The 144,179-nt window shown below is 28.8% G+C and overlaps 9 protein-coding genes, 2 long non-coding RNA genes and 1 pseudogene across 12 annotated transcripts in view; 7 read left to right on the top strand and 5 right to left on the bottom strand.

The window, feature by feature from the left end:
* The window catches only part of LOC100201439 (zinc metalloproteinase nas-4), a 14,654-nt gene extending 10,061 nt beyond the window's left edge, over positions 1–4,593 (top strand). The window contains exons 6-7 of the mRNA XM_065792069.1: positions 1,785–2,000; positions 4,487–4,593. Coding sequence (XP_065648141.1) covers positions 1,785–2,000; positions 4,487–4,494 — 224 coding nt within the window. The 3' untranslated portion in view covers positions 4,495–4,593. The remainder of the gene's footprint in view (positions 1–1,784; positions 2,001–4,486) is intronic.
* Positions 4,594–16,876: 12,283 nt separating this feature from the next.
* Positions 16,877–17,911, bottom strand: LOC136078388 (uncharacterized). Its single transcript, XM_065794158.1, has one exon. The coding sequence runs from the start codon at positions 17,909–17,911 to the stop codon at positions 16,877–16,879; it is 1,035 nt and encodes a 344-aa protein (XP_065650230.1).
* A 16,783-nt stretch (positions 17,912–34,694) lies between these two features.
* On the top strand, positions 34,695–36,379 carry LOC136078387 (uncharacterized). The gene is made up of 2 exons (XM_065794157.1): positions 34,695–34,982; positions 35,045–36,379. Exons 1-2 carry the CDS (start codon positions 34,695–34,697, stop codon positions 36,377–36,379), a joined length of 1,623 nt encoding a protein of 540 aa, XP_065650229.1.
* Positions 36,380–41,377: 4,998 nt separating this feature from the next.
* Positions 41,378–43,038, top strand: LOC105847660 (putative nuclease HARBI1). Of its 2 annotated transcripts, XM_065792068.1 has the most exons (3): positions 41,378–41,704; positions 42,039–42,250; positions 42,354–42,486. In XM_065792068.1, exons 1-2 carry the CDS (start codon positions 41,446–41,448, stop codon positions 42,236–42,238), a joined length of 459 nt encoding a protein of 152 aa, XP_065648140.1. In that variant the 5' UTR covers positions 41,378–41,445; the 3' UTR covers positions 42,239–42,250; positions 42,354–42,486. The 2 variants fall into 2 exon arrangements, with proteins under 2 accessions (XP_065648140.1, XP_065648139.1); XM_065792067.1 differs by having other exon boundaries at positions 42,039–43,038.
* A 387-nt stretch (positions 43,039–43,425) lies between these two features.
* LOC136077619 (uncharacterized) lies at positions 43,426–44,199 on the bottom strand. Its single transcript, XR_010637124.1, has 2 exons — positions 43,883–44,199; positions 43,426–43,764 (listed from the first exon to the last, which is right to left on the bottom strand). It is a non-coding gene; the product is annotated as an uncharacterized LOC136077619 (long non-coding RNA).
* A 189-nt stretch (positions 44,200–44,388) lies between these two features.
* On the bottom strand, positions 44,389–45,208 carry LOC136077618 (uncharacterized). The gene is made up of 3 exons (XR_010637123.1): positions 45,134–45,208; positions 44,795–45,039; positions 44,389–44,572 (listed from the first exon to the last, which is right to left on the bottom strand). It is a non-coding gene; the product is annotated as an uncharacterized LOC136077618 (long non-coding RNA).
* A 7,150-nt stretch (positions 45,209–52,358) lies between these two features.
* LOC100209197 (THO complex subunit 1) lies at positions 52,359–77,308 on the top strand. The gene is made up of 3 exons (XM_065792066.1): positions 52,359–53,324; positions 66,252–66,807; positions 76,849–77,308. The coding sequence occupies exons 1-3, from the start codon at positions 52,512–52,514 to the stop codon at positions 77,181–77,183; spliced, it is 1,704 nt and encodes a 567-aa protein (XP_065648138.1). The 5' UTR covers positions 52,359–52,511; the 3' UTR covers positions 77,184–77,308.
* Positions 77,309–88,296: 10,988 nt separating this feature from the next.
* Positions 88,297–90,520, top strand: LOC101238851 (leishmanolysin-like peptidase). Its single transcript, XM_065792065.1, has one exon. The coding sequence runs from the start codon at positions 88,508–88,510 to the stop codon at positions 90,497–90,499; it is 1,992 nt and encodes a 663-aa protein (XP_065648137.1). The 5' UTR covers positions 88,297–88,507; the 3' UTR covers positions 90,500–90,520.
* A 7,512-nt stretch (positions 90,521–98,032) lies between these two features.
* Positions 98,033–98,488, bottom strand: LOC136078386 (uncharacterized). Its single transcript, XM_065794156.1, has one exon. It carries the CDS (start codon positions 98,486–98,488, stop codon positions 98,033–98,035), a length of 456 nt encoding a protein of 151 aa, XP_065650228.1.
* A 10,853-nt stretch (positions 98,489–109,341) lies between these two features.
* On the top strand, positions 109,342–110,620 carry LOC136077865 (52 kDa repressor of the inhibitor of the protein kinase-like; annotated as a pseudogene).
* Positions 110,621–111,581: 961 nt separating this feature from the next.
* On the top strand, positions 111,582–113,887 carry LOC100205754 (beta-secretase 2). The gene has a single exon (XM_065792064.1). The coding sequence runs from the start codon at positions 111,848–111,850 to the stop codon at positions 113,606–113,608; it is 1,761 nt and encodes a 586-aa protein (XP_065648136.1). The 5' UTR covers positions 111,582–111,847; the 3' UTR covers positions 113,609–113,887.
* A 23,831-nt stretch (positions 113,888–137,718) lies between these two features.
* On the bottom strand, positions 137,719–141,562 carry LOC100214051 (kelch-like protein 24). The gene is made up of 3 exons (XM_065792063.1): positions 141,468–141,562; positions 138,157–139,367; positions 137,719–138,058 (listed from the first exon to the last, which is right to left on the bottom strand). The coding sequence occupies exons 2-3, from the start codon at positions 139,353–139,355 to the stop codon at positions 137,800–137,802; spliced, it is 1,458 nt and encodes a 485-aa protein (XP_065648135.1). The 5' UTR covers positions 139,356–139,367; positions 141,468–141,562; the 3' UTR covers positions 137,719–137,799.
* Between the last annotated feature and the right edge of the window lie 2,617 nt (positions 141,563–144,179).

Below are 144,179 nucleotides of genomic sequence, written 5' to 3'. Positions count from 1 at the left end.
TGCTTCAAAGTTTAAATTTCTAGATCCAAAGCATTATGAGGATAAGGATAGTTTAGAACTTATCAAATTTCTCTTAGAGCAATATCCGATTAATATTCTTGAGCAATATCCGATAGATATGTTTCCTTCATCTTGCTTTCCTGATTCATATCTTCTCTTCTTCTTTACATCTTCGCTTCCAACAAGGCTGCAAGCAGCCACTTATTATAGTTGGAAGTTACTGAAAGAAAAAAGATGAAGATTATAGAGCAAGATAACGATTGATGGACGAGTTAAAAGATTGCAAATTATATGAATCAGGAAAGCAAGATAAAGGAAGCGAATTCCAAAGAGCTGATGTTCGAGGGAAAAAACTAGACGAATAAGCGTTTTTGGAGCACTTAGGAACAGTCACATAAAAAGGATGACACTTAATTGAATGACGAGTAACACGAGAATGAATTATAGTAGATGGCACAAGAGACGCTAGCTCTTTAGAGCAGTGCCCATTATAGTACTTGTAGAAAAGAGAAAGAGAAGAAACATTACGACGATGTGATAATGGTTGGAGGTTGGCTGCAAGAGCAGGTCCAACTATGTTTACAATGCGTTTTTGCACCTTGTCTAAAAGAGAAAGGGCATCATTAGAAGATCCGCCCCAGATATGGCAACAATATTCCATACAAGGCCGGATTTGAGATTTGTAGAGATAGAGAATAGAATCCGAAGTAAGAAAGTGACGAGCTCCATAAAGAGATGCAACCTTAGCAGATACTAATTTTGCAACTGATTTGATATATGTTTTCCAAGAAAGATTGGGAGTAAGAGTTAATCCTAGAAGATGAAGAGTAGGTGACTCATCGAGTACATCACCGTTCATAAATATAGGAAGATCTAAATTATTGCGATAACGATTGGCTGAAAAAAATTGAGTTTAATCTGAATTAAAGTTCACCACCCACTGTACACTACATTTGCAATCGTTTAAGTCGTCTGTTAATCTTTATCTTTCTCTAAAATTTTCATCTTTTCTCTTCAGTAACTTCCAACTCTTATAGTGGTTGCTTGTAGCCTTGTTGGAAGCGAAGTTGTTAAAAAAAAAGAAAAAAAAAAGATATCACTCTGGATGATGTTGTTTAAGAATTTCATTCATTCAGAATTCTTTTTAAAGAAATTGGCACGAATGAGTTGAACACTAACAATGTGTTAAAATTTGTACTGAATAATGATCTCTGTGACATGACGTTGTCTATTTTGAGTGCATCTGCAGAAAGATCCTTCAGCAGATTAAAGCTCCTTAAGTTATAATTACGGTCTATTATGATCAAAGAAAGATTGTTGGCCTTACTGACATTTTAGCATTACTGACAATTGAAAGAAACTTAGTGAATGGCCTTATTCTTGAAGTGGTGTTAAATGGTTTTGCCCTGATGAAACCTAGACGAATGAAGCTAAATTATGTTTTACACACTCTACTATTGTTGTATTGCCAAGAATAATATGTAAAATTATTATAATTGTTATAATATTAAACTATTGTAGTGTAGTTAACTGTTTTTTGTCATTTTGGATGTTGCCAACATTCAGGGGGAAAATTTCTGAGGAGTCTCCCCCCCCCCCCATAACCTGTTTTTAGGGGACCCGCCAGCCCCCAGGCGTCTTTTCAAAAAATATTCGCTCCCCAAGTTATCAAATCCTGGCTACGCCTCTGACAATGACACAACCACACATCTTAGGTTTTTGCTTGATGAAAGGTGCGATCATTGTCAAAGTGTTAATTATTTTTAAGCTTAATTTAATTTTAGAAGAACGTTATAATTTCGATAAATATCCAAGTCTTGTTGACAGCTTGGGAACACCATATGATTATTACTCAATAATGCATTATGGAGAAAATGCTTTTGGTGGAGGTCAAAGAACTATGACAACAAAAGATCCCACAATGCAAAAGGTGATTGGTACAGCAAAAGGATTCAGTGCGATTGACATTAAACAAATTAATTTAATGTATAGCTGCCCAGGTTAGTTATAATAGATTAGTTATTAATTAACTTTAGTTAATTGCATCATTGCATAAAAAATGGATGGTTTTCATAAAGAAACGCAATGGATCTTGATAAAATATATATATATATATATATATATATATATATATATATATATATATATATATATATATATATATATATATATATATATATATATATATATATATATCCACCGGATGCAGAGAACAAAGAAAAACTGACCACCATCCGACCCATTTTTGAGGGTACAATAATTTTTAGACAACTTTAAAAACAACATTAAAATTCAAAATCAAAACTTATAGTCAATTAAATTTTTTATGTATTTTTATTTTTATTTATTATTTATTGAACATTATTTTTTGCCGTTTAATAAATGTTACAACCTACATAAATTTAAAAATAGAATTAATGACCAGACTAAGAAGAAGGCATTATTTTTGTTTTATCGCCTATATATATTTTTTAGAAAATTTAGAAAATTAACAAACAATAAAACAAAAACAAAATAAAGAAAGAACTAAAAAACTTATTAAAAAAAAAAAGATTAATAATGAATAATATTAATAATTATTTAATTTAATTTTTGAATTTACAGGGTAATTAAATTTAAGATTAACTTAACTTAATTACATTATCTTTTAGTTGATGTAGTGTTTTAGTTGATGTAGTGTTGTAGTTTTATTGTATTGATCTATTTTAACACAAGATAAATCAAAATTTGTGTGTCATAAACGCCGCTTTGATTTAATTTTAAACTTATTAAGTGAAATATTTTTCTTGGCATCAATGTTTGATAAACTTTTCCTCAAAAATGGCCCGCGATTCTGAATTGAATAAGAAATCAGTTTTGAATAAGATTTTGGTACAACGAAGTTGTTTATTGAAAATCTTGTAGCATATTTATGGTGTATTTGATCAAAATGAGTTTAAAATTTTTTGGGATAGTCTACAATTTGCTTTATGCATGAACTGAAAACTAGATATATGTTAAGTTTGAAAATATTTAAGGCACTAGATCCAGGCCCAACGACGACGAGGGGCACGTGCCCTTACTTTTTTTCTAATAAACCTTTTTCTTTTTTTTTTATTAAGAAAATTCTAGATATAGTAGTCTCTTTTTAAAAATTAACGATTGCACCCCGCCCCTTTCCTCCTACTTCGAAACTCGTGTTGTCGGCCCTGAGGTCTAAGTAAAAGAGGTTCACTAGGAACAGCTTTACCAGCTCCAAATACGAAAAAAACTGTACAGCGAGCAATAACAGCATGTTTTTGCTCGCCGTACAGTTTTCTTAACTTAGTGTGATTAGCACTTGCCCATACGACATTGCCGTGAGTTAAGTAACTATGTATAAAAGAAAAATATAAATTTTGTAAGGACCTAAAATTTAAAAATGATTATGCTCGACCAATCATGCCAATGTTTTTTGAGATTTTTTTTTTTTCAATGGAGTTTATATTAAAAGGCAAACTTCTGTTTGCCTTTGAATGTCAGTTTTATTAATTAGAAGATTGGGTGGAATAAGTATTTCTTTTGATTTGCTTGGTATATGAAAAAGAGAAAATTTCGTTTTATGAACATTATAAGACAATTTATTACATATAAACCATTCATTTGCTTTATTTAATTTTTCATTGACTATTTTAAAAAGTTTCTCAATATTTTTAAAAGAATAAGGAAAATTAGAGTCATCTGTAAATAAAATAAAATTTAATAAGTTTAATGTTGAAAATAACTCATTAATGTATAGTAAAAAAGTAAAGGTCCTAATATGGAATCCTATGGAACTCCAAAAGTTATAGTACTTTTGGTTGTTTCTATATTATCACATGATAAGTATTTTTTTCTGTTTGACAAGCAATTTTCAAACCAGTTTAAGTTTTTATCTTTTATTCCGTAATTTTACTTTTTTTTAATTAGAATGGAATGATTTACAGTGTCAAAAGCGTGGGACAGGTCGATGAAAATTGCTCTGTCCAAAAGCTTTTGACACTGTAAATCATTCTATTTTTCCACCGCAAAAAAGTTAAGTTATGTTAAATTACAAACTCCTAAAAATAAGTTACAACATCCTAAAAATAAGTTACAACCTCCTAAAAATAAGTTACTGCCTCCTAAAATAAGGAAGTGGTTAACTTGATATAACTGTAACTTTAATACTTTTAAATGAAATTTTGTTGTTAAATTTTGATCTTTTTGGTTTGCGGAAGCAGGATAAAAAAAAACTTTTTATATTTATAAATGGGCTGGGAGAGAACAAACTTTGCTCCAAAAATTATAAAGTTTGCAAAACTTATTTCACAATTATATGTATAAACCAAACTTTTTCTGTAAGTTACTTCAACAACCAAATAACAGATTTATTTATTATTTTATGGGTAAATAGGGAATTAAGTAGTCATTATCAAAAATTAAGTAAAATGTGTAGTTTTTTGTTTCATTGAGTCCATAACTTTATTTAAACTGATTTTTTTTTTAGGTTATTAATATAAACAATGCTAGAGATATGAACATCGAGATTCCAAATGATGGAGACAAAATGAAAAAAATATGTAAAGTGTAATAATTAGCCTTATTAATAAAATATTAGGTTTTGTTTTTAATACCCAGCCGGTATCTTTACGTTTTAATACCCAGCCGGTATCTTTACGCTTTTTCAATGTCGATATTTACTTAAAGCGTGGTTTCAACATAGACCAAATTTTAATGTTTAAATAAAGCAACTTATGCGTTGTTGAGTGAACTTTTTTAAACATTAATTTAAAGTTAACAAAGTAATTCAATTTTGAGAACAAAATAGAACTAGTTAATGAGTTAATGGTAACTGAGATGTGTGAAAACCACAAGGTTCATTTTCATAAGCCAAACAAAAACTTTCTAGAGCAAAATTTTAGGCAATTTATATAGAATTTTGAGCGGTCCACTATAGTCTTGCTTCACGGATACTTAGTGAACCATTAGTGACAGCTGCTAAAAGTGGATAGCCAATGACTAACCACTATATCACATGTTGTTACCAATAATGGTTCAATAAGTAAACGATGAACAAAACTCTAATAAACAGCCTAAATGCCTATAAAGATCCACTGCAAATCCACTAAAAATTATATTTTTTATATTTTTGTATCTGTATTATAAATATTGTAATAAAGAAATAATAAACAATAATCGGGTAAATGAATCTAAATGTAAAAAAAATGTTTAATGGTGAATAATAACAGGGCGGAAGTCCAACTATGTAAACATTTGGGAAACTAAAACAAACTGCATTTTCCCCCTAGTAAACATTTGTTAATCGTTTAATAATTTTTTTTTTTGAAGAGGATGATGTTTTTCACCATCAACAATAATAATTTTTGAACGATTAACAAAAATTTACTACGGGGGAAAATGAAGTTTTATTTAGTTTCCCAAAGGTTTCCATTATTGGACTTCCGTCCTTTTAACATTCACCGATTCAAATGAAGACATCTTATCAAATAACTAAAAACAGCATTATAAAGAGTATTCTAATATCAACAAAAAACTGAGAATAAAGTTACTTTTTATTTACTTATTCGAGTTTTGTAAGAAATGATGATAAATACAGATAGACATGATTGAATCCGTTAGACAGTAATTACAAAATTTTGTCGTAGAATTTTTGCACATATTTCGCGAATTAATGTCATACTTGCAACTTATTTTAAATATTAAAAAAAAAACTATTTTAGTTCAAAAAAAAAATACAATTAAATAATCACCTTAAATAAATACCTTAAATATCATAAACTTCTATTTAATTAAGCTCTTGACTAAAAAAATTTTAAACTAAAAAGAGTATCAGAGCATAACTTTATTATAAATAAAAAGCAATAAAATTGTTATATTATAACAGTTTGTTTTTCAAAATTAAAAAAACTTGTAAAAAATTAAATTAAATGTTTTTCAAAATTAAAAAAACTTGTTAAAAAGGTTGCAAAATCCGTCAATATTAAACAAAATTTTGAAATTAAATAACTTAGAAACCACTCAAAAAATGGAGCTTCATATTTGGAAAAACGTTTTATGCACATAAAATGATTAGCTTGTACCAAAATCACTGCTATATTTTTTAGTAAAAATTGTAGTATTTGATTTTTTTGGCAAAACATTAAAATTTAGAGGGTTAGCTTATAAAATAAAACAAAAAAATGTCAATAATTCATAAAGTGATTTGATTTTGGATTCAATTTTACTACAATTCCATCATTACATGTAAAACATGACCTATAAATTTCAAGCAAAATGTTACATTAAAAAGTTATAGTTTTTCAAAAATGACAAGTTGCCTAAAAATGTGAATGTTAATAAATGACTAAAGTTTTTAAATATAAAAATGTTTTTGCTTTCACATGATATGTAAGAGCAAAAGCCCTTGCAACATTGTTAGACATTAACATAACATTATTAGACATTAACATAACATTATTAGACATTAACATAACATTATTAGACGTTAACATAACATTATTAGGCATTAACATAACATTATTAGACATTAACATAACATTATTAGACATTAACATAACATTATTAGACATTAACATAACATTATTAGACATTAACATAACATTATTAGACATTAACATAACATTATTAGACATTAACATAACATTATTAGACATTAACATAACATTATTAGACATTAACATAACATTATTAGACATTAACATAACATTATTAGACATTAACATAACATTATTAGACATTAACATAACATTATTAGAATTATTAAGTAGTTAAGCAGCAACAGCTGATATAAGTTAGTAAAAATATAAAGATACCTCAGATATAATAAATGTTTTATTTGACTTTTAGTTTTAAAACTACTTAATTTCCATGTTTTTATCACCTAAAAATATAATTGCCTAAAAATGTGAATGTTAATAAGTGACAATATGGTTTTTAAACATAAAAATGTAAATGTTAATAAATGACAATAAGGTTTTAAACATAAAAATGTGGAAGTTTAGAAATGAAAATAAAGTTTTTAAACATAAAAATGTGAATGTTGATAAATAATAAAGTTTTTAAACGTGAATATGTTAATAAGACAATAAAGTTTTCAAAAACTTCCAGACTTAATCATTTCAAGTTGTTACTCTTAATTTTGCCGACTCTTGTTAATGACCTTAAATTACAATCTTCTATTTTTTTTATTTTAATGTGTTTTTTTGGTTAATATTAGTTAAGAGTTTATAATACTTAAATTAAATAAATAAACTGTTGTTTTTCTTTCAAATCTTAACGTTAATGTGACTCATGACTCTCTGCACACCTGTTCCTTCATTAAAATACAATATAGCTGTGTTCACTCCTAGGTTCTAATAAATATTAGAAAAACAATAAGTTATACTACATTATATAAAAGTTACAAACATTTGCAAGTAAAACAATAACTTCATACAACAACAGTAACTTCATGCAACAACAATAACTTCATTCAACAGCAATAACTTTCTAGAACAACGATAACTTCAAACAGCAAAAATAACTTCATACAACAACAATAACTTCATACAACAACAGCAACTTCTACTCAATGTTAACTTTTATCAAACCATGCTGGCATACTAAACTAATGTGTAATTAACCAAGTTTGATAAAAAAAACTTAAATTAAAACAAAGGGAGAGGGCAATTATTATTATAAGTTTGTGTTGCTACAGGCCGCTAGTATGATAAAATTGTTATGGCAAAGTTAAAAGATCTAAATAAAGTGAAATGCCACAAAATATACTTAAGGTATATTAAAACAGACTCTAAAAACGTTTTCAATTATGTTAAATTGCAATAAAACAAAAGAAATACAAAAAAAAACAAGTTTTGATGAAAATATAGATTTTTTTAGCAGTGAGTCACGTTAAACTAAAAAAATGATTACAAAGTAATGTAGAAAAACCATAAATATTTGAATAAATTCATAAAAAACCGCCCACACAAATACGACTTACAAAATAGTTACAATTAGTCGATAGATCATTCTTCCTGGCGGGTACAGACGTCCATTGGACGTCTATATGACGTCCTTAAGACGTCATATAGACGTCCCACGGACGTCTGTACCAAGTCTTTAGGACGTCCTTAAGTTATTCATCGGACGTTCTGTGCCTGCTGGGTTGACATAAAGAAAAATATTCAATGCAAAATTTAGGCTGAACTGTATTTTTACAAAATAAACAAACTTTTTCTAAAAAAGCACATTTTAGTAGTACGAAGGTATGAGGGGAAGAGGAGAAACGTACTCACCCCCTCCCTCTCCTCCAGTAGACATTTGTACAGGAGGAGGGGGTGAATGTTTAAGACAGTGACGACTTAAAAATTCAATATTATAATATGTAACGTAGATAAGTTTGGTATGTTTTATAAGTTATAATTAATTTTAAAACCTTATTTCATTACATTATTTCATAAAACCTTGCCATTTAGTTAAATAAGTTACTTTGATATGGCTGCCTTTTGATCTAGGGCAAGTCGAGATATATTTAACATATTTATCAAGACTCTTTAAACCAAATCAAGGTATATTAAATATATCATGTCTAAATAAAAAACTTAAATACAAGAAAGATTGACTTTGATAAACTGCATAAATTGTTGTGAAGTTCTTTATAAAATACAAATTAAACTCAGTTATAAAATTTTTCATTTATAACACGCCCATTGGTATATTGGCACAAATTTTACAACATTTACAAATGTTATAAGATAAAGTGTTTACACGAAGTAAATGCAAAAATAGAAAAATTGCAACAACAAAATTTTAGAACTATATAATATTTTTACTATATTTATTTTTACGATATTTTGAGGAAAAATAATACCCTTGCTATCAAGTATATTAAAAAAACTTATATGAATAATAAAACCCCTATATTATGCAAGACGGTCTAAATTAACGAAACATGGTTCTTTGTAAGAGCTTCTTTTTAAGAGTTTTTTGCGACATAAGTATTTGAATACGTATTTCTAAAATGATGTCTCACATAATTGTTATTATCCCAGTTAAGATCATTAATGGTTTTAACTGGGAAATACTACACAATAAAACCTTTCGCAACAATCGAAAGGTTTTATTGTGTAGTATTTCCAATGCTTTGCTAACTTTCCTGTTTGTTTTTTTTTTGTTTGTTTGTTTGTTTTTTTGTGACTTTTAAGGTGTTCTTTTTACTGACTAGTAAATAGTATGTTTATAAATCGACCAGTAAATAAATAATCTAGTCGAGTAAATGAAAATTATTATCATCGTTTATCAAAATTAACCGTTTAAAGAAACCGTATGTATATATATATGTATATATAAAGTATTACTAAAGTCAATAAAGTATTAAAAAAATTTCAAAATAGTTTTTACGAATCTCCATAATTATTATTCAAAAGATCTTTTAAAAAAGAAAAATTCCACCTAAATGTATCGAGAGGCTCGGAAAAATGATTAAGCTTACAAAAATGCGCTTTCTTAAGTAATGTAGAAAAGACAAATAAACTTTCTTCGAATTTAATATAATTATTTTGATATAAATATTTTATAATTAATTTGATATAAACATTTTAATTTTAATTTTAAATGACTCTCATACATCAAGTAAACACTTTAAGAATTCCGGTATTATTAGATTTGTGCTTAAAAACATGCGTAATGTACACCTTTTTGATGAGCGTAATTTAGAGCTTTACTAGCTCTAAATTACGCTCATCAAAAGGGTGTACCAAAAAATGTTGTACCAAAAAATTTTCTTTTTTAAGGTTTTATTTTTCCTTTTTGTGGACATTTCTCAAGTTTTTGCCATTCTCTGAAGTCCACTAAGTCTAATAATATTCAAAAAAACAAAATCAGTAGTCAAAAAGTGATTTTATCTTTTTTAAAAGTGATCAAACGTTTTGAAAATAAATGTTGTTTTGTTGTCAATATTATTTAATTTCTTAAGACATTTTTCTCATTTTTTTGCTTTTTTAAACATTTATTTTTGAATAAGTGAATAATACTATTATTAGTGTAATGCATGCTTTTATTTTATATGAATGTTTTCTGTAATAGACTTTACGCTTATTTAAAATAGCTCATAATTATTCTTAAGCTCACAAAACCGTGTGCATTCTCGAAGACCTTGTGGTCAAGAAAAAAATCATCAATACTTATATGTAAATATTTTTGATTTGCAAAGCAATAACCTCATTAAATGGTATTTATGCATCAAATAAACACTAACGAAAGTTTCGGTACTCTGCTCATAAATATGATTTAAAGTAACACACAACAAATTGCTTATCATACGCCTTATTTTTAAACATAACCTGAACCTTATTTGTTTATAAACGTATAACTCTCTTATAAAAAAACATGTCACATGTGGATTTAAGTCATCTTTGGTCTATTAAAAAGTTCCGTTTTGTGGCTAACATTGGTTGTCCTGTCAAAATAGACGCAAATATAGAAAAAAAGATAAAGACACTAATACCAGAAAGCTACTGTTTCCTATAAAGTGTTCAATCAACCAGCTGTTATGGGCAGCTGATTGATAGAATATTTTAACCAGCTTCTCAGCATTGGAAAGTCTCAGATATACAATTTTATAAATGACTATTTTACAATTCTTTACATCACTGCTTTCAACACTCCAACACTGAAGTTCTATTATGGCGTTTTTACCATCTTTATAACCTTCCCTGTTCTGATTTATCTGTAGGCAACACATGTTGGAGGTACCAATTTCTCATTTTATGGAGTATCTTATTGATGAGAAAAAAAGACGGAGCATACCAGGTTTGATTAGAATAGGTAACAAGTTAGGTTGTTTTTTGGCCCTGAAGTTCCTCAAGAGGCCATTGACTATAGAGATATTTAACACGAAGCTACAAGAAGCTATGTAAACTAGTTGTCTTTTAGTTCTTAGGAGATGTACCACTATTTCATTTTCATCAATCTGGAGCCTTCCATTAATAGTTAAATTATATTATCAATCGCTTTTTTTGGGGGAGGGGGAGGGGAGGGGGAAGTACATTTAAGAGTTTTTTTAAAATATTAATAATAATTCATTCCTAAGGTGTTTGGTAAATGCTTCATACCTGCTTGCCTATAGGGTTACTAAGAATTAATCTTAGGTGATGAATCAGGAAAAGAAAAAGATGACAAAAATGGCACATTTTAACTTGATTTACCTTTATGAGCAGTTTCATATGGGAAAACCAAAGCTTACCAGTTTACCATTACTAAGCGGGGTTTCAATAGGGTGTGATTCATGCTTGTAGGAGCTTACTGAGCTAGTAGGAGCTTAATGGGCTGGCAGAATAGCTGAGATTATTGTTGGGGAGTTAAAATTGCGGGTAAAGCGAAACGATTGTTAGACATTTTACATATTTAAAAGGTTTTTGAACCTAATTGAATATGCTAATGGCTGCGCAGAAAAGATTATCCTATTGGCCCAGAACTGTGTTAGAGACAGCTTATTGGGCAACACAATAAAGAGCCTCATACTGATTGCCAGAGGATAACTTCTTAAACTAGAAATAAATATTTTTAAGACACTTTCATTTTTCACAAAAAAAATGCACTTTTTTTTGAAAAATGAAATTTTTCAGCTTTCACTTTTATAGAAACAAAAAGTGTTTTTTTGGTAATTTTAGCCTATTTGGACCTTAGAGAATAGGAAAAAATTGAGAGGTATTTTTTTTTTTTTGGGACACTCTAATGTATATATATATATATATATATATATATATATATATATATATATATATATATATATATATATATATATATATATATATATATATATATATATATATATATATATATATATATATAGATAGATAGATAGATAGATAGATAGATAGATAGATAGATAGATAGATAGATAGGTATAAAGTTTATTTCAGTATAACTCCGCATATTTAGGGGCCCCGAAATAGTTTTGAGTATCTATTTTTTTTTTTGGTCATTTTTTACGCTGTGGCACACAAAAAAGGCCTCCAAAATATATAGTCCCGGGCCCCGAAAAGTCTTAGTCCGCCACTGGTTTATTTAAATCAACTTCCAAGTCTGTTATGTGTTAGGGTGGTAAATATTTGTTTTGTTTGTAAACTTTTAAGAACTTGATATCAACATAAGTTATTTTTAAAAAGTAGAATAGTTAAACTTTATTACTGTATGGTTTATGAATATATTGATTAACTTTGCTGAGATTTTTCTACCAAAATATTTGTTCTACTTTTGGGATGTAACTAATTTCAAATATGGTAAAAAATATATTTACATACAATTGATGGTAAAAATAAAGGCCGGTAATTTCAAGGGTCGAGTCTACTTCCTTTTTTGAACTTGTTATGTTAATCTTTTTTTATATTTCAGGACAACACCCCTTATCTAGCGACTTCTAAAAAATTGTGCATAACGGTATAAAGAAGCTGTCAGAACAGTTTTTCACTTCAGAACAGTTTTTCACATGTGCGCTCAAAACAGTTTTTCACTTGTTCAGAACAGCTTTTCACATGTGCTTTCAGAACAGTTTTTCACATGTGCGCTCACATCATTTTAGCTTTCAGTTTGTTCTTGATGTCGCTATTTATCCATTCATTTTCTCGACAAATCCGTTTTTAATTTGGTCACAGGAAATAGCGGTTCAAGAAAGTGTTACAATAGTCATTAATATTGCGTTTGTTGAATTCCATCTGCCAGTCGATATTGTTAAAGTATATATTTATATATACTTGTATGTATATATTTATATAGATATATATATGTATGTATATATACATGTGTGTGTATGTGTGTGTGTTCTGTCTGAACCTTTAGCGCGTTATAGGTTCGTCCGTAAGTACTTTATGTATGTTTGTGTTCTGTTTAAATCTCTGATGCAATGTGAGCTCTATAACCAATTAATAACTCTAACTATACTACGCTCACTTTAACCTCTAGTATTCTGTTTGATGCAATGTTTTTTCGAATGCATTTCCAAAATATTTTTATCAATGTTTTAAAGTTTTGCTTGCAGGAAACAATATCTTTTAACTACTCCAGGGTAGGTCATGTTCAGGCTCATCACAATCACCCTGTTTTGGTATCATGTAACCCAGTACTACCTACCCCATACTCTGCTCATACACCTTGTAGGGTTTGATTTGGTTTATGCAAAGCCTAAGAGAAACAAATCCCCAGCGTTGGAGCTCTTGGTTGAGTAAAAGCTAGATTATATCTTAATAAAAAAAATGCTCATCTTACCTAGATGTTAACTGCATCCAGCTAATATCTTGTAAAAGGCCTCCTAGGCAAAGACTATTGGGACAAGTAGAATAAGTTTTTTGACCAGTCTTAAACCCCTACTTCATCAAATAGGCTGGCATAGATGTAAACATGTGTTACATTGTTTCCTGACTATGATGAAAGCTTTTATTTCTTCATGTCAACTCCAAATCAAGTCTCATTCTACTCTATGCTTTTTACCTACTTGTGCGGTGGCTATATCTAATCGTAATCAAATTTTTCATCTATTTCTAAAAAGCAAATCTCCTAAGAACAAAAACCTGTTTATTGTTACAATAAATTGATGTAAAAAGGTGCTGTCTGATGCTAAGTTCCATTATTCTCAGTTCACAAAATCTCGTATCTTATCTTAGAAGTTAGGCTCTGGAGACTTTTGAAAAATCTTGAAAAGCGTTGTTAACAAAGGTAGGTCTAAATTCTTTTATTTATGGGACTGATCTTATCACATCTTCCAGGAATAAAGCAGAGTTATTTTTGAAAATCTTTTCTTCTAATTTGGCATTTGATGCTTATGGCCATACTCTTTCTTCCAATTCAATTAAACAGATTAACCATTGTCGGAATAATTAGATTCAATCATTGTAAGATTTAAATCACGTTAGCTTCCGTTGCTAAAGTTACATCTTAGTTAAACTCTTCTACGGCTTGAGGTGTTAAAGTCTTACAATAGTGTTTTCCAAAACTCTCCGAAATTCTCTCTAAATTTTTCTAAAGTTTTTGAGTCTTTGATGAACAAATTTCTAATATCTTATCTAGAGTCAAATATGCTACAGTCAGACAATCAATACGGTTTTCAATTTTCTTACTCTACGGCTGACTTGCTGCTGTGACTGAATATTTTTATTGTTAATTAGAGGGATGTGGCAAAGATAGGGCTATTGCTCTTGACATATCAAAAACTTTCAATAAAGTTTAGCATACTAGTCTTTTTCATTTTCGTTTATTGGCCGGCGTCGAACCATGAACCTCTGAACCCGAACTCTAACCACTGCGCAACGGCTTCTTCAGTACTAAATGATTCTATACTTGGTCCTGTTTTGTTTTATATCTGCATAAGTAATCTTCCTGACAACCTTACATCTAAAACGGCTCTATTTGCTTATGACTCAACTTTATATTCCTGTCTTGTCAAAAAGTCAAGATTTTCGATGTCTTAGAACAGGCAGCCAATCTCAAATCTGATTTTACTTCTGTAACAGCTTGGTGACTCCTTGCTCTTTAACACTATTCTTTGTTTTCTAGTAACTCTTAACTTAATAGTGGCTGCTTGCAGCCTTTTTGGAAGTCAGAATAAAAAATAACTAATAATAAAAAAACATTTTATGTGACGTAAGAGCATTCGACTTTTTAACATGTTGTTTTGCAAACAGACTTTTTTTTTGTAAAGTTGCTTAATCGAAATATTTTATAATCAGAAACAAGTTTATGCTTTATTGATGATAAAATTGACTTCTGTTTGTTTATTGCAGTGGAAAATATTTTAAACATACAACACTTACTAGTATAGAAACATTTATATAGGAGCAAACGAGCGCAAGACTTCACAAAATAGATAGTGAGGAATTTTATCGTATGTTTAGTGATGCCAAAGTATGTCCCCCTAATGTAACAGTTTACTATATTTCTTGCAAACTAAGATCATCAAAAGAAGAGGACTGTGGATAATTTAGACCATGGGTCGGGAACCTTTTTTAACCTAAGAGCCATAACGGCTAAAAAAAATTCAAAATAATAATGAAGAGCCACAAAAATATAAAATTTTAGGTTTTTTTTATTAACTTGAAATCATAAAATAAAATTCACATATTATATATTTATATATATAAAAAGATAGAAAAATCTATAGCTAATAACAACTATTATTGGTGAAATGAAATTTAATGTGAGTTCTGAATTGGAACTTTTTTTGATAATTTGGTTAATTTTGGCTGATATTTCGTTGAATGCAACTGTAGTAGAGCCTGCGTACTTACCTCTGTTACTTCGGTATTTATTTTTAATAAAACTCATCGATCAAAAAATTGTTCACAATTATACGTTGAACTAAAAATGGTTAATAGACCAAAAGCAAGTTTTTTGGAATTTATATAAGTATTTGGAAGTGAAGTCCAGCATTGGAATATGATATCCTGTGGCGTATCTTTCATGTTTTCTTTATAGATATGTACACCGGAAATTGTGTTAAGTATTTGACCATTACGCAACATTGAGATATATCAGTGACATCTACAGATTCATCAATAGCCAGGGACAAAAATTCAGCCGTTTTAATATCTTCTATTTTCATGTTTGAAACCTCTTCTGCAATATTCAAAATTCGTTCCTTCATGGTTCTAGCCGAGAGTGGTATATCTTTAATCTTTGATAGTATTAAATCTTTGTTTTTAAAATCATTATATAGAATTCCAGAAACAGTATAGGGGAGATGGGGGCGCATTGATCGTCGTAGCAGTGTTTTGAAAATTGTGCAGAACCTGAAAGAGATGTAAAAACTTATTAACTACGAAACACATGTAGAACTATCTGGCTTTTGGAATATATAAATATTTTGATTTAAAAAAATGATAAACATGAATAATTTTAACTTTTAAACAACCCTCTCAAAAGATCAATGTACCCCAAACTATGGGGTACTATGATCTCCGACTTGGGGCACATTGATCTTATATGCGTAATATTATCTAAACGTTTAACACTTCTATAACTAAATCTTGTAAATAATTTAGTCAAAGGGTAATATTGTATAACATATAATACATCTAAATTTTTTAATTATTTTTTAAATATAGCAGTTAAACCCACTAGTCTAATTTTTAATTAAAAAATGTATAAATCACAGCAGCTATAAGCTACCCGCTTTATATACGTTTAAAACTTTACAACAACTTGAAATTTATAAGAACTGAAATATAAAGACTAAAATAAGAATACAACTTTTAAGTTTACAAAACTTGTTAAAAGTACAATATTTTGATTAAGAATATTTCATCATTTGTGAAAGTCAAATTGTGAAGCAGCTTTTGGTTTACATTGTTTTTTATTCCTAAGCAAGTAATTCTTAGTTTCTTTCTTATCTTTTGTGGAGACTTTTTGTTGATTTTTGGTTTGCTTCAAAATTTTCTTTTCTTTTGACAAACGAATTTCATTTCTGACAGGAGTATCAGTCAAGATCCTTGTTTTTAACTGCCTACTTTTAACTTTTTTTTTTCTGGCAGATGCTTTTGGGTAAGGTTTTAAAACCTCAGGTGAGATTATAGAAGCAACACTTGTTGACACTTTGTTTAAAATACTTGTTTCAATATTTACTATAGTTATTTCAGACTCTATGTGATTAACATGTGCTGGTATCATTTCAGATTCCATGTTGTTGACAGGAGTGACAGTAACTGTATCTGGAGCAGCTCTATCTGTAACTGATGATGGTAAATATTCGTCATCTTTAAAAATTTCAGAATTGAATGGCTCAATGCCAGCTACTCTAAATCCTGTCTGTATATTAGATGGTGAGAAAGCTTTTGTATACGGTTCTCGAACTATTGAAACAATATCATAAATGGTCATTGGTCTTGGGTTTGAAACCATCCAATTATCACATGCAGAATTGTAAAACCTTTTCAATGGTCCAAAAACAGTTCTGTCTAAAGGCTGCAAAAATATGGCTGCAATGGGGAGGAAAACTTATCATTGTAATTCCGTGTTGAATTGCAAGCTCCAAGCCTTTAACAGAAATATGACTTTCATGACTGTCGAGAAGTAACAAAACTGGAGATTCCTGAGAACAGTTTGAATATTTAACAAAATGTTTAATCCATTCTATGAAAATTTCTGAGTTCATCCAACCAGAAGGATTTGAAAATCCCACACATCCAGGAGGTCCTTCCTTAATCATGTAATCATGAAACTTTACCCTAGGAAAAATAAATAATGGAGGAATTGAATTTCCAATAGCATTAGAGGCACAACATACAGTTACCAATGTTCCTCGTTCTGCAGATATGATTCTTCCAACTTGTTTGCTTCCTCTACCAGCTAAAACCTTTACCGGCTTTTGAACAGTTGTTAAACCAGTTTCATCAACATTATATATACAGTTAGGATTATATTTATATCGATTTCTTACCGTTTTAAGATTTTGAAAAAACTCTCTTACAGTGTGTTTGTTAAAAGCTGTTGATCGAGCGAAGCTCGTTGCTTCAGGTGTTCGTAGAGACAACTCTGGTTGTCTTTTCATAAAACCTTGCAACCAATCAATGCCTGCAATTTTATTTTTGATCCATGATGATGGGCATATCTTATTGTTTTTTAAAGCAAATTCATATGCCAATAATCGCGTTGACCTAGTTGAAAGGCCATAGTTCATTTTTGATGCAATTAGTAAATAACTTGATAAACTTTTTTCATCTTCTGCTGTAAAAACTTGTCTATTGTTGTAGTTAGGCTTGAAAGCTTCATTTGGATTAAGCCTCTTTTTACGACAATATCTTTCTAAAGTCATTCTATCTATGTTAAACTGACGTGCTACAACATTCAGTTGTGTTCCTTCTAAAACTTTATTAACAGCTACTTTCATTGTTTCACTTGGTATAGCAACTTTATTTGTTTTTTTAATTCTATTTCTAACCATTTTAAGATCTGTAAAAAAATATATCAATAAAAACATATGTTTTTAATAAATGCTAATATTTAACATAATAATATTATGTTAAATATTTTTTAATTATTATGTTAAATATTATTCTTTTGATATTATAAAATAATAGTATTATTATTACTAGCATATAACATAAGTAGATTTAAAAAATGAAATGCTAAAAGCTATTGTTTGTTTATATATAGTTTTTTTTTAAATTATAAATACAATTCCATTCGTTTAACTGTATTGCTTATAAACAAAAACATGGGGCACTTCGTCTTCTATGGGGCACTTTCATCCTTCGATCAATGGGCCCCGCATAGTCAAAGATCAATGTACCCCAATAGGTATAGGTAACATATTGATAGCAATATCTACTGTATAAATTGCAGCCAAATAAAAATTATATATCATATTATACACCTAACACTTACAAATTTAAAATAAAATTGTTGTTAACCCATAGACATCTAAATAAAAATATATTTGAATTATAGTACGATTTAAAAAAATCACTTTTTATGACGAAAAACAATATTTCTTTATTTTTTTTGACGCTGATAACCTTATGAAAAAATATTACGAATAATCAATTAGGGAAGCATAATGGTTAATTAAATTGCAACCTCACTTCTAGTAAGGCAAAAATGAACGAGTAAAAGCCAAAAGATCATACTGCCCCGGCGATCAATGCGCCCCCATCTCCCCTACATGCAATCCTTCAAAAACTCACCATCTGTAAATGGTTTACCAGCTTTTGCAATTTGCAACGATAATGCGAAGCTTGTTCAGTTGTGGTCGATCCGGAATGAACATAATTTGAAAAGCAATTTTGTTGAATTAATTGTTTTCGTTGCAATTTATTATTAGCTTTTTTTCTGCGTTCACCTTCGAGATATTTTTGTGCAAATTCTTTATGTTTTCCTTCAAAATGTCGTTCAACATTGCTTGATTTTTATTCACAGAACATATTTAACATAGAGGATTACCATCACTTTTTAAAACTGCATATTTTTTAGTTCATAGTTTATTAAATCTTCTATTTTCATCCGCAACATTTCTTTTTTTGGTGCTCATTATGATCTACCAGTTTTAATGCGTTATAAAAAAATTAAAAAATATAATTGAATACTAAAGCTAAAATAAATAATAATTAACTTACCAGTCTTAGTATACCAAAAAAGCTAAAATTAAATTACAACTACAAAATATATTTGAATAATTGAAAGTCAAAATAAATAATAATTAAAATAAGTTTGTTATATTAATATAAATTCGAATAATTGCTCAAATATATTTTTGCTTTTGTACTTTGCATTCGAAGCACCATCGCATCAATATCTATGATATCAATATATATGATATGTTTCTTTTTCATTTTTGGAAAAATTGGCAAATAGGCATATAGTAAATAAAAAAATGTGCAAAAAAATTTCAAAAATGATTAGTTTTATCCTTCATTTTTGAAAAATTGGAAAAAATAGACACATAAAAGAATAGTACATAAAAATATATGAAAAACTAGAAAACATAGAGACAAAAAATATTGCATAAATATATAGGGGGGGGGGGAATTAAGTAGAAAATACTCTAGAAAATACAAAAGTAAAAATAAAAAGAAGTTAAATTTTTAACGTTGTAAATCTATATGAGAGTCACATTTCTTCAACAAAAGAGCCGCAGGTTCCCGATTACAGATTTAGACAGTGTAGATATAAGGTTAAGAGAAAAAGTAGTTAAACGATCAGTTAATGCTTTAGAGTAAAATATTTTAGTTATCCCTAAAAATAAAAAAACTGTTCCAAAAATTTTATAGTTTCTTTTTACATTTTTTAAGGTTGAATGAAGGTGGAGGTGCGGTGGGGGGCGGGGTGCATTTTTTTTTTTTTTTTTTTTTGTATACTAATTCTACTTATGTTTGCAGTGATAAAAACATGTACGAAAACAAATAATTTTTAATACTAGGGTATGTTAAATCATAACCACTATACCCACCTCAAACTCTAACATACACCTCTCATATAGAGTAATAGTCTGCTATAAAAATTATAATCACTTTTTGGTTTTTTTAAATTTATATTTTCTGTAAAAAAGCAATTTTTTCTGAAAAATGTGTTTAGTTTTATACAGTTAAAAAAGTTTTTAACGTCCCCTGTACCCCTGGATATGCCCCAATCAAATGCAACAATTACTAGGTATCTTACATACTTAAGAGTTGTGGCATTTGATTCAATTAAAACATCTACAGCAGAATTATCATTAAACTCCACTAAGGTATTAACATTATCAAGACTGTTAAATCCTTTTACTAAAAAAGCTTTTCTCCTTTTTTTACTTGTAGTTCTTGATTTCACTCTGAATATTTATTCATTCTTAATAAACCTTAAAAATATTTGTCTGTTTATAAGCTTGAGAAATACAGTAACCTTTGTTATGATTTAATAACCCAAATGTATATCACTTGCTGGATGAATGGAGAAGCCAAACCAAGCTTTTTACTACAACTACTTTAAGTTCCGCTTTATAGCTGTGATTTTTTAACAAGATTCTACACCGCTCTTATGGACGTTGCTAGGGTTAAAAAAACATTATGGATTTAGTAATGAAAATCAATAAATCAATTAACAATTTTAGAATCTGCGTACATAAATTGAACTTTTTTATTTTTTATATATTTAGATGGGGTTTTGCATTTAGCCACAGTAGGCACGGGACGGGAAAATGTTCAAAAGACATTCGAAACGTTCAAAAGGCGTTTATAAAACGTCTTTTTTTCATCCCGTGCCTTCTGGATAACATAAATCCCGTAAAACAACGTAAGTCACCCACCCAGATAAACACTTTGAGCCCAATAATCATTTAAAACACTTTAGTTTTTTTAGATAATAATATTACAAACACAATGAATGAATCTTATAAATTTTGAGCACATTGAAGAGAAGCAATCGTTGATATTTAACTTAAACCGAACTTAAGCATCAACCCTAATACCGTTCTCGGCGTATTCAAAATGATTTTATGAGGTGCAAAAAAAAAAATGCTTTCAGACAAGAAATTGATTTTCCGATAGACGTATTTGTTAAAAATGGCAAAGAAAACAATCTAACCAATAATATCAGAGATTATATTAAAAACGATTTTAAGAATACTACATCGAAACCTTTGGATAATTAACGGTTTATAAAACTACTGTAAATACCAAATGTCGATACCTTAGAAACTTAGAAATCCCTTCGGAAAAAAAAAAATATATATATATATATATATATTTATATATATATATATATATATATATATATATATATATATATATATATATATATATATATATATATATTTTTATATATATATATATATATATATATATATATATATATATATATATATATATTTATATGCGTTTCTATATATATAACTTTGAATATAATAATCGGAACTTAAGCTCCTTATTGCTTGTTTAGTTGTACTTGTGTGGCCGTGGCGCAGTGGTTAGCGCTTGCTTCATAAGCAATCGATCTTGCTTATAAAGCAAGAGATCGAAGATCTCTTGCTTTATAAGCAAGAGATCGAAGAACTCTTGCTTTATAAGCAAGAGATCGAAGAACTCTTGCTTTATAAGCAAAAGATCGAAGAACTCTTGCTTTATAAGCAAGAGATTGAAGAGCTGTTGCTTTATAAGCAGGATATTGAAGAAATCTTGCTTTAAAAGCAAGAGTTCGAAGCGAGCTCTGGACATATAGCAAAAGCAACACCTGAAACAAAAAATTAAATAACTTACAAAAAAAATTATTTTCGTATAAAAAACATGCCTATTTTTAACTATTTTTAATGTATATCCTGAAAAAGTGTAACATATAAGCTACTATATAATAGAATGTGATGAAAATTTTAAGATGAAAATTTCAAGGTGTGTTTTTAGTTTTTTTTGATTTATTATAAAATAATTGACTGCAAGATGCGTGTTTATTATAAAAGTAACTCAAACTAGACTTTTTATTCAAACTTTGATTCAAACATCTTCTATAGAATGGCTATAATGGCTATGTTCTATAAAGTATCAATCAACTTAATTGTGAAATTATATTGCTTCTGAAATCAAGAATGCATATCTGAAAACAGGAAACTGGACTTTTTTTATCAGCAAGATTTAAGAAATTATCCTAGACAAAAATAATAAATAATTTTTTTGGCATGTTATTGTTACTAATCTCTTTATCTTTACCTGCTGTAGGAATCTTGATAGCATTAAGTGCTTGTAAAAGTTTTTATTTTTTATTATCTTATTATTTTTTCATACATTGGTAATATTATTATTGTTATTGTTGATTTTTTTGTTACTATTGTTACTAATATTCTAACAACAATTTTTGTATTGTTTTAATTTAATATTAGTATTATTGTTACTCTTACTATGTATTATTACTCTTACTATGTATGTAATATATATTATTATTTATTTTTATGGTATTATTATATATTCTTATGATTATAAAAACTCATATTTAATACTGTACAATTTTTTTTTTTTTAGTTTATTTATAACATATGTTTCCAAAAAAGCTTATTAATTTAATATGTAGACCTGGCATCTGAAGTTTAAGACCTTAGTTTAGCGTTTGATTTAATATAAATCAAACTCAAATAGAATTTCCATTAAGCTATCATACAAGACAAAAATTTCTATAGAACTTGTATTAAACTATTTTATTTCTATAAAAGTTGCATAGAATTAATTAAATTCTGTAGAGTTTTTATAGATAAAATTTATTTTGATACTCAAACAAAGTCTTTAAAAGTACATATATTATGGGCAAAAACAATACATTTAATTCTATTGAACTTTAGCTGAAAAAAGACTAAAATTATATATTGTGGCTATATCAAGATTTTTTGTATTGTTGATTTTTATAAAAAGCATTGTTACTTAAATATATTTAAATAAGGCTAATATTATCCTAAGTATAAAATATAAATAGCCAGTGGAAGGTATCTAACAATTCAGATAGATTTAATAAAATAACTTCTCACAATCTCAACTCTTTTGATAAGCCAGATCAACTTAAAGCATAATTATTATTAATTACTTTAATGAAAATCATGTTTCCAAATCAAGCCATACTGAATTGCCTGTTTGTTTAATCATTCCAATTTGGAAAGTACCCAACTACCCAGACTGATCTAGTAGAGAAAAATATTTTCATATTGTAAAATTTTGTCTATCTTTACTTATAAGTTTAAACATATGAGTAAAAATAGACAAAATTTTGAAAAAAAAGACATAACAATAATTTAACGTTTTATTAATTCTCAAAGTACTTTTACTTTGTAGTTTAGAAACAACTAATGCTTCGTCACAAAATATCCATTGACCATGTAAAGTTCAGCAAATGTATCAAATGTAGCTTGGTACAAATGGATTTTTTAAAATAACTTTTGGTGTCATTAGTGGGAAACAAGTTAAGATTTATTATATTTCTAACCGACGTATTAACGATAAAGTTTTTTTTATCTAATCACTAAACTTCTTTTTTTACCTGACTTGTCAAGTTTTAACTTAACTTAATATCTAACAGTATGTAATAGACTTTGGGTGTACATAGGCTGATTCATAAAAGCCAAGATCTATATCGAAAGGGATAATAAAACCCAATAAAAAACAACCCTTTTTTCTGAGAATTATGGGCATTTAAATTTACCTATCAAATTTAACAATTAAAAAAGAAGTTATATACAAAACTGCGTGACGTTATTTTATATTCAAGTAAAATTTTGTTTTACGTGCAAACACTCATGGAACGTCTTGCTCCAGAAACATTTATTCCGATGTCACGTTAAATAGAAAAAAAGTGATCATATTCCAACCGCATCTTTCCAAATTGTTTCTACAGACATATTAACAAAAAGGTCTACATGAAAATTATATATTTCTTGAAAGATAAATCTTTCAGCATTTAGGATATAATTACAGCAATTATTATAAATGAAAATTTCTTGAAAAAACAACAATTACAAAAAGTATATAAACTAGACTAAAATACAGCCACTTTGACCAAATTTCAGCCAGGCGTATGCGGAATGAACCTAAATACAACCAATATAAAAAAACAAGCTTTTTACTAATACTTTTATGGGTTGGCATTTAAAATATTTTAAAATTAATTGTATTACTAAATATTGAATCAATAATTTTTTTAATCCTACAAATTAACCGGTTGACAGATAAACAATAAGTAAAACAGTTTTAGCAAAATTGAACTTAAAGTTTATTTAGTTTAAAGTTTAAATAAACATGTTCTTAACCATCAGTTAGAAAATGATTGCTTAACTTAATACTAAGCATTCATCAATAAATAAACTTGCCTAAACTTAATAAAGATGCCTTAACCTAAAAAAAAATATGTTTTCAGGAGTTGCACCACCTTGTCCATGAGCAAGAAAAAAAAACGTATACATATTGGTAACAAATAAAAGTAAATTTTTTTTTAATGCAATTAAAAACCAAACACAAAACTGGGTTTAATATTTTAAATAAGAACCTATTATATGTAAATCAGGATAATTAATGTAAATGTAATAATTAATGTCAATGCAATAATCAATACTTCTGTTTTAAAAGATTTGAACAGAATATAATATTCACAACAACAAAAAAAAAGAATTCAGTGAGCTCTATAAAAGACTTATTTAAACACTAAGAAAAAAAATTCATAACAACATAATCAAATTACACAGTTTTTTATACTTTTATCGGTTCGTTTTATAGCAATTTTTTTCTAGGATTAAATTTTGACAATACCTTTGCTTCCTTTTTTTTAAAGTTTTGTAGTCTTTTCAACTTATGCTTTTTCTTTCCCGTTTCATTTTGAGCTTTATTTTGCATCTGGTTTAATTGTGACTCATATGCTTCCTTTAGAAGTAAGCACTAAAAACTTGTCTGAATTCTTAACTTTTTTGGACTTTGTAAAATTGGATCTGAGTATGGCAAAATATCATTATCTCAATCTTCTGGATATGATGAATTCTTAAAAGAGAAATTTTGGGAAAAAGATCTAGTTTTTACAAAATCAGAAGCTAAAGGAGTTGAAACTGTAAAATCAATTTCATGCTGATCAATAGGCTGTTCAATTTCAGAGTCAGACATAATCCTGAAGCTGTCTTGAAACTTACTAGTAAATGCAGCTTTATTACTTTCAGCTTTTAGTTCTATAGTTTTCATACTTAGTTCCACAAAACTATCACTGTTATGTTCTGGAATTTCTACTACGGTTATTGATTCAGCTAAATAGTCATGATCATTTGCTATAGCAAATCTTAGGTTGGTAATTAGATGTTGTTCTAACTCAATATCTAGCACTTTTGTGCTGTCTGTTATTTGATTAATCTGCTCAATTGTTGTTATGTTATCAATTGTTTTAATTTGATCAAAGAGATTAGTCACAAACCTGTCTTCAGAATACACATAGTTTGGCAAGTAAGCTTTAGCCAGAATAATCGAAGGATTGTATGGAAAGAATCCACATGGTTTAAAGCCAAATTCAAAATTAGCTTTGTCATACTTGTACTCCAGGCTTTGGTTAAAATTCGTGTAAAATTGGCCTTGTTTATTATAACCCCAGGGTGATTAGACATCATATCCTGGGCTGCTTTATTATATGAAACTTTAAATGGCTTAAATACAGTTTGATCGTTGTGGTCCAATGTTTTTTAAAAATGTAAGCTCAAGCTACAGTTTTGCAATCCCTTGTTTAGTCCATCCAGATTCACTTTGACTCCAGTTGGTTGCTTCAGGGGCATCTAGAACTTGAAAACTTTAAAGAAATTTTACTGCCTTCCCGTTTGGAATCACATGATGTGGTGGTAAGACTCTTCCTGCTGCATTTACACAAACAATTAAAGGAATCATTTCTCGATTTCCACTTGTTCTTATTTGTAAATATTCAGTTCCTTTTGCAGCAACAATTTTGTGCACCTTAAAGTCTAGCTGCAGCCCTGTCTCATCCATTTTCCATATTACTTCAGGCTGACAGTCCTTAATGACTTCTTTAAGTGCAGTAAAATAATTTGCCACCTTTATCATTTATTCATGCATTAATGATGAACTGATTCTGTTGATTCTGGATGTCGAAGAGTTACTTTTTTGTTACATCAATTTATAAGTAGTCACTATCATTTATTAGATGGTTTGCCATTCTTAAAAGAATATCCATATTTTATGACAAGCTTCCCAGCATTTACCATGAATTGTTTTTTTCCAAAACCAATGCCCATTCTAGCTCTGTTGTCTTAAAAATCAAGTTACTTTTTTTCAAGATCAAATGGCATTAAAATTATTAATCCTGCTTTTGCACCAATCTAAACTTTTCCATTTATCCAGCTCTGCAAAGTTGCTCGGGGTACTTTAAAAGATTTAGCAGCAGCTCTAACGGACATTTAAAGTGAACTAATAACACTGTTTATAGCTTCAAGTAACACTTCCTCTTTATATTTCACATATTTACCTCGAGTTGGATGACATTGTTTCTTATTATGAATTTTTTTATTATTATTAGCCATTCTAAGATGAAAAGTTTATATTAAAAATTATTAAAATTTTCAATTAAAGATTATTTTCTAATACAATTTCATTTATAAGCAATAATCTACATGAAACAATATGATATCTTTCAATTACTTAGACTTTTGTTTATTTTTAAGTCATCATCCTCATATTTTAAAAATATTATATAAATATTTAACTAAATAAATGCATATACTTAAGATTGATAACTTTTAGGACATACATGTAACATTAAGTACTTATATTAAAAGAATAAAATCTACTAATATAAATTATTTATATTAGTAGATTTTATTCTTTTAATATAAGTACTTAATGTTACATGTATGTCCTAAAAGTTATCAATCTTAAGTAGGGGAACCTGTTGTACCTTTGACCACGTTGTACCTTTGGTCACTCTACTCTGTTGGCTTACTATTATTATTTAAAAAAAACGGGAAGTGTCATTTGAAATAGTAGTCCATGACAACTCTTCTTATCGTAAAACATTATACTTGGGATAGATGGTATTGATCCACAAGCACTTATAAGTTTTGACTCTTAAAAAGTAAATATTTGTGTTAATCTTATTCTGATTTTAAAACTGTGATAAATTGTTGTTTGATTCATCTACGACATTATAAACATTACCCAACATCTTTTTTTTGTTATGGAAAATTTTGGATGATTATGTCTGACCGTAAATGGGGATTAAGACAATAACTGTTAAAGAAACCCATCTCGTGTACCTTTGACCAGTCAAGGACGTTGTACCTTTGACCAATAAAAACTGCTTCCTCGATAATTTGCGGACTTTAAGAGGGCAAGATTATAAAATTTATAATCTACCTTATTAGGCGTCGTCTGTGCTTTATTGCTTTTTAATGCAAAATTGTTTCTAGTATTATGATGATGAAATAATTCCATTGAATTTTAATGCAATTCACTATTTATTCTTGAACCACTACTACACTTAGAATAATCAATTTTGTTAGTTTAGTTAGTTGGACAGCTGAAGCAATATTATTGTCAAGTTCATTTTATTACCTAGTTTCTGCTCAGCTATAGGGAATTAAATGTATCGAAATAGTTAATTAATTTTGTTAATATATTTTAGTTTTAAAATGCCAAGGAGCAAGATTGGTGTTTTTCGCAAAAAGATTTCCGAAATGGATATGCTAAATGCAGTGAATTTTGTGCTTCAACAAAAAATGAGTTTAAGTGAAGCTGCAAGACATTGCAACATTAAAAAGTCAACTTTAATATATCAGTTGAAGCAGTTTAAAAAATCTGGTAGTTGCGAATATTTATATTCACATACCAAACCAAAAAAAGTATTCTCAACTGAAGAAGAATTTATTTTGGTAAACTACTTGGCAGATGCTGCAAATATGCATTATGGACTTACATTAAAGCAGATAAGATCCTTTGCATTATGCTTTAGCAAATCAGAAAAAAAATTGAAACTTCATGGATGAAAAATAAATGTGCAGGTGAACAATGGCTGCGAGATTTTCGCAAAAGATATAATAACAAGCTATCTCTACGTAAACCACAACCTACAAGTCTTGGTAGATCTTTTGCATTCAATAGAGAAACTGTAAGAATTGTATATAAAAATTACAAAAATGTTTTAGAACGTTATCATTTTGACCCATCAAATATTTGGAACTGTGATGAAACAGGAATTACCACAGTCCACGTACCACCAAAAATTCTAGCTCCAAAAGGTAAAAAACAAATAGGGAGCATAACTAGTGCTGAACGAGGCAACAATGTAACAATGATTGCAGCCATTAATGCTACTGGAAATAGCATTCCACCATTACTTGTATTTCCACGTGCTAAATTCAAAGACTACATGTTAAATAATTGTCCTCCTGGAAGTGTATGAGCAGCTAATAAGTCTGGATGGTCAAATGAAGTCATTTTTGTGCAATTTCTTGAACATTTTATTAGTAATGTGCGACCGTCAATTAAAAAACCTGTTCTTTTATTAATGGATAATCATGAGAGTCATGTAAACATTTCTGTTATTGAGTTAGCAAAAAAATCAGGCATAGTTTTAATGACATTTCATCCTCACACAACCCATAAAATGCAACCTCTTGATCGTAGTGTTTTTGGATCATTTAAAACTTTTTATAACAATGCCATGAATAACTGGATGATATCACCAGGCAATGCTGGTAAACCAGTCACAATTTATGATATATCTTACCTTGTTGGTCAAGCTTATCCTCATGCTTTTGTACCAAATAATATTATAAACAGTTTTAAATGTACTGGATTTTATCCATTTAATGAAAATATTTTTACTGATATTGACTTTTTAGCTGCAAATGTTACTGATAGGCCAATAGTGAATACTGAAGCTTGCCTTTCTAATGAGATTATTGATGTTAAAACTGCTCCATCCAGTGTACCATCAACGTCATCTATTGTTTTAGGGGAAATCCCTACTGTGAGTTTACCATCAAGATCAATTGTTTCACCTGAGATAATACGACCTCATCCTAAAGCCAAATTAAGAAAAACAAATACTTCAAAAAGACGTAATAGAAAATTATGTATTCTAACTGATACCCCTGAAATTAAAGTTATTCTAGATTCAAAATCTAATAACCAACAATTTAAAAAGACCTCTTCAAGCAAAAGAAAAAAAATGGCAAAGCAGATTATTTTTAGTCAGTCTGACATATATTTAAATGATGAAAGCTCTAATGAAATTGATTTTGGAGTAAATATACTTGATAATGAAAGTGAAATTGTTTCTAGAGATTTTTTAATTGTCAAGTTGGCTGGAAAGAAATGCTCTAGATTTTATGTAGCAGAAGTTTTAGAAGTTGTTGGTATAGTTTACAAAATTAAGTACCTTAAGAAATCAGGAGACTTTTGTAACAAGTTTATAAGAGAAGATGACAATCTTTATGATTTGGAACTTAAGGATATTATTATGAAACTTCCACCACCAAGTATTGGTCATGGTTCATCTAAGCGTCAGTATCTTATGTTTGATGTTGATCTGACTATTTGCAATAGTTAATATATTTTACTCTTTTATCATTGTATTTTTTGTTGTCATCATTAAGATATTTTCTATAAAAAGCATTATGATCATATGTAAATGAATATAGACCGCCAGCTAACATAAGTTATAAAAATATATTTTGGCTCTTTTCTTATCTAAAATAATAAAAATAACTGTATATATTAGAAAATATGTTTTGTACAATTAAATCGCGTTTAAAGTTTTGGACCTTAATCCTAATTATTTCATGTAAGTAGCATCTAGTTTTTTTTTAGACAATTAGGATTGATTACAAAATAATTAGATTTTTTTTATTGATATAAGATGGACCAAAAGTTTCTATATAATATATAACAAGCTAAAATATTAAAAAGGGTTCAAACATTGCATGATTTTTTAATAATAACATTTTGGTCAAAGGAACAACGCGCATCGGTCAAAGGTACAACGTACGTGTTGTACCTTTGACCAATAGACTTCTTTTTTTAAAACGCGGGAAAAAGATACTTCTTGGTCAAATGAAAAAAAAGTTCTAAGTATAATTTTTGGGCAAAATATAAGAGAATATTATAAAGTTTGAATGGTTTGGATTTACACAATAGGCTACGCAAAAAACGCCTTAAAGCAAAAAGTGGTCAAAGGTACAACAGGTTCCCCTATATGCATTTATTTAGTTAAATATTTATAAAATATTTTTAAAATATGAGGATAAAATATATTTATAATAAATATCTTACAAGTAAGAGTTACTTTTAGACACAAGAGTTACTTTTAAATCTAAAGTAATACTTTTTTGAGATAAATATTTGTTATGATGTTTCTTCTATTATAAACACCCGCCAACTAAAATAATGTTATTATTTTATTGGTTGAGTTCATACCAGTCTCAAAAAAGTCGCATTTATAAACTTAAAGCAAAAACCAAGACAGAAATATTAAATTTAAAATGTGGCTGGAATTTGGTCACACGCTCGAATTTGGTCACTTTACCTTAATAGTCCGGTCCAAATAGACAATACAGTTTACAATAATTCGCATAGAGCTGAAATTTGGTACAGACCTTCGGGACATTTTCACAAAAAAAATATTAAAAGTCCCCACCGATTCTGCATCTGCAAAAAAAGTTATTCAAGGTCAAAAGTAGAAAAAAATGGTTTTTCATATTTTTCCGGTAAACGGTAAATTTTATCAAAAAAAATAAATAAATCGAGCAAAAGTTTTAGATCATTAAATTATCTCCAAAAATTGTCTTTATACTTTTTTTTTCTAAGAATCACTATTCCTGATATATTGCAAATCTAAAATCGAAGAAGTCTTATTCAACATAATCTATAAATAATGTTTTATTTGCTATATAATAGTGTTATTACTATATATTATTAAATATAATAGTATGCTATATCTTCTTCGCCTTTTTTCTTCTTCTTCTTCTTCTTCTTCTTCTTCTTCTTCTTCATCTTCTTCCTCTTTTACTTCTTTGTCGTCTTCTCCCTCCTCTACTTCTTCTTTTTTTTTTAGCTCGAAATGTGAAAAAGATACATTAGCTGTCTCATCATTAACATCATCAAAATCTTCATTTGTTGAAATTAAATCAATATTGGAGCAAGACTGGCCTCGACAATTAGTATATATTGGTGAACACAATAAACCGACTTTTTTGCAACTACATTTTGCACTACAACCCCTTTTGCAATTGCAAAAGATGGTGTTGAGAAGTTTTTTTGGAGCAGATGAAAGTAAAGTTTGAATTGGCTCCAATGTATTACCTTCTAAATTCCACCCCCAGTCTGTTGGGTCCAGTTGATTGCCTAGCCATACTTGAATTTGATAGTACACTCGATATAAGTGTTGACAAGCAGAACCAGATGTTGGAGGAAGACAAGATAATTGCACTCTTTTATTGTTCCAGGTATTTTTTACAAAACTTGAATATCTATACTTGTCTATACAAACAACTTTAGAGAAAACGAATCCCGTTTGCGATGATGTGTTGTGGATTCGAGTCGATCCTTTGAAATACTTCGACATAATTAGTTAAATCATGTTTTTCAAACAATTTAAATACCGTTGTTTTACCCCTTCTGAAAAATGTTGATGTATTATCACAGCCTGTAATTGCATGTAAAAATAAGATATGATTTTGACATTTTGGATAAGCAGATAAACTTTTTGATGAAGATATTTCTGTTGGTTGTTGAGCTTTCCCGGGTTTCAAAAAAAATATTCTTATCAGTTGGAGTTCTTGCAGTAGTACTAATAAGTCAACATCTTCACCGACAACGATAGTTGTATTTGATGTACTGGATTGTTCTATGGCTGTTTCAGTTATGAGGACATCAGCGTCATTATCAGCTTGCTTCACTATAATATTTGCAGCTGTTAACCTTTCTCATAATATTAAAATGAAGCAAGATTTGTTGTGAGTATTGGTAAGGAATTGCTGTCGGCTTGTTGGAACCGTCATAAATTGATCAAAAATGACATCATAAAATAAAGATGTTTTTGTGGTTTGACAACGCTGTTCTGCAGCTTTAACATTTTTTTTATAATCAGTATAACTCTCAAATACTACTATAGGGACTTCATGACCAAAATATCTATGTACATACTGAATGTATTTATCAAAAATAACGTTGAACGCTTCCTCTCGATCCCACACAACGCGGTGTAATAAATATCCTCTATCGATGATGTAACTGGCATTTGCGCTGTCAATTTTAATATTCACAGATTCAAAGAATTGTAAAGAGCTGATTTTTTTGTTTTACGCATTCCAGTTTTATCAAATAATGATAATGGATAGGGGGCTAGTTCATATTCAAAAATATTTTCAATTTCTTTCTCAAATGTCTTAGTAATACTCATACGTTGAAATAACAATACTGGATCTACAGGTACTTTCTCATTATGAACCTTTATGACACTACTCATGGTTAAAAGAGGAAGTATTTTATCAGAGCGTTTTAATTTGATATTAAATATTTGCCCGGCCATCTTAGACATAGAAGCAATTCCAACTTCACGAGCTTTATGATAGTTAACTTTATTATCACCGACGACTCAACTCGCAATAGATGTGATTTATTTAACAATTGGGAAAGGATCATGCAATTCAAACCACTTATAAAGTTTTTCGGTATTTCTAGAATCTTTCTTTATTCGTGAATCACTTGCATCTACATGCTGATCTGTTGCATCCACTCTACCAGATCTTCCAATCCTTCACAAAAAGTATTTATTGCATGCATGTCATAAACTCATTTACTTATAGCACTGTCTTTTGTGTTTCTTCCTCGAGCAATACCTCCATTTATCTTCATTGATTTCATCATTGACTGCTCGATCACCATTTCTGTTGAAGCACCACAACTGAGCTTATCGCAACGTCTAACGGTGAAAAATCTTTCGATAAATTTTTAATAAATAATACAGTTTGTTAATTTTTCTAATTGTAGCATATCCTGCAAATACAAATGCGCAGACTTAGCATAAAGAAAATGTCCTGTTGCGTGGAAATAATGAAGTATTTCTTTAATGCTGTTCAAATAAGCTTGCCAATCTCCCATGTGTTCAGCTCTTATAAATTTCTTTGCTATCGGCACCATATTAAAATATTCTATCCATAGTTTTGCTGTAGGTCCTCGTTTTTCAAATTCCTTTAGCTTTTTATTGAACTGTTAAAGAAATCTTTCGTATATTTATTATCGTCACCACTTTCGATATCATTATACAAAATTATGTTATTTATGACATTTTCAACGGTAATATTAAGACTTGCAGCTCTCTCGTCATAAATAACAAGATTTTTTAATATTATTATTGCTAAAGTGAGCTGATGTAATGTATGGGCTCTAACAGCTCTCGCGTAAGCATAACCATTGAACATTTTTTCTAATGACTTAGGTGCATAAATTAACAAAAGCACCTCTTGTATGCCACTACGTTGCATAATATAACCAATTAATCAAAAAAATGACATAATTAAGAGAAACCCTCCAAGTCTTATTACGATCTTCAAAAGTTCAGATCCATCAGGTGCTGCAGATACGATATCTCTAGCTTTTGCATAAACAGGTTGATCAAAAGTAATAATGCATACTTCGTGACAATAATTTTTTGCATTTTGTAAAGCACAAAGTAAAGTAGTGTATATAGTACTGTAGTTATTTGCTGGTTGGTGAATAAATGGTAAAAATAAAATTTTGGATTCAGAAAAATTCATCATATTACTTGTTAAATGTTCGACAAAACCATTCCAAACGGGTAATGATAAATTCTTGTATTTAACATAGAACCATATGGCATCTATTTTTTGAAGTAGAGATACTGATGCTTCACTTTCATAAGGGAAATATTGCACATTTATTTCATTATACCGACTACACCATCATTTTGATAGATTTGTATTGGCACATGAGCTTTTGCTGCGAAGTCTTTTGCTAAAAGAATTTCCTTTATTTGTGGTATTAGATCTTCAACTTTTAGAATCGACTCTTTGAATTCTAGGGTAACAACTTTATTAATTTTACAACGAACATTTTGCGCTTTCTTTTTTTCAGCCTCTTCATTCGCTTCATCGCCGCAAAATAAACAATATTTTTTGAAACAAAAATTGGATTCACTCATGCGAACTCTGGTACGAGGTGGACTAGTTTTGGATATACTGGCTTGATCCATATGTTGCTGTCTTTTAAATGCCACAATAGAATTCTTCCGGGTATACACTTTACGGCACTGTACATGAGTTGTCACAGATTTCTGACCTTTTAGGTACTCAAGGAACCCGTCATTTCTATCGACACTTGAATCAATTAAAGTCTTCATTCCTCGATCAACAACAACTGTTTCATTTGTTGTTAAAAGTTTACTACACAAGCATAATTGCGACATTTTAAGAAAAGTATTAAATAGTACAAATCCTTATGAGAAATATTTAACAATAACCAAACATATTAACTGCATAAGCCAGAATATCGTTTAAGACAAATTGAACGCGCGTAATTTGGTATGAAGGGAAAATTTAGTTTAAAAAGTCATGCAAAAGAATTTGTTAATAATTTTTCATGAGAGGGGTCATAAAAATAACTTTAAAAAAAGTTTTATTTTAAAAACTTATCAAATAAATTTTATACGTAATGCGGACCTTTCCCATAAATCGGCAAAAACGCAATGCATTGTGGTAGTTGTATTCATTTAAATCAAAACAAATGTCGAAAAGCCTAATAAATTTTAACAGTGATGTTCAATTATGTAAAAACAGTGAGATTGAACTTTGTGAAAACAGTGAAATTGAACTTTATGAAAACAGTGAAGATGATAGTGAAATTACTGAAGGTGAACTCACTTTTAACGGAGAAGTTGAACTTTGCGAAAACAGTGAACCACTCTTTTCACAAAGTTTAACTTCACTCTTTTCACAGAATTCGATCTCACTGAGAGAAGTTGAACACAGTGAAGTTGACTTCAGTTCAACAAGTGGTGGATGTACTTGTTGTGTACCAAATTGTTTAATAATTCTAAGCGTAATAAAAACTTATCATTTTATGTTATACCCAAGGAAAAAGTGTTAAGAAAGTTATGGTTAGCCAAAATTAGCAGAAAAGACTTTAGTCCTTCTTCTTCTCACAGAGTTTGTTCAGCACACTTTCAAGGGAACAAAAAAACTTATATGAATAATGTTCCAACAATTATTCCAAAAACAGTTAAGCTAACTGCTCGTGTACCAAGGAAAACCAAAAATAGCCTTGGTTTAATACATAAAACAATACAAATACCTTATAGTGAAGAACTATCAACACCTGTTTTAAGCTACGAAGAAACATTAAAACAAGAAAAAAAAATTCTTAAAGATCAAATTGAGGACATTATAAAAGAAAAACAAGCGTTAGAAAACACTCAAAAAGAAGCTATATGTAAGCTCAATGACAAAATACTTCTATCACAATTTACAGTTGAAAGGTTTAAACATAACAAAGAACATTTCAAATTTTACACAGGTTTTGAAAATTTTGAACTATTTAAAGTAGTCATGAAGTTTTTAGAACCAGAAATATATTCACTAAATTATTGGGGTTCAATGTCTACTGTTGCTGACGATTTAAGTGAAAATTCTTCATCTAAAACAAGAGGAAGATCACGTATATTAAACGTTGAAGAGGAATTTTTCATGGTGCTAATTCGACTACGTTGCGCCTTTCCTATAGAAGATTTAGCAATACGGTTTAATATTTCATCAAGCACTACCAGTAGGATATTAATTACTTGGTATGATTTTTTGCACATAAAATTTAGATCAATTCCAATATGGCCAACAAAAAAACTAGTTAATGAAACAATGCCTAGCTGCTTTAAAGATGTATACCCTAATACTCGTGTAATTATAGACTGTACAGAAATATTTACTGTGATGCCATCTAGCTATCGCACTCAATCAGCTATGTTTTCAAAATATAAACATCATCACACAGCAAAGGGTTTGATTGGTATTGCACCGAGTGGTGCCATTACATTTGTATCTGATTTATATGCTGGAAGATCAAGTGATAAACAGATAACAAATCACTGTGGCATACTAAAATTATTAGAAAAAGGTGATAGCCTGATGGCTGATAGAGGTTTCGATATCGTAAATGACTTACCAAAAGGAATTAGTCTCAACATACCACCATTTCTTGAAGGCGATTTTCAACTTACATTGGAAAAAGAATTAGAAACAAGACGAATTGCATCTGTGCGAATTCATGTCGAACGTGCAATTGCAAGAATCAAAAACTACAGAATATTACAAAACACATTTCCACTTTCAATGGCTGCTGACATGAACAAAATATGGGTCATAGTTTGTTATTTAGTTACTTTTCTGCCACCTCTAATAAAAACTGATAGCAAATAATGTAACCAGACAAAAAAAGAAACATTTTATAAATATTCTGTAAACATTTATTTTACTTTAAATATTTCTGATGACATAAATTTGAAATAAAAATCTGTTAACTCTGGAAAAATAATTGTATTCCATAATTCCGCATCATACTCTATTGTTTCGATGTGCAATGATTTTTCTGTGTATACAATAAAATCAATTGTTTTAGTTTCTGTTAGTGCCATAACGCCTTGACACTGATAGTAATAAGGATGGTTTATTTTTAATTTTGGAGCACCATCGTTAAATTTCAAATAAAAGTTTTTATCTTGACACGCTTCTTTAATTGTTAAATGTTTTTTTGAAGAAGGACATTTCACTTCAAGTACTTTTTCAGGGCTAACTACTCCATCAGGGCTACAACCCAACCAAGGGCATTTTGGGTTTATAAAAAAACCACATCGAGTAACACTTGACTTCGTTATGTTTTCATATAGTTTTATTGCTATATCTTCATTAACCTTTCCCCACATACAGTTTTCTCCTGCTTTGATATTTTTTGTTTGTAAACATTTTTTTTAAATTGATGTAGGGTAAATTTTTTTCCACCTATTTATTACAGTACCAAAATTTGAAGCTGTCAATCGTTTGCATCTTTCTTGATACCATAATGTACTTTCAGATTGTTTAACTGTATTGACTTCAATATTTTTAGCTTCCTCAATATCAACAATTAAATGTAATTCTACAAATGCTTTTTGTTCAGTAGACAAACAACTTAAATCAATCACCTTTTTTAAATTGTCAAATAGAGTAATAATAATCAATCGGTCATCTTTTTTACTAAAAGGTTCTGCAATATCATTGTCTATAAATGTTGACAGAGATGAATTAAAAAAGGAACATGCCTGAAAGTTATTATCACGAATTATTGAAGATATATATGTCCCCTGGCAGAGATTTTCTAAACCTTTACAAAGAGTTTGAAGTTGTAAAGTTGAGGTTTCGTAACAATTTGGTAATGAATGGTATCTTTTCTTTAAATAAACGATAGCCAAGAGTTTGGAGTTTATTGGCTCCTTTTTTACAATTATCAATATGTATAGTATCATTAACAAGATATTTCTTGATAAAATTGTGAGATATATTTGGTAAAAGTGAAATGTCTCTTGACCAAGTTGATATACTCTTGTTTATAGATTCTTCTTCGTCAACAACAATAAGCTCATCATGCTTAAGTTCCCGAAACATAGCTTTAGATGCCTGGCAAGAGTTCTGAAAAGAACTAGCATCAATTTTATTTTCTAAATTAGCATTAAAAGAACTAATCATTATAATAATATTTAATTCCTAATACTTTAATCGGATTGTTTTGATTTAAATGAATACAACTACCACAATGCATTGCGCAGTTGCCGATTTATGGGAAAGGTCCATTCATTAATGCTCTTATTTTTTTTTTAACATATAACAATTATAAAAACTTAATTTTAATTAAATATAATTTATTTTATAACGGCTAAACAATAATTAAAACCCCCTAAAACAGTTTCTTGCAATAGTTTCTTGCTTTTATTCAAGATCATAGAAAAGCCGCATAACCTTTTTTTTTCTGTAAATAGTAAAAAGCACTAGCAAAAAAACAAATTTTTATTCTTTGCCATTAAATAACTTTTTTTGCAGATGTGGAATCATTGGAGACTTTTTATATTTTATTTTCAATAATGTCGCCAACGTTTGTACCACTTTTCTGCTCTATGCGAATTAATGCAAACCTACCACTATTTTTTCGACTATTTTGACAGGACTTTAAGTTAATCGTTAAATAAGTAGACAAATTGAACAATCAAGACATTTTTTGTTAACCCAGACGAACAAATTAAAAAAAAAAATAACATACGTTAACCGAACTAAAACTCGCATTTACTTTGTCATGCGAGTTGTTATTATTATAAAGCATTTTTATAGTGATAATTTACTACTTTTAAAAATGTTTAACTCACAACGTATATTCTGGTCGTAATTTATATCTTTATAGTATAGTATGACGTAAAAAATATTTTTAAGAAAAAGCTTTTTTTGTATTCCTAAATAATTTTTATGTGCATTTTAGCAAAATGTTTTACGTTAAATTATTTATCTTTAACCCTTAAACCTAACAATTGTAAATTTTGTAATTGTTACTTGATTCTACGCAGATAAATAATAAGGAAAGTATTCTGATGCTATTGCAGAAAAAAGAAAAGAAGAGAGTTTATTAGTTCGTGTCTAGCCTTTTTCGTGTGTTAATTTACCTCCTCAAGGCCAAAAAAGTCACTAAGTCGAGGAGGCTGCTTTAGTTGTTGTTACAACCCTCTCTCAACTCTTTAACTACGAAACACGAACCTTGACGAACAAGACCGCTACGCGGAGAACCAAGTTGAGCGCGGTACTACCAGGGACGTGGTGGTGATCGAACTCGGAACTTATCGTTTATGAGGCGAGCGCTCTACCACTACACCGCTACTGTACTACCGTTGAATAACAACCTTGACGGGTATTATTCGACGATTTTAGCGGGTTTAATGTATGTACAGCACAATAATAATAAAATATGACCTAAACTTAGTTTACTACTTCTTACGTTTTAAGTAAAAACGACATTAAAGAAACGACACACTTGATGCTAAATTAAAATTTTGTTTTAAAAACAAGATCAAAATATCCTTACAAAATATTAATAGCAAAATAAATCATGGTTTTTAAGTTCTTTTGAAAAAAATTTAACTTGGTTGAAACTTTGGCATTTTCGGAAGAAATTCGATTTTTCCACATGGAATTACAAACCTATATAGTATAAAAATATGGCATAATATAGGGTAGATTAGGGTAATATGAGCACCTTGAGTGAAAATTGGAATATTTTTTAAAATTATTATGCCGGGTCCAGGGTGCTTATTCACAACTCTTTCGTAAGTCAAAAATTTGCGTAAGTTTTGGCGTAAGTTCAAAGTTACGCAAAGTCATATTCACAAACTTTGCCTAAGCAAAAACTTAAGTTTTTGCGTAAGTTTTTACTTACGCAAAAAGTCTAAAAAACGGTATTCACAACATTTTCCTAAAAAGTGCTCAGCGAAGTTTACGCAAGAAAAGTTACGTCTGCTATTTTCTGACTTACGTTTGGCGTAACTTTAAATCATCTAATATTAAAAAATGGCGTTTTAATTATTGTAAAAGATTTCAGATTTTGTTTGTAACTGCCAATAAATTATATACTTATATTAATATTATACTGCTATACGTAAGTTATTTACTTAAAAAATACAGCTATAACCTTTTTTTTAACAACAACAACAACAATAGAAATATAATATATTGCTATTGTTGTTGTAAAAAAAAAGGTTATAGTTGTATTATTTAAGAAATAACTTAACGTATGTTAATATATGGAAAATATATTATTATATTTACCAAAAATATAGAAGTACTACATAAGCTTGTTTTAAGGTGAAAAAAATATATACATACATTTTATATAATGGATGGTTCACTCTAAATTGAACCATCTATTAGATGGTTCAATTTAGAGTGAACCATCCATTATATAAAATGTATGTATATATTTTTTTCACCTTAAAACAAGCTTATGTAGTACTTCTATATTTTTGGTAAATATAATAACATATTTTCCATATATTAACATACGTTAAGTTATTTCTTAAATAATACATTTCTTAAATAATACATACGTATTAGACTAATACCATATAAGAGAGCTAGCTCTCTTATATGGTACTATATATATGGAGAGCTCTCTAGAGAGCTCTCTTATATGGTATTAGATGGTTCACACTAGAGCAAACCATCCATTATATAGAATGATAATATGATTATATAGATATAGAATGATAATATAGATATTATATAGATATGAGAGCTCTTATAGCTTGGCTAAAACAAGGAGAGCGACCATAGTAATACTATGGTCGCTCTCCCTGTTTTAGTTTGTATAACATATAGTTTTATTATGTTGTATATGTATACAATTGTAATATTTATATAATTTAGTATATGTTTTAGTTTGTATATAATATAGTTGTGTTATAATACAACCATAAGGTATTATAGTATAGATATATCCTATAGTTTTGTAGTATGACAATAAATAGTTATTGAGATAACTTAATGATATATATGAGAGTTATTAAGATAACTTAATGATTATATATGATATATCCATATTAGTATGAATATTTCATATAGATTTGTAGTAAGCCAATAACTTAGTAAGTAAGTTAAGTTACCTTAATAGCTATTTATTGTCATATTACAAAACTATATGATATATCCATACTATATTAACTTATGGTTGTATTATAATACAACTATATTATATACAATACTATACAAATACTATATACAAATCTATATACAATAATATTATTGAAGTATATACTTTATACTCTTGTCTCTCTCTCTATTATGTTACTCTCTATTACTATATTACTATAATCTCTCTATTACCTCTAAATATTCTCTAAATATTACCTCTCTCTCAGAAAGAGAGAGAGTTAATATTTGTGCTAATATAGATGCAATATTATTTAGGCATTTTATTATATAAACAGAGTAAATGGGGTTTAATGCCCCATAGGGCTTAATACCCCACTTTACCCTACATATAATAATAATGTACAATATTCATCAAAGTCTTTTAGTAATAATATATATTACTAATACATGTACATATATTAAATTTAATATACACATAGATTTTGTTACTATATGTTACTCATACATACACACGTATTTAATATATGTGTATGTGTGAGTAACATCATTGTTACTCATACATTTTTACACACACATTTTATTATAATAAAATATGTGTATATCAAATTTAATATATGTATATATATATTAGTTATATCAACAGCGTGTTTATCAATAACGTGTTCATTGCGCATAATAATAATATTATTATTAGGTGCAATAAATACGTTATTGATTTAAAATTACTAATTTAGTAATATATACAGAATAATATTATATGATTTTATATAGAATAGCATATTAAATTAGCTATTTGAAATGCTATTTGAAATATTCTAGTTAAAATGGATATTCAAATGATTCAAGAAATTGAATTCCAAAATCAAAATTGGCGAAAGGCTCATCGTACTGTCCTTAATGATTTTTCAGATGTTGAATGTCGTCAGAAATTTCGTTTACCGTTGCGTAAAATATCTGAGATTGTTAACACTCTACAGGATGATCTGTCTTCAACAACTGGCCAAAACAATTCCATTTTACCAGAAACTAAAGTACTTGTATCTTTAAGGTTTCTAGCAACAGGAAGTTTTCAAAATCCAATAGGTAAGAATTATATTATGTGTATATATTTATATATGTTATTGAAATGTATTTAAAAATACTTAAAAAAAAGTAAACATGTTAGCTAATGCTTCACTTAATTGATATTAGTCCAGTGTTTAGATTATAAATGTACGTTCTTTAAGAGACAAAAACCAAACATGATTTTTTAAATTAACAGAACATATTAATTTTTTTAGAATAACTGCAATTTCACAAAACTATGTATTATTTTGTAAGGTTAAAAGTTAAGGTCACACATCTTGTATAAAATCACAGTTTTTATTCAAGAATTGAAAGAAAGAAGCTATGAAAGTTTATTATTTTTTAATTTTAGGCGACACTTCTGAGATGAGCCAGGCTAGCACTAGCCGAATAATCCATCAGTTTTGTGAGTCATTTATGCAACACTACAGTTACCTTGTCAAATGGTACAGTAGTCAAGAAGAAATAACTAAAGTGAAACAAAGTTATTTTGAGGCTTGTGGAGTAAAGGGTCTAAATGATCATATTGAAGTATCTGTAGGATCTAAATGATCATATTGAAGAGTTAAAATTCTAGTTCCTAATTATAGTTATAGTGTAATTATACATTTTAACTTATAAAAATTCGTTCATTTTGTTTATTAATATGTTTTGCTTCATTTTTTAGAAAAGGCTATTCAGCTATAAATTGCCAATTTGTTGTCGATTATGATGGACAGTTCAGAGATGTAGTAATTAAATATCCAGGATCATGTCATGATGCTTTTGTTAATTCAAATTCTACTTTAAAACAAACGATGGAAGCTGATCCAGTTGCAGGTTTTCTTTTTGGTGATTCAGGATACGGGTTATCGCCAGTCATGATTACACCATTTAGTCCTGCAATTACCCCTGAAGAAATGTTTTTCAACAAAACCCACTCAAGGGTTCGAAGTAGAATAGAACGTTGTATTGGCAGTCTCAAAAACAGGTGGAGATGTCTACATAAAAGTGGCGGAACTCTTCAATATTCTCCTACCAAGTGCTGTTCGATCATTTATACTTGTGTATTACTTGAGAATATGTGCAATTCAATGGGTTTAGAAGAGCCAGATAATGTAGTAGCTAGCGACGATGCAGTTGGTAACACTGAGATGATAACAGATAATAACAGCACTGAAAATAATAGTAATTTTTATCACGTTGGTCGAAGACAAATCAACCAAATTCGACTTGGTTTAACTAGAAGAAATGATTTGAAAAACTATATGTTTGCCAATAGACATGTTTTATAACGTTGTGTTATTAAATAAAACTGTTATTTAAAAAAAAAAGCTTTCTTTATTTAAGAAATTTAGTGTGTAAAATAAAAATCTTTTTTTAAACTTTAATAATGATATTTATGTCTATGTTTTTGTGCGATGTCTACGTCTATAAGTTCATATGGAATTGTATAAATTAATTTTTGTTTTATTTTGAAAATATGTTAAATTAATCAACAAATATAAAATAACATTCAATTTATTAAAACTATAATATTGATTTGATTATTCTAAGATGCTATTAATGTGCAAAGGGTCTTAAAAATTTAGCTTTTGTTTTTAAATCAACATTAGAACAAATTATTTTAAATCAATAATAGAACAGCTATGCTATTCACTTAAGAATTTTTTTTGTTTCATGTTTCATTTTTTGCCATTCGAACATTCGTTTTTAGCTAATGATGAACATTTTTAACTATTATTAGGTAATAAATAAAATTAATAACAAATCAATTTATTAGATAATATGAATTAGATAATGTACATTTATTAATTATTTGAGATTGCTGAAGCGATTTCTTTCAGGGAATTAGTCATCTTTTCAGATGACTCCGCGAGACTTTTTGTTGACTCTGCAATGCATCTTAAGGTGTCGCCAATACTTTCCAAAAGTGGTTGATCAGTTAGAATAGTTGGCTTAAGAGCAGACGCTATTTGCTGTCCGGTTTCAATAATTTGTTGACCAAGCTTGGACATGTCTATCATATAGTTATCTACATTTGATGGCGATAACTTTCGTTTTTTAGAGGACTTTAGTGACTGTTTACACTCGACATTCTAAAATTAAATTTAAATTCGATGTTAAGAAATAAAACAATTTTAAACATAAGTAGTAGTTTATTTATTTTATTTACTTTTGTTGTAAAACAAAAATAATTTAAAGGGAGTGATGCACCTGTTTTGTAAAAATTGGCTCAACAGACGTTTTGTCTTGTATTGTCAAAAACGTAGGAGAACTAGTTGATGCAGTGGAACTTAGCAATTCTTTGGTAATTAAGGATGTATCGTGCAACAATGGTGTCTATAATTCAATATGAGTACTGATTACTGCCAAAAATTGAAAAGAACACTAGGGATCAAAATACAAATAACATATTTTTTGGGAAAATAATATAAAAATACTTTTTTGGACTCTTTTGAACTAGATTGCACTATATTCTCTTTGTAAATCTCATTATCGTTGCAATCTGAAGACTGCATATTGTTGCTAAATTATACAAGTTATATATATATATATATATATATATATATATATATATATATATATATATATATATATATATATATATATATATATTTATATATATATATATATATATATATATATATATTTATATATATATATATATATATATATATATATATATATATATATATATATATATATATATATATATATTTAGCAAATAATAAAAATAAGCAAGAAAATTTATTAAACTACCGCATTGCACAAAAAATAGTTTGCATACTGATCAACCGTTTGTTCCTTTGGCTGTAGTGAAAAACTCCCTGATATCTGTTGAAAAATAAAGTCGTTATTCGATGTGGTAGGACTTTGAAGAGAGTCAATACCTCCAGTGATTCCCTGTAAATATATATATATATATATATATATATATATATATATATATATATATATAATATATATATATATATATATATTTATATATATATATATATATATATATATATATATATATATATATATATATATATATATATATATATATATATACATATATATATATATATCCAAATATATATATATATAAAACACACAAAAATTATATTCTTCTAAAATCATTACCATGTATGAAACTTTTGGCATCTTAGACACCATTTGCTGATCAATGGAGTTAAGCTCTTCCAAGCACCCCTCACCCCCGCCAGTCTTGTTTAGACTAGAAATAATCCGTGCTGCTTTTCCCTTGCTTTCAGATTTTTGATCAGATAGCTTCTTTTTACATTGTAGCACTGTGCGGTCTGAACCGACAAGAGAAACCTGGTCTGCAATTTTACTCCATGCATCGTCTTTTGTAAGTTTTGAGATTGCTAAAAATAATGTTAATAAAAAGAAATTTTTTATTAACATTAAAAATGTTTTATCATTATTATATAATATATATCTAAAATAAATCTTTTTTACAAGGAGAAAATTTTCCATCAAGCAATCTCTTATTCTCGTTATACAGCTTGACCAAAAGTCCTATCTGCTCAAGCGTAAATAGTATATTATTTTAATTTAATTAATCAAGAAATTAGTTAAAGAAACATTTAAAATTTAAATTAAGTACGTGTATTTCCCCAAATAAGGAAGAAATTACTAGAAACATCTCTCTCTCAATCGTTCATTCTCCTTAATTCTCCATCTCATCTTCACTTCCTTTTTTGGGAAAATATACGTTCTTAGTTATATATAATATATATATATATATATATATATATATATATATATATATATATATATATATATATATATATATATATATATATATATATATATATATGTATATATATATATATATATACATATATATATATATATATATATATATATATATATATATATATATATATATATATATATATATATATATATATATATATATATATATGTATATATATATTAATATATAAATATATATGTATATATATGTATTTATATATATATATATATATATAAATATAAATATATATATAATATTTTTAGTAGATACCTATCAAAACAAAAGAATTTAGTAATACTAACTACTTATTCTATACAAATAGTTTTTAAATATTTGCGTAAGTTTTTGCGTAAGTTTTGCGTAACTCATGCGCAACCTTAACTTTACGCAAACGCTACGAAAAAGTTGTGAATACCAAATAGTTACGCAAAAAATAGTTTGCGTAAGTTTTTCATAACTTTTGCTCAGCTACGCAAGAGTTACGGAAAAGTTGTGAATAAGCACCCAGAGTTTTTGCGAATAAACAATTTTTAGGAATCTTAACTTATGATCCAATTTGATATTTGGGCACCTAAAATATTTTCTTAAAAAACACAGAGATTTTAAAAAAGAAGCAAAAGTGCTCATATTACCCAGACCACTTGGAAATATGAGCACTTTAAATTAGCTAAAAAAAAAAACATTATTTAAGTAAAAAAAATACCAACCTGATAATTAGAACTAATTTTTGATGTATAATGATTTTTTTTAAGAAAACATATCATTAAAAGATCAAATTTTAAGCCACTTTTTGTTGAAACAATACTACTATGTTATTCACGAAGAAACAATACTACTATGTTTTTCACGAAGAAACAATACTACTATGTTTTTCGCGAAGAAACAATACTACTACGTTATTCGCGAAGAAACAATACTACTATGTTTTTCGCGAAGAAACAATACTACTATGTTTTTCGCGAAGAAACAATACTACTATGTTATTCTATATTTTTACTTTGTTTTTCGCGAGAAAAAAAAAACAAACAAAAAAGCTAGTTTTTTTTTTTTTTTTCAAATTTATGAATTCAAACCTTTGAACGCTAAAAATTCAAATTTTTTGAATCTAAATTACAGAATAATATTTAGTACTGTTAAAATATTAAAATTTTTTACTAATTTTTGTTTTTCTTCAAAAAGCAATTAAAACTACTGCTATACAGCGGAGAAAATAGAATTAGCCTCACCATGTGCTGATCCAATATTTTGTAAATCTGTAAACAAGTTTGTGCGGTACAACTTTTGTATCCACACACATATAATTACTGTTACAAATAACAACTTTTTAGATTATAATATAGCATAATTAAATTGCGGAACATTTGATAAAACCATAAAATGTATAATACTTGATATTTGCGGTAACAAATAGAATTAGCCTCATCAATAATTATTTTCAGTTTACTTGTATATTTTGATCTGGTGATACGCATTTGTGAGTTAGTTTTTTATTATTATTTGTAAGTTAAACAAAGACTGTGAAATCAGTGCTCATAAAGTTTTTAACATTTGGTTTTTGATACCTTTATTTGAAATGGGACGTGGTAAGCGTTTAACAAATGAAGAATTAGCAGTAATCAAAGCATACAAAGATACAGGCTTATCTAATCGGGAAATTGCAAAGAAAATTAAAAGATCTCCAAAAGTGGTTAACAATTACTTCAAGATTGGCGTTAATTATGGAGCCTATAAGGGAAGTGGTGGCAAACGTAAAATTGATAATCGTACTAAACGAGTTATTGTACGTCGTGCTGCTGCTCAGCACATGACTGCATCTCAAATTCGTGCTGATTTACAATTACCTGTATCTGTTCAACGTGTGAGACAAATCTTACATGAAGATCCAAACACAGTTTGGAAAAAGCGTAAACCAAAACCAAAACTTACTGCTCGTCATAAAAAAGTTAGATTACAATTTGCGAAAGAACACATGTCTTGGCAAGAAGAGTGGCATCAAGTTCTCTTCAGTGATGAAAAAAAGTTCAATCTAGATGGTCCTGATGGCTATCAATATTACTGGCACGATCTTCGAAAAGAGAAAGAAACTCGGATGAGTCGTAACTTTGGGGGTGGAAATGTTATGGTTTGGGGGGCTTTTTCCTTTGCTGGAAAACTTCCACTGGCATGGATTTCAACAAAAATGAATTCACAGGACTCCATTGACTTATTAGAAATAAGTTTACTTGAACATGGTGAGGAATTGATGGGTGAAACTTTCACTTTCCAACAAGATAATGCTACTATCCATAATTCAAAGCTTACAAAAGCTTGGTTTAGAGAAAAAAATATTCACGTAATGGAATGGCCCGCACGTAGTCCAGACCTTAACCCAATTGAAAATCTATGGGGAATACTTTCTAGAAAGGTTTATGAAAATGGTAAGCAATTTGAATGCACTTTGGAGCTGAAAACTCGTATCAGAGAAGCTTGGAATGAAATATCTATAGAAACTATCCAAAATCTTGTGACTAGTATGTCAAACCGCATATTTGAAGTCATTAAAAATTCAGGAAGCTATACTAAATACTAAATGAGCGAAAAAACAAAATATTTTCTTTATTTTTTGTATATAACGCTAATGAGGCTAATTCTATTTTCTCCACAAATTGAATATTTTTAATTTTTTTTCCATTTGGAATTAATTAAGCATACCAATTTATAAACTTTTTAGTTGTAGTAGAAGTAACAAGAAATAAAGTAGATTTCATAATTATTTACCAGCAATTTTTGTTAAATTAGAACAAAAAATAAAGGTGAGGCTAATTCTATTTTCTCCGCTGTATTAGGACTTTAAACAAGATAATTTCAATAAAAAACACTGGGTAATTTGAGCATGTTTTTATTACACAAAAATGGCATCTTTAAATAAAGTCAAAACTAAATGTTTCTATGCACTGTTTTTAAAAAAAAGGAATTGAATTTTTAGCTAGCATATTTTTTTTTATGAAAAAATTACTTTCATTATTTTATAACCAAAATTTCTCGCCACAGATTTATTCATGCGTGATGATATTATTATTTAACTACTGCATATAAAATTACGCTAATTGTACTGATTCCTATTATCAACACATTAAGTTGATTGAAAAAATACAAAGCAACTTTGTATTTTTTCAATCAACTTGAGCCATGGCATCAACATGCCAGAATAGTCAATTTTATTCACAATATTCTATAAAAAAATTGATCAAATATCTCATTATAATTAAAAATTACATAGCCATATTTTTAAATACTACTTTTGGTGTAGTTGTAATATTAGCTATACTTAACTGCAACTGCAACAAATGTATGTATATAAAAAACTGACTTTAATAACTGTACCTACTAACCTATTAACTATATCTTATATCGATAACCCTAGTTAATAAAATGAATAACTGATGATAGTAAGAAAAAAACAACTGCAAAGTGAGCAAAACAAATCATCTTGCCAATAACAAAAGAAAGAACAAGCAATAGTTGACCTAAATTAGCAAATTGTATAACTTTAGATATCTATAAAGCACTTACAAAAATAAAATAAGTAATGAACTTTCTAAATATTAACCAAAACATAAGGTACATAAACAAATCAATAATAAAAAACAAAAAAACATATTTATGCTTATTGATTGAATTTAAATATTTAAATAAGTCATAAAAACAAAAACAAAAACAAAAACCAGCAGAAATAATAGGATACATTCACAACAATGATAGTATTAAAGGCACACCTTTTATGACAGTATAACACAGTAACAAAAGGAAACATCTCTAATTTACCATTCTCAATATATTTTAGGTAATGTTACCTCATGTCATTATCTTTTTAAATAATTAAACTTAGGTTGATACTGCTACACAAAACCGTTGCATTCCCTTTTAAGAAAAAATCACAATCATTTTCATGTGCAACTCTATGCACTAACAATGGTGCATCATCTTTACTTAAACTATTAAAGAGTGAATCATAAAACTGAACACACTTCTAATGTGAAACAACATTAGGACATATTACTTAGAAACACCCTATATGATTTTCTAACATTAATCATTTGCATAAAACTGAAACTTTCTGAAAAACCACCTGAATTAAAACAACTAAAAATGCAAAACCATCCAGATATTTTAAACTTGGAAACCCAAATATTTTAGAAAACTGATATAAAAACAAGCTTTTTTCTATATCAATCAAGGTGTCATCAAGCCAGCCAGATGAGTCTCTTAAGTTATCTAAGGCCTTGTCTTTAGACTGCATTGACAAACTATAAGAAAGCTTTAAAAAAATTTGAACTTCGGCAGCCCCTTTTTACAATGATACTATCATTAACAAATAGCTTTTTTCAAAGCTTTACCATTACCAGTTTAAACTCTGAACCTTATTCTCGTTGATTGGTTTGAGAAAATAGACTTTATCAAATAATCTAAAATTTTGGAATTTTTTAAAGAGTACCAAAAATCTATAAAATAAAGTAGTTACACAAATTGTTAATTTTTCATTGTTAAGTTAGAAAATAACTTTTTTATTAATAGTTCTGCATTATTCTTTAGATAGTTATTAAAATTAGGTCGGTGTATTAAAGATGGAGTGTTTTACTTATTTTATTAGGTAGATCCCCTTTGAAAAACACTTTTTTTGGTATTTACTTCAATGATCAGTAATTATAATAATACACTTTTTTTCCATGTTTTGTTAAGGAAAGCGGTCCAATAAGGTCTAGGGGAAGTTTGTGTACCTGTGGCCCAATTTCTCAATGCCCAAATTCAAGGCTCCAGACTTGTTTAAAAATGGCGAAACTGATACGATCACATCTCTATTACGGAAAAAACTTTTAGTGATTTCCTAGAGCCTTTAAATAATTCGCTTTTTATAGATAATTTATATTCTGACTTATCTTTTGATCAGTTTGAGAGAGCTTACAAGTCTCTTAAAAGAAACAAAGCTGCAGGTGCGGACGAAATAAATGGCAACATAGTCATAGATTGCTTTAAAAATTTAAAATGTATTCTTTATAAAATGTTCAGGGCATCTATACAGCAAGGTGTATTCCCCGACCAATTAAAAATAGCTAAAGTTACTCCAATTTACAAAGACGGAAAAAAATCAAATATTAGTAAATATTGCCCTATCTCAGTTCTTTCAACCTTCTCGAAAATTTTAGAAAGAATTATATACAATAGAACATACAATTACCTTAATCTAAATAAACTTCTATATAAAAATCAATTCGGTTTTAAAAAAATTGTTCAACTGAACAAGCCATTACACAGTTCATTCGTGAAATTTCCAATTCATTTGGTAGATCACAATATACACTAGGTATTTTCATTGACCTTTCAAAAGCATTCGACACGGTCGATCACAAAATTCTACTTAAGAAACTCAAATTTTATGGAATTAATGGCAAATTAATAAAATGGTATAAAAGTTATTTGACAAATAGAAAACAATTTGTTTTCTATGGAGATTATTTTCAAAATGAAAAGTTAACTGACATAAAATGTGGTGTTCCACAGGGTTCTATTCTTGGCCCACTTTTGTTTTTAGTCTATATAAATGATTTAAATAAAGCTTCTAACCTTATGAGTATCATTTTTGCGGACGATACTAATTTATTTCTGTCAAACAGTGACATTTATGAGCTTTTTTCAAATATGAATAAAGAACTCAATCACATCTCCAACTGGTTTAAGTGCAACAAATTAACTTTAAACATTGACAAAACAAAACGGATCCTTTTCCACTCCCTCGCAAAAAAGCGTTTTTTACCAAATAATTTACCTAAACTTTTCATTGATAAAATTGAAATAAAAATGGAGTCGGTCACAAGATTTTTATGCATTTACATTGATGAAAATATTACATGGAAGTATCATATTGACTTTATTTCTACTAAATTGGTCAAAAGTATTGAAATTCTATATAAGGTCAGATACTATCTAAATAAACAAAATTTAATTCAACTCTACAACTCATTTATTCATAGCTATATAAATTATGCCAATATTGTTTGGGGAAGTACCTCTAAAAGTAAGTTACGAAATCTCTACCATCGTCAGAAACACGCAATGCCTTTAATATGTTTTGAAAATCGTTTTTCTCATTCTAATATTTTATTTAAAAACGTTAAAGCACGTTTACGAACTCAATGTCTATAATATTTTATGTTTTATGTTTCGTTGTAAAAGTGAACAACCATTGTTCATTTTTAAAGATCTTTTTACCCATAAAGCTATAAACAAATATACTTTACGAAATAATAATTTAATAATTGAACCCTTTTGTCAAACAAAGTTTAATCAATTTTGCATAAACTATCGAGCACCGTATTTATGGAACAAAATTGTTGTTCTAAATTTTGATTTGTCAATTTCGTTTTCTGTTTTTAACTAAATTAAAAAACTTTATTCTTTCTACTGACAATATATATAAATATTTTTGAAATGTAAAATTATTTTCTGTTTTTGTTTATTCTAAATTGTTAATAATTATTAAATCAATTGTATTTTTATTATATTATATATACACGTTTGATATATTTTATATGGTTCTGACGACAAGATCTTTTGGATCTTCTTTCAGATACCAAGTTTATGTATTGTTATATTGTTAAAAAAAAAAATACTAGTTACTTTTTATTAGTATAAGTATATTGACTTATACTAAAAAAGTTCCATAAATAGAAGGGTTTAAAAATTAGCGGCCTTTAGTACTATAAACTTTTTTTGAACTGTACCTAGGGTCACTTTCTGAAAATTAGGTTTAAATCCATAATAAATTTACAGTTAATCTAATTTCTAATAATACTTAATTGCAAATATATAACAAAACTGACTAATAGTTAAGAGTCGCTAGTGTGAACATGGTATTCCCGTCAAGCTATGAGCCGTTAGTAAGTTCCCGTGAGCGGACGCGAAGGACAATCAATCTCGGAGCTTTTCATTTCATTTTCCATGTTTCTACTCTGACTAAACTAAATATTGAGAATGCAAGTTTGCTTTCAATATTTATGATACAAATTAACATAATGATTAATCATTTCTGAATTCTCCAAAATGGTAGTTTCTATTGATAGTCATAATTTCGATTTCTTATCAATGCAAAATGAAGTTATAGATTGTATTTCTATTAAAAGCAAACCATATACAACAGAAGCAATTTCGAAGTTATTTTTAAAATATGAAGGAGTTGAAAATGATTGTAGGCTTGCTACTGATCAAGCGTTTCGAGTAACCTTAGGTAAAATTTTATATGCTAGTAATAATCATCTCCACCATAGCGATAAAAATGATATTTCTGAGAAGGAAATGGATAAGTGCATATCTCAGTATGAAGAGCTTTTAGATTATGTCATTATTCATGCAAAAGAACAGTTTTGTACAAAAAATCTTCCTATTTTGTTGCTTAGTGATATATTTGACACAATGACGTTGTGTGATTGTGAAAAAATGTTCAAATACATTGAGAAAAATGTTTCAATATGGAATGCAGAACCATTTTTTAGTACAGGAAAAAATCATTTGTTAAGAATGTGCAATGATATGTTACGTAGATTGTCAAAATCACAAAATACGGTATTTTGTGGAAGAATTCAACTTTTTCTTGCTCAACTTTTTCCTGTTGAAGAAAAATCTGCATTAAATTTAATGAGTAATTTTCATCTTGAAAATGTGACACTTTTTAAAACAGAAAAGTTAGATTTTGATGAAATTCAACCAAATGATTCAGTAGAGGATAGAGAGTTAGTAAACAATCCAGTTGATTATAATCTTTACATAAAATTTTGGACTTTACAAGACTATTTTGTTAATCCTTCAAAGTGTTACACCAAAGAAGGTTGGAATCTAATAAATACCAATATTTCAGAGGTGAAGTATTAACTTTAGTATAATATTTTGTTAATGATTCAGAATTATGAACCTGATGCAACTTGTTAAATTTCTCAAGTCCTTAATACAAAGGAGGCGAGAGGGATTTTTTTATATTACAATATAAGTTTTTTTTTTTAATTTCAGCTTATAAATATGAACTAATCTTTTTTGCAAAATATGCTCAAAACTATTTAATTCTAGTGTGGCTTGCAGTCAAATGTGCATTTTCTAACAGCTGGTTTTTCGTAATTTCAATAGGATTTAATATATTGATATAAGTTTTATATTTTGGTGAGAAATAAAAAAACACTCATTTTCAACATATTAAGATTTACTAGGTTAGCAATTTTTAAAACCTGTTTATACTGAAAGTTTTTGTTTTTATCAGTGAATAAAAGAATTATTTTCTAATTTTTAAGGCCAATTTTCACTGGTTTTTTATTTAGTTTTGAGATAAAAAGTTTTTGTTGACAACAAGTAAAAGTACCAAATGGGTCTTAATAAGCTTAAAGTGGGTGGGAAAATTTTCCAAAAACTAATAAGCATCCCCCCCCCCAATCTTTTATTAAGAACTCGAGAGTACATGTGTGTACATACAAACATACATATATACATACATACATATATACATACATACATACATACATACATACATACATACATACATACATACATACATGCATGCATACATACATGTGTGTATGTATGTACAATATACATTGTGTTGTCTGAAAAATTAGTTAATTCTTAATGGATATTTCAATTTTCAAGTATCCATTGAGAATTAATGAATTTTTTAGACAGCACAACAAAAAAATAAAATATTTCTAACAATTGATTCTTGTTTAAACAAGTTATTGACACATATTTTTATCTGAAAATCTTAAGTCTAAGTCATCTTAACTATATTAATCACTTAATTGGATACTTCAGTAGATATTGATTCTGCAATATTTTATTTTCAACATTAATGAGAATGGTTGATTTTGGCAAAAAATCTGTAGCAAAATTTATACGGCAATACAGTTTTATTTTTTAAATCTAACCTGGAGACTAATTGTTTTAAAAAAGTAGATTTTAAAATAGACATTTGGTGTAGATAGACCTGGTGTAAAATTACACCTGGTGTAAAACTTACCTGGTGTAAAATTACACCTGGTGTAAAAGTAGATTTTAAAATAGACACCATGGTGCCCAAATTGTTTTGCATTTCTAGTTATTGTTTTAATAAAAATTGCTTAGCATTAATTTTTTAGGACATGTCTGTACCATGACTCATTGAAGCATAGCTTATTTAGCATTGAATAAGCTATGCCTTATCTGGCAGATCATTATAAAAGTTGATCCAGTTTTTAATCCAAAAAGTTGATCTAGTTTTAAATATCTCATCTGTGCCTTTACCAATAACATCATCATAGTTTAAAAAAATGTGTGATTTTATCCATAAAGTTATGGCCTTTCTTTCTATGATCAGTTTGTTTAGGTAATGTCTAACCAGGGTTGTGGATAATTTTTTGTAATTTTTTTTTTTTTTTTTAAGCATAATTATTTCGTTTAAAAGCTTGAAAAAGTTTGAATAGAATTGAAAGCTAATCTTAGTTCTTGTAAATTTGTTTAACATAAAGGTATTATTGATTTGTTTCATAAAACTTGTGCCTCTGCTATTTATTCTCTCTCTTTCTCTTATTTGTCCAGATATGCAGTAGTTAATTTATTCGCAAGAACCTTGTTTTGTAAAATACAAGATTTTGGCACAGTTCTGGTATATTTAATGCTACACTAATTTAACCAAATACTTATATAACCAAATCGAAAATTTTATAAAACAATCATATTTCTTTATTATTATTAATTATTAATTGTTATTTATTTTTTAATTTTTAATAAAAGTTAAAAAAACTCTTTGTTTTTTTGTGTGTTTTTTTTTAAGTATACTTAATTAAGTTTAAGCATTACTATTATTAAATACTGGCATATATATTTATATTTTTTTAAACTAATTCACTTCTGACAAAGTTGCAATAATTATTCTTATGTCGAATAAGGATGCTTTGTAAAAAATTGCAATGATTAGAGACTGGGAATAACCAGTCGCTTTCTAAAGGCTGGAGGGAGTTTGCTTCCTGTCATCAGTACTATAGGGTATGCCTATAGAAATATACACATAAAAATTTTTTTTTTTTTTGTGTTTTTTATATAGTTGGAGGTGCCTTAGTTACTGTTTTAGCTCACCTTTAATCTACTTTATATGTATGTTTGTGTTGTGTTTAAACCTCTGGCATGGTGTTGACTCACCCAAAAGTTGCTATCTGTATGTTTGTGTTCTGTCTGAACCTCTGACGCGCTGTTGGCTCACCCGTAAATTACTTTGTGTATGTATGTATTATGTTTAAATATTTAAATCTGTTTTGATGCAGTGTGAGCTCATTAACTAACTATAAACTCCAACTATAAAACCTACACTCACCCTTATCTCTAGTATTTTGTTAGATGTAATATTTTTCCTAATGGATTTTTAAAATATCATGCCCAATATTAATGTCAATACCAAGATACTATTTGCAGGAAGTAGCGCCTTTTGATTACTCTAGGTCAGGTCAAGTTCAGAATCATCACAATCACCCTGCTACTGGTAGTATGTAACTTAGTACTACTTGCCCCATGCCCTACTGCCTTGTAAAGTGTACTTTTTTAGGCAAAGGCTAAAAATCCCCTACCTTGGGGCTCTTGGTTGAATAAAGTTTGAATGGTGTCTTCGATAAAAATACTCATCTTGGGCAGATGTTAACTGCATCCAGCTAAAAGTCCCCTGCCTTGGGGCTCTTGATTGAGTAAAAGCTAGATATGGTATCTCAATAAAATTACTCATTTTGACAGATGTTAACTGGATCCAGATACTGTCTTGTAATACTGTCTCTCCTAGGCAAAGACTTTAGGGGTAAGCAGAATATTTCTGCTAACCAGCCTCAAACCCCTTCTTCATCTGTTAGACTGGTGTAGATGTACACCTGTGTTATATTGTTTCCTTCCTAGGATGATAATTGCTGGATCTTCATGACTTTTCTTATAGGTTTTTGCTTGTGCCTCTTTGATAGTGGCTATGTAACTCTTCTTGTTATATCCTAATGAGGGTACTGCTTTTTTAATGAGAGTAAACTCAGTTTAATGCTTCTGAAGCCACTGGTAGTAAGGTTTCTCGACCCTGTGGTAGCTCTTAGAGAGGCTGATCCCTTGAATAGTTGAAAAAAAAATCAGATTATTAACAGTGCTATGTTGCGCATGGGTGGTGTCCCTGTTAATGTTTTTGGTGCGCATTGTCAAGGCCACATAAGGAGTGTTACAACTTAAAGTTAATTAACAAGTCTTGTTAATTAACTTTAAGTTGTAGCAAACTGTGTTACAACTTAAAGTTAATTAACAAGACTGAGAAAATTGCATAGCTTATTGCTTAGGAGGCCGTGCTCTATCTATCAATGAGTCAAGTTCACTTTGAAATTAAATTTTACCAAAAGTAACCCAAAATATTAAATATAAAAAACCATCCCTTCCACCTAACTGTTTTAATACATCTTTTACTAATATTTGTGGTCTGCAAACCAATCTTCCATCAATTGAATCTTACCTCATCCAAAAGTTACCAGACTTGCTTTTTCTTAATGGGTCTAATCTAAATTCTGCTATTCCTATAAAGCCTTTAACTTCTGCGTTTCTTAATCTCTTACTCAGACAGTTAACTTTGTGACTCGTTTTCCTGACAGCTATAATCATTTACCTTCACTCCTATTTCTTGTCTCTAATCCTAGTTTGTGTATAGTTTCTCCTTTTTCTCCTTTAGGTGGTTCTGACCCTGCAATTATCTTTTTAAGTCTTTTATCTCGTACTTCTTTTTCAGACTCACCCTATCATTACACTACTTACTATTACCCTTAAGTTTACTGGAATTCTTTTTGTGGTTGTCTTTGTGACGGTCCTTGGGTTGATGTCTTTTTCTTCTTAGCTGAAAAATGCGCCACCTACGTAACCTCCTGGATTCAGGCAGGAATAAAAGCTTTTATTCCTTCTTGTCAGTTCTAAGTCAAGCCTCATACTCAATGGTTTTCACCATATCTAATAATCTTTTGAACAAATCTTTTGAGAACAAACAGCTATTTGTTATCGAAAGAAATCGTAAAAAGGTGCTGTCAGATGTTAAGCTCCATTATTCTCAGTTCACTAATTCTCGTATCTTATCTCAGAAGTTAGGCTCTAGAGACTTTCGGAAAATCTTGAACAGCGTTTTTAACAAGGGTAGGTCAAACATTCCATCTCTTGTTCATGGGGCTGATCTTTTTACCTCTCCTAAGGATAAGGCAGAACTATTTGCAAAGAACTTTTCTTCTAACTGGACTCTCGAAGCTTTTGGCCATTCTCTTCCTTCCATTCCAATTAAATAGGTAAACCCATTGTTAAACATTCAAATACTCCAGCTCAATTAAACTCTTTTACAACTTGTGGTCCAGACAACATTCCTGTCTTGCAAAATTGTTCTCCAGAACTCTCTTTAATTCTCTCCAAACTATTTAATAAGTTCTTGACCAAGTCTTGTTTTCCTGCCTGCAAGAAATTGGCATCTGTTGTTCCATTTTCAAAAACTTCAGTGAACTTTCTGACTCACCCCCCCCCCCCCAATTATCGTCTGGTCTTCTTTCTGTTATTAGCAAGGTCTTTAATAAACAAATTTTCCACATCCCATCTTGAGTCAAATTACCTAGTCAGACAATCAATACAGTTTTCTTTCACTCTATGGCTGACTTGCTAACTGCTGTGACTGAAAGATTTAATCATGCATTAGATAAAGGCGGTGAGGCTAGGGCTATTGCTCTTGACATATCTAAAGCTTTTGATAATGTTTGGCATGATGGTCTTCTTGATAAACTTGTTTCATATGGTGTATCTGGCAAAGCTTTTGGGATTATCGAATCTTTCTTTCTTACCACTTTATTAAAGTCATCCTTAAAGGCCAACACTCTTCTTCATTTTCATTAACTTTTGGGGTACCTCAAGGTACTATCCTTGGTCCTGTTATGTTTCCTATCTACATTAATGATCTTTCAAACAACATAGCATCTAAAGTAGCTCTTTTTACTGATGACTCAACTTTATACTCCTATATTGACAAAAGTCTTCATTTTTCGATTGCATAGAACAGGCAGCTGATCTTGAATCTGATCTCACTTCTGTAACAGATTAAGGCTCAGAGTGGGTTGTAAATTTTAACTCCAACAAAAATCAGTTCTTAACCATCTCCCTGACTCCTCTTTTTTATGTCTTCATTGATTATTATTTACTACTGACCTTTCTTGGAAACCGTATATACAGTCGATTACTAAATTAGCATTTGCTAAGATTGCTTCTCTATATTGTGCTTGCCATTCTCTCCTAATTCTATTTTCTACTTCTACAAATCTCTTATTTGTCCCTGTATGGAATACTGCTGTCATATTTGGACTGGTTCTTCTAATGATGCACTTTCTTTTCTAGACAAGGTCCAAAAATGCATTGTAAACATAGTTGGATCCGCACTGCTAAGCTTGAGCCTCTTTCCCATCGTGTTAAAGTTACATCTCTTTCTCTTTTCTACAAACTCTATCATGGTTGCTGCTCAAAAGAGCTATTGTCTTTAGTTCCATCAACTAAAACTCATTCTCGCTTGACTCATTCAGCAAAGTCTCATTCTTTGACTGTATCTGTCCTTGTACCCTCTAAAATGTTTTGTTCGTCTAGTTTTTTCCCCAGCATTTCAATTCTTTGTAACTCTCTCCCCATCTTCAAGTTTTCTTGATTTATACAACTTTTAACTTTTTAAGTCTTCTGTCAACCGTTTCCTTGCTTTATAACTCCTTTTTTTTTTTTAGTTTTTTTTCCCAAATTAATAGTGGTTGCCTGCAGCCTTGTTGAGAGTGAATTAGAATTTAAAAAAAAAACCTTTCTTTAAAATTTTTGTACACATGCCTGAGAGCAACAAGTTGATAAGGTGCTGTCCAAAAATTGTCACACTCTAAAGGGGGCGGGGGTTAGTGGTTTTGTGACATCTCCTACGGGACTTGTTACTAAATTATTAAAAAATTTTGATAGGGGGAGGGGGAAGCAGTTGAAAATTGTGTGACTTAATTTATGGACAACCCCTAAAATATATTTTTACTATTCTTAATTAAGTTTCGCAAAATAATCTCTTAGTGCTCAAAAATTATGGCTTATAAAATTTGTAACGTCTCAAATTCACGGGAGTTTAAACTTTATATGTTCATAATTTGTGAATACTAAAAGGTTATTGAATGAATTTTAAAATTTGTGAATTAGTTATAAACTTAGTTAAAAATAGTAATAAAATTTTATCAGCTTGTTGCTCTCACATTTAAGGCAGGTACAGCAAAAATTTATGGGCTTTTTTTCTCAATTTCCACTTATCTCGACTTTTTGTAAATTATCCTTATCTGACTTAAGATAAACATAAATTTTTTAAGTTTGCTTCATATCTGGAAATTAGCAATCTCAAACATCAAAAAAATGCTCTATCTGCACCAACTGTATATAGAAAAACTTAGGTATACATTAAGGTGTCCCAGAAACATACTTTTTTTTCCCAAGGATACCTCTCAAGTTTTTCCCATTCTCTGAAGTCCCTTGAGGTTAAAAATCAATGAAAAAAAACCATTTGTCAAAAAGTGATATCTGTAAAGCTTAACATTATTGATATTTTTGAAAAAATGTCAATTTTGGTTTAGTTGCTGAAGAAATTTTTTCTTATCTTTTTTTTTATTATTATTAAGTTTATTATGCCAAGTTGAATATTATTAGTCTGATGTATGTTTTTATAAGCATATTTATTTTTGAAACAGGTTTGGGCATGCTTACACCAGAAGTTTTAAGATGCTAACAAAAAACCTTAAACTTATGAAAGTGTTGGTTTTCTTTTATGTTTGTAAGAAAGACAAAAAACTTTCTTCTGATACATGTTTTTCTTTAGCACAAAATAACACAACAAATTTATTAAATGGTTTTCATGCATCAAATAAGAATGAGACTTTCGGTGTTAATAGAACTGTGCTTATATTATGCAAAAAACATGTAATTGAGAGTAAGGCTCAACAATATACTTGTCGTTTGCTTTTTTTTTTAACAAATTTTATTTATATTTATATATATTATTTACAAATTTTATTTATGACAAATTTTATTTTCAACAAATCTGAACCTTTATAAGTTTATAAGCATTATTTTTATTGAAAGAAGCATGCCAACTGTTGGTCAATTAAAAAGGTAATTTTAATTACTTAGTTTTCGTTACACATTTTCGAAATTTTTGAGGCGATGAAGAGATAATGAAATAAATAAATGAATGTATGTTATATAGTTTAATATTTCATAGTATTTTCTTAAATGAATCATCTTCGCAAGAAAGCCACAAGTATAGGAGAAAAGAGAAAGATACAGTCTAATCCCAGAAGGCTACCTTTTCTTCTAAAGTATGCTATCAATGAGTTGCGTATGAGCTATCTCTCCAACATCAGAAATATACTTAGATATATACAGTTTGTCAAATCTCCAAGGTCTATAAAGTTTAAATCTACTAAGCATGTTGTAGTGTTCAAAGTTTTCCAGGCAAAGATCTTAACTGCAAGAGTGGATTATGTAAAGATCCCAACCATAGATGTTTTACTGTTTTTGTAATTGATGTTGGTTTTGGAGAACCCATCATTTCTGGTTCTGGTTTTTTGCTATACTTAGTATGGAGCTTCATTTTGAAGCTCCATACTAAGTATTGCAAACTCATTTGTCTAGGAAATCTAAACTAGGATTCCGAGATGTAGGAAGATTTCATAAGGAGGCATGTTGTGATACCATTGCTCCCAATACTGGAGTATTTGTTGCCACCATTTCTATTCTCACAAATTTTCTCAATGTTTCCTTTTTCTATTTTCTCTGCTGGCAACACATGTTGTTATACAACTCTAATTATTGAAGCCCTTATATATATAAGACTGCAGAAAGCCTGGTCAAGTAAAAAGAGCAAGAAGCAAGGAAAAGGTAAAAAAGATAAAGGAGATCAGGTTTAATTGGAATGAGCTACAGATTGGATCATCCCTGTACAACATTGCAAGAGATGCCTTTGAGTTTTGTAAGAAGCCACTAACCACAAAGACATTTAACAGAAGAAGCTCTTAACTAGTTGTCTTCTATTTAAGAGAAGATATACCACGGTTTCATTTTTATTAAGTTGGAACTTGGAGTCATGAACCCAGGTACAGTGAAAGTGTAATATAAGTGGTAGTATACCTTAACTATTTATATATATATATATTTATTTTAAGTAGAGAGAACATTTTCAATATTGTTTTATATATTTTATAATGATAATTTCTTTTTAAGATTCATGGTAGATGCTCTATACTTGCTGACCCTACACATGACTTAGAAGGTAGCCCGAGTGATAAATGAGGAAGAGAAGAAGATGGTAAAGACAGTGGCATTATTTATTTCTTTATGCTAATGACCCTGGTTCTTAAAAGCCTATATGGTGAGCAAGTCAACTTCAAATGGCTTGATTGCCTTTAAGTCATATTTTGAAATATGATATATTAATATACTACCCAAAACTAGGACAGGCTCTTCTTATCAGCATGCAGTGACATGCTAGGTTCTTATCAGAATATTTAGTTATACTGGTCCTAGCTAATGACAATGTAGCAGAGAAGGTAAAGAATAAGAAGTTAGAGGTGCTGGTCAAGTGATGTCCCCAAGCAGTTTCATATAGGGAAACCAAAGCTACCATTTTTTATAAAGTCAATAGAGCTTACTAAACTGGTAGTGTTCCGAAACTACCAGTTCAGTAAGATTCTACTACCAAAAAGTTTTTTTCCCTCAAAGATGCAAAAAATGAAGTTTTACAGATACCACTTTTAAATGAAAAATATAGTTTGTTTTTTTTTTTGAGTTTTTTTGAGACTTTTTTACAGATATCACTTCTAAATGAAAAAAATAGGTTTTTAATTTTTTATAGCCATAGAGTATGGGAAAGGACCTTTTTGGTCCTTAGAGAATGGGCCACCCTTTATATATTTCTATACCCTTATATAGTTTTTTTGAGACTTTTTTACAGATATCACTTCTAAATGAAAAAAATAGGTTTTTAATTTTTTATAGCCATAGAGTATGGGAAAGGACCTTTTTGGTCCTTAGAGAATGGGCCACCCTTTATATATTTCTATACCCTTATATAGTTTTTTTGAGACTTTTTTACAGATATCACTTCTAAATGAAAAAAATAGGTTTTTAATTTTTTATAGCCTTTGAGTATGGGAAAAGACCTTTTTGGTCCTTAGAGAATGGACACCCTTATATACATATATAGTGATACAAAAATTTATATATTTATTTATATCTGCAATTGAGTACTGTTAAAGGCTAACAAAAGTTTTTTGCTAGAGGCCAGGTTTTAAAAGAAGATTAAATTTGGCTGGGAAAGGGGTTCTCGTTCCTTAATACTTGAAATTGATAATTATTAATTTGTTAATAACGTGTGTATGTGTGCGCGTGAATGTATATATATATATATATATATATATAGATAGATAGATAGATAGATAGATAGATAGATAGATAGATATTTATATGTGGGCAATTCCACACAAGTGACGGTCGTAACATTTGACAAATTTTTTTTACTAATATATAAATTTTAAAATTGTTCTGCAACCCCATTACAAAATATTAGAGAATTTCGAAACCAAAAACTTTCCGTTTTTTACTTGCCAGAAATGCATTTTGGTAATATTTGTAATGGCTTTCGCTTCTTCTATTTTATCAGCTTTTAAGGCCCACCTTAGATTAATATCATCTGTGTTGATAAGTCTAACATAAGTTTTGCACCCATTTAATGCTAAGAGAGAGTCTTTAGCATTTAAGACGACCACTTCATGAGATTTTATGCTGTTCCAAACAAATTGCTTTAATGACCCTCCTGCTCCATCAATTGCTCCTTTACCGTGAGAGGTAGCAAAAATGTTCCATTCTATACTTAGAAAATGATATTTCACAGAGCAATGTTGTATGAATTTGGCCATGTATCTGTTTTTGAATTGAGTGCATTGACCATCACTCCATAATATAACTTTTTTAATATAATCAATGCAATAGAGGTCAAATATTTAGCTTAAGTATGTAGTAGTGGTGTGTTTTGTTTATCATTATCGTCAGATATGATTACAACTGATTTTGGCTCTAATTGGTAACAATAGATTACAACTGTAAACAAGGTATAATTGACTGCGACCAATAAGCAGCTTGCGCATCAAAGTGTATCAAAATCTGGTCTGGTTTGAGATTTTCTTTTTGACTGCGGTATTGCTCAGACTGGTGCATTTTAGTAAGATGATGCTCAGTAAACTCTGGCAAATAGTCGAGGAAATTTTTAAAAAATACCTTTTATGTTTTTTTTATGTTGACTGAGTACACAGCGATGATCTTCTTTAATCCACCAACTATAGGTGATTAAGGTATCCATGTCTCCGTTTTCAGGCAAAGAAACTTTCAATAGTTTACTATCACAGCACAATGAACATTTCATTATCCAACATTGGTACGTTGGGGGCTTGCACAATACATAATTTTCTAACCTTTTTTTTTTTAGTTGTTATTTCTGGTGCAACCCTCTCTCAACTCTTAAACTCCGAAACACGAACCTTGCCGAGAAAGGCCGCTGCGCGGAGAAACTAAGTTGGGCGTGGTACTTCCAGGGACGTGGTGGGAGTCAAACTCCGAACCTCTCGCTTACAAAGCGAGCGCTCTTACCACTACACCACTACCGCATGTTTTCTCTTACCTAAATTTATTGCAATACAATGGAAAAGCTGTTTTACTTGCCAAAGCAGCACACAAATAAGTAAAATTACTGTGATAAATACAACCACGTGTTTCAATTTTTTTTTTATTTTTTATTTTTTTTGTTATTCACCTCCTCAAGGCCGAGAAGGCCACTACATGATGAGGAGGCTACTTAATAGTGGTTATAACCCTCTCTCAACTCTATAACTCTGAAACAGGAATCTTGACGAACAAGGCCGCTGCGCAGAGAAACAAGTTGAGCGCGGTACTACCAGGGACATGGTGGGGATTGAACTTGGAACCTCTCGCTTATAAAGCGAGCGCTTTACCACTACACCACTACCGCAAGTGGTGTATCTTTGTACGTAAGAATGTATGTAGACCTTAATTCACAAAACTTACTCAGTTTAATTGTTTTGCTAGAACTCCTCACAGTACAGTTGATGCAGCTCCTTTAAATTCATAACTAAGTAGCGCTTGTGAACTTTTTCTCCGTCAATTTTCATACAATCTTTTCTTCCAGGAGACATAACTGATATATCTTCTCTTTTATGAAATACTTTTACTTTTTCAATTTCTTCTGATGTGAAGTGAACTTGATGTGTTTCTTTAGTAGTGCATAGGCCATATTCAGCACCCAACTGCTCTACAATAGTTCGACTTTGGAAGAGCCTGTTTTGTCCTAAAAATGTTATTTGATATAAAAGAACCCAAATTATGTGTAAGCAATTATATTTAAAAATATGTTAACATAATAAATATTTGTTTAATGCCTTTCTCATTGATGATTTGCAATTATAAGAACTATCTTGTGTTGAATTTAGACTGACGTTAGTATTGAAATCAAGTTTTTTTTTTCATTTTTAGCCTTTGGTTGCGAACCTTCGCTTGATTTTTTGGTTTGTTTTCTTTTCTCGGTGTCAATAACTGCCGCCTTAGATAACTTCTCTTTCTTTCTTTTTCTAACAAAGCTTTTCTGATTCTTGCTCTATTAACTTTCGATCTTTCAGCATCTGATTTTGGCATTTTAAATATGTTATTAAATATAACAGCTGCTGTTTGTGATATATGCTCCATTATTTAATTTTAAAAAACCAGCGAAATGATGTTAATAAAAAAAACAACCACGAAATCCATTGAACAAAAACGTTGCAGAGTAAACTATAAACAACAATTAATCTTAAAAAATTGCCTTTTTGTTAAAAGTTTTTATTTTTTTTTTAAATTATTTACATCAATTTTTTGAAATTAGTTACTCATAGTTTCAAAAAAAACTTTAACAAGTTTAGTAATATAATGAATAAACAAACTGCAAATTAAACAATAAAATAAAATTAATTTATATTATAACTTGGTTTAAATGATGTAAATCGTTTGAAATAAATTAAATCGTTCGCACTTAAATTTTTTTTTATAAGTCAAGAAGTTGTTGTGGAAAAACAAACATCGTGATGGTCATAACGTACTTAGTAACATGTTGAAATGGTGATCTAAAGCACTCTAATGTTTTTTTTTTGAAACAATGATAAAATATGTATGATTATCTTTACTTTTACCATGGTTGTAGTTTTAAAAAGTTTGATACAAGGTATAGAAAAAGCTTTTCGAGTTTTTTTTGTGACGGTTGTAACGTCTTGTTTTCATTAATATGCTCTTCTTTTTGACCTAGTTAGAGTTCATTTTTATAGAAAATATTATGCATAATGTTTAATTTTGCCTTCTAGTCAAACTTAGTAATAGTTAAAAAAACAGCACTGAAACTTTTCAATGCTTCACAACATGACTACATATAAACGTCAAAAAATGCTTATATAACTCTTACAACTTTAAAAGTATGTTATAGTATGATAAGATAATTTTTTTAATAAATTTTTTTCTTAAAAGTATTCTTAAATAGTTGGAAAATAAATTTAATGAAGTTTTTATATGCCGCCGTGAATTTTTTTTTCCCTCTTTTACGTGGAATTGCTCATATATATATATATATATATATATATATATATATATATATATATATATATATATATATATATATATATGTATATGTATATATATGTTTAGGTTCTCAAAATCTTTACAAGTTTCAAGCTGGAATTTAATGTACGCAAAAGAAAATCAATTGACGTGCCAATTGATGTTGATCAAATAAAGCAAACTGCAAACAACTATTTTGCAAAATACTTAACTAATGAAAAACTTTTTAATTTTCAATTAAATGACAGCAATTTTCGGAGAAATTTTTTGGTCCAGGTTCTTATTCTATTTCAATACCTGTCTGGAACAAGTAAATTTAAAGCCCCTAATCAGGTACTGAATGATACCCAAACAAACTGGATTAATGAAACCACTGATATTGTATACAATTCTATTTGTGAAACTCCACCTGATGGCAAAAAGTTTTGTGAAACCATAAAGCATATTTTGAGTAGAGAGGAAAATTGGATAAATTGGAAGAATGAAGGTTGTCCCAGTTTTGCTAAAATAAAGCCTAGTACTGAAACAGAAGTAGTTCCAAAAAAAGCAAAACGATCAATTGGTGACGATTTTGTGTTGAATCAGAGTAAAAAAATCAACATGGGAACTTTAGAATTAACTCGACTATGGAATCTTAATCCAGGTAAGATTTTTTGGATATATATAAGCCATTTAAGCATTAAACATTAAGCAATTAAGTGTTGTAAAAAACATTTTCAATGCAATTGTAAACATTTTTTTTTTTTTTTGAAAAAACAAAACATACTTTTTTTCTACTCTCCGTTTAAAAAAATTTTTAGATTTATTTTATTATAATTGAATTTATTTAGATTTATTTTATCATTATCAAATATTAATAAAATTTAATTTGTTTCATTAAATTTGGTTTAAATTTTTTTTTCAATTTAATTTAAATTTATTTTTTAATTTAAAATGATCCATTTTAAGATTTATTTTTTAATTTTAAAAATTTCTAAACTATGTTAAAGAAAAAATTACTTTATCAACTTTAATTTAACTTTTTTATATTTGCTTTACATTCAACTATTTTTTTTATTTATTTATAGTTTCAAATCAATAGATTTTTTTCATCCGGTTACTAAAGTGCTTAATGCTTATATATAACTGTATATAAATGCATTGCTGGGTAAACAATAATTGAGTCTGCAGGCAAAAAAATTTTAGAGAATTTTTAGTAGTATATAACAAATTTGTGAAAAGATGATTTTTTTAGCTTTAAAATTATCTTTTAACAAAAGTTTTTCTTAATTCATTTTTTAGATCATAGGATGAATATCGATTAGAAATGATTAGATCATAGGATGAATATCGATTAGAAATGATTAGATCATAGGATGAATATCGATTAGAAATGATTAGATCATAGGATGAATATCGATTAGAAATGATTAGATCATAGGATGAATATCGATTAGAAATGATTAGATCATAGGATGAATATCGATTAGAAATGATTAGATCATAGGATGAATATCGATTAGAAATGATTAGATCATAGGATGAATATCGATAAGAAATGATTAGATCATAGGATGAATATCGATTAGAAATGATTAGATCATAGGATGAATATCGATTAGAAATGATTAGATCATAGGATGAATATCGAAATGATTAACTAGTTAAATGAGTAGTAAAAGAAAAAAAATTGTGAGAAAACTTGACTTGTGACAAATTGTCAGATGTCAGATGAATTTGTAGATCTAGAGAAGAATGAATGAGATAAACCAATTGAAGAAAATTCAAATTCCTTAGATTTGCCAGAGATTGAAGGGACTGGAAACAATCGAAATTATGAAATTTAAAATTTCACTACAATGGATGCCGAAGATTCTTTGTTGTTTTTTGACATCGGTTATTTTAAAAAGAGTGATTCAAAGCTTCTGGAAGAAACCATTTTGAAAGGTCCCAGAAAATTCCCTTCTGAATCTGAACTTCCTGAGGACAAAACTGGTTTAAAATTTCCTTAAGTTTTCTGACAATTTCTGTTTTAAGAAATAAATAAGAAGTATAAGTTTATTAAGATATTAGGATTTTTTTTTTTAAACAACTATAAATTTCATAAATATTTTTTTGTTATAACAATATTGTTTCATTTAAATATATTTACACTTTAAATGACTTTTAGCATGGTTTCAAATTAAATTTAATTACAATACAGAACTTTAAAATACGCAACTAATGTAATTTAACTTTTAGTAATATAAATATGTATATAATATGTATATTGAGTAAAGTTACATTTACGTTCCTTTATGCAGCAAAATCTCATAACAAGGTCTGAGAGTTAAATGGGTAATTTGCCATCAATTCTTTAAATTAAATAAACTTAATAAACTTGAAATTTAAATTTAATAAACTTAAAAACCAAATTTAATAAACTTAATAAACTTGAGAACCAAAAACGGAAATTAAAAATTTTTATATAGTAATTAATTTTTTTTTTTAATTCAAAATTTAAAGAAAAAAAGAAGTTTTGCTATTAATAGGAACAGAAAAAATGGGGTAGCAAAATTAGCCCAATAAAATCTTGTTGCAGTAATTTTGCCACTTTTTTTAAATCTTTGAAGCACATCTACAATCAGTTAAATAATAACAATCTAACAATACTAGAAAAGTAAAAAAAAAAACTTTAGTTAACTAAAAATAGAGTTTTAAAGTCATCATGTAACTTTAAACAAAAAAAAAATTTAGTTAAAAAACTATAATACATAAGAAATTGTTCAAAAACTTTTGTTTTCTACATTTTACTGAACAATAAAATTCTACTGTATTTTTTTTGGGTCAATATTTTTCACAAACCTATTTTTAACAAGAGCTTTTCTCACATTGCAACTAAAGTTTTTGCTGATCAGTTGTTGAGCAATTGAAGGGCTTTTACAGTTTGCTTAGCTGCATTTTTTCTCTTTTAAATTTTCTCATTTACGTGGTCAACTTTTTTATCTTTTTCACTGTCAAGCGTCACTTTTCTTTGCTTTGTTATTTGGTTTTAGTTTTTGGCTTGCTTTTTGGCTTCTGAATATTCCTTTGTTGCCTTTTCTTGTTCAAAAATCAATGATTCTGTGACACAATTACCTATGACTACAACTTTGAGTCCCGTTTTGAGCTTCTGATCTCGATTTCTTATTTGCAGTTACCTTTTGAGATTCTCTTCAATTACTTGGCTCACCAATTGTATTTCTTCTGAATCTCATTGAGACTTCATGACTGATGGTAGTTAAGATGCTGTTGATAAAGTTGCTGGTGCTATTTGTGAAGGCGTTGATGGTGTTGTTGGTTGTGGTTATGGCTGTAAATTTACAGGGCCTGGGCCTTTGGGGGGCCTGGGTTTAGTGGATAACTTAGGAAAGATAAAAATTATAATCAATAAATCGACATATTTCATAACTTTTTATTATTTCGGGCCCCTTAGTGACAGTTTTTTTTTTAGGGCAACTTAAAAACAATATTGTTTTAGGCCCCTTAAAAACTACTTTGTTTCGGGCCCTTTAAAAATGATTTTGTTTTTGGCCCTTTAAGAACGATTTGGTTTTGGCACTAAAGATCTAAAAAAATAGGAGAAATCATTTTTTTCAGAAAAATAATTATTTTATGATTTTTTTAATTTTATTCAGTAAGTTTTGAGCTTAATTTTGATGCCATTAAATTTATATATTTATATTTCAATGAAATAATCAATTGAAGGGCTTATTGTGAAACAATGACAAGCGACACTTTTTTTAAAAATGAGTTATTATCATTTCTATAATCATAAATAGTATATGCCAAAAAGATATTAAGGCATAATTCTTAAAATTGGAACTATAATTATAAAATCATCTTACTGTAAGCACTGATTTTATAGATTTAAATAGAACTTAAATGTCATTTTTCTCAAATATTTGTTTTTGTGGCTTGTCATTGTTTCACAATAAGCCCTTCAATTAATATAAAGTTTAGAGGATGAATTTTCAACATAAATCCAGAGTTCAGAAATGGAAACAAGCAAAATTAAAGCAACAAGAATCAGAAAAAGGAAAACGAAATTTGGAAAGTCTTGGTTTCACAACTGTTCAACATCAACTTCATTCTTCCATGGAAAGTCCATCTAAGACAAGACAATTGAATGATATAACCAGTCAAATGTCAGATGAATTTGTAGATCTAGAGAAGAATGAATGAGATAAACCAATTGAAGAAAATTCAAATTCCTTAGATTTGCCAGAGATTGAAGGGACTGGAAACAATCGAAATTATGAAATTTAAAATTTCACTACAATGGATGCCGAAGATTCTTTGCTGTTTTTTGACATCGGTTATTTTAAAAAGAGTGATTTAAAGCTTCTGGAAGAAACCATTTTGAAAGGTCCCAGAAAATTCCCTTCTGAATCTGAACTTCCTGAGGACAAAACTGGTTTAAAATTTCCGAGTTACGTTTTAAATTACAAATTAAGCAATAATGAGTTGGTTAATCGAGATTGGCTAGTGGAGAGTAAAATTATGCAATCCTTATTTTGTTATTCTTGCCGAATTTTTTGTGATCTATTGGACAATCAACGCTCAAAGATGGCAAAAGAACAAGGATGGAATAATGACAAATGATATCATCAATTGTATGGAAGAATTCCAGAACATGAAAAATCTGCTAATTATAAAAGTTGTTACTTGACATGGAAAAGTCGAAATCTATCTTTATTGAAACTAAGTAACAATACTATTGTTAATTCACCAAGTTCAATGTATTGAAACGTTTTCTAGACGTAATTTTGTTCCTAGCTAGGTTTAACTTTTCAAGGAGAAAGCCACTTAATTGGTGATACTAATAATGGAAATTTTTTAGGAATACTAGAGTTGATCAGTAAATATAATTCTTTGCTCAAAAATCATCTAGAAAAAGTGAAAGAGTCTCAAAGTGACAAAAAGAAATTGCAAGTGAACTATTTGTCTCCTCAAATTCAAAACAAATTTCTTGCCCTTTGTGGAACATTAGTGGTTAAAAACATTTTAGAAGAGATATCTAAATACTATGTTGATGCAACACCTAATGTATCCCATTTGGAAAAATGTACATTCATTATTCGTTTCGTAGGGCTCAACAAAAAAACAAATCTTTTTCATTTATATGAGAGATTCCTAAATTTTGTTGATTGCAACTTAAAAACAGGGGAAGCAATTACAGTTATGATTTTGAACACCCTAATAGGACATCAACTTGATTTGAATGATTGTAGAGGCCAAGGATTTGATGGTAGATCAAACATGAGTGTTTTATTTATTATTCATCTGAAATCTCAATTAAATTTTTAACAAACAAAAACTAAAGAAAGTTTTAATTGACACCCAATAGGATTTTTCAGGTTACCGCCTAAACCTCAAATGCCTTTTTCATAACTTTTTATATTTTATTGATATTGTATTATTATTTCCAGCCTTAAATTACAAAGTATATTAGGACTACAAAATTCAAAATACAAAGAACTTTGTTTTCTATATACTTTTCTTAATTACTTTTATCTTCTCAATCACATCTTACGTTTCTTAATTATATTTTTCATGTTCTAAATTACATCTTACGTTTCTTAATTACAACTTTCAAGTTCTCAATTACATCTTGAAAAGGTGTAGTTGATGAAATTTTGCATTTGAAGTCTTTCTACACGGCTAATTTTATTGCTATAAATTGAATTTACTAAACGAAATTCGTAAATTAGAAATCAATAAGTTGTTTCCAAATTTAACTATTATGTTACGCATATTCTGTTGTCTTCCAGTTACCGTTGCTGAGGCAGAAAGATCATTTAATAGCCTCTCACAAATTAAAAATCAAAATAGATCCACCTGAATAAATTTAAAAATGAATGAAGTAATAATTGTAATATAGTTAGTTTTAGGTTAATTTTTTTTTTTTTTTTTTTTTTAGCTTTTTTTTAGCTTTTTTTTTTTGGTGTTTTTCTGCTTTTTTTAAGCAATTTTTTAGTTTTTTTTGGCATAAGTTTTGAAATAGTTTTCCTTTATTCTACTGTATAATCATTAAAAATAGTAAATGTCATTAAAAGGACAATTACATGTATAAACACCAATTTAACTTTTTAATATAAAATTAAGTTAGCTATAAGTTAGTTATATATCTAGACCTACTGTATGGGAATGTTTATTTGTCATGTTGTATATATATATATAAAAAGCTTTTGACAAAGTTTGGCATGCTGGTCTTCTCCGTAAGCTTGTTTTATATGGTCTATCTGGGAACGTTTTTGAGATTATCAAATGGTTTCCTTCTAACTGCTTTATTAAAGTAATCCTCAAAGGCCTACACTATTCTACATTTCCAGTAGATTCTGGGGTACCTCAAGGTTCTATCCTTGGTCCTGTTTTGTTTCTTATCTACATTAATGATCTTTCAGATAACCTCATATCTAAAGTGCCTCTTTTTGCTGACAACTCAACTTTATACTTCTGTCTTAACAAAAAGTCTTCTCTTTTTGATCGAACATGTATAGAACAGACAGGTGATCTTGAATCTGATCTCACTTCTGTAATAAAAATAGGCTCCGTGGCTTGTAAATTTTAACTCCAACAAAACTCAGTTATTTACTGCAAACAACTATCACAATACTGTCAACATTCCTATATTAGAACCCTCTCACTGAGTCCCCTTCTTTACTTCTTTTTGGATTATGGTTTACTATTGACTTTTCGTGTAAACCATATATACAATCGATTGCTAAATTAGCATCCGCTAAGGTTGCTTCTTTTTATCTTGCTAACCATTTTCTTACTCCTGATTCCATTCGCTACCTCTACCACAAATCTCTTATTAATCCCTGTATGGAATACATGGGCTGAATCTTCCAATGATGCTCTTTCTCTTCTAGACAAGATCCAAAAATGCATTGTAAATGTAGCTGGACCCACTATCTGAGTGGGTCCAACAATGCTTACAATATTTTTTACAAAAAACTCTAACTGAGTGGGTACAACTATCTAGGTTTCATTCGTTTACTGTATCTGCCCCTGCATGCTCCTAAAAGTTTTATTCGTCTAGTTTTTTTCCCAGCATTTCAATTCTTTGAAACTCTCTCCCATCTTCATGTTTTCCTGATTCATACAACCTTTAACTTTATAAGTCTTCTGTCAACCGTTTCCTTGCTCTATAACTCCTTTTTTTTTTCTTTAATTAATTAAGATAAAGTTGAGGAAGATAAAGTTATCTAAGAAAATTTTTATACAGAACTGCTCCAACCCTGTTAATCTTTAAGCATACCAAAAAGAAAGAATTTCAGTATTAGTTGACCTATTTAAATCTGAAATTAAATTTATGAATTAAGATATTGCCACTAAAGTTAAATTTAGTAGTTTAATTAATGAATCAAATGTTTCCCAAAGGAAACAAAAAAATGGACTCCTGTGTTTTTTTTCCAAAAAGATGACCAAAAAACACGTCGCATCTCTAATAGCTCAATTATTTTTAGTTATTGGGGTTAGAATTTTACCCGAGCTGTTCTGATTAAAAATCTACCCCCAATCTCATATTTTATGAAGTTTATTATTGTTCCCTCTGACATGTTAATGTCCTTTGCCATCTGCCGCATTGACTGTACCAGGTTCCTGGTCAGCTGGAACTTTACAGCCTTTACAATCTTAAGGGTTCGTTTTGAAAATGGTCTTCAACTTTTTTCTGATTAACATTTCCACACTCTATATTTTAATATAACGACAGTTTTATTCATCTGTGGAACTCTCTAAACCTTGTTATACTAGCCAATTGCTTGCTTACTCATTTGTTGATGTATTTATTCTATATGTTTTTAATAATATTAAATAGTGTTGCTTAAAATGATTATGTTTAACAATATGTTCCAATCTGGAATATTTCTTTTTTTTGTCTCACCTGTTGAAACATGTTGGTAGCTTAATGCAGCTTTTCTATTTGGTTAGATGTACTAGACTTTGTTGAATACTTTTTCAATTTTTCAATAATGAATTAGTTTTTTTCTTTTTCTTCTATATAAAGGTGTCAAAACCAAGTATTTGTAGCCTTGTTTGATATGGTAGGTCTTTAATTTCAGTTACGAGTTTTTAGCTCTTCTTCAAACTTTTTTTTCTGTCTGTCTTTTTGAAGTACAGCTTCCATACTGGTGTATTGTACCTACCAGTATCAGTAATAAACCCTACTAGTATTCAGTAATATGTTCTAACATTTTGTTTCGACAATATGTTTCATTAATATGTTCCAGTTATGTTTTAACAACTTTTTCCAGTAATATGTTCCATTAACAATTTACAGTAATTTTTAACCTTTTTTCTTTTCTAGTTTACTTGTAGGATTCACTTTTTTAAGCAAAAGTTAACTCTATTTAAAATATCTACTGCCTTCGGATTTATGGTTGAGTAAAGATAATGACTCAATAAAAATACTTATCCTGGGCAGATTTTACCAGCATCTAGTTACTGTCTTGTACAAGGCCTTCTAGGCAAAGACTTTAGAGGTTGACAGAAAATTTATATTGACCTGTCTTGCACCTCTTCATTTAATAGGTTAACATAGATGTAAATCTACTATATTGTTTCCTCCATAAGACAATAAACACTAAATCTTCTTGACTCTATTAATTAGTTTTTGTTTGTACCTTATTGCTAATAGCTATATTACTCTTTCTGTTATCTCTTAATAAGGGTACAACTCTAAAGTTCAGTTTAATGGTTCTGAGGCTAGCTGGTAGTAAGGTTTTTTGAACTCTGTTGTAGCTCTTGGATGCTACTTTCATCAACAGTAGCTCTTGGATGCTACTTTCATCAACAGCTGTAAAATATTAAAATTGCTATGTTGCACATCTTTTAAGGCGCATTTAATTTAGTCAAATTACTTGGTGTGGTTACAAAGAGGCGTTATAAATCATTATTGCTTTACATTGAGCTAACCATGTTGCGAGAGAAAATGGCGTCTGAAGAAGTTTTTGAATACTTTTTGGAAATCAAACTTTCAAAGTGTTTGTGTAAATACTCATAGAGAAGCACCATGCAGATTTCCATCTTATTGAGCAATTTCTGAAATAAAAAATGAGTACTCACCTTTAAAAATGTTGAAGTTACTGAAACAAAGACTAAAGTTAAACCACAGGACCTTATGGTTTACACATGCGAGAGACTTGTGAAACTGCAAGAAAACAAAATTTTAAAGCATTTAGAAGATAGAAAAAAAAAGCTTTGATGAGCTAATACTAATTAATAGTTTGGGTATGGACTAAATATACTATCAGTGTTTTAATAATTCCAATCAAAATAATCTTCAAGATTCGGATCTATTTATCACAGCAAGGTCACCCCTTTGACTAAATGTACATTCAGATTCAAATAATATTTTATGGAATAACGTAATGTCTCAGAGTATTATATTTTTTAGACCAACTATGTCGGAGTATATAAAGGAAAATAAGGAGATTTAGGAGGTTTAATTAAAATTAAGGAGGAAATTGAAAATAAAATTCCTAATTTATATCCTGTTAAATCTTCCAGGATTTACGTATGTTTTGATAAACTATAGTTTTTTCCCTTCAATAATTGATGAGAATAATCTGAGTTCACCGCGTACATTTCTTTGATAAAGTGTTGTCCAATTTCTCATGCCAAACCTAACGTGATGAGCAATCTTAAAATCTTTAAGGATTGATTTGTTACAGATGGGCAGGCATTTTGCTATGGCATTTTACCACTATATCCAATATTTATTGAGAAAAAAAAATTATTCATGACAAGATGTTTGAAGAATTCAGTTCGAGTTGATAAGCCAAGAGCTGGTGGATCAGGAACTAGTAAAACCAAAAATTTATGCCTACAAGCATTTTCTTATCCTCTATTACTAAGCAAAATTTTAGAAATTGATGAAGATCTATTTAATTATATAACATTATTGTTGCAAAAATTTGCAAAGCTCCAATTGATCCAAAAAAATATTGGTAAATAATACAATGATATAAATAAAAAATTGTTAAAGACATATGATAATCTGTTAAAGTTCAAAAGATATAACTGTATAAAGTTTTCATCCTCCCCAAAATTAGGGGATTGTAAACTTTACATGATCATAACTTTCAAAGAATAAAAGATTATTTAATAAAAGTTAAAACCTTTCACTGAATTTGAGTTTAATATAAGATAAAAAAGTATAATGTCTTTGCAAAATATTATACTTTGACTTAAGCATTAACATAATAATATTTTATATTTTGGAAATAGTCCATTTTTTGGACAATGCCCAAAAGTACCATATATGAAAAGTCCAATTGGTGCCCCCAGTGCTCATCTGCATCTTTTCCTCTCTCCCCCCCCCCTCCCCCATCCTTCTCACTCCATCTTCACTGCGCCTATGAGCTGGTTAAACAAAAAAAATGTTATTTATTTTATATAATCTATAGTCTCTATTTTACTTAATTAAGGCAAAAGTCCACATAAGTGCAACGATTATATTTTTAGTCACCTATTTCAATGGAATGTTCCCACTGTTCACAGTTAAAGTTATGCCATTAACTCAGTTTTGATTGGGCAATTATTCAACTTTAAAAAAATATTTTTCAACTTAAACCTCGTATTTTAACTTCTTTTTTTTTTTACTCCAAATACGTTATAATATTGACTTGATACTATATTAATAATTTGTGCGAATATATTTGAAAATTTAATTTAGATAATTTAGCTTCTGCAAAAGTAGAATCTCGACTTAAATTTCTGCCGAATTTAAAAGATTTCTTTGAAAAAGCTATTGAGCAAGCAGATCCTAATGCAGGGATTGAAGATGAATATAAGTTGGTCAAACAACCTAATTTTCAATGGAGAGCACTTCGGCTGCTTGCTAGACGCAGTGATCACTTTTTTACGCCTAGCCAAACTCCTTTCAAGGCTTTGCCCGAGTACCTTTCCAGCGTTATTGAAAACATATCAAAAGATATGACGAAAGATAAACCTTCATGTGATTCAAAATCTCTTGAGAATGGCGAGTTAACGCGTGACTTCACTACATAATGTGAAGCAAAATCATTAGTAGTTTTTATATAAAAAAACACGTCATTTCAATTAGGATAATTTTCTTTAAAAATGTGTATAAACGGTGAATCGATTATTTTATTGATTATTATATCATGACAAAATTATAAACTATTATTACCTTCCAAAATTTTTAATAATTTGAAAACTACCTGCCAAAATTGTTTTCAAAAGAATTTTTTAAAATGTTTATTATTAATTACTGCCTTTTTGCTGCGAATATTCGTGCATTGTACATAATCTTTGCTGTTTAATGTGTATGATAGAGTTTATTTTCAAAACGCGTTATGACCAATTTAGTTTTTATGTAATAAATTTAAATAATTTGCGCATGAAGGTGTACTTTATTAATATTTCAGTTATTTATATTTTTTCTTATTAACATTTATCTAAATTGGCTCTCCAATTGGCTCGTGAAAATAAACTCTTCATAGATTCTTTGCTTTGAATTTCCATAGGCTTGCGGTAAGGGGTTTGATAAAATGTAAACTGTAATTTAAATTGTAAGGGGTTTGATAAAATGAAAACCAAAACTTTTTCTTTGAAATATAAAAATTTAATTTTACAAGATTATATAATCTATACAAGTACTTAGCACGTATTTAGCAAGTTGTTTAATTAAAAGTCTGAGTAATAGTTTAATGAGCCTCATCATTTAGAAGCACCGCCTAGCGCCGATCAATACACCTATCCAATTTAAATTTTACCATTTTGCGCGGCGGGTACTGAACTCTAATTGTGTGGGTAAAAAGTTGAAAAAACTTCCTAAATATCTGTATTTGAATCAGTATTTATTTGTATTTATCTCATCTTTTGAATTCAACACGATGGGTAACAGGTAACTGTGCAGAAATAGGGTGTTCGAATAGCCATTATAAACATTTTAAGTGGAAAAAACAAGATTATAATGTTCATTAAGGTTTGAAAAAGGAACAATGTGGTTGTGATCGTCCTTTCAATCTTTTCTGTTTTCCAAGTTCTTTAACAAATTCTAGAGAAAGAGAAAAGTGAGAAATTTTATTAAAAAGAGAAGATAAAAATAAGAAAAATGGAATCCATGTGACAGTGATCGTGTTTGTTCGATTCATTTTGTAGATGAAACACCTACCATTGCTAATCCAGATCCTACTTTAAATAAGGGATATAATTCTACTAACTTTAAGCCAAGTGTTTATATAAACGTTGTCCAAAATCGAACTTTTTAATTTTGAAAAGTATTAGAACAGAATGTAATGACGCGAATAATAATACAACTAAAGATAATACCCATGAGTTAAGTAATAATAATAATAATACAATTTATTTATCACCGCCAAAATTCCAAAATATGTTCAGAATACTAGCTAATTAAAGCGCAGATTTCAGTCAACTAAATATAGAAAACTTTCTTATCGTGACGAATATTTTTTTACACTTGAATCTTTTTTTTAACATCTGAATGTAAGTAAAGTAAAAAAAATAGCTAACTTAAAAATACACGTTGAACGAGTCATTAATAGAATGAAAACTTAAAGAATTTTAAAGAATGTTTTTCCTCTAACAATATTGCGTCATGATGATATTGTGAGGGTTTGTGCTGTACTCTGTAACTTGAAACCTGTATTGTTCAATAATTCAAGAAATGGAAATATAAAACCTTAAAGTCGCCTAATAATAGTATTCAAGGAATAAAGTGTTCGCACAGGAATCTGTGCTAATATCTCTCAAAACTAAAAAGTTCTATTTTGTACAAAGTTTATTTTATTTATTTTTTTTTGTTTTTTTTTTCTCTGTTTTAATATAATATAAGATTTTACAACTTCGTAATATAAAATTTCAATAAATATAATAAGTAAAACAGATAGGGGCTCAAAGAAGATGAGGATGACAGTACGTTATCGCAATCTTTTCATAGAGCCCCTATAACAAGATTTCAAAAAAATATCGTAATATGTTACAATATGCGTAATAAAATTTCAATAAAATATCGTAATAAAACGCGTAATTCGCTAATAAAATTGATAAGCAACCAACAAAAGTAGAAATAAAGCAAAAACAGATTTATGAGAAATTATTCAAAGTATCATTAACCAAAAACGTTTCTTATATTTTAAAAATTTCTTTTTTTGTTAAAAACTTGAATTAACTTAACGAATTTACCGTACCTTTGAATCCTTTTTGAAAAGTATCCCATACTTTTGGACCTCGATATAGAATGCTGTGCTCTGAATATTTGTTTATTATCCTAGGCAGTTTATATGTGTTGGACATATTCGCTCTAAGATTATAGCTATCATTTGTATTTATTTTAAACTTGTTATTAAAGCTTATAGGAGAGATATTGTGATTATAACGATACATGAAAATTAAATGCTGGTAGATATTTATTTCAAACACATTTATCATTTTCATATCTTTCATTAAGGGCTTAGCGTGTTCACGCCTATTTTTTGAGTAAATGATTCTGCAGGCATGTTTTTGTAGACTATAAATTTTTTTAATCTTTGCCGCTTGAGTACTTGTACTTGAGTACTGATGAAGCTATGATTAGCCCAAAGTAGATTAATTTAAGACTATTTTTATTGACGTAGGAGCGAGCTCGATATATCAAACCTGTTATTTTGGTGATTTTTGACTGGATATATATTATATGTGGAAGCCAGGATATTTTTTCATCAACAATGATTCCTAAGAATCTTATATTGAATTGCTTATTTACTAGTATATCATTTAGAGATAGGTTAGGCAACTTGAGAGGAAGATTTTCTTCTTGTGTTTTTTTGTGAAGTAGTATATACTTTGTATTTGTACTTATATATTTAAACTCCTTCTTGGCTTTATGCTAACAATGATAGGTGTTCCATCTACAAAATCCATCAAACATACAATTGTACTTGTATATTTTCCACAAAAAAAAGGCTAATAAGTTTGGTATGCGTTTTTTACCCTCCAACAAGTCTAGGGTCAGGAATTCCTCCCCTTCCTCTGACTTTTCAAAGCAGGCTTAACACTGGTAGTAACGGATTTTATTTAATTGTTAAAATCTTAAATTTTGTTTATTTTTATTACGCGCGTCCGCGTTTTTATTAGATAAGCCACCGTTTTATTTGATAATATAAAATGTTTATAAGTTAGTTAAGTGGTCATGACCTCCTAGGTGTCTATTTTAGAGGTATTTAGAACAATTATGTTTAGAGATCGTACATACATTACATACGCGGCAAGGGGGGAGGTGTTCTAAGTTGAGTAATTTACGTACGTGGGGGGTGGATAGGTGAAGTTCAACAAGTGTATGTACGCAAACTCAAAAAGTTGAGGTGGTATTTCACGTTCACTTGTCTATTAGTAAATGGTGATCGCCGCCTACGTTCATGGCCTGATAAGATTATAAAAGTTGAACAGCACAAAAAAATAGTGATCACGTTTGCGAGCGTGAATGGAAAAACAGCACATAATTAATTCTAAATAAATTAATGTTAATGTTAACTTATTTCTAGATCTAAAACTTACTAATATTTCAAGCTTTAATAATATTAAAACAATGTGGGGGGAGAGGAGGGTGTATGAAAATGTCATTAAAGAATCAAATAAAGATATTTTACAAAAAACTGCGGTGATTGAAGCCTGGGAGTAAATAAGACCTAAAAACTTGGCCTCCCTGGCCTAAACTTAAGAGCAATAAGTTACGCATCCCTAGCCCCTTTCTGATCCAGCACTAATAATTATACGTAACGAACTAAGAAAAAATTTACTTCGCGTTGAGTTACTTTCCTAACGATATATCATACTTACGAGTCCATAGGGAAAATATTTTTTTTATTATGCCGTAATTCCCACTTTATACAGTTATAACTCACGAACCATAGAGGCCCGTATCATGAAACATTTTAGTGAGGAGGGGGATCATTTTTCAAAAAAGAGACACGTTATAGTAGCAAATAAATATATTGCTTGATCTTTATAACAAAATTTACTTGATACAGAGGACAAATGGTAGAAGGAGAGGGCAATTGCTACAAAAAGGGGGCGTTAATCGCCCTGCACGTTCGTTCTCGAAATGCCGGGACTGATATTGGACAATCCCGGTATTTCGGTAATATAAAAAACAGGAACAGCCATATATTTTGACATAGTTGTCACTTTTATAGTTGGGTGGAAATCTTTATTAAGCCTGTACTAAATGGCACTAAGGCAGTCTAAGAACTTAATGATAAATATCTAAAAATATTTTAACTAACAATGTTAAATGCAGTGATCAGTTATCTTATTAGATGGTTGTTTACCTGACGAGGACAGATTAAACAATGGCAAATTATTTTCCTAACCATTCTCGCTTTCAGACATTCACAACGAAGGGAATATCTCTATCTAAAAATAACCCACAATCATGCATTGCTACACTTTTATGATTGGTTTTTAAAATTTCATAAAAACAGGTTACAGCATTCTGTTCCATTTCCCTGCCATACTTTATTGCAGGTATATTTAAATTAACAAATGACATGCCAGATATACGTTGATTTGAAAAAAAGATAATATTACTTTTAGCTGGTACCAAATATTAGTCCGTATAACAGCCAAAGCAGTAGCCCACTTTTTATCTGTGAAAAAAAAACATAAAAAAATTTTTTTTGTAAGAATAAATTTATTCAATATTATTAAAAATTAAAAAAAAAAAATTAATTTTGTAAAAACATATTTTTTTTTCCTTAGTAAATGGTATGAGCGAACTTACCCCGTGAAAATTTTGCCAACTTACTTACCAATTGTGACTGGAACTTTTACAATAATTTTTTTTTCATACGACTAACTATTTTCTTTGTAAAAAGGAAGCGATGTTCCAAAAGTTACGTTTAATGTCCAAAAAGCGCATAAATCTTTCTATCTCCCATGCGCATGCGCGAATCCTGACAATACTGTAGCGAATAATGAAATGGTCAATTAGGAAGGTTCTGTGTAATTTTTGTCTTTTTCTGATGAAAGGCTTTGAAGATAAACGCAGTTCGTCATTTTACCCCTGCGGCCAACTAGCCCCGGTCTCCCCTACCATAAAATGTAATATAATAACACTTTAACAAATAACACATTAACAAATATAAAATAACAATAACAATAACAAATAACAAAATAACAAAATAACACAATAACAAATAATAATAACACAATAACAAATAATAATAATACAATAATGAATAAATATAATATAGATAAATAATGAATAAAGCAAAAATTAAATCACTCGTTCGTTAAAGAAATTATATATCAAAGACAACTTCAGTACAGAGAGAAATTATAAAGAAATACACTCCAACAATATATTTTTAAATTGAAGTCTATTGAGCAGTAAATAATCCGTAACAAGAGGTAATTTTTTTTTAGACTTTCTTATTAATGCAGGAATACACTGGTTCCGTTGGGAAATACATTGTTTTTTCATGGAAAACTACCATATTTAATTGTGTTGAAAAAAGAAGAGTATAGCTTACTATTTTCTGTATTCCTGGTATGATGATTGTGAATTTCATTTGTTTTAATAAAAAAAATTTAAAAAAGAGTTTATTTTGGAGAAAGTCAAACACGAAAAGACAGTTGTAAAACTTTACAAGATCATGGAGTTTTTTTTTTTTATTTTTTTTAATTTTGTTTTCATCATTTTACACATTTTACAATGTTATCTATAAATTTAAACAAATATATATATAATTATAAGCTGACTGGGGCAAGTAGAAGTCAAAATGACTTATCATCAAGCCCTTTTGTGAAATACAAAAAAATACAATTAAATTTTACATCTTCCAATATTATATAAAAGAGTGAAATTAATAAGTTTAAAAAAAAAAAAATTTTGGTTTGAAATTTTAGAAGCTTAAAAAACGAACTTAAAGTTAAAAAAAGAACTTAAAGTTAAAAAAAGAAAAAATTTAAGATAAAGTTAAAATATAAAATAACAAATAAAAAGTTACAAATCTGTACATATTCGTATACATATCAAAGACAATAAATAAACAAAAAAAAATTTAATTCGCTTCATATGCATATACATATTCAATACAATATTAAAATTAAATAAAGTACATAAAAAATCAAAAATAATGAGAGAATGTACGTAATGTTTAAATTTAGTAAGTGTTTTTTTATAGTTCTTTTAAATGTAGCAATAGATTTTATTTTTTTCATATTTTCGTCAAGAACCGAATTCCACAAGCGTGGTCCCCGGCATATAGTCGAGAAGTCAGATTTTTTGAGTGATGTTAGTGGGATGTAGTAATTACTCATTGAATGTCTTGTTTCATATTTATGATTAATTCGAGTGAAACTTTTAAAAAAATATTTTGGAATCATTTCATTTTGAAGTTTAAACATAAATAACAAGTTATGGTATATATTTAGTTTGTATACATTTAGAGCATTTATTTCCTTGAGTAACGGCTCGGCACTTTTGTATCTTTTAAGTTTCGTATCGTTTAAGGATTTTTAGTTCAGAAAATTTTTTTTGGATATCAGATCTGATTTTTTTTAAGATGATACAATTGGTTATACCAAGATAGGTTTTTATCATGATATACTCCAAGGTATTTTATGTATTTTGACGGAAAAAGTTTTTTTCCGTTAATTTTAATTCTAATATTATCAAGAGAAGTGGAATGATTTGAGGCAAACCCAAGTTGTCGAATATGAAAACAAGCAGAATTATTCAAAAAGTTGTAAATAAGAGAATACATAAGCTTTTCTTAAAAGTTTGCTGACATTTGATAATGATGAAATTGGTCTGTAGTTATTACATTCAAGTTTTGAGTCTTTTTTATGAATTGGGATAACAGAAGCAGTTTTTAAGGTATCAGTGAACACACTAGTGATGAATGACAGATTAAATAGTTCAGAAAGTACAGGAGAGATATCATTTGCAAAAGCTTTAAAAATTGATATTGGAATGCTGTTAGGTCCCGAAGCCTTGCTGTCATTAAGAGAATGAATAATAGATAATACTTCGTTTTTGTCTGTAGGTTTTATGAATATTGATTTAAGATTAGGACTTTTAATATATTTATTAAAGTCAGTATTGGATGAGTAAACCTTTTTCTATAATTCTTCCGGAACTGAAACAAACAATGAATTAAAAGATTCCGAAACTTTAATGGGGTCATATATCATGGACTTGTTAGAAGATAAGCAGGAAGGATATGAGCTAACTCTCGTACTAATGTTTAAAAGAATCCTAATACCATTCCATGTAGGCTTCAAATTTTTGGCATTATCAGAGAAGAGAGTACGGGTGAGAGTAACAAGTAAGTTTCTATATGTTTTATAAGATTTTTCTAGATTGATTTTGTTATTAGGATCCTTTGTTTTAAGAAATTTGTTATATATTTTATTTCGTATTTTAATTGAAATCAAGATTCCTCGTGTTATCCAAGGTTTGAGACCCCTTGATAAACAGCGATTGCTGATTTTTTTTTTAATGGTGCATGTGTATCTAAAAGAGAATTGAAAGTAGTGAAAAACTCTTCAAATGACTTATTAGTCTTACCTTTTTCGATATTGATTACATTAGTCCGGCTAATTTTTGAGAAATCACTACATAATTCCTCGCAATTTGATTTTTTTAAATTCCGACGAAAAATGCAGCTTTTACGAGGATTAATTTTGGTTATATATAATGGATGTATTAAAAATTGGGGTAAATGATCTGATACCGTAGAAGTAAAATTACCAGCAAAAATATTTGTAGAAGTTGCATTAGAAAATATATTATCAGTTAGAGTTTTGGATTGATTCGTGATTCTTGCTGGCAATGAAGTAAAGGGAAGAAAGTTATTTAAAGGTATAGTGTCTAAAAGTTCAGAGACAGAATTATCTGAGTTTGATAGTAAAAGATCGACATTAAAATCGTCTATTAAAAAAGTTATTTTGTTTTTTTCCATAGCTTTTCATAAAGTGGAATTAAATATGATTTAACAAATTCTGAAATATCCATATTAGGATGGCGATATATACAGCCAATAATGATGTTTGATTTTCTTAGGAAAAGTGGTTTCCACAAACACAGATTCTAAAAACTTTGATTTAAGCATATTAAGATTGTTTCGAGGTTTGTAAATCAATGTATTAGATATATAAAGCAAAGCTCCAGAATAAGATTTTGTTGGAATGTGCTCATAACTTAACCAGTAAGATTTAATTTATGTGCAGTGCACGTTCTGCGCTTTGACTTTACATGGTCTAATTCATGCAGAACTTTATTTAGTTGGTGCGCAAAAGTGTGCAGCAACAACAAAAAAAAACTTTGTGCACTAATTAAAAAAAAATTAAAAAACTTCATTACCTAGAGACGAACCGCGAACACTCGATTTACTAGCCGTAAGTGGAATCCACTTAGTCACGCTAACATACTATTAATGAGAAAGTTATATTTATAAACTAATCATTTGTGCATATATTTATCGGAACAATAGCTATTTAAAATTGGGATGATGTTTAGGACAATTAGGAATTAATTATTTGCATTAGGGATGATGTTAATTTAGATAATTTTACACGGAACTATTGGGGTGGATAAAAAACATTAAACTGACTGAAAAGTACTAATTAATTAACTCAAAGATGCTAAGAAAATTATAGGCATATTTAAAATTGTTTGAAATATTTATAATTGTTCATATTTATCTTTGTATTATCATGTTATCTTTGTATTATCATATTATCTTTGTATTATCCTATTATCTTTGTATTATCATATTATCTTTGTATTATCATATTATCTTTGTATTATCATATTATCATTTATCTTTGTATTATCATATTTATAATTGTTTATATAATAATCATATTAAAAATTGTTTGAAAAATTATTTTAGGGGAGGGGGTTACAAAATTGCTGCGTAATATTGAAGGTGGTGGGGAGGGGGGTTCAATAAAATGTAACGAGGGGGGATGGGTCAAAAATTGCGTAACGTAATTTATAGACGACCCTTTATTCTTTCCAGCTTAACTCCAAATGTATGTAATATATATTCTCCTTAAACATAAAATATCATATTTGAAGAAGTAAGAAACACCTTTGTTATGATTTATGCATTTTATATTGCATCACATTTATAAAATCTGAACAGAAACAAACGCGATGTAAGTAAAATTGTAATAAAAAACTTAAATACGGTCTCGTAACTGGAGTTAAAAATCGAAGGCAAGTTAAATTTTGAGTTTGAATATTTGAAAATCGAGAATATGATTTTCTAAAATAAATACGTGAATTGTTTTTTTGTTTTTTTAAATAATAATAATCTAACAAAACTAATTAAATTATAATATATAAAAAAGTGAAAAATATTAGTTAACATATTTTTAAATAGAAATATTTTAATTTAGATATAAATAAATTATAACTTAAACAAAATCTATGATTGAAAAACACCTGTCATTAATTAAACCCAGGGGTTCAAAAGTAACGTCTTGTTCTGGTGGGGTAATGGTTTTGTGACGACTCGTACAGGATTTGATACTTAAGAATTTCAACTTTGTAACGAGGGTTCAATAATTGGGTGACGTAATTTATGGACGGAACCTGCAAATTTTAATAGTTTTCAGTTAGTCACGGTCATTTATATATTACTAAAAAACGCTGTTTATATACGCATGCGTAAGAAAATCCAAAAAACTTTTCAATTTTTAAAAGGATTCTTAATTACAGGTACCAACCTAATTACAGAGAATAAATGGCAACCGTTCAGTTTTTAATTGATTTCTGAAAACTTAATGCTGTTGCTTTAATTTTAACGTAGAACAGTATAAATATAAATTTAATTAAAATTTAAGATCTTGGTGTGCTTACACTTTTTTTTAATTGATACCTTTTTAGTGTAAATCATAGATTTATTTATTTGAAATCAATTTTCTAAAAACTTGCCTGTATCATAACTTTTTATCAATAACTTTTATCAATAACTTTTATCAATAAATTTTATTAATAACTTTTTTAAATACTTCAGATAAATATATTCTTTATTTATGATATTTTTCTGGCAATTGCTTCAACTTTTTTTTGATATAAAAATTCACTTTTGCTGTTATGACTATTTACTTATATATTGAAGTATTTTTTCTTTAATTGCTTTTGTTATTTAGGGTAGATTAGGGTAATATGAGCATCTTAAACAAAAATTGGTATATTTTCAAAAATAATTATGCTAGATTCAAAATTTTTACGAATAAACAATTCTTAGGGATCCCTACTCAAGACTCACTTAGATATTTGGGTACCCGAAATTTTTTCTAAAAACACAGAGATTTTAAAAAAGTAGCAAAAGTGCTCATATTACCAAGACCACTTAATAATACGAGTACTTTAAATTAGCTCAAAAAAATAACATTAATTGAGTAAAAAAATACCAATCTGACAATTAGAACGGATTTTTGGAATATAATGATTCGTTATTAATAAATATTATCATTAAAAGATTAAATTTTGAACCACTTTGTGTCGAAAAATAATACTATATTTTCTGCAAAAAAAAAAAAAAAAAAATTAGTTCGTTATTTTTTCAATTTTATTAAATCAAACCTTTGAACGATAAAAGTTCAGATTTTTTGAACTTAAATTACAGAAAAATATTTATTATTAGAATATTAAAATTTTTTGCTATGTTTTGTTTTAATTCAAAAAGCAATTAATATGTATATAACTATATTATATTATATTATATATATATATATTTATATATATATATATATATATATATATATATATATATATATATATATATATATATATATATATATATATATATATATATATATATATTAGTTTTGACTCGATTAACATCATTAAACATTACATCATTACATTTTTTTATTTTATTTTTTAGTTTTTTGAGAGAGAAACAATTTATTATTATTTATTATTTATATATATTAGTTCAATCTTTATCAAAAAATATTATTAATAATAACAAAAAAAAAAAAAAGTAACTAAAACAGAGTATTCAAATTTTGAAGCATTTAACGGTCAGATTGAAAGAAAAAGAAGATAGCGTTTATTAATCCAAAAAATAAGTTTTCAAAGTAGTACCAGTCTCTAAAACAATTCTACATGCGCTGTTTGAAAACATCCACAAAATGAGGCGAAGCCGCTGTTTGCTGCTTGAACATTTTACGGATAAGAATAGTGAAAGCACAAGTATATTTAAATAAAATAGTATTGAAAGTTGACAATTATTGTCATTATATAAAAAAGTGCATAAATTTGCTGTAAACAGGCATTTTTTAATGTAATCAGTATTGATATTTTTTAATGGATATTTGCCCTGAAGGCTGTACGTAAAAAGTTCATGGCTGTCATAATTAGAAATAGTTTAATTTTATGTGTATTTTTGCTGTATTATCACAAAGTTGTAGTATCCGTTCATTGGATACCAAAAATTAATGATGTAGTTCATAATGTGCACATTGGACATCACAGCAGTCTTGTGGGACAATCAAATATGCAAAATATTCAGTTTAAGGTTATCTTTGACAACAGTGTTGACAACCTTAAACCTGCAAAACAAATACTTGTTAAGAATCGTTTGATTCCGGCAGCTATTAAATACTTTCATGAAACTTACTACGTCAGTAAACATACCGAACCCATTCAACTTCAAAGAATGTGCAAAGCTAGTTCCTTTTATCTAAAAGATAACGAAGGGATTGAATCTGGACATGTGCAATACTGCAAATTAGCCTGTGAAAAAACACTTTGCGGTCCAGTTATAGTTCCCGAGCGTTTTTTAGACCATTGCAGAACTTGTGATGAACACGGCAATAATTGTAAAAAAAACGTTAACGTTCATTTAGATCCAGATAAACTTGCAAATTTTGTACTTTTTGTATCCTCAATGCAAACAGATCATTGCAACGAAGCTAATATTGTTGCTTATGCATCATATTGTCAGCAAGAGCATGCCTTAAATCGACCGGTAGCCGGGTTTGCGAATATTTGTCCTGAAAAACTGTTAACTGATCCTCAATCGTTTGAAAGTCTATTATCCACAGTAAAGCATGAAATTTACCACGCGTTGGGGTTTAGTGTTGGATTGTTTGCATTTTACCGAGATAAAAGCGGTTTACCCTTAACTCCTAGACTAGAAAATGGCATGCCTGAATACAATAATGCCAAAAGTCTTTACCAATGGAGTGATAAAGTTTTAAAAAAAGTTATCAGAAAAGATTGGAGTATTTCTGGTGGTTACATAAAGCATGAAGTTCAAATGGTTGTCACTCCCACAGTGCAAAAAGAAGTTAGACGTCATTTTAATTGCGAAGACTTGGAGGGAGCTGAACTTGAAAATCAAGGTGGAGAAGGCACATCGCTAACTCATTGGGAGAAAAGAGTTTTTGAAAACGAAGCCATGACTGGTACTTACACCCAACATCCAGTATTTTCAAGAATAACACTTGCATTAATGGAAGACACTGGTTGGTATAAAGCTAATTACGCAATGGCAGAAGATTTGGATTGGGGAAAAAATTTAGGATGTTTTTTTGTAAAAAATAACTGCCGAGCATGGATTGCAAGCCGTATTGAAAACAAAGAGTCAACATCACCTTATTGTGCAACATTAAAACAATCACCTTTACACATGCGATGCACACATACAAAACTTTCTTTAGCCTTGTGTAATTTAGTTAAATATACTTCTGAATTACCAAAAGAATTTCAATACTTTGATAGACTTGGTCAAATACCTGTAAAAGATATTCATACCTATGGAGGGGCGGTTGAATTAGCAGATTTTTGTCCATTCTACCAAAAGTTTACTCTGACCGAAGAAGATGGTCGAAAAAGAGGTACTACATGTACAGTAAAAGAAAACTCGCCAGCTAAAAACAAAAATTATGCTCTAGAATCTTACAGTAGCGAGGCAAAATGTGTTGAGCATGGAAGACACTGGATAGCAAAAAAAGATCTATTAACTAGGACAATGCTCGATTGGGGATCAGGCTGCTATGAATTTGACTGTACAATGCATGGGTTATTTTTAACTGTTGGAAACAAAAGGTTTTTATGCGACCAACCAAGCAAAAAAATAGAAGTTATTGATAATATGAACGGATGGGTTATAAATGGATCTTTAGTATGTCCTTCGTGTCATGATTTTTGTAGCAATAAAAGATTTTGCTCTGACTCTCCAAAAAAGTTGATTAGTCAAACTTTTACAAGCGAAGAAAAAACTGTTGCTTTATCAGTTGGAATTAACTCAGAAACGTCTTTATCAAACCATTTACTTTTATATTTTCACAAAATTTTATGCTTACATTTCATGCTAAACCTTTGTTTATAAATAATATTATTTAAGCAGAAAGTGTGTATATATTTATATATATATATATATATATATATATATATATATATATATATATATATATATATATATATATATATATATATATATATATATATATATATATATATATATATATATATATATATATATATATATATATATATATATAATAAAAAGTTAGATTATTGACTTTGGATCTAAATATCTAGGGTTCGTTGCCAACCCTGGCAATAAATTGGCATTGGTTAAAGGGTGCAAAAAGTTCCTCATTAAATGCTAATCTGTACTCTGTGATCAGATCATTAAGTGTTATCATTTGGCCATAATAAAATATTGATAATATTGAGGACAAAAATAATACTAACAAAATATAAACATTGTAATAACAGTTGATATATTAGTTTTTTACTTGATCAGGGTTGTACCAAACATTTAAACGGGCAGGGTGTAATCATCTTTAATACAAAAAAATATTTTAGAAATGTAAAAAGTGTAAGACTTTTTCTGGGTAAAACAAATGTTTTATATTATTAATGTTTCAGAAAGAGTCTCAGAAATGTCTCAAATTAATGGCGGAATATTTTTTTTTTTTTGGTGTGTGTATTAAGGAGGAGGTGGGAGGGGGTTATTAAGGTGCTTCAATAATTCTTGATAGTCTAGTCACTGAGCCCGTTGAAAAACATTAAATTAAGGAGGTTTCGCTATATTCTTAACCAAAATTGTTTTTGTGCCCTGAGTGGAAATGGAATCTTAAACCTCCCAAGTTATATTGCCAAAACCTTAATAAAGCTCTAAACAGTTACCATCCTCACTGCGCGTCAGCTGCTTAAATAAAAAAATTAAATGCGCCCAATCACTTATCAAATAATTCAACATTTTTCGTTTTACAATGTTTTATGTTTGAAAAATTCATATAGTTATGCAATTACAATGTATTTGTAAAATATATATATTAGATTATATAACGGATTGATGGTATAGATATATATAAAAAAAAATGTCATGAGCATTATGTCTAAAATATAAAAAGTAAATATTCAACAAACAGTTATTTACAAATATTCAAGAAACAGTTATTTACAATGGAAAAAGTAAATATTCAGTAAATATTCAGAAACAGTTATTTACAACTTCGATATAAAATATCATAAATATAATACGACAATAGTGTAATATAAAACGCGTAATATAATATGGCATGATAATAACAATAGTATAATATAAAACGCGTAATATAATATGGCATGATAATAACAATAGTATAATATAAAGTTCCGATAAATATATGTCTATATTATTATAAATAAAATGTTTTACTATATCTTTTTAAATAAGTTTTTGCAATATGTTTCAATAATTATTAATTTACCAAGCTGTTTTAAATACTGTTTTAAATATAGATTGGAATTACTTATATGTAATCGAAAGGAGCTCGCAGAAGACTGAAATCAGTCTTGTCATCGAGTATCTTTAAACTAGACATGTAGTAAACATAAGCAAGTCAGTTCACTTTTTCATTGATGAAAAGTTTTTTTATAAAAATTGTTATTCTCTGTTTTTTTTGTTTTGTTTTTTATGTTAGATTTTATAGTTAAATTTTTGTTTTGGTTTAGACTTTTGTTTTGAATAAAAGTAGTTAAAAAAAGTTCCTTTTAATTGTTTAATTTATTAATTGTATTTTTTAATTTTATTTTCAAAGAGTATTGTATAAATAGGGACCATGTTATGAAAATGAGAATCTTTAAAGTTTTTTTTATTTCAAATGGTAATTTAAATTTTTCTATCGCATTTGCATTATAATTGTTTAAGTTCTTTTTTAAAAAAAAGTTTGTTGTAAAATGCTCTGGCACGAAATCTAGTTTCTATTTTGACATGAACACTAAATTTTGATAATTTTTGATTTGAAAGATGTTTAGTACTTTCCAAAAATTGTTGTAGACAAGTCTTAAGCATGTTTTTGAAAACGGCTCTAGCTTTTATTTGTGAGTTAGGGTTAGGTTTCTATTTCCAACTTCAAACAAAAGAAGAACAATTTTAAAAAAAATATATAGTCATCCGATAAAAGTAAGAATTTGTTTCAGCGCCTAGCAATAACAATCCATTTAAAATTTTTTAAACAGTTATTACCAATATTTATAACTAATATATTATTTAAGTGTATTTAAAGTATATTTTAAATGTGAACGTCTTTTATATAATTATATAAATATAGATATATCAGGGCCGTAGGAACAAAATTATTATGGGGGGGGGGGGCATTCCTACCCTGAAATAGTTTAAAGGACCTTTTTGTTTTTGTTTTTTTTATTTTTTTGTTAATTTCTTCAAAATTATTTATTTGAAAAATCATTGGGAGGGGGGGGGGGGCAAATGTCCCTTCTGTCCCTCTGGTTGCTACGGGTCTGTATATATATATATATATATATATATATATATATATATATATATATATATATAAGTTAATGTGGTTATTAATTAGTCATTAGTCATCAAAGTCGCATTAGGGTTATTGCATCATGATCTGAAACTATATTATATTTTTGAGTTGTTGAAACTTGAGCAATAGACCTCTAAAAAAAAATGAAGAAAAGGTCGCGTTTGGCAAGCAAAGACAAATAATTTGGTACTGATATTTAGTTTACAAGAAGGGTTGAAAATTTCCGGAAAATTTTACTAGAACTTCTGGATATTTTCAGAAAATTTTTATTTAAATAAACTTATGCAGTTTTATAAAATTCATTTCTTTGTTTCCAATTTATGTAAAAAATGACATTAGAAAACACATTTGATCTAATTTGTTTGGTATGATACTTATGAAACACTCTCTCACACACACACACACACACACACACACGCACACACACACACACACGCACGCACACACAAGTTGTACACTTGGCAGTATTGGTTGAAAAATACGTAATACATTTAAACCATTTTAAAGTATAGCAATTTTTTTTAATTTGTTGATTTATAAAGTGCTATGGCAAGGTTGTGGCAAGGTTGTGGTGAGTGAGACTCAAGTCTTAGAAGTACTTATTTAAACAAAGCGGCGGAATTTATGACTGCAAAATCATTAGCTCTTTATTTTTATTGCTAACTAGTTTTTAAATAGTTCTAACTTAGCAAAAATGTTTATTTATTTTTTGCCATTCATTAATCAATTACGTCGTTAAATCAAGAAAAATTTGTAAAATACAGTAAATATTCAAGTCTTTTTATATAAAATTTTACAGTTTTTAATAACTTGTAGGCCAAATTAGTAGAAATTGAGAAAATTTCCTGAGATGAAAATTTACTGGAAATTTTCATCCTTATATACAAGCGTAATAATGTATGCTGATGTATTTTGGTTAAACTAAATTAAACATTATAAATGCACAAAAATATTTTAAATGAACGTTGTTGCGTTACTTAAACTCAGTGGGCAAAGCGACGTTGGTCGAAATTGGATTTTATTTATAGTTGATTGCATACAGTAGTTTATAAATAAACTAATTAAAATCGACATAAAAAGCTGCATAGACAATACAAACAAAACAAATATTATAGAAAAATGCCATAAAAAATCAGTAACAAATAGCAAAATAACGTACTTAATTAAATATCGTGGGTTATTATCTAATTTTAATATTTAATTTACACATTGATTCAAAGACAAATTAAATTTTTTATGGACTATGTGGAGTGTTTTTTTACGAAAAGAGCTGGAAGGATACTTATTGGTCTTTAGTTTGACTTATCCATTGGTTCATTTTTCTTAAAACAATGTATGACATATATGTTGGTATATCGCCGCTAGTTTTCTTCTTAATTTTCATCGAATCAATAATTTTTGAAATATCGTCCGGTGTAACTTTATAAAATATAAAACTTGGAGATATTATTTTAAATTTGTTCTTTATAATTTTGATACTCGGATGGTTAATATATCTCTCAACAGCCGTTTTAATTTAATGTTCAGAGATCTTGCTATCATTTTTAATAGAGGAAGATTCGTTTATGAACAAATTGTTAAAAATATTTGAAACTAAGTTGTTTCAAAAATCACTTCTCCATTTTTTACAAAAATTATACGTTCATTGAAATTACCAGTCTTATTGAAAGCAATGGTTTACATAACCTTCAAAGAAAAGTATTAGTTGTGGTGTGCAAATTGAGGCATCCAAAATACGTTCGCTGAATTTTACGATTGAGGTTAACCACAAGATTTCTTTGTTTCAAGTTGGTGATTTCATTAAATTATTACATCGGTGGAGTTCTAAGAATTCATTCATTGAACTTTTATGCTGTTCTAAATCAAAGTTGCCTATTATAATAAAATCATGAAAGGATTCCGAATAAAAGTCAAGCACTTCTTTAAGGTGAATGAAGAAATTGTCATTTATCTGAGATGAAGGCTTATAAATAGTTAATATTAGCTATTTTTGATTTTTTAATTATACTTTTAAATTTCTAATATACATTATATAATATATTATAAAATAGTTATAATTTTAAAAGTGATGATTTGCACATCAGGAGGTATAACTACTTTATTTAACCTTCTTGAAGGGATATTGAAATCAGGTTTACGTTAAAAACGGAAATGCTATTCAACCTAAAAAAAAAAACCATTGGGATTCTGACTTAAACCCAATGCTTTTTGTTCATTTGTTTAATTTTTTATAAAATTTTCTATTGGCAGTAATCGAACTCTGAATGGCTAGCACTTGAATATTTCACGCTAAAATTATAATTATATAAAAAATAATCACGCTAAAATTCTACACTTAATAATTTGTTTGATGGAGTTTGATAGAAGTAGTCACTCAGATGAAAATTTAATTCGGTTTTTCATCATAATATGGTGAATATTAATATTATAATAATTGTGATCATAATATCTGTTATATATATTAATATTGAACTTAGTGCTACCGTTACCCATTCGTAAATGTTTGACACGGAACTCACGGCAGCCATTACACCCGAGTTAATGGCGAAAAAAAGTCGCAGCACTTTTTTTTAATAAGAAAATGTGAACGAAAGTGTATGTAAATTTTAAACTATGTAATGTTAAAATTATATCATGTTTTTCAGTTTTACTTTTACTTGAAAATTGCATTGCAGTGCGGCAATATCTCCTTAGTTTTGATTAACAGCATTTGTTTACCATTTGATAAAGTTACATTGCTTTTTGTTTATTAAACAGTGTTAAAAATTGTTAGGTTAGTGTGTCTTATTGGCCAAAATGGTTAGCTTGCTACGCTTCAAAATTACGATTATTACCAAAAAATATTCAAGTAAGGAATAAGGGAAGAAATTGTCGGTGCAGGAAAGACTAACCAAGACCCGTATTTTACGGGTCCGGACAACTAGTATTAATAAACACTTAAAACGTCATTATATCGACGTTGTTTTAACGTCGTTACAAAGACGTTAAAACAACGTTTTTCCAATATAGAAAGACGTTAATAAAACAACGATGTCCAACATCGTTAAATTGACTTCGTAATGACGTCTGAACAAGTCGCTGATAAAAATCCGGCGTTGGATTGACATTGGTTGTCCACTGGAACATTATAATGTTGAAAACCAGAACTGTTATAATAAATTATGGTCTACTTGCAAATTTTTAATATGGGCCTCTAACTTATTTTCTTTGAAAAATATATTAGTGAAAAATCTAATGGAATTGATGTTTTACTTGCCTTCATAGCGTGATGGAAGCTGTAAAAAAAAAAGAGTAAAATCTTAAGTATATATGTATAGTATATATGCAGAACTACGATCATAACAACTTATTAGAACAGAATACAAAAAATAAAATTAACTGTCACAAAAATAGTAAAAAATGCAAAACTAGACTATGAAAATACACTAAGTGCTTTTTTTAGGCATAACCCAATTTGAATTTTCCATTTAACCTCCATTGTTCCAAATCAATCATAAAGTAATACCTATATTAAAAAAAAAAAAAGGTAAATACACAAGTAACTACCGGCCAGTTTTCAAAACCTCGGTATCTTGTAATGTGTTAGAAGATTGAGTTCACAACTGTATAATATAGCACTATGTTAAAAACAACCTTATTACACCAGCTTAGTGCATCTTTGTCAAACACAGGAGGTGGACAATAGAAACTGCTACAACTACGTGATATTGTTACAGATGCTATCAATCAGAGTTTTGTGGCAGACGCTATTTATACAGCTTTTTGAAGCGTTTGCAAGATACCTCACAAACGAATTTTATATAAATTTAACGAATTTTATATAAGATTTATGGAATTTGTAGTCAATTTCACGGATAAAGTTGATAAAATTATTGAAATTATAAAAATATTGGTTGACCAATAGAAAACAACAAGTCAAAATAGATAATACACTGTCCCAACGGAGAAAATTAAGCGGAGTACCTCAAGGTCTGGTTTTAGTATTGCTCCTTATTTTGCTCTGCATTAACAATTTAGTTAACTTAATTTTGATCCAAAAAAAGATATATGCTGACAAGAGCTAGCTTAAAGGCGTTATCAAGTAAGAAAAAGATGCACTATATCTTCCAATAAATCTTAATACATTTAGATTTTAAAAATGCAAGGTTAATCTCAAACTGGTCATTGTAAACAACTCAAAACCATAGCATTTGAATGCGATTTGAGGGTTATAGTATAGAGTATGAAATTATTTTGAAACACGATTAAAGATGCAATTTTTCACGAATCAAGTAGTTAAAAACTGAAATTCTTTATTAACAACCGCAGTACGCAGACCAAGCGATCTTGATTCATTGTTGATTTTAAATGTTTTAATTCTTTTCGATGCATTGAAATGATTTTCTACTTAAGTACTGATATCATTATCTGTTAAAATACCATTATTATTGAACTTTCGCACATTGGAAAATAAAGGTTTGTTTTAGATAAAAAATCAATAACTTTTTTGTTATTTAAAATCAAGTGTTGAATTTTTGCACAAATGTAAACTAGTTTATGACGCTTCTAAGAAATTATTTTTTACAAAAAATATTTAAATTTAATAAAATATTTAATTTGCAAATAAAATTCAAAAAACTTAAATTGTCATTTTTTGTTTTATTTTTAACAGCAAAAATCACATAAAATGCTTACTTAACTTGAAAATATATTCATATTAAATTTATACATAGGGTAGAGCGGAGCCTACAGGGACTCATAAGAAACAAATGCTATTTGTTGATAAACTAATCATAGTTAACACCGACTTTTATAAGATTCCAAAAATTCTTTGATATAAGAAACGGAAAAACAAAACAAAAAATTTCTTAAAATAAGCTATGAAAACCAAAGTAACAAAACTCTTGACTAGCAGAATTTTTACATTTTTCAAGTGGGTGGGGCAAAGCGGGACAATTAAAAGCAACAGCTATTCGTTAACTAACGGGTGATGCGGAAGTTATCGGACAAAATAAAAACGTCAATAACTTATTTATAAATAAAAAAACAAACTACTATTATATCTTTTTTAAATAAAGCATTTATCTTTTAATAAAAATATATTATTTTTTATATTAAAAAACACCACCATCTGCAATTGATCTCAATTTTGCTCTGACGCCTTTCATATGCGACTGTAAAAAGTTTAAATCAATTTCTTGTAGTTTTAGTTTAATGCGATCAATCAAAACTTGCTCTGTTGAAGCTTGCCAATCTCCCTCGTAAACCTTCTGTGCCAAATGTCCCCAAAAATTTTCAATTGGTCGTGCTTGAGACACATTTGGGGGATTGGATTCTTTATCAACGTAATAGACATACTGGTCCATCCAATTTAGAGAACCTTTAGAATAATGAGAACTTGCTAAATCTGGCCAAAATAAATAGTTAAAGTCTCCATGATACTTGTGAATAAATGGAAGAAGTCGTTTTTTTAAACATTCATTAATATAGATTGATGAATTTATCGCAACAGCCTTGGAAGTGCGAAACAATGGCTCGGACATACCACGGTCAGATATGGTTATCCACATTAATAATTTTTTTGGAAATTTCTCTTTTCCTATAAAACGAACACTTTCTAGGCATGTCTTTTTGTTGTTTGTGTAGTATCCAGAATTTCAAGGCATGTTGTCCCCTGCAAAACAAAAGTCTCGTTAATTCGGCTTTCTTTTCTCTAGTCCAGGATGTCGGACGACCAGGGTGCTTTCTATCAGAAAACGATTGAACAGTTTCAAGTCTTTTTAGGTTATCATATATTGTACTTCGAGCAAATCCTTCCTTTTCAAAATGATTTACGATTTTTATTTTTTTATTTTAGGTTTATTTACAAAAAACATTTTTAGTCGCTTTCGAAAAGATTATCGTTCAGCTGCATTTAACCTCATTTTAAATAATTGTGTTTCAAATAATAAAGTTTATATTTTATAGAACGTTTATGCCTACGCATAAAACCACAAAAACTAATTATTATGCTCAAATAATGAAATTAGGATTTGTCCGATAACTTCCGCATCACCCGTTACAAAGTTTTAAAAGTGATAAATAATGGAGGCATTTTATCATTTAAACACGTTCAGACATTAATATCTTAAAAAAGTAACATACCCATACACCCATACCCCACACAAAAAAAAAAAAAAAGAAAAAAAAAGAAAAAAGAAATAAAACTTTTTGTGTTTTATGATAAAATACTCTTAAACAAACAAACTTAAGAAGTTGTTCAAAGATTTAAGTCAGGTAAAATTAGTATATATTATTAAATTGGTAACTACTACTAAACTTAAAATTAAACAAATAATATTATGGATCACATAAAACACAAAAAATATCCTGAAACCATTTGGTAACATTTTTGATGAGCTGGATTATTAGAAATATGCCATTATTGGGTAAATTTAAATATGTCATATACATTAACAGCTTTTCAAATTCTAAGTTCCTTATTATTCACAGCAAAAAGTGCATTTCATTCCATTTTGGATGCAAACTTACTAATGCATTTTGGTACTTTTAATCCATTTCGGTATTTCTAAAAATATTTTTTTTTTTACAATAATGAGCACAATAATTTAAAATGTGTGATCAAAAAAATTATTTTTAGCGGAGATATAAGGCTTAATTGTCCCGTTATGCCCCACTGTCTTGATGCCCCGCTCTACCCTATATAAATAACATTTATACGAGCTTTCGGCTAAACTCTTGACAAAAAGCAAACACATACTTTTAAACTTTTTAACAAACATTTACCTAATATTAGGCTTAATTGCTTTATTAATTTGATCTTTTAATTGTTACGTGTAATTAATTAGTTTGCATATATTTTAACATTTACATTGATATTTTTAAAAGTTTATAAAATGCTTGTTATAGAAATATTCAATATATTGATGCAAATAATAAATATATTAATAACAGTTTTTATACAGTGAGTTTTTATGGAATTAATTACACAGGTCAACAAAAAAAAAATTTTTTTCTGGTGCCGAGCAAACAATTTGTTTTTTGTATAGCATTTTACATTTTGATTTCAAATATGCAACTTTTTTTTACCATCACGTCTAGTTGTAAAGTTATTTAGGTTCAAATCTTAATTATTTAGGGTAAAGTCCCTAATATTGTCGAAAAAAAAATTATTTAAAAGTATGTCAACCTGGGTTTCAAAAGAAGCGTAATTTCATAGAGATTATAGAAAACATAAATATTTGTTCTGAAAATTTATTGACAAAAAAAATATGTTAAAAATTATAAACACTCTTAAAAAAATTTCAACAGAATGATATTCAGCAATAATACAAAAAATACTTATTTTTATTACAAATGAATAACATTTTTAAAATCTCTATAAAATACGCTTCATTTGAGACCCAGGGTGACATACTTTTGAATAACTTTTTTTTCGACAATATTATGGACTTTACCCTAAATACTTAAGATTTAAACCTAAATATCTTTACGTGATGGTAAAAAAAGAGTTGCATATTTGAAATCAAAATGAGAAATGCTATACAAAAAACAAATTGTTTGCTCGGCACCAGAAATTTTTTTTTTTTTGTTGGCATGTGTTATAGGTCAACTTTCAAAAGCTGCAAAGTGCTTTCATCAAGTTCTTGGAGCTTTTTGCTAAACGGTTTTTTAATGCTGGTGATGTAGGGTTCGGAAGTGAACAGAAGAGTATGAAATACGTCCTCATTTTTAGCTAATGTAGAACATTTCGTGACATGATGAAGGCGACATTTTTTTATAATCTTTATTACGGGATTTTTGCGCATCTTCTGAAAGTTGACCAATAGGCAGTATTGCAAAATGTCTTATGATATATTCTCCGTGAAGTAAAATTTTGTGTACTGAAGACGGCATATAGTACCAGCTATAATTACTCGCATAAATGTGAGCAGTTTCTGTAGCATATGTACCAAAACTTTCATCATTTATTATAACACCTGAGGAGAGAGCTTGTAGAGTTATGTAAAATCGCCTAATCAAATTTTCGTTTAAACCTTTTAGATTTTAGATGAGCAGCTTGCATTATAAAAAAATCTCGTAGCAGTATTACCATCACTGGTATTACCACTTACTTGTTTCGGTTTGTCAATGATTAACCCTAGTTGCTCACGAAAACGTTTATGTACCAAGGTCTACTTCTCTTTCTTTAACCGTTTATTTTCTTTATTTTTAGCTGACCATATTTGCATAGACAGGTTGAAGGAAATGTTGGAATGTATCTGAAGAAAAAGTTCTTAATATCTTTGAAAACAATCTAAATGTAAGTGGCGTAGTTATTGAAAGGGCACATAGAACCGAAAAAACTGGGCTTAGCAAACCAAGATCAATCGTGACAAAACTCCTGAACTATAAAGATAAAATTAGCATATTAAAGAATTCAAAAAAGTTAAAAAGAACAGGAATATTTATAAATGAGGACTACTCCTTGGATACCCTAACCATACGGAAAAATCTCTTTGAAGAAATGCGAACTCACAGGAACAACGGTAAATATTCTGTTGTTATTTATGATAAATTAGTAGTTAAAGATTTTAAAAAATCACATAAGAATGCTTAAAGTATATTTATTTATTATATTTTTATGTTTTAAATAATATTCTTAGTTTTTATTGTTAAAATGACGGAAGCCAACAGTTTTAATGTTTTTGACATATCAGAAAGGAAAAACGCACTAAACCGAATTAATGACGATGATAAAAACATGAACTTTTTTGACGAAATTTCAGTAGATACTACAATGTTGACGATGTTAAACATGTTCTTAATTCTTCATCATCTTATTTTTCATTATTACATATAAACATCAGAAGCATAAATAAAAACTTTGAAAATTTAAAATTGATGTTAAATAATATAAGTAACAAGTTTAGTATTATCTGTCTGACAGAAACTTGGTGTCATCGAGACGCGATAAATTCTAACTTTCAGTTATCAGGGTATAAACCTATTCATCAACCGAGAGAAAACGGCAATGGCGGGGGCGTATCTATTTTCGTCCTAAACTCATTGGTTTTTAAACATGTTGAAAACCTCAAAGTAAATAACGCTAATTGTGAGTCATTAACTATTGAAATAATTAATAAAACAAATAAAAATACATTTATAACTGCAATATATAGACCGCCAAACGGTAATTACAATCAATTTGAAAACCACTTAAACTATTTGCTACCAAAGCTTATTAAAAAAAAAGTGTACTTATTAGGTGATTTTAATTTGAATTTATTGAATAATAAAGCTAATAACCAAGTCGTGAATTTTATAAATACACTTTTGCAATACAGCGTTTTTCCCATGATTAATAAGCCAACACGTGTGACTAAAACAACTGCATCTATTATCGATAATATTATTACTAATAATTACACAAGGACTAAAATCCAAAGTGGTATTATTAAAACAGATTTAACTGATCACTTTCCAGTTTTTCTGATAATAAATTCTGCAACCCTTGAGAATAAAATAAAAACAAAAACGGTATACGTAAGGAAAATAAATAATGAACCAATCGCCACGTTTCGTGATCTCTTACATGAAGTAAACTGGGAACTTTTAACTGATTGCAATGACGTTAATGATGGCTACAATTTTTTTATTTGCATGTTTACAAGACAATACGAAAAGGCCTTTCCAAAAATAAAAAAATTGTTAATTCTAAAAATTTATTAAGTCCGTGGATGACGAGAGGACTCATTAAGTCGTCAAAAAGGAAACAAAAACTTTACCAAAAATTTTTAAAAAAAAAGAACTACAAAAATGAAATCAAATACAAAAAATATATAAATTCTTTTGAAAAATTAAAAAAGCAATCCAAAAAAAATTACTACTCTTCGTTATTTAATAAAACATTTGGAAATGCAAGGAAAACATGGAATGTAATTAAAGAAATAACAGGAGTGGGAATTGTGAAAAGTGATAATCTTCCAAAAAGATTGCAAAGAGATGATAATAGAGGAGATGCTTTTGTTAATAAAGAAATTGCTGAAACATTTAATAGCTTTTTTATAAATATAGGAAAAGAGCTTGCCGGTGCAATTCCTGAGGGAAAAAAATCATTTAAATTTTTTTTGAAAAAATCTGATTCCTTCATGGGGGAGTTGGAGCTTTTAATTGATGAACTTCGACTAGCAATTAGTATGCTGAAAACAAATAAAAGTGCGGGTCTGGATGAAGTTAACCCTGATGTTGTAAAAGCGGTCTCAGATATTATAGAGAAACCTCTTTTTAAAATTTTTAATCTTTCCCTAAAAATCGGCATTTTTCCTGACCAACTAAAATTAGCAAAAATAATTCCGATATACAAAGGTGGTGATGACTCAATAAAATCTAACTACAGACCAATTTCCATACTTTCTTGTTTTTCCAAAATACTAGAGCGTATTATGCACAACAGACTGTACAATTATCTTGAAAAAAACAACATTCTTTATCATAAACAGTTTGGATTTCGCAACAACCATTCCACGGAACATGCAGTAATTGATCTTGCCAACCAAATTTTAAATGGTTTTGATAACGACAGTTACACACTCGGAATTTTTCTAGATCTATCAAAAGCATTTGATACTGTCAACCACAAGATTCTAATTTATAAACTACACAATTATGGAGTAGTTCACTCCAATTTAAAGTGGCTGCAATGTTATTTACAAAATCGTAAACAAGGAGTACCATATGACTTAACATGTTCCCCATTTGAATCAATAAATTGCAGAGTTCCCCAAGGATCAATACTTGGACCCCTGCTGTTTTTAATTTATATTAATGATATTTATTTGTCTTCAAAAATACTTAATTATATTATTTTTGCTGATGACACAAATGTTTTCTTTTCTGACTCAAATTTAAAAAATATTTTTTATATTGTAAACACAGAATTAATATATCTTAATGAGTGGTTTGAAGCAAACAAACTTTCATTAAATATTGAAAAAACGAAATATATTTTGTCTGCTAAGTCATCTAAATCCGAGAACCTTCCACTCAAATTACCTGAACTAACAATTAACAATATTAAAATAAAAAGAGTTTTTTCAATGAAAATACTAGGAATAATTTTCGATGAGAATTTAAATTGGAAAAGCCAAATAAAGCTAGTCGAGAACAAAGTTTCAAAGACCCTGGGGATTATGTACAAGACAAAACATCTTTTAAATAATATATGTTTAAAAAATTTATACTTTTCATTTATACATAGTCATATTAACTATTGTGATATTGCCTGGGCAAACAATCATTTATCTTTCCTTAAAATTATTTATACAAAACAAAAGCAAGCAAGTAGATTAGTTTTGGGCGCAAGTAGATACGAAAGTGCCGAGCCGTTACTCAAGGAAATAAATGCTCTAAATGTATACAAACTAAATATATACCATAACTTGTTATTTATGTTTAAACTTCAAAATGAAATGATTCCAAAATATTTTTTTAAAAGTTTCACTCGAATTAATCATAAATATGAAACAAGACATTCAATGAGTAATTACTACATCCCACTAACATCACTCAAAAAATCTGACTTCTCGACTATATGCCGGGGACCACGCTTGTGGAATTCGGTTATTGATGAAAATATGAAAAAAATAAAATCTGTTGCTACATTTAAAAGAACTATAAAAAAACACTTACTAAATTTAAACATTACGTACATTCTCTCATTTTTTTGAAAAAAAAATCGAAATAGTTTTGTATTTTTAATTTTTGATGTACTTTATTTAATTTTAATATTGTATTGAATATGTATATGCATATGAAGCGAATTAAATTTTTTTTTTTTTTTTTTATTGTCTTTAATATGTATACGAATATGTACAGATTTGTAATTTTTTATTTGTTATTTTATATTTTAACTTTATCTTAAATTTTTTCTTTTTTTAACTTTAAGTTCTTCTTTAACCTTCTAAAATTTCTAACCAATTTTTTTTTTTAAACTTAATAATTTCACTTTTTTATGTAATATTGGAAAATGTAAAATTTAATTGTATTTTTTTTTTTTTTGTATTTCACAAAGGGGCTTGATGATAAGTCATTTTGACTTCTACTTGCCTCAGTCAGCTTGTAATTATATATATTTGTTTAAATTTATAGATAACATTGTAAAATGTGTAAAATGACAAAATAAATAGAAAAAAAAAAAAAAAAAAAGAAAAGAAAAAGAAATAAGTAATATCATTTCCACACCGAATCCAGGCATGTTATGTTGACAGTCCATATTGATACGAACTTTTATCTTACGGGCCTAGCAGGCACTTTAGTCAAATTGTTCATTTGTTGTGGAGTAGGTCAAAATTCCAAATATTGCACGTGTAGACGCAGAATGCGTATCCGTTAATACCTGAGTCACTTTTCTATCTATCATCGTTAAAAAAATTAATCTTTCACTTGTATTCCTTTACAACGTTTGTTAATTATAGATGTCTGTAAAGAGTATATTTGGCTTTTTATTTAATCTACAACAACCAATAATAATACCTATAATAGAATGCATGTCCATCAAAATTAGTTCTCAATAAAAAATTGACAAAATACCTTAGGCAAAACTATTGCTATAAACAGATATAGTCTAAAACCACGTTAAAGCGGTTTTCTGACTTTAAACACTTTCTTATCTATAATGTTGGAATCCGCACCTGATTTTTAATAAATCAATTTTATAGACACTTTATTTTTTTTTTGTTATTCACCTCCTTAAGGCCGAGAAGGCCACTACAGATGAGGAGGTTACTTAATAGTGGTTATAACCCTCTCTCAACTCTATAACTCCGAAACACGAACCTTGAGGAAAAAGGCCGCTGCGCGGAGAAATAAGTTGAAACAACTTAAGCAACAAATCAGTTATAAAAATGAAGCGTGGGCGAGCGAGGGTGACTACCAAGAATATTGGTGAACCTTTAGATTTTTTATTTTCTAGTTCAATTAATTATTAGTAAACACAACCATATAATTAAAAATATAAATTTGTTCTAAAATCTCCATAACATGATGCTTTCAAAAACGTATAACACTTTCAGGCAAGTACGCAGGGGGAGGGGGGTGCGTAGGGTGCGTACGTACCCCCCTCTTCTCCCCCCTCCCCCTCAATTTTCGAAAGGCTCACATTTTATATAATATTAAATTTTTTATAGGAAAAATTGCACCTTTAACTGCATACAGCATACGTTTTTCGTTTCATATTGATTAGATTTTTCTATTCTATGGTACTTTACACTTTTGACGTCGCTAAGTCTTGTCGTTATGAACACTATAATGTCTTCATTAACGTTCGTACGATTTTTCTTGACAACAATATTGTTTTTAGTTTCGCGTTTGCTTATTACTGCAACCAGGTGCTATCGTAGATTAATTAATTTGTTTTCTTTAAGTTCTCTTTATACATTACACTTTTAATATTATACGTTTCGATTACCTCATCAATTATCATTGCTCTTTGCAATGACATCGCAAATGGTGGACGCTATTTTCAAACGGTTGAAAATAACTTTTTGAAAGGAAAAAAGTAAAAGGGAAAAGAAAACATTTATAAATTAAACGAAGAATAAAATCAACAAAAAAGTATAATAAATAAATGTTTTAAAAGAAGAAAAGAAAAAGAAATATCTGAAAGAAATTAAGTAAAAAAGTAATGAAAATAGAAGTGAAAAAAAAAACTTTAATGAATGAAATATATAAAAAGAATGGCAAAGAAAGAAAAAAAACTATTTAAACATCGGAACCTAAATCGGCAAATGAAGATTTTTATTATTTTTTCATATATTTCTTTAGTTTTCTTTCATATATTTCTTAGGATTATTTATTTTATTATTTATTTATTTTTCTTCAGTTTTTTAGCGTATATAGTTTTACTATTTTTTGTTAGTCATTTATTATTATTATTTTTTAGTTATTATTTGTTTTTAGTTATATATAAATTTGTATACAGTTATATATAATTTGTTTTTATTTTCATTTTAGCCATTTATTATATATGTTTTATTCTACCGAGTATTATTATTGTCTTTTTTAATCCTTAGTTTTTTTTTTTGGTTTTTTTTTTTTTGACTAAGGTAATTTTTTGTTTTGTTTGTAATGTTTGTTGTAACTTTTGTTTTGTTTTGATTTTGGCAGTGTTTTTCTGTTTATTTATTTGATTATAATATTTGCAAATATTTTGATTATTATATTAAAACAACTATGATTATATTAATACATTTACTAAATCTTTATAATTTTTTTAGCAATAGTCGTTTTTATGTCATCGTTAATTGTTACACTGTCAGTTCATTACTGTTTGTAACTGTAACTTTGTATGTAAAAACGATTGATGTATGGAAAGTTATACCGATTTATTTAAATTATTATAATTACTTTATTATTATTATTATTATTATTATTATTATTATTATTATTATTGTTATTATTATTGTTGTTATTATTATTATTATTATTATTATTATTATTATTATTATTATTATTATTATTATTATTATTATTATTACTATTATTAATATTATTATTATTATTACTAAGATTAATTGTATATAAATAAACTATTTTTTGAAGGTATTTATTTGAGATTAGTATTTCAATACTATTTGTAAATAGCCGTGAAAATTTATTTTCAGAATATTTATGATTGATTGATTGAAATCATTTCTCATCCAATATAGTAAGATGTCCTTTTTTTATTTATTCCGTTTATTATTATGTATGTTATTGTTGGACACAATGATAACTAATATTTTATGTTGCTTTAAATTGTTTTTAACGTTATTGTGTATGATATATATGTGTATATATATATATATATATATATATATATATATATATATATATATATATATATATATATATATATATATATATATATATATATATATATATATATCCTGTACATCCACATTTTTTCTAAAATTACTGGTGTTGCACAAATTTTTATCTGATAATATATTTTCATTTTTATATTTACATTGCTATCATTAGTATATGATATATTTATAATTTCATTTTTTTAAAATTTACATAGTTATTATTATGAGAAATTGACCATACTCAGTCACTCTTCATTACTATGGGGCGAAAAGAGCAAAATGAAAGAAAACTAATATCAGCAGCTACAACTTGTCAATCTCTAGATGGATGGTGTACAAAAAAATAAATTGAAAATCATAATCAATCTCTCAATGAAAATGCACCAAATACTAATGACGCAATTTCTAAACAACATGATTTTATTGATACTCCTCCCGCTAAAATATCTCGTACTACCAAACAATCTGATTCTGAACCTCTTGCTTTCACCAATGATGTTGGTAAAATATTGAATACTACAATGAATTATGAAGAATTAATTATGGCGATGAGGACACTCGATGATAGTCAAAAGTTCTTTCTCTTGAATAATCACTTCAAGCCACGTATAAAATATATTTTTCCGTCACAATTTCTTCACAAATGTCAGCGTCAATTCAAGGCAAGATACTTGACGGATTACAAATGGATGGTCTACAGTCCATTATTGAATGGCGCATACTGTATACTTTGTTTGGTAATGATTCCTATTTCCAAAAGACAGAATTCGGGAATATTCATAAATAAACCATTTACCGCGTTTCATAAGTTAGACGAGAAGGCAAAACAGCATCAAACAAAAATAAGCCACCGCGATGCAATGATTTTGTCAGAGATGTTTTATAATTCAATCAAGAAGCCAAATGAAAACATCGATACTTGTTTTGATGAAGAAAGAAAGATTAACATAGAAAGGAATCGAACATTGTAAAAACAATAGCTGAGGCAATCCTTTTCTGCGGAAGACAGTGCATTGCTCTGAGAGGTGATCAAGAAACATTGTCGGCATCTGATAATTTGATAAAATACAACCCGGGTATCTTTTTGGCAGCGCTCCAAATTATTGCGAAACATGATGAAATCCTACATCAACATCTTTCCCATATTGGTATCAGTAATCGAAATGCGAAATACACCTCTCCGCGTATTCAAAACGAAATTATAACAATTATTGAATACGATATCATCCGTAGTGACTTGGTTAAAGAAATGAAAGCTACTACGTTCTATAGTATTCTTGCAGACGAGGTGAATAGTCATAATCGTGAGAAACTTGCATTTTGCATTAGATTTGTTGATCAAAACAAAAACATTCGTGAAGAATTTTATTTTTTCTCCATGTTCCATGAATCACCGGAGAAGTCATTGCTAGCACCATGATTCAATTTCTGCAAGACGTCAATCTCGATTTAAAGAACATTCGTGGTCAAGGATACGATGGAGCTGCAAATATGTCCAGTGATAATGTAGGTGTTCAGAGAAAGATAAAGAATGAGTCTCCAAAGGCTGTATATGTCCACTGCAGTGGACATTATCCTTAATCTTGTTATAGCCCATTCGTGTTCTCTTCCAAATACAAGAAATACCATTGCCAAAATTAAAGAACTGTTGTCTGTTTTTCCTTACCAGTCCAAAGCGCGAGAGTCTTCTGCAATCAATCATCGTGAAGGCATTACCAGACATTTCCAAACCCAGAAAAGGTCTCATTGACCTATGTAGAACAAGGTGGTCTTCACGGCATGACTCATACAGACATTTTTATCAAGCATACTGCTACGTAATTATCGCTCTGGAATATATTGCGTATGGTGCGAATAAAGATACATGCGGAGAAGATTTCACAAATGTTACATGGGATACAACATCAAGAGACAATGCCAATTCACTGCTGACAAGTCCTACGTCTTTTGATTTTATTATAAGTTTCTTGACTATGTACCAATTCCTGTCACATTTGGAAGGAATAACTGTAAAATTACAAGGCCGCACTGTGAATATTATCATGGCATACCATGAAATTGCTGAGGTGAATTCTGTTTATAAAGACATTTTAAGAAACATGAACGAAGAATTTTCGCGTGTCTACACCCAAGCCGAACGAATAGCACGTTCAGTCAACACCGAACCAACAAAGCCAAGGACTGTTGGACGTCAAATAAGGCGCAACAATGCTCCTGCGATTAATCCTGAGGAGTATTATCGACGAAATCTCGCCATTCCATTCCTTAACCACATAAATTCAGAGTTGGAGAGTCAATTTTCTGACCTCTCCATCCTCTCCTCTAAACTGTTGGGGCTTGTACCATCTACTCTCTGTGAAGAGGTAGGAGCATCTCTTCAAAATGTTATCGAATTTTATGCAGAAGATTTACCATCTGCTGATTTGTTTCCCCAAGTGTTGTTTCGATAGAAACATCGTTTCCAAAACAAACCTCCGGAAGAATGTCCTTCAACTGCAGCGCAAGCATTAAAAGAATGCGACGAAGAGTTATTCCCAAGCATTTTCACTCTTCTAAAAATTTATTGTTCAATACCAGCGACCAGTGCTAGTGCATTGCGCAGGCTCCATACATATTCGAGAGCAAGTATGAAGCAAGAAAGACTCTCTGCACTTGCATTAATGCATATCCACTATGGTAAAGTCACCGACGAAGAGAAAATTGTTGATATATTTTCACAAAAATATCCTCGGCGTCAACAATTACGATCTGTTTTGACTGAAATTATTTGACTTCACACAAATTCAGTGTCGGTGCTTATTAAGCTTGTGTGTCATTATAAAGTTTATATTTGTGTATTATTTTGGAAGCAATATATTTGATATGTTGTAAAAATGGTCCACTTTTTCAAATTTCGCACCCTCCCACGAAAAATCCTGCGTACCTGACTTTATACTTATTCATAAAAAGTTTTGTAGAAAATAACTTTTTAAGTGATGAAGCAAATAAGTTTTAAGTGAACGTTTACAAAAATATGAAACAGTAGGGCTTCAAAAGTTAATATTTTACATAAAATTAGCTGAAATCTCTACGTTATAGTAAAGATTAACTATTAAACTATCAAAAAAATTAAAGCATAATTTATGCTGTGAAACTGAAACTTGAGTAAAAAACGTTTATGTTACGTTTTTGTAGTACTATTTTCCACAGTGTTACGTTTAAAACATAAAATTGTATATCATTTTTTATTAAAAGTTTAATCCTCCATTCCCTTGTGAATTTTAAGGAATTTTAAAAGTCTTACAAAAATGTAATAACTAAATAGAAATCATGAACAGGTTTTAAATTTTATAATAATAGGTTCGTGCTCAGAAGTTATGGTAAAAAATTTCAACCGAAGTCTTATATGAACGTAAATTCTAAACGTTTAAAGATTTTTTTCAGTTTTAAATATATTTAAATATCTCGGTAAAAAAAAACAATTTAGATAATTAATATAATATTATTATTTTTTGCTAATTGTGATTATTTTTTATTTTTACTTATTTTATTTATTTTTAAATAATAATAGTTGTTTAAACTTATACTTAATTATTTGTTTTAAAACAAATGAAAAATGTTAAATAAATATTTTAAAAAACATTATTATATAATAAACATTTTATATTATTTTATGTATTTATACCAAGTAAAATTCTTACAATAAAAACATAAATAAAATCCATCTAATTTTGTTTACACTTTCGGCAATGCCTCAAATATAAAACATATTAAAAGCGTTTTTAAAACGTCTATATTCATTTCTTAGCAACAGACTTCAATTAAAATCTTTCTCTTTAATGTTTGGTTTTTTTATTATTTTGACAGTCTTTCGTATGCCGCTGTATCTATTATATGCACAGCTGATAACTGATTCAAAAAAGTTGTATATATAGCGCTAAACTTTTTAAATATACTACGACAGTAGATTGAAAACTTTAAAAACCGCGTTGTACTCATTTGCAGCGTTTCAGTTAGAGTTTAAAAAAATATGTTTGCTGCGTTACACTCGTTAGCGAAGAATAGATCCCATTTTCAAATCCTCTGAAGCAATGCATTTATATTTTAAAAGAGATTTTAGAGATGAAAATAAGTTTGCTTCTGAGGCAGCATATTTTATTGTTAAACATGGTTTTTCATCTTTTATGCCTCAGTAGTACCTCTGGTGATTTGGGAAAAGTTTACGACGAACTTGGTGGGCGTTCATACCATTTAAAAAGAAAAACGAAACAACACGTCCACAATAATCATCATTTAAAGGGAAAAAACTTTTCAAGCACTCCACGTGAAACAAAAAATAGGGATCAGATTAACGAGAATGATCACAGTTATTCGTTAAGAAGTACGTCGTACGCTTATATAATGGAAATGGAATTAGGAACACCTGCGCAAAAACTTGAGTTTTTAATTGATACTGGCTCAGCTAACATGGCCATCGCAGGTCCCGAATGCAGAGATGAACACGGAGTACGTTGCAAAATTGAAAACTTTTACTTTCCTGACAAATCGTCAACTTCTCAAAGAATCGGCCATCCTGTTGAAACTGAATACGGAAAAGGTTCTTGGTCAGGAGATGTTTATAGAGATGTTGTAAGTTTTCCTGGCGGTCCTAGCATTGTTGCCGAATTTGCTGTAATTAAAAACGAAAAAGAATTTTTTATTAAAAACTCAGTAAATGAAGGAATATTGGGTTTAGCATATAAATCGTTGTCATCGAGTCAAATAGAACCGCTATTCGATCAGCTAGTGTTTGAAAAGAAAGCTCCTGACGTATTTTCATTATCTTTATGCAATGGAAACGGCCGTTTTTGGTTAGACTACCCTAAGCCAAATGAGTATCATCATCCAATATATTGGACTAGAGTTATTCATAGGGCATGGTATACAGTGCGCATGACTGGAATTGATGTGGCTGGAGAAAGTTTAGGTCTTTCTCCATACAGTTATCCTCCGGCTATTGTTGATAGTGGAACTACTGATATACTATTGGAGCCTGAAATTTATATTGCAGTTATTGCAATGCTTAAAAAAAGAGGACCACTTGTTGACCAGAGGTTTTGGAACAACTATTGTGTTATTACAGATCCTTTTAAATGGCCTTATATAACTATTTACTTAAAAGACATGAGAGGAGGTTCCTTTGCATTAACTGTACTTGGAAAACATTATGTTCGGAAACAAGACCAATTTTATTGCTTGAGCATTGGTGCAAAGCAATTTGGAGCTGTTTTAGGAGAGGTGACTCTTGAAGGAAATGTTGCTATTTTTGACCGTGCAAACCATCGTGTAGGATTTGCTCCAAGCAATTTAACAGATATTGAAAGCGGTGCGGTTTGTGGGAACCCTGTCAATATTAATACTACGGCTTCTGGCACATTGCAAGACTATTGTACAGCGCATTTTATGCCTCGTATTAGTTGCCATCGAACTTGTGATATGTGCATAGCACAAAACGGTGCATGGTGTCCCAAAGGTAGCATATATTTATGGATTAATGGAGTTAAATCTACTTTAGATGGGTCACTCGGATTTTGCTGGTTAGGTAATTTATATACTTTAGAATCAACGCGCTACCAAACGTATTTAGACGGTCATGGTAGTGTTGAATTTGAATTAGAATGCTTTTCAATGTTACCCATGTATAAACAATGCGTTTTAAGAGGAGAATGGCTTTTTGCTATCGTTATTGTAGGTGTTTTCACATCATCAATTTTATGCTTATGTCTTTGTTGCAGAAAAGTTTATGAAGTTGATGCAAGAGAACAACATCCTATTTATAACAATGCTAATCAGAAAGAACAGTTTCCAGTTTACAATTCGTTGCATGATCGTAACTTTCGTTAGCTCCTAATATATGCAACATGTTACAACAGCATTTCGAAAACGTTTTGCTCATGTGGAACTTGTAAAAAAAAGTTATTCCACAAAGATATACTTGATTTAGTATTAAGAATTATGCACAATTATTTAAGCGTACAAATATTTGAAATAAAGTATTGATATATAGATACTTGGAATATGTGACGGAGTGTTATATATTTGAAATATTTGGAATATTTCGGCCAATGACTTATGTCAATAAAATTTTTTATAAAACTTTTAATTTTAAATAAAGCAGTTTATTACATTATTATTATGGCTTTATATATATATATATATATATATATATATATATATATATATATATATATATATATATATATATATATATATATATATATATATATATATATATATATATATATGTATATTTATGTATGTATGTATGTATGCATGTATGTATAACATTTTAATGATATAGAATAAGATTGAAAATTAAAATGATACATATTAGAAATAATGAGCACAAATTAAAAAAAATTGCATAGCTCTGAAGAAATTCAAGCTTAGAACAACTTATAATTTAGAACAATATATAATTTAGAACAACATATAATTTATTCAATATATAGTTATTAATAATTGACATAAAAAATAATTTGTAAAAATAATTTATGCAAAAAGGTAGTGATTGCAATTCCGGGTTCCCAGCATTTTTTATAATCCCAAAATCCTGGGATTTTCTGTAAGATTGAACAAAATGAAACATAATAAACAAATAAGTACAAAGAACAGCAAATTATGTGTAGCAATAAAACAATTTTTATTTAGTATAAATTTTTTTTTTTTTTTTTTTTTATTCTATAATTCAACTCCCCAAGGCCGAGAAAGCCACTACAGATGAGGAGGCTACTTGTGGTTATAACCCTCTCTCAACTCTATAACTCCGAAACACGAACCTTGACAAATAAGGCCGCTGCGCGGAGAAACAAGTTGAGCGCGGACGTGGTGGGAAATCGAATTCGGAAACTCTCGCTTATGAAGCGAGCGCTCTACCACTACATCACTACCTAATGTTATGAATTTATAGAAAGTATATATATGTTCTTTTTTGTACTATAAAAAAAACTCTCAAAAATTTTAATTTTGAAAAAAAATTTTGTGCAAATTTTTGCAAGATGTCAAATTGGTTAGCAAATAATACATATCTTCTTAAAAAAAACAGGTTATTGAGACTTGAAGGTATGATGACAAATATAATTTTGAACGTTTTAATTTAAGAAGTCGTACCCAAACCATGAATCATTTTATAATATTTTTATAATTCGTATTTTAATAATTTATAATAAATTGTTTAATAAGTTATAATAGTTTATAATAAATTTAACAACTCGTTGTATAATACAAACTAATATTATTTGAAAAAGATTACTTACGTAGAGCAGATTCGGTTAATATCAGCATCTAGTTGATGTGAGCATACCATTAGATTTTTAAAATGTGTGTAGTGAAGTTCAAGTGATAACAGAAAGCATTATAATTAGCGTAAATTTATTCGCAATAATTAGGGCTCCTATCTAATTAAAACGCTATTAAATTTTTCGCTTTGTTTAAATAATATCATTATATATGAAGGAATCTGTAGCAAAAAATTTTGATGTTGAAATATAGATATTAATTTTTTCTTAAAGAAAAATATTTTAGCTAGAAATCTGTTCCGTTTTTGTTTAGAAAACAATGGATAGGAATATTTGTTTTTGACATTTTTTAAAAATAATCGCAATTTGTGTAATATGAGCATGCTGAAATTACGCAGTGTTTTTTAGTAAAACTATCTAGTTTAAATTCCTAAAATTATATATATAGTTTAAAATTTTAAAGTTGTGCACTGTTGGCAAAATTAACTCTCTGATGAGTTAGAGAATTTAAGTATAGAATGTAAATGAAGCCATTTGTCTAAAGAACTCTTTAGCACTTATAGTTCCAAAATTACTTCAATGTTTTTGTTTTCTGCGATGCCTTGGAATTATCAGTTAAATATTCATCTTTTGTGCGGTTTGTAGTGTTTTCTCAAAAGTATTACAGAAATAGTTATAGAACTTAACTTACATATATATACATATATTACATATAACATTTTTATATATTACATCTTACATTTTTCATACTTTTTACTGCTCTAAGTGTTTTTTGAATTTGCAGTTGAACTTTTATATAATCAACTTGAACAGCCTGAGTAACAGTTTAAACTATGGCTGATTGCAGCGAAGTAATATGGAGACAAAGTATAGTCGCGCTGGATTTTGATGAACAATATAGTTGGTGTGCAATTTGTTATGTGTTTCTGTTTTCATACAGTTAAAATTCTCCTAGTTAAAAATAAATATCTTCTTATTTACTAAAAAAGATTCGAATAATTTTATACTTGCTTGTCTCACATAGAAAAGGAATATTGGTGACAGAAGATCTCCTATTTTGGTTTTTACAAAAAATTACAATAACTGCTTTAGTAGTGCTAATAGTATCTCGTACCACTGCAGGATCATTTAGACGTGTGGCCATGGTGCAGTGATTAGAGCGCTTGCTTTTTAAGCAGGAGATACAGGTTCGAAACGAGCTCTGGACAAATTTTCGCGTCAAGGTAAGGAAGGAGGCGTGAACTTCCCGTTTAAATGCACTTTCGCGGTGCTCTGTGACAAGACCGTTAGGACTTTTTGGGAAATTAAAAATTAAAAATTAAAAATATTAAAAAATAAAAAATAAAAATAAAAGATCATTAATAACCATATTGAGTCTAAATGAGGCACAATGAACGAAGTTGGCCGGAGTAAATTCTTCAAATTTAAAAAAGTTAATTTTAATTAAAATTGGCTAAAATAAATCATCTTTTTAATCACAGGTAAATCAAGTAAACCTAGATCAGTATATGGATAACTAAATTTCATAGGAGAATATATAAAGATTAAAATAATCAAAGAAGCAAAGATTTTCTGGGATAACAACGATTTTCTTTCTGTTCTAAACTTAATAGGTTAGGAAAAAACACTTTTAACCCAGGAACAGAACAAAAGTGATAATTTGTTACATAGTATTATAGTATTTATAGAAAAGAGAAAGAGAAGCAATATTGCGACAATGTAGTAATGGTTGGAGGTTAGCTGCAAGAGAAAGTCCAACTATGTTTACAATGCGTTTTTGCACCTTGTCTAAAAGAGAAAGAGCATCATTGTAAGATCCACGCAAGACATGGCAACAGTATCCCATACAAGGACCGATTTGAGATTTATAGAGATAAAGAATAGAATCATGAGTAAGAAAGTGGAGAGTACGATAAAGAAATGCAACTTTAACAGAAGCTAGTTTTTCAATGGACTTATGTATGGTTTCCAGGAAAGGTCGAAAGTAAGATTTAATCCTAAAAGATGAAGGGTAAATGACTCCTCGAGTACATTACCGTTCATAAATATAGGAAGATCTAGATTATTGCGATAATAATTGGTTGAAAAAAATTGAATTTTATCTGAATTAAAGTTCACCAGCCAATGCTTCAAGCTGTAGCTTGGAGCATTGAGCTCCAAGCTGTAACAGAAATGATATCCTTTTCAAGCTCAAATGCCCTCTCCAAGCAATCAGAGAGTGTTGGCCATCAAAACAAGAATAAATGGTAGTATCATCAGCAAACAACGCCACCTTAGATATGAGAATTTCTGGAAGACCGCTAGTATATTAGATGGTATAGGGCCAAGGATAGAACCTTTAGGAACCCCTGAAGTTACAGAACATAAATAAGAGTGCTGTCCATCAAGGATAACTTTTATACTACGGTGGTAAGGAAGGATTCAATAATCTTAAAGATGTTAGCTGATACACTGTAAGAAAAAAGCTTTAGGAATAAACCAGAATGCCAAACATTATCATAAAGCTTTAGAAATGTTGAGAACAATAACCTTAACTACTCCACATCTATCTAATGTACGATAAAATCTCCAGCTCCGGAGAACACTTCTGCAAGACTATGACGGAATGTGATGGGATAGATATGACAAGATGTGACAGGAGCAAGCAGAAGACAAAAGTCTTATCATCTAGCCTCGTTTATCGTATACATATTAAACAAATAATAAGCTATCATATAAAAAAAATATATCTCAGTAAAATGATATTAAATGCTTTTAAATAATAAGTGTTACACTTCTTTTTTCTGAAAATAATACAAAAAAAAAAATTAAAGATGAGTAATGATGTAAAGAGTGATATCGATTGGGCAAAAAGAAAAGTTGAAAAATAAAAGAAAACAAAATAAAAATTAGAATTAAAATAGAATACTTTTAAAAGTTTGATTTGAAATTGTAGTTTTACCATTATTTGGAAGAAACGAGTTCCACAAATGTGGCCCTCGGTATGTTATAAATTATTTGGATTGTTTAAACAAAGTTTTTGTTACCTGATAATAGTAAAAACAAATGCTTTGTTTGATATTTATGATCTGTAATGAAGAAAAATACTTCAAAAATATTAGGAAGCATATGGTATTTTTATTTAAACATGAATAAAAAAATATTATTAATATTTAATTGATTAATATTGTATACTCCAAGCTTTCTAAGCAGTGGATTGGCACTGGTGCATTTAATACAAAGCAATATTATAATTTAAAACACTTTAGTCTTGACGGATAAGTGCTTGCCCGTGCAATATTACAATAACTTATATAGCTATGAATAAATGAAAAGTAAAGTTGATTTTAAACAGTTTTTATGCAGCATATATCTAGCTTTATACATAGTTCCAATACTTTTTGAATTTTATTTCCTAATATGCTCTTTCCAATATATTTACTCATAGATTAAAACGGCTAAGAATTTAACACAGAATGTCTGTTACAACTTGATTTATTCTATTGAAATATCCGTGTGTTTTAAGGGCAAGGTGTCAGATTTAGAAGATTTAAAAAAGAGAGTATACTTGCTTTTGGTTGTGTTCAGATAGAGTTTGTTGGTTTTAAACCATTCATTGAGTTGGTCATGTTCACGATTCATAGTGGCTAAAATATGTCCTAATGTTAGTGTGGGTATAAAATAATTGAGTGTTTAGTATACTAGATGATAAGTAAATATCGTTGATATAAATAATATAAAATAAATGCCCTAGAATAGATCCCTGTGGATCATCGCAGGCAATGTTTTCTAACTTAGTGTAGGTTTTATCATAACATACACATTGCTTGCAATTTTTAAGATAGGACCAAATCCATTTAAAGTTATTATTTTTGACTTCATAAATTTTAAGTTTGTACAGAAGAATATCATGGTCCACAGTACCATCACAGTATATCAGGTAGAATGCGACTAGTAAAATCAAGAGATGATATTGACGAGAAGTTCTTAGCAAACAATTTAGCTTTTTCTTTAGGTGAGGTGACAAAATCTGAGCCATACAAGAGAGGGGGAATAACAGATTCGCCCTTTTTATAGATACTGTTAAAGATTTTTCAAAAGTCACAAAAGCCTAATTTTTGAGATATTATGCGAGATTTCATGACCTGAGAATAGCGAGTTTTGGAATAAGACAAAAACTCTTTAAAATGGTTTCTAGCAATAGTAAACATAATAAAAATAGTAAAAATAGTAAAATATAATAATAATAGTCTTCAAACTTTTCTTCTGTTGAGTCTTACCTCTTGCAATGTTTCCCAGACCTACTTGCTCTTTTTGAGACTAATTTGAGCTTTTAGTGTTGATGGTTATCTTCCTTTAATTCGTAAATACTCCAATAGTCACATACTTGGCCTGGGCATCTACATTCGTAAGAATTCATCCGTTTGTCGGAAAACTAGGTTTGAATCTACAGCTTATTCTTCTATGTGCTTTCGTTCAGCACCATTTCACTTTATTGCCTTTCTCTTTGTTCTATATCTTCTTCATCTCACTTCATCTGTTATCCTTCATCTCCTTTATCTGTTATGTGCAGTCTTTAGATGAAGGAGAGTAAGAACCCTAATACTAGCTATATGAAAAATACCGAAGACATAAAACATCTCATTATAATATAATATACAAAAACTACAAAAACTTGTTTGTAAAGACCAAAAAGTTTTCAAAAGAATCTTATTATGAAAAGCTATTGGAAAAAACTAATGAAAATACAAAAAAAGACTTGGAATTTAATCAAAGAAATAATTGGTAAAAATATATCGATTAAAAACAGTTTGCCACAAAAACTGCTAATTGATGAAAAACTTGTTTTTGATAAAGAAATCATAGCTGAAAAACTAAACAGCTTTTTGCTTGAGATTGGTCTAAATTTGGCAGCTAAAATTCCATCAAGTATCATAAAATTTGAAACTTACCTCAAAACGGCAAATAATATTGTGACAGAAATAAATTAAAATATAATTGAGTTGCGTAATGTTTTTTCAACTCCTCCGTGTAGTTAAGGCGATTTACAAATTATTCGAATTCTTTTATTTGGAATTAGCATGGTTTATCAGCGTATTATGTCCAAACAAGTGATTTAAATGATATCATTTTTTTTACTTCAGGTTTTTTTAATATTTAAAGGAACTTTTTTTTATATATACATAATTTTTAATACCTTTTCACTACCCGTAACAGTGAATCTAACGAACACCATTTTGAAGTCTTTACATCAATTCCGCTCATTGGTGTTAACATGAATTTAGTTAAAATCTTTTGAAAAAGTTCCTTAATTTACTACTGATCCTAGTTCTAATTGGTTCTGACGTATAATAACTATAAATAGTTGTCAAAACGCAATATTTCTATCAGTTTTCACAAAAAATTTTAGAATTCCGACCAAGATAGAGCTTATAATTAAAAAAAATTGTTAATAAATGATCAGAACAGATTATATTGTTAAACTATAATGTTCATCTCACCTAAAAAACGTATTTGTTTAAAATATTATTAAAAATTTGGACAAGCGATTGTGATGTTAAAAAGATTTTTTTTTTAAATAAAAGAATCTTTATTCTGGGTTTTTTCGCTATAAACATTTATATTCTATGATACCGCAAAATTTATCATTTTAATTTTTTTTTGTCTTTATATAATTCACAGACCTGATTATTTAACGGAAATATGTCGTAGTCAACAAATATCATACAGACGAAATAATATTTTAAAATTGACTTAGCTACACCGAGTCTGAAGAATAACAAAAGTGCGGACATAGATAAAATTAGTGTCCGTGTAGTTAAATCAGTCTTTGATATTATTGAACCATTATTGTTTCATATTTTTAATCTCTCATTAACGTCTGGTATTTATACCAAATAAAGTTAAAATAGCCAAAATCACACCGATTTTGGCTATTTTAAGTTTATTTGGTATAAATAAACTTAAAATAGCCAAAATCTCGCAATTTATAAGTTTTTATTAAGAAAAAACTTGTAAATTGCGAGGTTCCCCAAGGATCTAACTTAGTACCATTATTTTTTCTAGTGTATATAAATGACTGTTTTTTAGCATCTAAAAAATTATATCTTATAATGTTTGCTGACGATTTCAATCTATTTTATTCACACAAAGATATAAAAATTCTTTCTAAATTTTTTAATCAAGAATTATCTAAAGTAAATGAATGGTTTATAAGTAACCGCCTTTCGCTAAATGTAGGGTAACCTGGGGCAAACCGAGACACTTTCTGGGAGAATGTTCATAACTTGAGAAGAATCGCGTTTTACTGTTGCAGGCCACTAGCACATTATATGTCTAATGATCTCTTAAATAATTGTGGTAATAGGTTGTTGCATTGGTACGTAATTAAACTCAAAATGACAACAACTTACCCTGTCTCACTTTCCCCAAAACCTGGGGCAAAGTGAGACAGACTTCATTTGAAAAAAAAACAGTAAAAATATAATTTTCAATGAAATTAAAGTAGACTTTTGATAATTTCGATCTGATTAAATGTAAGAATGCAAATAAAAACACAAAGGTAACATTTTATAATAAAATTTCTCTAAATATATGAAATAACTCAAAATATATGAATATATTAATAAATTTGCTTGCATAAAAAACAAATATTATCTATAAAAAAAACTTTCTTTTTTGTTATCGCGTTCAGAGCGAATTTCATGAGGTATGGATAACCCGATTTTATTATTATCACTCAAAGATGTCCTTGGATATTCATTTTCTAACAAATGCCGATTAAATGGGACAATTCCAGTTCTCCAAAACTTGAAGTTTTCCATATTAGCAAATATGCTTCATTAAAAATTTCTCTAAGATTTTCTTTTTGTATTTGTCTTCCTGAATGGTTTTGCACCCATCTCATACATGCTTGATTAAAAAAGGTTTTCAAAGGCTTAAAAAATCCAAAATCCATTGGTTGAAGTTTGTATGAGAACGATGACCGTCAAATATAAGTAAAACTTTGTTGATCAAGGTGCACTGTACATGTTTAACAAAATATTGTATATATTCAAGAAATAAATCAGAATTTTCTGAGAACCCTTGAATAGTTCCAACTGGAGCATTATCTGTGAGTAATAATTTCTTTTTTTTTTGCGCTTGAATATCATCATGGGTGGTACGTATTGACCAACAGAAATACATGCACATAAAATTGTTGTTGTGACTCCTTTTTCCCCACTTGTCATTGATGAAACACACTGTTTTCCTGAAGATGAGATAAATTTTAATTGCTTATGAACGCATGACAACCCAGATTCATCACAACTTAAAAATTTACTAAAATAAATTTTAATATTATCTTCGTTCAAACCAAATACTCTGTTTATAGAAATTGCTTCTGGTTTTCTTAGTGATAAATCAGGATGGTGTTTTAAAAAGCATCGCACAAAGTGTTCTCCTGTTAATTTACTATCTTTGTTAAAAGGATTTAGAATTAAATTTTTTTTGCAGAACTCAAACACTATCAATCTAATATCAATCATTGAGAGACCATAAAATGAATTGTCCATATCTTTAATATACTTATTTAGATTTTGTTCTTGGTTATCAGAAAGCACTTTTCTAAATCTTCCAATTAAATTTGTATGAAAACTACTTTCAAGTGAAGCCTTTTTAACACTCTGATGTAGTGAATCTTTTGGCACACTAAAGTTTTTACAAGCTTTTTTTAAAGACAATTGCTTCAACTTTACTGCTGTAATAACATTTTTCATATCATGTGAAGCCATATATTTCTTAAATATCTTTGAAACAAAGTAATTTGACATAAAAAGAAGAACAGCAGCTGAAAGATAATAAACAAATGATTACAAACTCAATATTATGTTTGTTCTGTGGTAAAAAATGGCAGCGTAAGTGGATTTTTTCCACAAAAGAAAAAGAATTAACCTTGATTTTTTAATCAAATTGACGCAACTCGTAAGCTTTAAACCCACTTTTCTATGCCATATTATAGGAAAAAAACTGATGGAAACTACTTTAAAACATAAAAAAAAACATGAGATTTTTAATATAATAAAACAAAATTACTGTACCATTTCACAAAAATTCTGTACAAAGCTAGAAAACCTAAATGCCTCACTTTGCCTCGTGTCTCGCTTTGTCCCAGGTACATAAAACTACTACATAAAACTAAATTCATCCTGTTCCACAAACCAAATAAAGTTGATAATATTCCACTTAAACTGCCAAATCTTTTATTCAATAAAACAGATGTAAAAAGGGAATTTACTGTTAACTTTTTAGGAGTAATTCTTGATGAAAACTTGTCATGAAAGTTTCACTTCCAATCCATTGAAAGTAAAATCTCTTATAATATCTCCGTATTTTATAAAACTAAACCATTTTTAAATACTAGAGCTTTAATGAAAACTTATTTTATTCACAGCTATCTTTCTTACTGCAACATTGAATGGTAAGTACGAATTACGGATAACTCAAAAACTTTATACAAACAAAAGCTTGCCACCGCAAAGTGGAGTATTTGACAAAACCGCTAAAAAATATTCTATGGATTTTTTTTCACTTTATGAGTTTAAAACACAGGATCTTATTAAAGTTAAATGTTTAATTAAAAAAATTAAATTTTTTAAAGAGTAATTTATTATTAATAAAAAGACATATTCGCTTATCAAAGTTTCATGCTGAGATCATCACATTGACTGCTTCTTTGGAAAAAGGCAAAGTTTTTTTCTGCCGTTTTGATCTAGAACTACTTATGTAGGGTCTGAACTCAAAAGCAGCCTATTTAATTTGTCTGTATTGCAGTCAATACGAGAAAACTTTCGTCTAAAATTTTGTCTGTACCGCCGAAAGTGTTTGTTTCTGGCTTCAGCTGCCTCCTCGGATAACTGGCCGATAGGGAGGATTGCATGAGTTATTACTTTGGCATAATGCATCAAAACTTTATGCATGGTTGGAGACATGGGATACCAACCACACAGATTGATATACAGTTTAGCAGTTTCATGAGCAAAAGCGTCAAATTTAACAGCATCAACTTTATATCCACTTGAAATGACTTCAAGAATAACGCGTAAACCTTTTATCAAATCCAAGTTAACACCAGTTATTTGTGGAGATAATTCCGGGTTTGAAAAAAATTTTCTTGACGTATTGCCGTCATTCGTATTTCAAAACACCGCTTTAGGTATATCTACTTGAAGCCCTAATTCTTCTTTAAAAGATTTTTGTATTTTTTTTTTTGCTTCTTTGGCAATTTTTTTTTTCGTCGTCTGATCGAGCTTGCCACTTTTGTAAAGGTATTTTATAAGCTAAATGAAGAAGCGATTCAAAAAAGCGGATCCTTTTGTAAAGAATCGAGAGTCCAAATGAGATGGTTTCTGTATTGATTGGCTCTTTTTTAATCAATTTATTAAAATCTTTCGATGTTTGTCCACAAATGTAGCACCTCATAGTTGATGTAGTATCAGTTTCAGCGTTGCACACTTTACCATCTCTCATTGTAAAAAGCGAGGTATGCTTTATTTTTCCAATTTCATTGGGCAACTTTGTTTTTCTGAGATCCCTTATTTGGTTTTTTACGTGCTCTATCCCGTCCATTGTTATGTCTTTAGATTCACTAATGAAACGTATTCCAATGGGCCTGCAGAACCTTGGAGATGAGGTGACTGGGTTTTGCCATATTATTTTTTCCTGTTGGTCATCAATTTTAACAATCATTCTCAGAGGTACTAAAGAACTTTGAAAAATATTTGCATCACTGTCGATGTTGTTTTGAAATTTTTGCTTAAACTTAACTTGTTGCGATCCATCACATCCCCATTTTGATATTAAAACCATATTTTTCTGTTTAATTGTATAAATATGTCTCAGAGGTTGAAGAAAATTGAACACTTTTCTACAACCTCTGAGACATATTTATATAAGCGTAATGTGGTGTGGTCAAGTAATGGTTGTAGTTGAATTTCAGTTGTTGCTTCGGTTACTTGTATCGGTTCCTTATTAAGGTAACATTATTTTTTGGCTTGTTGTATTATTGAGTAGCAGGGTAGACATTTTTGTTTCTACTTTGAATAAGTTCCCACTGTTTTCTGGTAAAATCACCTTCTACAAACAGTGTCAGTGCCTCTTGAGGTGTTAATTGATTGACAGTTACTTTTCTAAAAGCAGAGTTAAATGCTTTTCGGTATTTCTTTGCTCTGGTAGGCGCGGCAGTAATTTCTTTAATAATTTTGAAACATTAGTATTTCCTGAAGTGTGCTGGCTTATTCTGGCTGCATACGTCAACTCATCAACAGATACCTGTTTGTGAAAAGCCATAGTTTTTCGACGCTTGCTGCAATCACTTAGTTCTATAAATAATTTTGATGGTCGTCCAGGTTTCTGTCGAATGTTTATTGACCAATAAGGTAGCTCGATGTTTGATTTGATCCATTGTTTATGGTTTTTTATAAAACTTTCTTGTTTATAACTTGCAGCCATCTTTTCTTGAAATCGCTCTTAAAGAATTTAAAAAATTCTTGTTATGGTACTTTTTTGATTTATTGGATATTTCATAACTGTTATAAGGTGTTCTTCCAACAACAAAAACTTTTCATCAAATTTTTTATCTTTACAATCTTTCATTATTTCATATAACTCTCTTCTAGTGAACAACTTTTTGACTTCTGTCGAATCTACATGATAAATAATAAAATAAGTAATACATAGTGGTGTGTCCTTAATGAACGACAAATAAAATATATTTTTTTGTTTGAGATTTAATAGTTTAATATATTAGATACAATTTAAGATTTACGTAGTTTGGTTGTACAAAAATATTTAAAAATTAGACAACAAGAATTTATTTTATAGCTATTTCAAGACATTTTACAAGATTGTGTATATTACGAAATGATTTACACACTATTTTTGAAGCGTTAAAATAAAAAGTGGCGGAAGTTGGCGGATAATTTTACAAAAGTATCTGATTGTTTACAGCCTATAGTTATTGCTCGTAAAAAAATTATAACTTAATAAGACCATACTTGTTAACAAAAACATTATTATCTTATAACGTTATATGAAAATTAAAACTCAAATAATTTATCACAAAAACGCTTTATATTATGCACAATAAGGACAGAAATTTAATGTAATTTTATTTTAAAATATAGGTCATACCTTCTCTGAACAATATTATTATAATAGCTGCAATAGCAAATGTCACAATTTTTTTTTTTTTTATTCCACGAAATTTCAAATAACAACGCCACGTTCTGAACAAAAATACGACAAAAGGAAAAATCGAGAAGAATTTTCTGTTACATAATCTAATGAAGCAATTATCTAGCTTGAAAATAATAAAGTTAATAAGATTTTTATGCAAACTTGATTTTTTGGCTTTTGACCGATTTTGTCATACAAATATTCCGCTGTGCACCGTTACAAAATTTAGAAAAAAATTCAACATGCTTTTCCCAAAAAAAACCTTTTGGAAGGATGAAAGTACATACACTCCTGATTCCAAAAATGCAAAAACTGAAATCAGCAAGTTACGTCCGAGAAAAAAAACTGCGATTAAAATTTACTCTATTTGCACATCTCACTAAAATGACAGTGAACGATATTTTCGCATTTTTACAGTATTATTAAAACTAAAAGATAACTTTTAAATTAATTACAGCACCTAATTAGATTGCAAAGCATTGCATCAAGTTGTCATAAAATATAGACAATAATTTTACAGTATATAAGGAAAGCCAGAATGCATGTTTTTCTGTTGAAAATTATGTAAAAGAATTCACTTATTATATCTATCTAAAACCATAATTATATTTGACTCAAATACTAACAGCACAACCCTACAATGTGCTCAAACTAAAATTCTGGGAAAGTGCTACTTCAAATTAAAGTGCTCACAAACTTGGTTTGGTGAATTTTAAAAAGACTTACATTTTTAAAAATGCCAAATTCTGCAAGATTACATAAAGACAAGTGGAAGGTTGTTTGCATCTTTATGCTTTCAAAAGTGTGATAGACAAGCGACAACATTCATCATTGAAAAACTTCATTCTCTACTTGATAAACCAATTGATTTCTCTGATACTCGAGTCACAAAGGGAATATGTGAAAATTGCAGAGTGAAACTGAGGGAAAAGGATTCTGGCCAACCTGTCCTCTTGCCACCTATCTTCAACTTCAAGAGCATTCAAGTCAGACCAGAGACACGAGAATAAAACTGTGACTGACTTATTTGCAAAGTTGGAAGGCTAAAATTGAATGAAAAGCATCCATTCAGTACTGATCCGATACCATCATCAGCAGCAAAAACTCACAGAAGATGCTCAGAGTGTCTTGCTCTTGTCGGCAGAGGCCTTCCCTAAAAAATAATAGAACCCCTCATCATTTAAAATTTATTGTCACATTAGTTTAGTGAAATTTAGATCTTATTAAGCTTTGTTACACTATTTAACTAATTGTTCTGTATTTTAGGATCTTCTGTGCCAAAAAACTTTTTGACAATGCTCCAATCATGACAGTAAAAGACCTTGTCACTGTTCAGGTGAATACTAATTTGTCAAACTCTGGTGCTAAAAAACTTGCATCAACAATCAATCAAGGTCAGCACAACAAAAGTTACTGAAAGCAATTTTCATGCAAAGTTGGAAGACCAAATCATTTCACACAAACTGAAAAAACTGATGTGTCAACTGAAAAAGCTTAAACACCAAAAAGTCCGAAACTGTTGTTCATTGCAATGACATGAAAAAGCTTTTGAATAAAGTTCAACAGTCTCGACAATCATTCTCTGACAACATTGTCAAACTTGGAATAGATGGTGGAGGTGGATTCCTGAAAGTCAGTCTGGGAATAATAATAACATATAAAAACATCAGACAATTGCTTTCATTGATTCAAGCCAACTCTACAAACTTCTTCATTTTTTGTGACGTAAAGGTTGCAAACATTGTCTGTGGTTTACAAGAACACTCCAGCACTCACCCTTGCACATGGCGTACTGCTGATTGTCAACATCTTTCATTTCCTGGGCAGCTTATGACTTTTGGCTCTATCAGAAAGAGCTTTAGAGACTTTGAACCTGCAGGATTGGACTTGAAAAAAGGCAAAGTTTTACAAGAACGTCATTCATATGCCTTTGACTGATCTTCCTGAATAAAAGCTTGTTTTTGATCTCATACCTACCATGGAGCTACACCTAATGCTCGGGGTTGTCAATCACTTGTTTAAGGCCTTAAGAGACATTTGGCCCAAAGCTGATGGTTGGCCAAGACTCCTAAACACTTAACCACAACCCCATCAAGGATGTCAACTTGCTGGCAATGAATGCCACAAGCTTTTGAAGAATGTTGATCTCCTTCAAAAACTAGCAGAAACTGACTGTGCATTCCAAGCTATTGGTATCATTGATGCCCTTTGAAAATTTGGAGCCTTTGTGACAGCCTGCTTTGGACAAGAGTTTTGATCTACACTATGCAGTGAAAATTGATGAATTTCGAACCTCATATCTGGCTTTGTCAAATGTTTCAGTGACGCCCAAGGAACAAGTACTCTTCTTTTATATCAAAGAATTCATTGAAATGAAGCACATTGCACTTGGACCTTACAGTGAGCAGTCAATAGCAGCTCTTCACCACTCATTTGCTGAACAGTGGAAAAGATACAAAAGAGACGCAAGTAATCCTAACTATGGTAGCAAATTGAAGACGTGCATTGTGGACTACAATAGCAAACATATGTAAAACCAACGAAGACCAGAATTCATTTACTTCAATATGTTTTCAGAATAAGTTATTAGTCAAATCAGAAGATTTAGCATTACTTCTTTATTTTTATAGAGTTTTTCAAAATAAATGTGCTGTAAAAATGCAAATAAAAATATGTGCTGTCATTTCTCTGTCATGTGCTTATAGAATAAAATTTCAATCGCAATTTTTTTTTGGACGTAATTCGTTGATTTCAGTTTTTAGATTTTTGGAATCAGGAATGTGTGTACTTTCATCTCTCCAAAGGGTTTTTTCGGGAAAAGCGGGTTGGATTTTATTCTAAATTTTGTAACGGTGCTTGCTAGTAAGGTTGTATTTGGGGCCAACAGAGCTGTGTATTGCGAACCACTATAAATCGTCTCAAGGCCTTAAATATTTATAAACTAAACATTTACCAAATATTACTATTCATGTTTAAAATTACACATGGAATATCTAAACTTATATTTCAATCTTATTTTAGTGAAAAGTCTCATTAGTATTCAATAAAGTTTCCGAGAATTAATTTAAAAATGAGTTCTTATCAATTTCAATATTGAGGACCTTTTTTATTGAAAAATTTTATTAAAAAGTTAAGTAAAGAGCACTACTCACTAGAAAAATTTAAAACAGATTCTAAGATAATCTTACTTCAATTAGATTTAAATACCTAAATATTTAAGACTTAAAATATTTTTTTTAAAAGGTGATTTTAAAATAGAAAAAACTTTTTCATTAGCATTAAGTATATATTGTTAAACATGTATCAAATATATTTGTATGAGTATAAAAACTTTTTTTTATTGATTATTTTTAAATCGATATAAAAGTCGTTTTATTATTTGACAAAAGTGATGTAATTTTTAATTATATTTTAGTTTTTGTTTATAAACACGGACATTATGTAAACGGAGCTCGGTAATGAGACAGTCAATGTCTTCTTCTTGCTCGGCCAATATTTATATATGTAATATGTCTTTATTGTAAATAATTAAAAAGATAAAAAAAAAAAAAAAAAGAAGAACACAAGTTTTAATGAATGATAGATTAGAGAACTTGGTGACGACGATGCTTTTTTTGTGTTTTATAGTTTTTGGTGCTTTACTCATTTTTAAATTTGTTAAAGAACATGACTCAAAGCACAGATAGTACTCAGTACACTATTTAATAGTCCAAGCAATTGCCACATTACTATTAATAACCCCTAAGCCATAACAAAAGGCTCCAAATGAGGCTTCAACAACGCACACCAAAAGTACTAACAGTGACACCATCCATGCGCAACATAGCACTGTTAGTACTCTGATAATTTTTAGCAGTTGATGGAATCAGCCTCTCTAAATACTACCACAGTTTGAGTTTGAAAAACCTGATTACTAGCAGGTCTCAGAGCCATAAAACTGAGCTTTAGATCTGTACCCTCATTAAGAGATAATAGGATAAGTTGCCTATTCATAAAAACAGAGACACAAGCAAAACCCATCCACTAAGTCAAGAAGATCCAGCATTCAACATTCTAAACTGGAATTAATGTATAATAAATACATCAACGCCAGCCTAATAAATGAAGAAGGGGCGCTGGGCTGGTCAACAGACTTTGCCTAGGAGGCCTTCAACAAGACAGTAGCTGGATGGATGTAACGTCTGCCCAAGAAGAGTATTTCTATCGAGACACCATTTCTAGCCTTTACTTTACCAAGAGCCATAAAGTAGGGGATGTTTTAAGTCGGAGTTCTCCTAGCTTTTGCCTAAAAATGCATATCCCATATGAAATTTATATCAAGTTTATATGAACTTTGCTATTTAAAATCTTTTTATCACACTATTTAAACGAAAGTCTAAGAGAGTTTAAAGACGAATAAAAAAAAATAAAAAAATAACTTTGATTTGCTATTATTTTGGTTAATAAAAAATTTAACATGATAAAAGAAACACAGCCATATTAAAAACTAAAAACACAAAGTTTCTTTTCATGTAGATAATTATATATTTTTTAAATAAAAAATAAAAGCTAACTAAACAAGCTTCCTAATGAAATTCTAATACAATATTTTGTAAATTTCCCTAGTTTAGGTAACTTTTGAGGCTCTTTGATGTAAAAAAAACACTGTCCCATTCATAGAAACCTTTTGGTGTGTCAGACAAGCATTTAATGTTTTACGACTGGCTTCACATAAGCACTGTTTTAACATTTGTAATTTGTCCAGGAAAAAGTTCACATTTCTTAAATTTTCTGAGCTTGGTTCCTTATCCTTATTCATTTTGTTGACAAATTTGTTTTCAATGGTGCTCAATGATTTTGAGCTAGAAATGTGATCGTGGCACTCTTTTGGATCTTCTTCAGATTGAACTTTTGACTATAAAGTCAAAAGTTCAATCTGAAGAAGATCCGAACAAAAGTTCTTTATTTTTTTGTTCTGTTTTTTTTTTCTTTGCAAGCTTTGAGTCGTAATCAAAACTCTTATCAAATTTTTCCAAATTATCTGTGCCAACACTTTTTCCAAATCTTCTGTGCCAACACTTTTTCCTGCAGAAACAGAAAACTTTTATTTTTGCTTTTTAGTTTCTGCAAACAATGGAAGGATTTATACTTTTCTTGTAAAAAATTTTTAAAGCTGTCTTTTAAAAATTCTTTACCGTACGATTTTCTTTCTCTATATTGTGTGAGAAGTTGATTGACATTTACTAGATGAATACTACACTTTCTAAAACCTGGTTTTAAGTTGTTAGCCTGATTTGGTTCTCAATATCAATAACTTGTTTAAAATTTCTGGAAAATGTTATTTTTCAAGAGATATTTTTGTGCAGCCAGAAGGAGAACCTTTATACTCTGTAATAGTTCTACACCAAGTTGTTTTTAAAAGTTTAAAGAATGCCACTTCTAAAGGTTGAGTTATATGTGTGCTATTAGATGCTAGGCAAACAAATAGTATTTCATTTTTTTCACAGGAACTAATTTCTTTTAGAGAGATATGAGAGGATAAGTTGTCGCCTAACAAAACTTTACCCTCTTTTTTCTTTTTTTTTTAAAGAAGGTAAAACTATAGAAAAAAAACACTATTCAAAAGCTGCTCCGTCAAACCAACCACTTTTAGTGTTGAAGTATCTGACTTCTTTAGGACCTCTTACGCACCAAGTTTACCACAGATTCATAGCCTTATAAACTACAAAAGGTGGTAGAACTTCACCTATAGCATTACCTGATATCATAATGGAATGCTTGCTTTTGTGTCAGCTTTATACATTTTACCTCTTCAAAACATTTGGACATATATTTTCTGTTTTTGCAACAACTTGACATCTGGAAAAAACATGAATGTTATTTACCAAAGAAAATAATGAAAACATTAAAAATATATGTAATAACTTTGCTTATATATACAATTTACTTTAAAAAGTATTGTTTTTAGATGATTAAATACATTTGTGGTTATTTTTTACATTGTGCAAAGTTATCCAAATTTATTCCAAAATAGTAATTTATTTACAAAATTTTTATTCATCTATACCAACAATCGCATTAAAATATCTTTTGCATTAAAGAATCTTCAAACAAATATTATGATGAGCATGTTATGTAATTTACTCACCTTAGGGTCTTACTCTGATCTGCTTAACAAATAAATGTTGCGAGAAATTATTTGCATGGCTTTTTCTATGTTTAAGTAAAATTACTTGTGTAGAAAGAAATCTCGTTAAAACAACTATTTTACACTATTTTCGTATTAAATATACAGCTCAGGCCCGTAGCAACCGGGTAGGAAGCAGGGGCATTTGCCCCCCTCCCCTAATTATTTTTCAAATATTTTTGAAAAAATTGACTGGAAAAATGACTAAAAAAAAAGGTCCTTAAAACTATTTCGGGGTAGTACCCCCCCCCCTACCTTAATATAATTTTTGTTCCTACGACCCTGCAGCTGACTTCAAAAGTGCTTTGCAGGTATAGTTCAAATTTTTAACTGCTAGAGAATAAAATATCTTTGACTTTGGTTGTGCAATGTTATCCACGTTTGTGCAAGGTTACCCAAAGTTACAATCAATCAATCGATATATTTCTGAAATATTTGTTGATACATTTCAAGGTTGTTACAAATAGTATAAACTACTAACATTAGGTAAACACCTAATGACAATGATTAAAATAGTAATGGTAATAATAATAAAAATATTAATTATAATAATAATGATAAATAATAATAATAATAATAATAATAATAATAAAAATAACATGTTATTTTAGTAATAGTAATAATAATAATATAGTAATTATATATAAGTTACAGTTACAAACAGTAATAAACTGACAAGACGTAACAACTAACGATGTCATAAAAACGACTACTGCTAAAAAAATTATAAAGATTTAGTAAATATATTAACCATAATTCTTATAATATAATAACCAAAATATATTGCATAAAATATGACTAAATAAATAAAATATAAACAGAAAAATGCTAAGAAAATCGAAACAAATAAAAGTTACAACAAACATTACAAACAAAAAAAAATTGGGTTAAGTTCTTTTGGTAAAAAAACAAAACAAGAAACAACAACAATATGAAATTAAAAATAATAAATAAAGAAAAAATAGAAATAATAATACATGGTTGAATAAAACATTTAAAATAAATGGCTAAAATGAACATAAAAATAAAAAATATATAACAGTATAAAAAATTATAAATCACTATTTAAAAATAATAGCTAAAAAATAAAACAGTAAATGACTAACAAAAAATAATAAGTAAAATTTTATACACTAAAAAACTAAAAAAAAATCTTTACTACAAGACCGCACAACAGGATTACTAAAAAATAAATCGTCAATAAAAAATCCTAAGAAATATATGAAAGAAAGCTAAAGCAATATATGAAATAAAACAAATGAAATATATGAAAAAATTAAAAAAACTTCATTTGCCGATCTTTTTGCGATGCGTCCACCATTTGCGATATCATTGCAAAGTTTTACTTACACAGATTGTTAATAAGCACGGAATTTTTTTTTAATTTTAGTTTTAAAAGTCAAAATATTAGATAAGTTTTTAAATAATTTAATTAAGTTGAAACAATATGTAAACTTATTCTTATATATTTAATTATTTAATTATTAGTTATAGTCGAGTTTGGTACACTGGATTTGACTAAGAAACTTGAAATGTGGTACCCGAGTCCGTAAATAATCCTTTAGATATTAAAGAGGAACAAAGATGGAACCAGCTAGACATTTTTATCGAGAATGCAAAAAAAAATAAAAAAATAAAAATAACCCAATTTGAAAATAGCGGAGCACATGGTAACTATTTGTAAGGTAGTTATTTATTTTTAATGACCGTGAAAGCGAAAAAAGTCGAGACTGAGCGGGTATTTTCTTCCACTGAACTATTCCGTACAAAAACTCGGAAATGTATAGGTGATAAACATTTGGACGCATAATGCATAATATAATGTATTTCCTTATTCTTAAGATAATTTTTTTATGCTTTTTCCAGCAATGTAAACTGTCTTAATAAATATATTTTTGTTAAAAACACATATTTTCATTGCAGTTAACTTTATGTAGACGAATTATATTCTGCTATAACGTTGGGATCCCGGAGCTTATAGTTTTTGATCCCGAAAACATAGGATTGAAAAAGACCATTGCAACTGCGACCCCTGTTTCAACCTAACGGCAACAGAAACAACTCCTTCCCTGAGTTAAGTGTCTAATAAGATTTGAAGCATTTTTTAAACTAACTTACAGTTCATCAACAAATTTTATACTATCAACAAAATATTTAACCTTAGAATGTTTGACGTACCCCTCAGGATTGTTTGTTTAACAAGTTTGACTATGATTATAGTTAAGTTAAATTTAATCAGCGCCTTTATTATTATTATTGTCAAACGAATTTTAATCTATTTTGTATTGCCTATCGGGCACACCACACCTTTGGAATGAAATTTGCCGAATTTTGACTTTAAACTTCCCATTACTTTTCGCCTTTTTAAATGTAAATTAAAAATTTTTTTCATTAGATGACATATTATGTTATTATTAATAATATGAATTAATATTAATATATGAATTACATTTATAAAAAGTTTATTCTTACTTATTTTATTGATTTTCATGCTTTCTACTTAACATTTTATTATATTTTGGTACGTATACGTTTATATAAAATATTGGTGAGTAGATCCAGGTGATCTTTCTTTTAACTATATAATATATACTTTGGAAATTTGTAGAAGTTTAATATTGTTGTTGCCTTTGTTGTATGATTGTTTAAACTTATTTAAGATTCTGACAACAAGATCTTCTTTAAGATACCTTGTTTTATATTTGTTATATCGTTTATCAAAAATTTGTGAAAGTTTATTATCTTTATTTTTGCTAATATATAATTGTAACACGACCAACAAATGAAAAAAAAAAAAAAAACTTCTAAATATTTTTTGCTAAATCTTGTTGGTAAATTTTGGGTCGATACGTTTCTCACAAAAATAATCCGGCCTTAAAGAATATAAATTAATAAATTATCTTAGTATGGGATTGATAATCAATCTAAACATTGTATAAAAATACATACAGTAAATTTGTGGTTGATAATCAATACATAAAGTATATACACATACTATAAAAAAAATACATATGGTGAACTGAGGCCAAACGAGACACCGTGGCAAATTGAGACGATTAGGTTTTCTACTTTTACAGAACTTTTTGTTGTGGTTAAGTTTTTTTCTTGTGGTTAAGTTTTTTTCTGTGGTTAAGTTTTATTCTATAAATTTCATGTTTTTTTTCTTCACGCTTTAAAGTAATTCTATCTTTTTGTTCTTAAGAAATGACAGAAAAGCGTGTTTAAAGTTTACGAGTTTAACTTAATTTGATCAAGATGAAAATATCAAAATAAAAATTATTGAATCTTTTTTTACCACCGAACAAACAATGTTTTTTTAATCATTTATTTGTCGTCTTTCAGTCATTCTTCTGTTAGGTTAATTTGTATTCAAGAATACAATTTATATTCAGGAATATTAGAATACAATTTATATTCAAGAAATATATTGCTTTGCTTCTTACGGAGAAAGTACGACAACACTCATTATTGAAAAAGATCGTCAAAGTGAATCGATTTAAATTACGTAGAAATCTTTCTAAAAAAGCCAACTATCATTTTATAAAGAGTTAAACTTAATAATTACATGTAAAAGTGTTAAAGTAATGCTATTAGAAACTTTAAAAAAACATATAACGCAATTTTGGTTTTATTCAGTGACTTATTTCATGTTCAAATTACTATGAAAAAATTAAATAATTTATAAAAATTAATAAATATATATGATTTGGACTAGGTAAATCATTAAAATAAAATATTCATAAAAAGTAAATCTCTGTAAACGCAAAATTTTTAAATGAGAAAATACAAGAGAAAAACTAAGCATGCTAAGTGAAAAGAAAAAGACTTTAGAATGCTCTAACAGCAATAATGACTGTACTGCTGTTAGAGCATTCTATAAGCAAATTGTCAAGATTCTTTACAACGGCTTGTTATTTTTAACAAAATTTATAAGAAATTAATATGTTAACTACTTTTAAGTATTTGGCTTCACTTAAAAAAAAAATACACGTTAATTTCTGATAAACAAGAACAATATCTAAAAACTTTTATTAAAGATGTATTATTGAAATATTTCGATTTACATGTCATAATATTATTAAAAATTTTATTAAAGATGTATTATTCAAATATTTCGATTTACATGTCATAATAGGACATTATATTATAAATGATAACTGTTCAACTAATAACTTAGTGTTTTTGATCTTAATTTTTTATATTTACTCAGATCTAATTTATCAAAAATATTCGCTCATTTTTTGAAAATTAATTTTTTACTAATTTTTATTTCTTCAAATAAATTCCGTCTCAATTTTCCCTAGATTTTGGGGATGTGAGACAGCTGTAGTCATTTAAAAAAAAATTCTGCATTATTGGAACAATCTATTGCCACAAATCTTTACGAGATCATTAGAAATATAATGGGAATGGAAAAGTTCTTGTTGTAAAACGTAATTCTTTAGTTATTATTAGTTTTATTCTAAGTTCTAAACACTCTCCCGAAAATTTATTTAAAACACTCTCCCGAAAGGTGTCTTCATTGCCCAATGTTACCCTACAATAAAAATGGGATTGATATTCAATACAAATAATATGAAAAAGTACATACAGTAAATGTGGGATTGATAATCAATACACATTATGTATAAAAGTAAAATACATTAGTAAAGTTATTTTAAATATAATATCTTAAAGTTAAAAATAAGATTTTGGAAACGAACATAGTGGAAATATATATATATGTTACAACAAAAGTAAAAATAATCGACATAATACAAAATGTAGATTAAATTATAGATAATTTAATGTAGATAAATTAATAGATAGTATTAGTAAAGCTCTTAATGCAAATTCCATTAAGGAGAATTGTGATTTGTTAGACCGGGTGAATAAAAAAAAGCAAATGCTTTTACTCAGTAATTGGTCTGTTTTACGTGAATAAAAACTTTAGCAGTTTTCCACAAATTTTTATTCACGTAAAGTTAAGCAATTTACTCAGTAATTGCTCAGCTTTACGTAAATAAAAACTTAAGCAAAATTGCTAAAAATTTTACTCACGTAAAACTGACCAATTACTGAGTAGAAGCAATGGCTTTTTTTTATTCACCCAGCCTGTTGTAAATCATCATTATCCATGTCATTATCATTACCGCGTTGTAACAACATATATTATAGCGTAATTGAATATATTCGATTACCGTTATCGTATTTCAACAACATACATTATAACGTAATCTGATTGTTTTTTTCAAAATTAGATTTTAAACAAAGCAAAGTGAAACAAATCTAATAATTTTAATTAATGTATAGACATGTAGTTAAGACGAATTCACAAAAAGTATAACATAAACTACACGTGATCATAAAATAAATTTTATTATGCTGTGCTTTTAAATTTATTTTTTTTAAATTATTTTATAAATTCTTTAAATGTTTACAAAAAATTAAGTAACTCAAATAAGTTTTATCCAATGCAATTGTAACTCAATAGGAGCCAAAAGTGCTTGAGTACGAACTGAAGAAAAGCTAATGGAGTACAAAAAGCATCCATTTTCTTCTTCCACTGCTGTTCCGCCTCCATCACCTCCATAAGGTCCATAAGTATTTCCAATGTTAGTCGTAAACATTAGACGATCAATTAACCAACCAGAACTTATTGTAACTTTGGTAATAACTTCGTCAGGTTTAAGGTAAATCTCATGAGACTCTACACTAAATTTTTTTCTTATTACTATTAAATAATTTTTCAAAAAATAAAGTTATAAAAAAAGAAATTATCTCACTTATTAAAAATTGTAAAAAAGTCAAACCTATTTAACTGTTTTTCTCCACCACCAACTACAAAACCATCATTAAATTGAAGTTCAATGCCACCCAATACTAACCTTCCGTCCCATCTTCGAAAAAAAAGTTTAATACAAGTCAATTTTCTATGAATGTTTGTAAAATTTAAAGGACAGCATGTATCGTAATCTTCTCTGCCAATCATATAAGCAGCAGCATATTTCCTTCCTGAATAAAATTTGCAGAATGAAAGCAAGCGCTGAGTATACCAACTTTTTGGAAACAATAACTCAGTTTCATTTTTTCTAGATTTAAACATCATAGCACTATTCAACAAATTATTAATTGCAGGATGTTTTTCAAAAGAATACTTTGTCACTTGTTTTTCAAGAAATCCAAAGTCTATTTCTGGAAGTTTAACTGACTCTAGCAATTTTAACAACTCTTCTGCCATTTCATTATTGTTCTTACTTAAACTATTGCTTATGTACTTTAAAACCGCTTTTAATAAAATCTCTTCCCTCTGTTTGGAACATATAGGATCAGCATCATTAACTGAGTTATATAACCTTAGTTCACAATCTTCTAAAATTAGCATTAAATATTTTGATGATAGTTTAAAGAATTCTTCATGTTTTGTTAAAGTAATAAAGTTCCTTCGAAAATATTCTAAACAAACTTCAAACAATGAATTCATTGTGTAAATATCACTGAACTGCCAATAGTGAAAACAGTTATTTGAACTAACCAATTCCATAAGAATATTTTCGCATATATCTTTCAGCGGTTGAACTCCTAAATAATCTGCACATATGACTAACTCCTCAATTGTGTCATCATGCCTTTCTACATGGCCAGTATATGCATACGAAAGTATTTGATTAAAAATATCTTCATTAATATCCATCAATGTAATAACATCTTTATCTTTGCCATCATGTTGTAAATAAGCACGAAAGTAATCAGAGAACATGGCTAACACAACTCGATGAGCATTAAATGATCTGCTATTAGTTTTAATTGTAATGTCACAAAAGTTTCCTTTTTGAAAACATTCATTATAAAAATTTAAAATGTTTATTGCATGTTGGTCAACTTCTATAGTATTTTTTTTTTTTGAATCAAGAAAATGTTTATATGAATAATCTTTAGGGACAATTTGATATTCATCTGACATATCCTCATAATTTTCATCAGAATCTACTTCATCATTAATAAAATCCATATTTCTCAACTGCTAAAATCATAAATAATTTAGTAAATTGGTAAAAATGGCACAATCTTATTGATTATAATAAATGAAAATGCGGTAGTGGTGTAGTGGTAAAGTGCTCGCTTCATAAGCAAGAGATTCTGAGTTCGATCCCCACCACGTCCTGGTAGTACTGCCTCAACTTGTTTCTCCATGCACTGGCTTTGTTCGTCAAGGTTCGTGTTTCAGAGTTATAGAGTTGAGAGAGGGTTATAAACACAAATAAGTAGCCTCCTCGTCTGTAGTGGCCTTCTCAGTCTTAGGGATCAACATTAAAAAAATATATATTTTAACTCCATTATTTTAAAAGCTACGACTACATACTAGTAGGGATGCAGAAGGAACATAAAATTACTTCAATGTAAATATTGATAGAAGCTAAGATAAAAATACCTTTTTCGTTAAAACAACTTTTAAAAATCAATTCAATTTCAAAAAGCTTTTAAGCATCTGCTAATTAGGTTGGGAGTTAACAGAAGGTTTGGAAATTAAGTTGGGAGTTAACAGAAGAAAAGCGTTAAAGAGCAAAAATAAAGCTGACAGAAAAAAATATAATGTAGTTGACATAAGTCTTAAAAAACTGTAAAGTCAAAAAAGCATGAAGAGAATTACAAAGAATTAATGTTTAAGGGTAATGAAGAAAATTTTTGAGCATCAAGAAACAGTTGCAGTAAAAGAATACAACTTTGGTTAATAACAAGTTATGCAAGAGTTTTGATTGATGCAACAAGCGATACTTGTTTGAGCAGCAATTAATGAGTATTTAAATAAAAAAGAAATTCAACAATGGGAAAAAGACACTAATGTTGAATCTAGAGCAGGTCGAACTAAATTTAAAATGTGTTTTTGGATCATGTCTGAAAAAAAGAAAGGACATCATAAAAAGAACCAACTCAAATATGACAACAGGATTCCATACAAGAACTAACAAAATATTTATATAAGTAAAGAAAGAAGTCAGGAGTAAACAAATGGTGAGCACAATAAGAGACAACCTTAACAGATGCTAACATTGCAACTAATTGGGCATATGATTTCAATAAATGGTCAGTAGCAAAAGATTATTAAAGAATACGGAAAGTAGAGGACTTAGTCTTCTACTTTACATATTCTTGAATAAATCTTTTGTTAAAACAATATTTTTAAAACTTTCCCAGATCATATCATAAGATTATGATTATGAGATATACTAACATGGCAGGCTTTATTAAAAGCTTTTAATATGTCAAAGGCTCCTGCACTAATACTTTTATTTAATGCATGAAAGAATCTTTCTGTTATTACAGTTTACAGTAGAAAAAGATTATTAAAATCCTGGGATGACAGAGAGAATTTAGACATTAGATTTAAGAGAAGATTTTAAGGAAAAGTTATTTTGTCTTATACTTTAGAAATGTAATAAATAATAATCTTTTATACTTTAGAAAGGTAATCCATGCATAAGAGGTTGAATCTAATATTAAAATACCTTATATTTTTAACATCAATTAGCCTTCTAATTTACAATTAGTTTAACTATAAACAACAGCTATAATGTAAACCGTTTAACCAAACTTAACCAATATATTTTGTGCATTTTCATGATAATGTATTGATACAATTAACGAACTGTGCATTCTCCAACATTTGGTAGAAGTCTTCCTAACTTTGAAAAGCAACTTATTAACTGTTTGCATTTTATTTAAGTTTGCAAGTCTCTCTTTAATCATTTAAGCAAGTTTTGTAACAACTAGTTTTCTGGGGTTTTTTTTTCTCAGTCTTTAAATCTCTATAGTCTGTTTTGTTTTACAATAATATTCCTAACTGCAATAAAAAATTTTTTAAATTAAAACAAAAAAAAGGCAACATATTTTTTAAATATTTTAAACCTACTAGGTACATTTTCATTAAAGCACTTTGTAATTTTTATTAATATTAAAATATTTATATTACTAATGTTCAATAAAAATGACTCACAAAACATTGGTGAGCAACTAAACCAATAAATACAAAGCACTTTTCAAAAGTGGTTTTCTTTTTCTCAGAACAATTTAAATAATTACTAGGCTAAATTATTACTAACTCAAAGTTATGAAAAATATATACTTTTCTTTCAAATCTGTTCCAAAATTTGTTTTACATGGTCGAGCAAGTGATTTTGTCTATCATTGTAATAAAACAACTTACCTAAAATTAAAAAAGTCTCAATAATAAAGAAAAATTAGATTTATTCTTTCTACAACATTAGCTGATCACTTATAATGTAAATTATATGAATGCAAAGACATAAACATTTTGTACTTTAAACTGAGTTATATATCTAGATTTATAAATAACGTTAACAGACAAAATAAAACAGCAACAACAAGTAAGGTTTAGAAATAACAGCATATGCTATATGTTTTTAAAAATGAATAAATGAATAGCTTTGTTGTAGTAACAATTTTAGATTGTTAAAGACATGCTCAAATATGTCTAAACAGTTTGTAATCATTTATCATGTTTATATCTATTTATAGTGTAAATTTAAAGTATAACCATATCATATGGCCTTTAAAAATCTAAAATCGTTACTAAAACAAAGCAATTCATTTCTTAATTTTTTTTTATGATACCTTATTTCAAAGATTATAGAATTTCAGATTGCTTTGAAAAAGCAAAAACCTGTGATGGAGTATATAAAAAAAAATCATCATTTAAAATCGTTTAAATGCGATAGAGACTCTATCGCATTTAAACGATTTTTATTTATGAGTGTAAATATTAAACTTTTTTGATAAATTTAGAAGATTTAGAAAAAATAATCCTAGATATTTTTAATTATTATTAATAATATTATTTAAAAATAATAATAGAATTCTATAACATACTCAATCTAATCACGCAACTCAATCTCAAAATATGTTTAAAAAACAAAACAAAGTATTTTACCGGCCGCTTGAGAAAATAATCCCCGTAAATCGGGGAGTGCCCGATAATTGTGCAATGACGCGCATAATAGTAACCAATTTTGAAATTTGCAAGTCGCGCTAAATAATTTGTGTACAATAATTTGATTTTTAATAATAGAGTAATAATAGACGTGCATAAATTCTAATAATAAACTAATAATAGACGCGCATAATAATAATAATAATTTGTTTTTTACTATAAACAGGAGTTAGACAACTGTTGCCTGTAAGTCAGTTTGTTAGTCAACAGACAACAGTTAGACAACAGTAACTGTTGTTTTTTTATGCGCGTCTATTATTAGTTAGACAATTGTTGTCTAACTGACTGACAACAGTTACTGTGTATTACAGCGGAGTTTTTAATTGTCTGCAAAGTGATGCCGAGTTTTTTGCTTATTATTTACATTCGCTTTATTTATTTGGAAAAACAATCAATATCCATATAATAAGTAAACTTCAATATCGACTCTATAATGACTGCAATTTTGACTTAAATTACTTTCTTTCATTATTAGAGATCATTTTCTTATTTATGTTTAAAACAAAAATGGAATGTTCCCAAAAACTTTACTTTTCTTATTTTAGTAAAATGAACCAAGTACTCAAAAATTTTCAGATAACAAGAAAATATAACCTATAATTAACTTTCTATTCAATTAAATACCGCGGACGTCTTGTGAAAAATTTTTTTCAGATACTGCCAACAAAAAAAAAACTACATTAGAGCAATTTAAGGATGAATCAAACGATTATTATTGTTCATAGATCTTAATATATTCAACTTTGAATGTTACTTTTAAAGTAAGCATAATCAATTAAAAACAAATTTTTGTATTAAATCGCGCACGACACAAGGTACAAGTGTTAGTTGGGACACAATATGAGCCGTAATAGCCCAAGAGATGTGATGAAAAATTAATTATTTAGTTTGAGTGTTAGTGTAAAGTTATCGAAAGTTAGACAGATGTCCAGTAAAAAAACAAAACTATATAAGGAATGATTGGGGGAAGGAGGGGGGCAAGAGATTTTACCTGAATCATTTGATTTTTATTGTGCCATTAGACTTTTATTGTCATGTGTTGGTTTAGTTTTGCGGGAGACTAATAAGATGTTGTTTCAAGGTGTAAGTCAGAGGCCAAGTTTTGAGAGAGAAAGCTCAGGTATTAATAAAGCATAGGTAGAGGGAAGCAGAATAAAAACCACATTATTTAAGGAATAGCATATCTATTATTAAATTTTATACAATTTTATACAATTTTAATTATATGTAGCGCATAAAAACAATGTTTTCGTGTGATGTTTCCGTCGTTGCATTTCTGGCAACAGTGTGTTGCGGGGCTTGCCTGTGTGTTGTCCTTACAAATTTATCTTTTATAGATGTGTGGTTCGTGGAGACTCTCATCGGTTTGTATGGTAGAATACGGTGAAGGTAGGCGTCGTTTTCAACATGTTTCAATATTTTATGACAATCTATTGTATTTATTGTCCTCTTGAGTCAAAGGGTACGACGATGGGTAGGATGTGTGCGTTGTTGTTGTGGTTATTGTCGTTATTTTCGTTTGTGGCTTCCTTTGGTTTGCTGAGCAGTTCTTCTTGGGATTTTTTGAGGGCTTTTTGGAATTGGTGATTAGTCACGGCTAAAGGACACCCTTTTGTGACAAGAATTTTTGAGTTCGTCCTCCAGGTCCCTCGTGTTTGAAATGATTGTGTTGTAAAGGAGGCCCTGGCTGTTTGCTATGTCTATTTTTTAATGTCTTGGGTGATTTAAGAAATAATCTTTTAATATAAAAGATAACATAACAGTTTGATAACATCTACGTAGTATTTTTTGTGGGATTTCTTTTAATGTGCTTTTAATAGGGCTTTG

The sequence above is a fragment of the Hydra vulgaris genome, chromosome 03, assembly GCF_038396675.1.
Source record: "Hydra vulgaris chromosome 03, alternate assembly HydraT2T_AEP".
NCBI lineage: Eukaryota > Metazoa > Cnidaria > Hydrozoa > Anthoathecata > Hydridae > Hydra > Hydra vulgaris.
The sequence above is the reverse complement of the archived record's forward strand: the minus strand, read 5'-3'. Positions and strand labels throughout refer to the sequence as shown.

Bases quoted from the DNA above. Each gene is read 5' to 3' on its own strand.
- LOC136078388 (XM_065794158.1), bottom strand. From the start codon at position 17,911: ATGGTTAGAAATAGAATTAAAAAAACAAATAAAGTTGCTATACCAAGT.
- LOC136078387 (XM_065794157.1), top strand. From the start codon at position 34,695: ATGTCGAAAAGCCTAATAAATTTTAACAGTGATGTTCAATTATGTAAA. The intron at 34,983-35,044 runs GTACCAAATTGT...GTTATACCCAAG, and splicing joins GTGGTGGATGTACTTGTTGT to GAAAAAGTGTTAAGAAAGTT.
- LOC105847660 (XM_065792067.1), top strand. From the start codon at position 41,446: ATGGATATTCAAATGATTCAAGAAATTGAATTCCAAAATCAAAATTGG. The intron at 41,705-42,038 runs GTAAGAATTATA...TTTTAATTTTAG, and splicing joins AAGTTTTCAAAATCCAATAG to GCGACACTTCTGAGATGAGC.
- LOC100209197 (XM_065792066.1), top strand. From the start codon at position 52,512: ATGGTAGTTTCTATTGATAGTCATAATTTCGATTTCTTATCAATGCAA. The intron at 53,325-66,251 runs GTGAAGTATTAA...ATATATGTTTAG, and splicing joins TAAATACCAATATTTCAGAG to GTTCTCAAAATCTTTACAAG. The intron at 66,808-76,848 runs GTAAGATTTTTT...AATTTAATTTAG, and splicing joins ACTATGGAATCTTAATCCAG to ATAATTTAGCTTCTGCAAAA.
- LOC101238851 (XM_065792065.1), top strand. From the start codon at position 88,508: ATGGCTGTCATAATTAGAAATAGTTTAATTTTATGTGTATTTTTGCTG.
- LOC136078386 (XM_065794156.1), bottom strand. From the start codon at position 98,488: ATGTGGATAACCATATCTGACCGTGGTATGTCCGAGCCATTGTTTCGC.
- LOC100205754 (XM_065792064.1), top strand. From the start codon at position 111,848: ATGAAAATAAGTTTGCTTCTGAGGCAGCATATTTTATTGTTAAACATG.
- LOC100214051 (XM_065792063.1), bottom strand. From the start codon at position 139,355: ATGGATTTTATTAATGATGAAGTAGATTCTGATGAAAATTATGAGGAT. The intron at 138,059-138,156 runs GTTTGACTTTTT...AAAAAAATTTAG, and splicing joins GGAGAAAAACAGTTAAATAG to TGTAGAGTCTCATGAGATTT.